Source organism: Ochotona curzoniae, unplaced genomic scaffold, assembly GCF_017591425.1.
Source record: "Ochotona curzoniae isolate NIBS_2020 unplaced genomic scaffold, NIBS_Ocur_1.0 contig_3176, whole genome shotgun sequence".
In the NCBI taxonomy this organism is placed as follows: Eukaryota; Metazoa; Chordata; class Mammalia; order Lagomorpha; family Ochotonidae; genus Ochotona; species Ochotona curzoniae.
In genome coordinates, this window is record NW_024465746.1 from 1 (window position 1) to 138019 (window position 138019).

The window sequence follows — 138019 nt, forward strand, 5'->3', positions numbered from 1 at the left end:
GGTCCTGTGCCAGGCCTGGGAGAAACTTGCCTGCACGCCACCTGCCAGAGGCAACCCGAGGGATCCCCTCACCCACCAACCCACCCACCCACCCGGCCGGCAACCCTCCGTGGGCACCCTCCCCCGGCCCCCGAAGACACACCCCCACCGCAGACACACGCAGCAGTCCCGCCCTGGGTGTAGGGGATGCCCAGGCACCCCACTGTGGCGTGGGCAAACCTGCCCTGTGGACCGAAATCCCTCTTGTGCCTCGAAGCCTGTGGGTGGTGTAGGACTGAGTGCGTGCCTGCTGCCTGCGTGCTGGCCTGTGCGTGCGTGTGTGCATCAGTCGGTGGGTGAGGGTGACCCCGTGCGCTGGAGTGTGCCGAGCGGCGCGGCCCGGCCACCCCGGCTCCCTCGCGACCCCTCGGCTCCCGGTGCCCGGTCCCAGGTCCCGACCTGTGGTGGTGCCCAGCGTGGCTGATTGCTTGCTGCCTGGCTTGCTTGCTCGGCGGGAGTGAGGGTGGCTGTGGGGGAAGGGGTGGTGGTGGGAGAGGTGGTGGGATGGGGAGCTGGGAGCGTCCCCGGGGCCCAGGTCTCCACGGGGCCCGCCCACCCGCCCTCCGGCCGGGGCTGGGTATCTGTTACCGCCGTGGGTGCGTGCGTGCGTGCGTGTGTGCCAGCTGCCGGGGCTCCCAGCGTCGTGCCCAGCCGTAGGAGGGCAGGGCACAGCAGTGTGAGGCGCCCCCTCAAAGCCCGGCCACGAAGGCCATCCCTCCAGCCCTCTCTCACAGAGGAGGCGAGGTCCCAGCGTCGTGCCCAGCCGTTAGGAGGGCAGGGCGCAGCAGTGTGAGGCGCCCCTGAAGCCCGGCGCGAAGGCCACCCCTCCAGCCCTCTCGGCGGCGGTGCCTCCTCCAGCTGCGGGAGGCGGGAGGGACGAGGAGAATGCGGGGTGCGGGGGGTGCGCGGTGAGGCGCCTGGCTGCGGGCAGGGGGAGGCGGCCTGGGAAGAGAGCTGGAGTGTCCTGGGGGCGCTGAAGCAGGAGGTGGGCCGGTGTTGGCCTGGCGCTCGGGCAGGGGCGGCAGCAGGTGCAGCAGCAGCAGCGCAGCAGCAGCGGGGGTGGAGGGGGGGCTGGGGCGGGCGGTGGGGCAGGGCAGGGCAGGGCAGGGCAGGGCAGGGCAGCGCGGAGGGGGGCAGGGGCGGCAGCAGGCTGAAGAGCGGCTGTGATGCGGCGTGTGTCGTCTACGCCATCCACCTGAAACGCGCCCGATCTCGTCTGATCTCGGAAGCTAAGCAGGGTCGGGCCTGGTTAGTACTTGGATGGGAGACCGCCTGGGAATACCGGTGCTGTAGGCTTTGCCCCCAGCCCATGCCCGCTCCCTCCTTTTCCTGCCTGCCTGCCGCCCGCCCCGCTCGCCCACCCAGCCCCAGCCCACACCCCCGACCAGCTCGGAACCCCGCACACCACCAGCGCCCGGCCTGCTTGCCCTGCCACCTGCTACCCGCCTGCCTACCTGCTCTGGCCTGCCCAGCTTCCCTCCCTTCCCCTGCCTGCTGCTGCTGCTCTCCCAGCGCTCCGCCACCGCTCCCACGCCCATGCAACCCAGGGGCCCGCCGCCACCGCCGCCTGCAACGGTGTCCACCCCGAGGCCCCACACACACTAGCCAGCGCCCCAGCCCGCCCTACCCTGCACAGCCACCTGCCCACACACACACACACAGCCGCCCAGCCAACCTCTTCTGCCAAGCACGCACACACTCACGCCACGCCACGCCACCATCTGCCCTCGGCCGCAGCCTCCCTGGCCACCTGCCCACACCACCTGCCCACACCCACACCCACACCCACACCCGGAATCGGGCCCCTCCAGGCACACAGCGCCCGCAGCCAGCCCCCAACAGCACCAACAGCCAGCACCACCTCGCCAGCCCAGGCTCGCCACTGCGCAGGGCCCGCCTGCACGCACACTCAGTGGTCCTGTGCCAGGCCTGGGGAGAACCTTGCCTGCACGCCACCTGCCAGAGCCCACCCGAGGGACCCCCTCCCCCACCCACCCGCCGGCCGGCAACCCTCCCCCCGCCCCCGCCAGACACACCCCCACCGCAGACACCCGCCGCAGCAGTCCCGCCCGTGGGTGTAGGGGATGCCCAGGCGCCCCACTGTGGCGTGGGCAAACCTGCCCTGTGGACCGAAATCCCTCCTGTGCCTCGAAGCCTGTGGGTGGTGTAGGACTGAGTGCGTGCCTGCTGCCTGCGTGCGGCCAGCGTGGGGTCCTGCGTGCGGCCTGTGCGTGCGTGTGTGCATCAGTCGGTGGGTGAGGGTGACCCGTGCGCTGCGTGTGATGGGCCGTGCGGCGCGGCGCGGCGACCCCGGTGCCCGGTCCCGTCACCGTGGTGGTGCCCAGCGTGGCTGATTGCTTGCTTGCTGCTTGCTTGCTTGCTTGCTTGCCTCTGGTGGGAGTGAGGGTGGCTGTGGGGGAAGGGGTGGGGGTGGGAGAGGGGTGGGATGGGGAGCGGGGAGCGTCCCCGGGGCCCCAGGTCTCCACGGGCGGGGCCGCCGGGGCTGGGTGTCTGGGACCCCGTGGGTGCGGCGGGCGGGCGGGCGGGCATGCGGGCGTGTGCCAGCTGCCGGGGCTCCCAGCGTCGTGCCCAGCCGTAGGAGGGCAGGCAGCAGCAGTGTGAGGCGCCCCCTGGAAGCCCGGCCGCGAAGGCCACCCCTCCAGCCCTCTCCGGCGGCGGGTGCCTCCTCCCCAGCTGCGGGAGGCGGGAGGACGAGGAGAATGCCGGGGTGCGGGGGGTGCGCGGTGAGGCGCCCTGGCTGCGGGCAGGGGGAGGCGGCCTGGGAAGAGAGCTGGAGTGTCCTGGGGGCCGCTGAAGCAGGAGGTGGGCCGGTGTTGGCCTGCGCTGCGGGCAGGGGCGGCAGCAGGTCAGCGCAGCAGCAGCAGCAGCAGCAGGGGTGGAGGGCGGCTTGGGCGGGCGGTGGGGCAGGGCAGGGCAGGCAGGGCGGCGGGCAGCGCGGAGGCGGGCAGGGCGGCAGCAGGCTGAAGAGCGGCTGTGAGCGGCGTGTGTCGTCTACGGCATACCACCTGAACGCGCCGATCTCGTCTGATTCGGAAGCTAAGCAGGGTCGGGCCTGGTTAGTACTTGGATGGGAGACCGCCTGGGAATACCGGGTGCTGTAGGCTTTTGCCCCAGCCCATGCCCGCTCCCTCCTTTTCCTGCCAGCCTGCCTGCCCGCCCCGCTCGCCCACCCAGCCCCAGCCCACACCCCCGACCAGCTCGGAACCCCGGCACACCACCAGCGCCCGGCCTGCTTGCCCTGCCACCTGCTACCCTGCCTGCCTACCTGCTCTGGCCTGCCCAGCTTCCTTCCCTTCCCCTGCCTGCTGCTGCTGCTCTCCCAGCGCTCCGCCACACGCCTCCCACGCCCCATGCAACCCAGGGGCCCGCCGCCACCGCCGCCTGCAACGTGTCCACCCCGAGGCCCCACACACACTAGCCAGCGCCCCAGCCCGCCCTACCCTGCACAGCCACCTGCCACACACACACACACACCGCCGAGCCAACCTCTTCTGCCAAGCACGCACACACTCACGCACGCCACGCCACCATCTGCCCTCGGCCCGCAGCCTCCCTGGCCACCTGCCCACACCCACACCCACACCCACACCCACACCCACACCCGGAATCGGGCCCCTCCAGGGCACACAGCGCCCGCAGCCAGCCTCCAACAGCACCAACAGCAGCACCACCTCGCCAGCCCAGGCTCGCCACTGCGCAGGGCCCGCCTGCACGCACACTCAGTGGTCCTGTGCCAGGCCTGGGGAGAACCTTGCCTGCACGCCACCTGCCAGAGCCCACCCGAGGGACCCCCTCCCCCCCCCCCCCCGGCCGGCCGGCAACCCCCCCCCGCCCCCGCAGACACACCCCCACCGCAGACACCCCCCGCCGCAGTCCCGCCCGGGGGTGTAGGGGGTGCCCAGGCGCCCCACTGTGGCGTGGCAAACCTGCCCTGTGGACCGAAATCCCTCCTGTGCCTCGAAGCCTGTGGGTGGTGTAGGACTGAGTGCGTGCCTGCCTGCTGCTGGCCAGCGATGGTCCCTGCGTCTGCCTGTGCGTGCGTGTGCATCAGTCGGTGGGTGAGGGTGACCCCGTGCGCTGGAGTGGCCGTGCGGCGCGGCGCGGCGACCCCCGGTGCCCGGTCCCGACCCGTGGTGGTGCCCAGCGTGGCTGATTGCTGCTTGCTTGCTTGCTTGCTTGCTTGCTTGCTTGCTTGGTGGGAGTGAGGGTGGCTGTGGGGGAAGGGGTGGGGGTGGGAGAGGGGTGGGATGGGAGCGGGAGCGTCCCCGGGCCCCCAGGTCTCCACGGGCGGGGCCCGCCGGGGCTGGGTGTCTGGGACCCCGTGGGTGCGGGCGGGCGGGCGGCGCATGCGGGCGTGTGCCAGCTGCCGGGGCTCCCAGCGTCGTGCCCAGCCGTAGGAGGGCAGGGCGCAGCAGTGTGAGGCGCCCCCTGGAAGCCCGGCCGCGAAGGCCACCCCTCCAGCCCTCTCCGGCGGCGGTGCCTCCTCCCCAGCTGCGGAGGCGGGAGGGACGAGGAGAATGCCGGGGTGCGGGGGTGCGCGGTGAGGCGCCCTGGCTGCGGGCAGGGGGAGGCGGCCTGGGAAGAGAGCTGGAGTGTCCTGGGGGCCGCTGAAGCAGGAGGTGGGCCGGTGTTGGCCTGGCGCTGCGGGCAGGGCGGCAGCAGTGTGCAGCAGCAGCAGCAGCAGCACACACAGGGTGGGCGGGCTTGGCGGCGGGGGCAGGCAGGCAGGCAGCAGGCAGCGCGGGGGCGGCAGGGCGGCAGCTGAAGACGCTGTGAGGCGGCGTGTCGTCTACGCCATCACCCTGAACGCGCCCGATCTCGTCTGATCTCGGAAGCTAAGCAGGGTCGGGCCTGGTTAGTACTTGGATGGGAGACCGCCTGGGAATACCGGGTGCTGTAGGCTTTTGCCCCCAGCCCATGCCGCTCCCTCCTTTTCCTGCCAGCCTGCCTGCCCGCCCCGCTCGCCCACCCAGCCCCAGCCCACACCCCCGACCAGCTCGAACCCCGGCACACCACCAGCGCCCGGCCTGCTTGCCCTGCCACCTGCTACCCTGCTGCCTACCTGCTCTGGCCTGCCCAGCTTCCCTTCCCTTCCCAGCTGCTGCTGCTCTCCCAGCGCTCCCCACACGCCTCCCACGCCCCATGCAACCCAGGGGCCCGCCGCCACCGCCGCCTGCAACGGTGTCCACCCCGAGGCCCCACACACACTAGCCAGCGCCCCAGCCCGCCCTACCCTGCACAGCCACCTGCCACACACACACACACAGCACCGCCCAGCCAACCTCTTCTGCCAAGCACGCACACACTCACCCACGCACGCCACGCCACCATCTGCCCTCGGCCCGCAGCCTCCCTGGCCACCTGCCCACACCCACCTGCCCACACCCACACCACACCCACACCCGGAATCGGGCCCCTCCAGGGCACACAGCGCCCGCAGCCAGCCCCCAACAGCACCAACAGCAGCACCACCTCGCCAGCCCAGGCTCGCCACTGCGCAGGGCCCGCCTGCACGCACACTCAGTGGTCCTGTGCCAGGCCTGGGGAGAACCTTGCCTGCACGCCACCTGCCAGAGCCCACCCGAGGGACCCCCTCCCCCACCCACCCGGCCGGCCGGCAACCCCCCCCCCGCCCCCGCAGACACACCCCCCCCCCAGACACCCGCCGCAGCAGTCCCGCCCGTGGGGGTAGGGGATGCCCAGGCGCCCCACTGTGGCGTGGGCAAACCTGCCCTGTGGACCGAAATCCCTCCTGTGCCTCGAAGCCTGTGGGTGGTGTAGGACTGAGTGCGTGCCTGCTGCCTGCGTGCTGGCCAGCGAGTGGGGTCCCTGCGTGCTGGCCTGTGCGTGCGTGTGTGCATCAGTCGGTGGGTGAGGGTGACCCCGTGCGCTGGAGTGGGCCGTGCGGCGCGGCGCGGCGACCCCGGTGCCCGGTCCCGACCCGTGGTGGTGCCCAGCGTGGCTGATTGCTTGCTTGCTTGCTTGCTTGCTCTTGCTTGCTTGCTTGGTGGGAGTGAGGGTGGCTGTGGGGGAAGGGGTGGGGGTGGGAGAGGGGTGGGATGGGGAGCGGGGAGCGTCCCCGGCGGCCCCAGGTCTCCACGGGCGGGCCCGCCGGGGCTGGGTGTCTGGGACCCCGTGGGTGCGCGGGCGGCGGCGGGCATGCGGGCGTGTGCCAGCTGCCGGGGCTCCCAGCGTCGTGCCCAGCCGTAGGAGGGCAGGGCGCAGCAGTGTGAGGCGCCCCCTGGAAGCCCGGCCGCGAAGGCCACCCCTCCAGCCCTCTCCGGCGGCGGTGCCTCCTCCCCAGCTGCGGGAGGCGGGAGGACGAGGAGAATGCCGGGGTGCGGGGGGTGCGCGGTGAGGCGCCCTGGCTGCGGGCAGGGGGAGGCGGCCTGGGAAGAGAGCTGGAGTGTCCTGGGGGCCGCTGAAGCAGAGGTGGGCCGGTGTTGGCCTGGCGCTGCGGGCAGGGGCGGCAGCAGGTGGTGCAGCAGCAGCAGCAGCAGCAGCAGCAGCAGGGGTGGAGGGCGGGCTTGGGCGGGCGGTGGGCGCAGGCAGGGCAGGGCAGGGCAGGGCAGCGCGGGGGGCGGGCAGGGGCGGCAGCAGGCTGAAGAGCGGCTGTGAGGCGGCGTGTGTCGTCTACGGCCATACCACCCTGAACGCGCCCGATCTCGTCTGATCTCGGAAGCTAAGCAGGGTCGGGCCTGGTTAGTACTTGGATGGGAGACCGCCTGGGAATACCGGGTGCTGTAGGCTTTTGCCCCCAGCCCATGCCCGCTCCCTCCTTTTCCTGCCAGCCTGCCTGCCCGCCCCGCTCGCCCACCCAGCCCCAGCCCACACACCCCGACCACCTCGGAACCCCGGCACACCACCAGCGCCCGGCCTGCTTGCCCTGCCACCTGCTACCCTGCCTGCCTACCTGCTCTGGCCTGCCCAGCTTCCCTTCCCTTCCCCTGCCTGCTGCTCTGCTCCCCAGCGCTCCGCCACACGCCTCCCACGCCCCATGCAACCCCAGGGGCCCGCCGCCACCGCCGCCTGCAACGGTGTCCACCCCGAGGCCCCACACACACTAGCCAGCGCCCCAGCCCGCCCTACCCTGCACAGCCACCTGCCACACACACACACACACAGCCCGCCCAGCCAACCTCTTCTGCCAAGCACGCACACACTCACGCCACGCCACGCCACGCCACATCTGCCCTCGGCCCGCAGCCTCCCTGGCCACCTGCCCACACCCACCTGCCCACACCCACACCCACACCCACACCCCGAATCGGGCCCCTCCAGGGCACACAGCGCCCGCAGCCAGCCCCCAACAGCACCAACAGCAGCACCACCTCGCCAGCCCAGGCTCGCCACTGCGCAGGGCCCGCCTGCACGCCACACTCAGTGGTCCTGTGCCAGGCCTGGGGAGAACCTTGCCTGCACGCCACCTGCCAGAGCCCACCCGAGGGACCCCTCCCCCACCCACCCGGCCGCCGGCAACCCTCCCCCGGCCCCCGCAGACACACCCCCACCGCAGACACCCGCCGCAGCAGTCCCGCCCGTGGGTGTAGGGATGCCCAGGCGCCCCACTGTGCGCGTGGGCCAAACCTGCCCTGTGGACCGAAATCCCTCCTGTGCCTCGAAGCCTGTGGGTGGTGTAGGACTGAGTGCGTGCCTGCTGCCTGCGTGCTGGCCAGCGAGTGGGTCCCTGCGTGCTGGCCTGTGCGTGCGTGTGTGCATCAGTCGGTGGGTGAGGGTGACCCCGTGCGCTGGAGTGGGCCCGTGCGGCGCGGCGCGGCGACCCCGGTGCCCGTCCGACCCGTGGTGGTGCCCAGCGTGGCTGATGCTTGCTTGCTTGCTTGCCTTGCTTGCTTGCTTGCTTGCTGGTGGGAGTGAGGGTGCTGTGGGGGAAGGGGTGGGGGTGGGAGAGGGTGGGATGGGAGCGGGGAGCGTCCCCGGGGCCCCCAGGTCTCCACGGGCGGGCCCGCCGGGCTGGGTGTCTGGGACCCCGTGGGTGCGGGCGGGCGGGCGGCGGGCATGCGGGCGTGTGCCAGCTGCCGGGGCTCCCAGCGTCGTGCCCAGCCGTAGAGGGCAGGGCGCAGCAGTGTGAGGCCCCCCTGAGCCCGGCCCGAAGGCCACCCCTCCAGCCCTCTCCGGCGGCGGTGCCTCCTCCCCACTGCGGGAGCGGGAGGGACGAGGAGAATGCCGGGTGCGGGGTTGTGCGCGGTGAGGCGCCTGGCTGCGGCAGGGGGAGGCGGCCTGGAAGAGAGCTGGAGTGTCCTGGGGCCGCTGAACAGGAGGTGGGCCGGTGTTGGCCTGGCGCTGCGGGCAGGGGCGCAGCAGGTGGTCAGCAGCACAGCAGCAGCAGCAGCAGCGCAGGGGTGGAGGCGGGCTTGGGCGGGCGGTGGGGCAGGGCAAGGGCAGGGCCAGCGGCAGGGCAGCGCGTGAGGGCGGCAGGGGCGGCAAGCAGGCTGAAGAGCGGCTGTGAGGCGCGTGTGTCGTCTACGCCATACCACCCTGAACGCCCGATCTCTGATCTCGGAAGCTAAGCAGGTCGGCCTGTTAGTACTTGATGGAGACCGCCTGGAATACCGGTGCTGTAGGCTTTTGCCCCCAGCCCATGCCCGCTCCCTCCTTTTCCTGCCAGCCTGCCTGCCCGCCCCGCTCGCCCACCCAGCCCCCGCCCACACCCCCGACCAGCTCGGAAACCCCGCACACCACCAGCGCCCCGCCTGCTTGCCCTGCCACTGCTACCCTGCCTGCCTACCTGCTCTGGCCTGCCCAGCTTCCCTTCCCTTCCCCTGCCTGCTGCTTGCTGCTCTCCCAGCGCTCCGCCACACGCCTCCCACGCCCCATGCAACCCAGGGGCCGCCGCCACCGCCGCCTGCAACGGTGTCCACCCGAGGCCCCACACACACTAGCCAGCGCCCCAGCCCGCCCTACCCTGCACAGCCACCTGCCACACACACACACACAGCCGCCCAGCCAACCTCTTCTGCCAAGCACGCACACACTCACACTCACACCACGCCACGCCACGCCACCATCTGCCCTCGGCCCGCAGCCTCCCTGGCCACCTGCCCCACCCACCTGCCCACACCCACACCCCCACCCACACCCCGGAATCGGGCCCCTCCAGGGCACACAGCGCCCGCAGCCAGCCCCCAACAGCACCAACAGCAGCACCACCTCGCCAGCCCAGGCTCGCCACTGCGCAGGGCCCGCCTGCACGCACACTCAGTGGTCCTGTGCCAGGCCTGGGAGAACCTTGCCTGCACCCACCTGCCAGAGCCCACCCGAGGGACCCCTCACCCACACCCACCCGGCCGGCCGGCAACCCCTCCCCTCGGCCCCCGCAGGACACACCCCTCACCGCAGACACCCCGCAGCAGTCCCGCCCGTGGGTGTAGGGGATGCCCAGGCGCCCCACTGTGGCGTGGGCAAACATGCCCTGTGGACGAAATCCCCGTGTCGAAGCCTGTGGGTGGTGTAGGACTGAGTGCGTGCTGCTGCCTGCGTGCTGGCCAGCCGAGTGGGGGTCCCTGCGTGCTGGCCTGTGCGTTGCGTGTGTGCATCAGTCGGTGGGTTGAGGGTGACCCCGTGCGCTGGAGTGGAGCCGTGCGCGCGCGGCGCGGCGGACCCCGGTGCCCTCGGTCCCGGACCCGTGGTGGTTGCCCAGCGTGGCTGATTGCTGCTGCTTGCTTGCCTTGCCTTGCTTGCTTGCTTGCTTGGTGGGAGGGCAGGGGTGGCTGTGGGGGGAAGGGGTGGGGGTGGGAGGAGCGGTGGGATGGGGAGCGGGGAGCGTCCCCGGGGCCCCAGGTCTCCAGCGGCGGGGCCCGCCGGGGCTGGGTGTTGGGACCGTGGGTGCGGGGGGCGGGCGGGGGGCATGCGGTCGTGTGCCAGCTGCCGGGGCTCCAGCGATCGTGCCCAGCGTAGGAGGGCAGGGCGCAGCAGTGTGAGGGCCCCTGGAAGCAGGCGCGAAGGCCACCCCTCCAGCCATCTCCGGCGGGGTGCCTCCTCCCAGCTCGGGAGGCGGGAGGGACGAGGAGAATGCGGGGTGCCGGGGGGATGGCGCGGTGAGGCGCCCTGGCTGCGGGCAGGGGGAGGCGGCCTGGGAAGAGAGCTGGAGTGTCCTGGGGCCACGCTGAAAAGCTGGAGGTGGGCCGGTGTTGGCCTGGCGCTGCGGGCAGGGGCTGGCAGACAGGTGCAGCAGCAGCTGCAGCAGCAGCAGCAGGGGTTGGAGGGCGGGCTTGGGCCGGGCGGTGGGGCGGCAGGGCAGGGGCAGGGCCGGGCAGGGCAGAGGCAGCGCGGAGGGCGGGCAGGCAGGGGCGGCATGCAGGCTGAAGAGCGGCTGTGAGGCGGCGTGTGTCGTTCTACGCCCATTCCACCCTGAAACGCGCCCGATCTCGTCTGATCTCGGAAAGCTAAGCAGGGTCGGGCCTGGTTTGTACTTGGATGGGAGACCGCCTGGGATACCGGGTGCTGTTAGGCTTTTTGCCCCCAGCCATGCCGCATGCCCGCTCTCTTTTCCCTGCCAGCCTGCCTGCCCGCCCCGCGCGCCCACCCCAGGCCCCAAGCCCACACCCCCGACCCAGCTCGGAACCCCGGCACTCCACCAGCGCCCGGGCCTGCTTGCCCTGCACCTGCTTACCCTGCCTGCCTACCTGCTCTGGCCTGTCCCCAGCTTCCCTTCCCTTCCCCTGCCTGCTTGCCTGCTGCTTCTCCAGCGCTCCGCCTCACGCCTTCCCACGCCCATGCAACCCCAGGGAGCCCGCCGCCACAGCCGCCGCCTTGCCAAACGGTGGTCCACCCCGAGGCCCCCACACACACTAGCCAGCGCCCCAGCCCGCCCTACCTGCACAGCCACCTGCCACACACACACACACAGCCGCCCAGCAACCTCTTCTGCAAGCACGCACACACTCACGCCACGCCACGCCACATCTGCCCTCGGCCCGCAGCCTCCTGGCCACTGCCCACACCACCTCCCACCACACCCACACCCACACCCAACCGGAATCGGGCCCTCCAGGGCACACAGGCCCGCAGCAGCCCCAACAGCACCAACAGCAGCACCACCTCGCCAGCCCAGGCTCGCCATGCGCAGGGCCGCCTGCACGCACACTCAGTGGTCCTGTGCAGGCCTGGGGAGAACCTTGCCTGCCCGCCACCTGCCAGGAGCCCACCCGAGGGACCCATCCCCACCCACCGGCCGGACCGGCACCTCCCCGGCCCCGCAGACACACCCCCACGCAGACACCCGCGCAGCAGTCCGCCCGTGGGGTGTAGGGGATGCCCAGGCGCCCCACTGTGGCGTGGGCAAACCTGCCTGTGGACCGAAATCCCTCTGTGCTCGAAGCTGTTGGGTGGTGTTAGGACTGAGTGCTGCCGCTGCCTGCGTGTGGCCAGCGAGTGGGTCCTGCTGCTGGCGTGCGTGGTGTGTGCATCAGTCGGTGGGTGAGGGTGAACCCCGTGCGCTGGAGTTGGGCCGTGCGCGCGGCGCGGCGACCCCCGGTGCCGGTCCCGACCGTGTCGTGGTGCCCAGGTGGCTGTTGCTTGCTTGCTTGCTTGTTGCTTGCTTGCTGTTGCTTGGTGGGAGTGAGGGTGGCTGTGGGAGGGAGGGGTGTGGGGTGGGGAGAGGGGTGGGATGGGGGAGCGGGGAGCGTCCCGGGGCCCCCAGGTCTCCACGCGGCGGGGCCCGCCGGGGCTGGGTGTGTGGGACCCCGTGGGTGCGGGCGGGCGGGCGGGCGGGCATTGCGGCGTGTGCCAGCTGCGGGGCTCCAGCGTCGTGCCCAGCCGTAGGAGGGAGGGACGCAGCAGTGTGAGGCGCCCCCGGAAGCGGCCGCGAAGGCACCCCTCCAGCCCTCTCGTCGGCGGTGCCTCCTCCCCAGCTGCGGGGGCGGGGGACGAGGAGAATGCCGGAGGTGCGGGGGGTGCGCGGTGAGGCGCCCTGGCTGGCGGGCAGGGGGAGGCGGCCTGGGAAGAGAGCTGGGAGTGTCCTGGGGGCCGTGAAGCAGGAGGTGGGCCGGTGTTGGCCTGGCGCCCTGCGGGCAGGGGCGGCCAGCAGGTGGTTGCAGCAGCAGCAGCAGCAGCAGCCAGCAGAGCCCAGGGGTGGAGGGTCGGGCCTTGGGCGGGCGTGGTGGGGCAGGGCGGGCGGGGGCAGGGCAGGGCAGGGCATGCGCGTGAGGGGCGGGCGGGGCGGCGAGCAGGCTGTGAAGCGCGGCTAGTGAGGGCGGCGTGTGTGCCGTCTACGCGGCATTACCACCCTGAACGCGCCGATCTCTGATCTCGGAAGCCTAAGCAGGGTCGGGCCTGGTTAGTACTTGGATGGGAGACCGCCTGGGAATACCGGGTGCTGTAGGCTTTTGCCCCCAGCCCATGCCCGCTCCCTCCTTTTCTCCTGCCTGCCTGCCCGCCCCGCTCGCTCCACCCCCAGCCCCAGCCCACACCCCGACCAGCTCGGAACCCCGGCACACCACCAGCGCCCCGGCCTGCTTGCCCTGCCACCTGCTACCCTGCTGCCTACCTGCTCTGGCCTGCCCAGCTTCCCTTCCCTTCCCTGCCTGCTGCCTGCTGCTCTCCAGCGCTCCGCCACACGCCTCCCACGCCCCATGCAACCCAGGGGCCCGCCCGCCACCGCCGCGTGCACGGTGCTCCACCCCGAGGGCCCCACACACACTAGCCAGCGCCCCAGCCCGCCCCTACCCTGCACAGCCACCTGCCACACACACACACACAGCCGCCCAGCCAACCTCTTCTGCCAAGCACGCACACACACTCACGCCACGCCACGCGCCACCATCTGCCCTCGGCCCGCAGCCTCCCTGGCCACCTGCCCACACCCACCTGCCCACACCCACACCCACACCCACACCCCGGAATCGGGCCCCTCCAGGGCACACAGCGCCCGCAGCCAGCCCCCAACAGCACCAACAGCAGCACCACCTCGCCAGCCCAGGCTCGCCACTGCGCAGGCGCCCGCCTGCACGCACACTCAGTGGTCCTGTGCCAGGCCTGGGGAGAAACTTGCCTGCACGCCACCTGCCAGAGCCCACCCGAGGGACCCCCCTTCCCCCACCCACCACCCGAGCCGGCCGGCAACCCTCCCCGGCCCCCGCAGGACAACACCCCCACCGCAGACACCCGCAGCAGCAGTCCCGCCCGTGGGTGTAGGGGATGCCCAGGCGCCCCCACTGTGGCGTGGGCAAACCTGCCCTGTGGACCGAAATCCCTCCTGTGCCTCGAAGCCTGTGGGTGGTGTAGGACTGAGTGCGTGCCTGCTGCCTGCGTGCTGGCAGCGAGTGGGGCTCCTGCGTGCTGGCCTGTGCAGTGCGTGCGTCGTGTGCATCAGTCGGTGGGTGAGGGTGACCCCGTGCGCTGGAGTGGGCCGTGCGGCGTGGCCGCGCGACCCCGGTGCCCGGTCCCGACCCGTCGTGCGTGCCCAGCGTGGCTGATTGCTTGCTTGCTTGCTTGCTTGCTTGTCCTTGCCTTGCTGTCGGTGGGAGTGAGGGTGGCTGTGGGGGAAGGGGTGGGGGTGGGAGAGGGGTGGGATGGGGAGCGGGGGAGCGTCCCCGGGCGCCCCCAGGTCTCCACGGGCGGGGCCGCTCGGCGGGCTGGGTGTCTGGGCCACGGTGCCGGTGCGGTGCGGGCGGGCGGGCGGCATGCGGGCGTGTGCCAGCTGCCGGGGCTCCCAGCGTCGTGCCCAGCCGTAGGAGGGCAGGGCGCAGCAGTGTGAGGCGCCCCCTGGAAGCCCGGCCGCGAAGGCCACCCCTCCAGCCCTCTCCGGCAGGCGGTGCTCCTCCCCAGCTGCGGGAGGCGGGAGGGACGAGGAGAATGCGGGGTGCGGGGGGTGCGCGGTGAGGCGCCCTGGCTGCGGGCAGGGGGAGGCGGCCTGGGAAGAGAGAGCTGGAGTGTCCTGGGGGCCGCTGAAGCAGGAGGTGGGCCGGTGTTGGCCTGGCGGCTGCGGGCAGGGGCGGCAGCGGGCAGCGGTGCAGCAGCAGCAGCTAGCAGCAGCAGCAGCAGGGGTGGATGGGCGGGCTTGGGCGGAGCGTGTGGGGCACGGGCAGGCAGGCAGGGCAGGGCAGGGCAGCGCGGAGGGCGGGCAGGGCGGCAGCAGCTGAAGAGCGGCTGTGAGGCGCGTGTGTCGTCTACGGCCATACCACCCTGAACGCGCCCGATCTCGTCTGATCTCGGAAGCTAAGCAGGGTCGGGCCTGGTTAGTACTTGGATGGAGAGACCGCCTGGGAATACCGGGTGCTGTAGGCTTTTGCCCCCAGCCCGTGCCCGCTCCCTCCTTTTTCCTGCCAGCCTGCCTGCCCGCCCCGCTCGCCCACCCAGCCCCAGCCCACACCCCCGACCAGCTCGGAACCCCGGCACACCACCAGCGCCGGCCTGCTTGCCCTGCCACCTGCTACCCTGCCTGCCTACCTGCTCTGGCCTGCCCAGCTTCCCTTCCCTTCCCCTGCCTGCTGCTACTGCTCTCCCAGCGCTCCGCCACACGCCTCCCACGCCCCATGCAACCCAGGGCCGCCGCCACCGCCGCCTGCAACGGTGTCCACCCCGAGGCCCCCACACACACTAGCCAGCGCCCCAGCCCGCCCTACCCTGCACAGCCACCTGCCACACACACACACACAGCCGCCCAGCCAACCTCTTCTGCCAAGCACGCCACACACTCACGCCACGCCACGCAGCCACCATCTGCCCTCGGCCCGCAGCCTCCCTGGCCACCTGCCCACACCACCTGCCCACACCCACACCCACCCACACCCCGGAATCGGGCCCCTCCAGGCACACAGCGCCCGCAGCCAGCCCCCAACAGCACCAACAGCAGCACCACCTCGCCCAGCCAGGCTCGCCACTGCGCAGGGCCCGCCTGCACGCACACTCAGTGGTCCTGTGCCAGGCCTGGGGAGAAACCTTGCCTGCACGCCACCTGCCAGAGCCCACCCGAGGGACCCCCTCCCCACCCACCCACCCGGCCGGCCGGCAACCCTCCCCCGGCCCCCGCAGACACACCCCCACCGCAGACACCCGCCGCAGCAGTCCCGCCCGTGGGTTGTAGGGGATGCCCAGGCGCCCCACTGTGGCGTGGGCAAACCTGCCCTGTGGACCGAAATCCCTCCTGTGCCTCGAAGCCTGTGGGTGGTGTAGGACTGAGTGCGCTGCCTGCTGCCTGCGTGCTGGCCAGCGAGTGGGGTCCTGCGTGCTGGCCTGTGCGTGCGTGTGTGCATCAGTCGGTGGGTGAGGGTGACCCCGTGGGCGCTGGAGTGGGCCGTGCGGCGCGCGCGCGCGCCTGCTACCCCGGTGCCCGGTCCCGACCCGTGGTGGTGCCCAGCGTGGCTGATTGCTTGCTTGCTGCTTGCTTGCTTGCTGCTTGCTTGCTTGGTGGGAGTGAGGGTGCGTGTGGGGGAAGGGGTGGGGGTGGGAGAGGGGGGGGGATGGGGAGCGGGGAGCGTCCCCGGGGCCCCCAGGTCTCCACGGGCGGGGCCCCGCCGGGGACTGGGTGTCTGGGACCCCGTGGGTGCGGGCGGGCGGGCGGGCGGGCATGCGGGCGTGTGCCAGCTGCCGGGGCTCCCAGCGTCGTGCCCAGCCGTAGGAGGGCAGGGCGCAGCAGTGTGAGGCCGCCCCCTGGAAGCCGGCCGCGAAGGCCACCCCTCCAGCCCTCTCTCTGGCGGCGGTGCCTCCTCCCCAGCTGCGGGAAGGCGGGAGGGACGAGGAGAATGCCGGGGTGCGGGGGCCGTGCGCGGTGAGGCGCCCTGGCTGCGGGCAGGGGGAGGCGGCCTGGGAAGAGAGCTGGAGTGTCCTGGGGGCCGCTGAAGCAGGAGGTGGGCCGGTGTTGGCCTGGCGCTGCGGCAGGGGCGGCAGCAGTGGTGCAGCAGCAGCAGCAGCAGCAGCAGCAGCAGGGGTGGAAGGGCGGGCTTGGGCGGGCGGTGGGGCAGGGCACGGGCAGGGCAGGGCAGGGCAGCGCGGTAGGGCGGGCAGGGGCGGCAGCAGGCTGAAGAGCGGCTGTGAGGCGGCGTGTGTCGTCTACGGCCATACCACCCTGAAACGCGCCCGATCTCGTCTGATCTCGGAAGCTAAGCAGGGTCGGGCCTGGTTAGTACTTGGATGGGAGACCGCCTGGGAATACCGGGTGCTGTAGGCTTTTGCCCCCAGCCCATGCCCGCTCCCTCCTTTTCCTGCCAGCCTGCCTGCCCGCCCCGCTCGCCCACCCAGCCCCAGCCCACACCCCCGACCAGCTCGGAACCCCGGCACACCACCAGCGCCCGGCCTGCTTGCCCTGCCACCTGCTACCCTGCCTGCCTACCTGCTCTGGCCTGCCCAGCTTCCCTTCCCTTCCCCTGCCTGCTGCTGCTGCTCTCCCAGCGCTCCGCCACACGCCTCCCACGCCCCATGCAACCCAGGGGCCCGCCGCCACCGCCGCCTGCAACGGTGTCCACCCCGAGGCCCCACACACACTAGCCAGCGCCCCCAGCCCGCCCTACCCTGCACAGCCACCTGCCACACACACACACACAGCCGCCCAGCCAACCTCTTCTGCCAAGCACGCACACACTCACGCCACGCCACGCCACCATCTGCCCTCGGCCCGCAGCCTCCCTGGCCACCTGCCCACACCCACCTGCCCCCACCCACACCCACACCCACACCCGGAATCGGGCCCCTCCAGGGCACACAGCGCCCGCAGCCAGCCCCCAACAGCACCAACAGCAGCACCACCTCGCCAGCCCAGGCTCGCCACTGCGCAGGGCCCGCCTGCACGCACACTCAGTGGTCCCTGTGCCAGGCCTGGGGAGAACCTTGCCTGCACGCCACCTGCCAGAGCCCACCCGAGGGACCCCCTCCCCCCCCCACCCGGCCGGCCGGCAACCCTCCCCCGGCCCCCGCAGACACACCCCCACCGCAGACACCGCCGCAGCCGTCCCGCCCGTGGGTGTAGGGGATGCCCAGGCGCCCCCACTGTGGCCGTGGCAAACCTGCCCTGTGACCCGAAATCCCTCCTGTGCCTCGAAGCCTGTGGGTGGTGTTAGGACTGAGTGCGTGCCTGCGCTGCGTGCTGGCCAGCGAGTGGGGTCCCTGCGTGCTGGCCTGTGCGTGCGTGTGTGCAGTCAGTCGGTGGGTGAGGGTGACCCCAGTGCGCTGGAGTGGGCCGTGCGGCGCGGCGCGGCGAACCCCGGTGCCGGTCCCGACCCGTGGTGTGTGCCCAGCGTGGCTGATTGCTTGCTTGCTTGCTTGCTTGCTTGCTTGCTTGCTTGCTTGGTGGGAGTGAGGGTGGCTGTGGGGGAAGGGGTGGGGGTGGGAGAGGGGTGGGATGGTGGGAGCGGGGAGCGTTCCCCGGGGCCCCCAGTGTCTCCACGGGCGGGGCCCGCCGGGGCTGGGTGTCTGGGAGACCCCGTGGGTGCGGGCGGGCGGGCGGGCGGGCATGCGGGCGTGTGCCCAGCTGCCGGGGCTCCCAGCGTCGTGCCCAGCCGTAGGAGGGCAGGGCGCAGCAGTGTGAGGCGCCCCCTGGGAAGCCCGGCCGCGAAGGCCACCCCTCCAGCCACTCTCCCGGCGGCGGTGCCTCCTCCCCACAGCTGCGGGAGGCGGGGAGGGACGAGGAGAATGCCGGGGTTGCGGGTGGGTGCGCGGTGAGGCGCCCTGGCTGCGGGCAGGGGGAGGCGGCCTGGGGAAGAGAGCTGGAGTGTCCTGGGGGGCCGCTGAAGCAGGAGGTGGGCCGGTGTTGGCCTGGCGTGCGGGCAGGGGCGGCAGCAGGTGCAGCAGCAGCAGCAGCAGGCGCAGCAGCAGGGGTGGAGGGCGGGCTTGGAGGGCGCGGTGGGGCTAGGGCGAGGCAGGGCAGGGCAGGGCAGGGCAGCGCGGAGGTGCGGCAGGGGCGGCAGCAGGCTGAAGAGCGGCTGTGAGGCGGCGTGTGTCGTCTACGGCCATACCACCCTGAACGCGCCCCGATCTCGTCTGATCTCGGAAGCTAAGCAGGGTCGGGCCTGGTTAGTACTTGGATGGGAGACCGCCTGGGAATACCGGGTGCTGTAGGCTTTTGCCCCCAGCCCATGCCCGCTCCCTCCTTTTTCCTGCCAGCCTGCCTGCCCGCCCCCGCTCGCCCACCCAGCCCCAGCCCACACCCCCGACCAGCTCGGAACCCCGGCACACCACCAGCGCCCGGCCTGCTTGCCCTGCCACCTGCTACCCTGCCTGCCTACCTGCTCTGGCCTGCCCAGCTTCCCTCCCTTCCCTGCTGCTGCTGCTGCTCCCAGCGCTCCGCCACACGCCTCCCACGCCCATGCAACCCAGGGGCCCGCCGCCACCGCCGCCTGCAACGGTGTCCACCCCGAGGCCCCACACACACTAGCCAGCGCCCCAGCCCGCCCTACCCTGCACAGCCACCTGCCACACACACACACACAGCCGCCCAGCCAACCTCTTCTGCCAAGCACGCACACACTCACGCCACGCCACGCCACCATCTGCCCTCGGCCCGCAGCCTCCCTGGCCACCTGCCCACACCACCTGCCCACACCCACACCCACACCCCACACCCGGAATCGGGCCCCTCCAGGGCACACAGCGCCCGCAGCCAGCCCCCAACAGCACCAACAGCAGCACCACCTCGCCAGCCCAGGCTCGCCACTGCGCAGGGCCCGCCTGCACGCACACTCAGTGGTCCTGTGCCAGGCCTGGGGAGAAACTTGCCTGCACGCCACCTGCCAGAGCCCACCCGAGGGACCCCCTCCCCCACCCAACCCCGGCCGGCCCTGGCAACCCTCCCCGGCCCCCGCAGACACACCCCCACCGCAGACACCCGCCGCAGCTCCCGCCCGTGGGTGTAGGGGATGCCCAGGCGCCCCCACTGTGGCCTGGGCAAACCTGCCCTGTGGACCGAAATCCCTCCTGTGCCTCGAAGCCTGTGGTGGTGTAGGACTGAGTGCGTGCCTGCTGCCTGCGTCGGCCAGCAGTGGGGCCTGCGTGCTGGCCTGTGCGTGCGTGTGTGCATCAGTCGGTGGGTGAGGGTGACCCCGTGCGCTGGAGTTGGCCGTGCGGCGCGCCGGCGCCGGCGACGCCCGGTGCCCGGTCCCGGACCCGTGGTGGTGCCCAGCGTGGCTGATTGCTTGCTTGCTGCTGCCTTGCTTGCTTGCTTCTTGGTGGGAGTGAGGGTGGCTGTGGGGGAAGGGGTGGGGGTGGGAGAGGGGTGGGATGGGAGCGGGGAGCGTCCCGGGGCCCCCAGGTCTCCACGGGCGGGGCCCGCCGGGGCTGCGGTGTCTGGGACCCCGTGGGTGCGGCGGGCGGCGGCGTGCATGCGGGCGTGTGCCAGCTGCCGGGGCTCCCAGCGTCGTGCCCAGCCGTAGGAGGGCAGGGCGCAGCAGTGTGAGGCGCCCCCTGGAAGCCCGGCCGCGAAGGCCACCCCTCCAGCCCTCTCCGGGCGGCTGGAGTGCCTCTCCTCCCCAGCTGCGGGAGGCGGGAGGGACGAGGAAGGAATGCCGGGGTGCGGGGGTTGCGCGGTGAGGCGCCCTGGCTGCGGGCAGGGGGAGGCGGCCTGGGAGAGAGCTGGAGTGTCCTGGGGGCGCGCTGAAGCAGGAGGTGGGCCGGTGTTGGCCTGGCGCTGCGGGCAGGGGCGGCAGCAGGTGGCAGCAGCAGCAGGGCGTGCGGGTGGAGGGCGGGCTTGGGGGGCCGGGCGGTGGAGGGCAGGGCAGTGGCAGGGCAGGGCAGGGCAGGGCAGCGCGGGGGCGGGCAGGGGCGGCAGCAGGCTGAAGAGCGGCTGTGAGGCGGCGTGTGTCGTCTACGGCATACCACCCTGAACGCGGCCCGATCTCGTCTGATCTCGGAAGCTAAGCAGGGTCGGGCCTGGTTAGTACTTGGATGGGAGACCGCCTGGGAATACCGGGTGCTGTAGGCTTTTGCCCCAGCCCATGCCCGCTCCCTCCTTTTCCTGCCAGCCTGCCTGCCCGCCCGCTCGCCCACCCAGCCCCAGCCCACACCCCCGCCAGCTCGGAACCCGGCACACCACCAGCGCCCGGCCTGCTTGCCCTGCCACTGCTACCCTGCCTGCCTACCTGCTCTTGGCCTGCCCAGCTTCCCTTCCCATTCCCCTGCCTGCTGCTGCTGCTTCCCAGCGCTCGCCACACGCCTCCCACGCCCATGCAACCAGGGGCCGCCGCCACCGCCGCCTGCACGGTGTCCACCCGAGGCCCCACACACACTAGCCAGCGCCCCAGCCCGCCCTACCCTGCACAGCCACCTGCCACACACACACACACAGCCGCCCAGCCAACCTCTTCTGCCAAGCACGCACACACTCACGCCACGCCACGCCACCATCTGCCCTCGGCCCGCAGCTCCCTGGCACCTGCCACACCACCTGCCCACACCCACACCCACACCCACACCCGGAATCGGGCCCCTCCAGGGCACACAGCGCCCGCAGCCAGCCCCCAACAGCACCAACAGCAGCACCACCTCGCCAGCCCAGGCTCGCCACTGCGCAGGGCCCGCCTGCACGCACACTCAGTGGTCCTGTGCCAGGCCTGGGGAGAACCTTGCCTGCACGCCACCTGCCAGAGCCCACCCGAGGGACCCCCCCCCCCCCCCCCCCCGGCCGGCCGGCAACCCCCGTCACCCTCCCGGCCCCGCAGACACACCCCCACCGCAGACACCGCCGCAGCAGTCCCGCCCGTGGGTGTAGGGGATGCCCAGGCGCCCCACTGTGGCGTGGGCAAACCTGCCCTGTGGACCGAAATCCCTCCTGTGCCTCGAAGCCTGTGGGTGGTGTAGGACTGAGTGCGTGCCTGCTGCCTGCGTGCTGGCCAGCGAGTGGGGTCCCTGCGTGCTGGCCTGTGCTGCGTGTGTGCATCAGTCGGTGGGTGAGGGTGACCCCGTGCGCTGGAGTGGGCCGTGCGGCGCGGCGCGGCGACCCCGGTGCCCGGTCCCGACCCGTGGTGGTGCCCAGCGTGGCTGATTGCTTGCTTGCTTGCTTGCTTGCTTGCTTGCTTGCTTGGTGGGAGTGAGGGTGGCTGTGGGGGAAGGGGTGGGGGTGGGAGAGGGGTGGGATGGGGAGCGGGGGAGCGTCCCGGGGCCCCCAGGTCTCCACGGGCGGGGCCCGCCGGGGCTGGGTGTCTGGGACCCCGTGGGTGCGGGCGGGCGGGCGGGCGGGCATGCGGGCGTGTGCCAGCTGCCGGGGCTCCCAGCGTCGTGCCCAGCCGTAGGAGGGCAGGGCGCAGCAGTGTGAGGCGCCCCCTGGAAGCCCGGCCGCGAAGGCCACCCCTCCAGCCCTCTCCGGCGGCGGTGCCTCCTCCCCAGCTGCGGGAGGCGGGAGGGACGAGGAGAATGCCGGGGTGCGGGGGGTGCGCGGTGAGGCGCCCTGGCTGCGGGCAGGGGGAGGCGGCCTGGGAAGAGAGCTGGAGTGTCCTGGGGGCCGCTGAAGCAGGAGGTGGGCCGGTGTTGGCCTGGCGCTGCGGGCAGGGGCGGCAGCAGGTGCAGCAGCAGCAGCAGCAGCAGCAGCAGGGTGGAGGGCGGGCTTGGGCGGGCGGTGGGGCAGGGCAGGGCAGGGCAGGGCAGGGCAGGGCAGCGCGGAGGGCGGGCAGGGCGGCAGCAGCTGAAGAGCGGCTGTGAGGCGGCGTGTGTCGTCTACGGCCATACCACCCTGAACGCGCCCGATCTCGTCTGATCTCGGAAGCTAAGCAGGGTCGGGCCTGGTTAGTACTTGGATGGGAGACCGCCTGGGAATACCGGGTGCTGTAGGCTTTTGCCCCAGCCCTGCCCGCTCCCTCCTTTTCCTGGCTGCCTGCCCGCCCCGCTCGCCCACCAGCCCCAGCCCACACCCCCGACCAGCTCGGAACCCCGGCACACCACCAGCGCCCGCCTGCTTGCCCTGCACCTGCTACCCTGCCTGCCTACCTGCTCTGGCCTGCCCAGCTTCCCTCCCCCGCCTGCTGCGCTCTCCACCTCCGCACACGCCTCCACGCCCCATGCAACCCAGGGCCCGCCGCCACCGCGCCTGCAACGGTGTCCACCCCGAGGCCCCACACACACTAGCCAGCGCCCCAGCCCGCCCTACCCTGCACAGCCACCTGCCACACACACACACACAGCCGCCCAGCCAACCTCTTCTGCCAAGCACGCACACACTCACGCCACGCCACGCCACCATCTGCCCTCGGCCCGCAGCCTCCCTGGCCACCTGCCACACCCACCCCACACCACACCACCCACACCCGGAATCGGGCCCCTCCAGGGCACACAGCGCCCGCAGCCAGCCCCAACAGCACCAACAGCAGCACCACCTCGCCAGCCCAGGCTCGCCACTGCGCAGGGCCCGCCTGCACGCACACTCAGTGGTCCTGTGCCAGGCCTGGGGAGAACCTTGCCTGCACGCCACCTGCCAGAGCCCACCCGAGGGACCCCCTCCCCCACCCACCCGGCCGGCCGGCAACCCTCCCCCGGCCCCCGCAGACACACCCCCACCGCAGACAACCCGCCGCAGCAGTCCCGCCCGTGGGTGTAGGGGATGCCCAGGCGCCCCACTGTGGCGTGGGCAAACCTGCCCTGTGGACCGAAATCCCTCTGTGCCTCGAAGCCTGTGGGTGGTGTAGGACTGAGTGCGTGCCTGCTGCCTGCGTGCTGGCCAGCAGTGGGTCCTGCGTGCTGGCCTGTGCGTGCGTGTTGCATCAGTCGGTGGGTGAGGGTGACCCCGTGCGCTGGAGTGGGCCGTGCGGCGCGGCGCGGCGACCCCGGTGCCCGGTCCCGACCGTGGTGGTGCCCAGCGTGGCTGATTGCTGCTTGCTTGCTTGCTTGCTTGCTTGCTTGCTTGCTTGGTGGGAGTGAGGGTGGCTGTGGGGGGAGGGGTGGGGGGGGGGAGAGGGGCTGGGATGGGGAGCGGGGAGCGTCCCCGGGGCCCCAGGTCTCCACGGGCGGGCCCGCCGGGGCTGGGTGTCTGGGACCCCGTGGTGTGCGGGCGGGCGGGCGGAGCGGGCTGCTGGGGCGTGTGCCAGCTGCCGGGGCTCCCAGCGTCGTGCCCAGCCGTAGGAGGGCAGGGCGCAGCAGTGTGAGGCGCCCCCTGGAAGCCCGGCCGCGAAGGCCACCCCTCCAGCCCTCTCCGGCGGCGGTGCCTCCTCCCCAGCTGCGGGAGGCGGGAGGGACGAGGAGAATGCCGGGGTGCGGGGGGTGCGCGGTGAGGCGCCCTGGCTGCGGGCAGGGGGAGGCGGCCTGGGAAGAGAGCTGGAGTGTCCTGGGGGCCGCTGAAGCAGGAGGTGGGCCGGTGTTGGCCTGGCGCTGCGGGCAGGGCGCAGCAGGTGGTGCAGCAGCAGCAGCAGCAGCGCAGCAGCAGGGGTGGAGGGCGGGCTTGGGCGGGCGGTGGGGCAGGGCAGGGCAGGGCAGGGCAGGGCAGCGCGGAGGGCGGGCAGGGGCGGCAGCAGGCTGAAGAGCGGCTGTGAGGCGGCGTGTGTCGTCTACGGCCATACCACCCTGAACGCGCCCGATCTCGTCTGATCTCGGAAGCTAAGCAGGGTCGGGCCTGGTTAGTACTTGGATGGGAGACCGCCTGGGAATACCGGGTGCTGTAGGCTTTTGCCCCCAGCCCATGCCCGCTCCCTCCTTTTCCTGCCAGCCTGCCTGCCCGCCCCGCTCGCCCACCCAGCCCCAGCCCACACCCCCGACCAGCTCGGAACCCCGGCACACCACCAGCGCCCGGCCTGCTTGCCCTGCCACTGCTACCCTGCCTGCCTACCTGCTCTGGCCTGCCCAGCTTCCCTTCCCTTCCCTGCCTGCTGCTGCTGCTCTCCCAGCGCTCCGCCACACGCCTCCCACGCCCCATGCAACCCAGGGGCCCGCCGCCACCGCCGCCTGCAACGGTGTCCACCCCGAGGCCCCACACACACTAGCCAGCGCCCCAGCCCGCCCTACCCTGCACAGCCACCTGCCACACACACACACACAGCCGCCCAGCCAACCTCTTCTGCCAAGCACGCACACACTCACGCCACGCCACGCCACCATCTGCCCTCGGCCCGCAGCCTCCCTGGCCACCTGCCCACACCCACACCCACACCCACACCCACACCCGGAATCGGGCCCCTCCAGGGCACACAGCGCCCGCAGCCAGCCCCCAACAGCACCAACAGCAGCACCACCTCGCCAGCCCAGGCTCGCCACTGCGCAGGGCCCGCCTGCACGCACACTCAGTGGTCCTGTGCCAGGCCTGGGGAGAACCTTGCCTGCACGCCACCTGCCAGAGCCCACCCGAGGGACCCCCTCCCCCACCCACCCGGCCGGCCGGCAACCCTCCCCCGGCCCCCGCAGACACACCCCCACCGCAGACACCCGCCGCAGCAGTCCCGCCCGTGGGTGTAGGGGATGCCCAGGCGCCCCACTGTGGCGTGGGCAAACCTGCCCTGTGGACCGAAATCCCTCCTGTGCCTCGAAGCCTGTGGGTGGTGTAGGACTGAGTGCGTGCCTGCTGCCTGCGTGCTGGCCAGCGAGTGGGGTCCCTGCGTGCTGGCCTGTGCGTGCGTGTGTGCATCAGTCGGTGGGTGAGGGTGACCCCGTGCGCTGGAGTGGGCCGTGCGGCGCGGCGCGGCGACCCCGGTGCCCGGTCCCCGACCCGTGGTGGTGCCCGGCGTGGCTGATTGCTTGCTTGCTTGCTTGCTGCTTGCTTGCTTGCTTGCTTGCTTGGTGGGAGTGAGGGTGGCTGTGGGGGAAGGGGTGGGGGTGGGAGAGGGGTGGGATGGGGAGCGGGGAGCGTCCCCGGGGCCCCCAGGTCTCCACGGGCGGGGCCCGCCGGGGCTGGGTGTCTGGGACCCCGTGGGTGCGGGCGGGCGGGCGGGCGGGCATGCGGGCGTGTGCCAGCTGCCGGGGCTCCCAGCGTCGTGCCCAGCCGTAGGAGGGCAGGGCGCAGCAGTGTGAGGCGCCCCTGGAAGCCCGGCGCGAAGGCCACCCCTCCAGCCCTCTCCGGCGGCGGTGGCCTCCTCCCCAGCTGCGGGAGGCGGGAGGGACGAGGAGAATGCCGGGGTGCGGGGGTGTGCGCGGTGAGGCGCCCTGGCTGCGGGCAGGGGGAGGCGGCCTGGGAAGAGAGCTGGAGTGTCCTGGGGGCCGCTGAAGCAGGAGGTGGGCCGGTGTTGGCCTGGCGCTGCGGGCAGGGGCGGCAGCAGGTGGTGCAGCAGCAGCAGCTGAGCAGCAGCAGCAGGGGTGGAGGGCGGGCTTGGGCGGGCGGTGGGGCAGGGCAGGGCAGGGCAGGGCAGGGCAGCGCGGAGGGCGGGCAGGGGCGGCAGCAGGCTGAAGAGCGGCTGTGAGGCGGCGTGTGTCGTCTACGGCCATACCACCCTGAACGCGCCCGATCTCGTCTGATCTCGGAAGCTAAGCAGGGTCGGGCCTGGTTAGTACTTGGATGGGAGACCGCCTGGGAATACCGGGTGCTGTAGGCTTTTGCCCCCAGCCCATGCCGCTCCCTCCTTTTCCTGCAGCCTGCCTGCCCGCCCCGCTCGCCCACCCAGCCCCAGCCCACACCCCCGACCAGCTCGGAACCCCGGCACACCACCAGCGCCCGGCCTGCTTGCCCTGCCACCTGCTACCCTGCCTGCCTACCTGCTCTGGCCTGCCCAGCTTCCCTTCCTTCCCCTGCCTGCTGCTGCTGCTCTCCCAGCGCTCCGCCACACGCCTCCCACGCCCCATGCAACCCAGGGGCCCGCCGCCACCGCCGCCTGCAACGGTGTCCACCCCGAGGCCCCACACACACTAGCCAGCGCCCCAGCCCGCCCTACCCTGCACAGCCACCTGCCACACACACACACACAGCCGCCCAGCCAACCTCTTCTGCCAAGCACGCACACACTCACGCCACGCCACGCCACGCCACCATCTGCCCTCGGCCCGCAGCCTCCCTGGCCACCTGCCCACACCCACCTGCCCACACCCACACCCACACCCACACCCGGAATCGGGCCCCTCCAGGGCACACAGCGCCCGCAGCCAGCCCCCAACAGCACCAACAGCAGCACCACCTCGCCAGCCCAGGCTCGCCACTGCGCAGGGCCCGCCTGCACGCACACTCAGTGGTCCTGTGCCAGGCCCTGGGGAGAAACCTTGCCTGCACGCCACCTGCCAGAGCCCACCCGAGGGACCCCCTCCCCCACCCACCCGGCCGGCCGGCAACCCTCCCCCGGCCCCCGCAGACACACCCCCACCGCAGACACCCGCCGCAGCAGTCCCGCCCGTGGGTGTAGGGGATGCCCAGGCGCCCCACTGTGGCGTGGGCAAACCTGCCCTGTGGACCGAAATCCCTCCTGTGCCTCGAAGCCTGTGGGTGGTGTAGGACTGAGTGCGTGCCTGCTGCCTGCGGCTGGCAGCGAGTGGGGTCCCTGCGTGCTGGCCTGTGCGTGCGTGTGTGCATCAGTCGGTGGGTGAGGGTGACCCCGTGCGCTGGAGTGGGCCGTGCGGCGCGGCGCGGCGACCCCGGTGCCCGGTCCCGACCCGTGGTGGTGCCCAGCGTGGCTGATTGCTGCTTGCTTGCTTGCTTGCTTGCTTGTGCTTGCTTGGTGGGAGTGAGGGTGGCTGTGGGGGAAGGGGTGGGGGTGGGAGAGGGGTGGGATGGGGAGCGGGGAGCGTCCCCGGGGCCCCCAGGTCTCCACGGGCGGGGCCCGCCGGGGCTGGGTGTCTGGGACCCCGTGGGTGCGGGCGGGCGGGCGGGCGGGCATGCGGGCGTGTGCCAGCTGCCGGGGCTCCCAGCGTCGTGCCCAGCCGTAGGAGGGCAGGGCGCAGCAGTGTGAGGCGCCCCTGGAAGCCCGGCCGCGAAGGCCACCCCTCCAGCCCTCTCCGGCGGCGGTGGCCTCCTCCCCAGCTGCGGGAGGCGGGAGGGACGAGGAGAATGCCGGGGTGCGGGGGTGTGCGCGGTGAGGCGCCCTGGCTGCGGGCAGGGGGAGGCGGCCTGGGAAGAGAGCTGGAGTGTCCTGGGGGCCGCTGAAGCAGGAGGTGGGCCGGTGTTGGCCTGGCGCTGCGGGCAGGGGCGGGCAGCAGGTGCAGCAGCTGCAGCAGCAGCAGCAGCAGGGGTGGAGGGCGGGCTTGGGCGGGCGGTGGGCAGGGCAGCGGCAGGGCAGGGCAGGGCAGGGCAGCGCGGAGGGCGGGCAGGGGCGGCAGCAGGCTGAAGAGCGGCTGTGAGGCGGCGTGTGTCGTCTACGGCCATACCACCCTGAACGCGCCCGATCTCGTCTGATCTCGGAAGCTAAGCAGGGTCGGGCCTGGTTAGTACTTGGATGGGAGACCGCCTGGGAATACCGGGTGCTGTAGGCTTTTGCCCCCAGCCCATGCCCGCTCCCTCCTTTTCCTGCCAGCCTGCCTGCCCGCCCGCTCGCCCACCCAGCCCCAGCCCACACCCCCGACCAGCTCGGAACACCCGGCACACCACCAGCGCCCGGCCTGCTTGCCCTGCCACCTGCTACCCTGCCTGCCTACCTGCTCTGGCCTGCCCAGCTTCCCTTCCCTTCCCCTGCCTGCTGCTGCTGCTCTCCCAGCGCTCCGCCACACGCCTCCCACGCCCCATGCAACCCAGGGGCCCGCCGCCACCGCCGCCTGCAACGGTGTCCACCCCGAGGCCCCACACACACTAGCCAGCGCCCCAGCCCGCCCTACCCTGCACAGCCACCTGCCACACACACACACACAGCCGCCCAGCCAACCTCTTCTGCCAAGCACGCACACACTCACGCCACGCCACGCCACGCCACCATCTGCCCTCGGCCCGCAGCCTCCCTGGCCACCTGCCCACACCCACCTGCCCACACCCACACCCACACCCACACCCCGGAATCGGGCCCCTCCAGGGCACACAGCGCCCGCAGCCAGCCCCCAACAGCACCAACAGCAGCACCACCTCGCCAGCCCAGGCTCGCCACTGCGCAGGGCCCGCCTGCACGCACACTCAGTGGTCCTGTGCCAGGCCTGGGGAAGAACCTTGCCTGCACGCCACCTGCCAGAGCCCACCCGAGGGACCCCCTCCCCCACCCACCCGGCCGGCCGGCAACCCTCCCCCGGCCCCCGCAGACACACCCCCACCGCAGACACCCGCCGCAGCAGTCCCGCCCGTGGGTGTAGGGGATGCCCAGGCGCCCCACTGTGGCGTGGGCAAACCTGCCCTGTGGACCGAAATCCCTCCTGTGCCTCGAAGCCTGTGGGTGGTGTAGGACTGAGTGCGTGCCTGCTGCCTGCGTGCTGGCCAGCGAGTGGGGTCCCTGCGTGCTGGCCTGTGCGTGCGTGTGTGCATCAGTCGGTGGGTGAGGGTGACCCCCGTGCGCTGGAGTGGGCCGTGCGGCGCGGCGCGGCGACCCCGGTGCCCGGTCCCGACCCGTGGTGGTGCCCAGCGTGGCTGATTGCTTGCTTGCTTGCTTGCTTGCTTGCTTGCTTGCTTGGTGGGAGTGAGGGTGGCTGTGGGGGAAGGGGTGGGGGTGGGAGAGGGGTGGGATGGGGAGCGGGGAGCGTCCCCGGGGCCCCCAGGTCTCCACGGGCGGGGCCCGCCGGGGCTGGGTGTCTGGGACCCCGTGGGTGCGGGCGGGCGGGCGGGCGGGCATGCGGGCGTGTGCCAGCTGCCGGGGCTCCCAGCGTCGTGCCCAGCCGTAGGAGGGCAGGGCGCAGCAGTGTGAGGCGCCCCCTGGAAGCCCGGCCGCGAAGGCCACCCCTCCAGCCCTCTCCGGCGGCGGTGCCTCCTCCCCAGCTGCGGGAGGCGGGAGGGACGAGGAGAATGCCGGGGTGCGGGGGGTGCGCGGTGAGGCGCCCTGGCTGCGGGCAGGGGGAGGCGGCCTGGGAAGAGAGCTGGAGTGTCCTGGGGGCCGCTGAAGCAGGAGGTGGGCCGGTGTTGGCCTGGCGCTGCGGGCAGGGGCGGCAGCAGGTGGTGCAGCAGCAGCAGCAGCAGCAGCAGCAGCAGGGGTGGAGGGCGGGCTTGGGCGGGCGGTGGGCAGGGCAGGGCAGGGCAGGGCAGGGCAGGGCAGGGCAGCGCGGAGGGCGGGCAGGGGCGGCAGCAGGCTGAAGAGCGGCTGTGAGGCGGCGTGTGTCGTCTACGGCCATACCACCCTGAACGCGCCCGATCTCGTCTGATCTCGGAAGCTAAGCAGGGTCGGGCCTGGTTAGTACTTGGATGGGAGACCGCCTGGGAATACCGGGTGCTGTAGGCTTTTGCCCCCAGCCATGCCCGCTCCCTCCTTTTCCTGCCAGCCTGCCTGCCCGCCCCGCTCGCCCACCCAGCCCCAGCCCACACCCCCGACCAGCTCGGAACCCCGGCACACCACCAGCGCCCGGCCTGCTTGCCCTGCCACCTGCTACCCTGCCTGCCTACCTGCTCTGGCCTGCCCAGCTTCCCTTCCCTTCCCCTGCCTGCTGCTGCTGCTCTCCCAGCGCTCCGCCACACGCCTCCCACGCCCCATGCAACCCAGGGGCCCGCCGCCACCGCCGCCTGCAACGGTGTCCACCCCGAGGCCCCACACACACTAGCCAGCGCCCCAGCCCGCCCTACCCTGCACAGCCACCTGCCACACACACACACACAGCCGCCCAGCCAACCTCTTCTGCCAAGCACGCACACACTCACGCCACGCCACGCCACCATCTGCCCTCGGCCCGCAGCCTCCCTGGCCACCTGCCCACACCCACCTGCCCACACCCACACCCACACCCACACCCCGGAATCGGGCCCCTCCAGGGCACACAGCGCCCGCAGCCAGCCCCCAACAGCACCAACAGCAGCACCACCTCGCCAGCCCAGGCTCGCCACTGCGCAGGGCCCGCCTGCACGCACACTCAGTGGTCCTGTGCCAGGCCTGGGGAGAACCTTGCCTGCACGCCACCTGCCAGAGCCCACCCGAGGGACCCCCTCCCCCACCCACCCGGCCGGCCGGCAACCCTCCCCCGGCCCCCGCAGACACACCCCACCGCAGACACCCGCCGCAGCAGTCCCGCCCGTGGGTGTAGGGATGCCCAGGCGCCCCACTGTGGCGTGGGCAAACCTGCCCTGTGGACCGAAATCCCTCCTGTGCCTCGAAGCCTGTGGGTGGTGTAGGACTGAGTGCGTGCCTGCTGCCTGCGTGCTGGCCAGCGAGTGGGGTCCCTGCGTGCTGGCCTGTGCGTGCGTGTGTGCATCAGTCGGTGGGTGAGGGTGACCCCGTGCGCTGGAGTGGGCCGTGCGGCGCGGCGCGGCGACCCCGGTGCCCGGTCCCGACCCGTGGTGGTGCCCAGCGTGGCTGATTGCTTGCTTGCTTGCTTGCTTGCTTGCTTGCTTGCTTGGTGGGAGTGAGGGTGGCTGTGGGGGAAGGGGTGGGGGTGGGAGAGGGGTGGGATGGGGAGCGGGGAGCGTCCCCGGGGCCCCCAGGTCTCCACGGGCGGGGCCCGCCGGGGCTGGGTGTCTGGGACCCCGTGGGTGCGGGCGGGCGGGCGGGCGGGCATGCGGGCGTGTGCCAGCTGCCGGGGCTCCCAGCGTCGTGCCCAGCCGTAGGAGGGCAGGGCGCAGCAGTGTGAGGCGCCCCCTGGAAGCCCGGCCGCGAAGGCCACCCCTCCAGCCCTCTCCGGCGGCGGTGCCTCCTCCCCAGCTGCGGGAGGCGGGAGGGACGAGGAGAATGCCGGGGTGCGGGGGGTGCGCGGTGAGGCGCCCTGGCTGCGGGCAGGGGGAGGCGGCCTGGGAAGAGAGCTGGAGTGTCCTGGGGGCCGCTGAAGCAGGAGGTGGGCCGGTGTTGGCCTGGCGCTGCGGGCAGGGGCGGCAGCAGGTGCAGCAGCAGCAGCAGCAGCAGCAGCAGGGGTGGAGGGCGGGCTTGGGCGGGCGGTGGGGCAGGGCAGGGCAGGGCAGGGCAGGGCAGGGCAGCGCGGAGGGCGGGCAGGGGCGGCAGCAGGCTGAAGAGTGGCTGTGAGGCGGCGTGTGTCGTCTACCGGCCATACCACCCTGAACGCGCCCGATCTCGTCTGATCTCGGAAGCTAAGCAGGGTCGGGCCTGGTTAGTACTTGGATGGGAGACCGCCTGGGAATACCGGGTGCTGTAGGCTTTTGCCCCCAGCCCATGCCCGCTCCCTCCTTTTCCTGCCAGCCTGCCTGCCCGCCCCGCTCGCCCACCCAGCCCCAGCCCACACCCCCGACCAGCTCGGAACCCCGGCACACCACCAGCGCCCGGCCTGCTTGCCCTGCCACCTGCTACCCTGCCTGCCTACCTGCTCTGGCCTGCCCAGCTTCCCTTCCCTTCCCCTGCCTGCTGCTGCTGCTCTCCCAGCGCTCCGCCACACGCCTCCCACGCCCCATGCAACCCAGGGGCCCGCCGCCACCGCCGCCTGCAACGGTGTCCACCCCGAGGCCCCACACACACTAGCCAGCGCCCCAGCCCGCCCTACCCTGCACAGCCACCTGCCACACACACACACACAGCCGCCCAGCCAACCTCTTCTGCCAAGCACGCACACACTCACGCCACGCCACGCCACCATCTGCCCTCGGCCCGCAGCCTCCCTGGCCACCTGCCCACACCCACCTGCCCACACCCACACCCACACCCACACCCCGGAATCGGGCCCCTCCAGGGCACACAGCGCCCGCAGCCAGCCCCCAACAGCACCAACAGCAGCACCACCTCGCCAGCCCAGGCTCGCCACTGCGCAGGGCCCGCCTGCACGCACACTCAGTGGTCCTGTGCCAGGCCTGGGGAGAACCTTGCCTGCACGCCACCTGCCAGAGCCCACCCGAGGGACCCCCTCCCCCACCCACCCGGCCGGCCGGCAACCCTCCCCCGGCCCCCGCAGACACACCCCCACCGCAGACACCCGCCGCAGCAGTCCCGCCCGTGGGTGTAGGGGATGCCCAGGCGCCCCACTGTGGCGTGGGCAAACCTGCCCTGTGGACCGAAATCCCTCCTGTGCCTCGAAGCCTGTGGGTGGTGTAGGACTGAGTGCGTGCCTGCTGCCTGCGTGCTGGCCAGCGAGTGGGGTCCCTGCGTGCTGGCCTGTGCGTGCGTGTGTGCATCAGTCGGTGGGTGAGGGTGACCCCGTGCGCTGGAGTGGGCCGTGCGGCGCGGCGCGGCGACCCCGGTGCCCGGTCCCGACCCGTGGTGGTGCCCAGCGTGGCTGATTGCTTGCTTGCTTGCTTGCTTGCTTGCTTGCTTGCTTGGTGGGAGTGAGGGTGGCTGTGGGGGAAGGGGTGGGGGTGGGAGAGGGGTGGGATGGGGAGCGGGGAGCGTCCCCGGGGCCCCCAGGTCTCCACGGGCGGGGCCCGCCGGGGCTGGGTGTCTGGGACCCCGTGGGTGCGGGCGGGCGGGCGGGCGGGCATGCGGGCGTGTGCCAGCTGCCGGGGCTCCAGCGTCGTGCCCAGCCGTAGGAGGGCAGGGCGCAGCAGTGTGAGGCGCCCCCTGGAAGCCCGGCCGCGAAGGCCACCCCTCCAGCCCTCTCCGGCGGCGGTGCCTCCTCCCCAGCTGCGGGAGGCGGGAGGGACGAGGAGAATGCCGGGGTGCGGGGGGTGCGCGGTGAGGCGCCCTGGCTGCGGGCAGGGGGAGGCGGCCTGGGAAGAGAGCTGGAGTGTCCTGGGGGCCGCTGAAGCAGGAGGTGGGCCGGTGTTGGCCTGGCGCTGCGGGCAGGGGCGGCAGCAGGTGGTGCAGCAGCAGCAGCAGCAGCAGCAGCAGCAGGGTGGAGGGCGGGCTTGGGCGGGCGGTGGGGCAGGGCAGGGCAGGGCAGGGCAGGGCAGCGCGGAGGGCGGGCAGGGGCGGCAGCAGGCTGAAGAGCGGCTGTGAGGCGGCGTGTGTCGTCTACGGCCATACCACCCTGAACGCGCCTGATCTCGTCTGATCTCGGAAGCTAAGCAGGGTCGGGCCTGGTTAGTACTTGGATGGGAGACCGCCTGGGAATACCGGGTGCTGTAGGCTTTTGCCCCCAGCCCATGCCCGCTCCCTCCTTTTCCTGCCAGCCTGCCTGCCCGCCCCGCTCGCCCACCCAGCCCCAGCCCACACCCCCGACCAGCTCGGAACCCGGCACACCACCAGCGCCCGGCCTGCTTGCCCTGCCACCCGCTACCCTGCCTGCCTACCTGCTCTGGCCTGCCCAGCTTCCCTTCCCTTCCCTGCCTGCTGCTGCTGCTCTCCCAGCGCTCCGCCACACGCCTCCCACGCCCCATGCAACCCAGGGGCCCGCCGCCACCGCCGCCTGCAACGGTGTCCACCCCGAGGCCCCACACACACTAGCCAGCGCCCCAGCCCGCCCTACCCTGCACAGCCACCTGCCACACACACACACACAGCCGCCCAGCCAACCTCTTCTGCCAAGCACGCACACACTCACGCCACGCCACGCCACCATCTGCCCTCGGCCCGCAGCCTCCTGGCCACCTGCCCACACCCACCTGCCCACACCCACACCACACCCACACCCCGGAATCGGGCCCCTCCAGGGCACACAGCGCCCGCAGCCAGCCCCCAACAGCACCAACAGCAGCACCACCTCGCCAGCCCAGGCTCGCCACTGCGCAGGGCCCGCCTGCACGCACACTCAGTGGTCCTGTGCCAGGCCTGGGGAGAACCTTGCCTGCACGCCACCTGCCAGAGCCCACCCGAGGGACCCCCTCCCCCACCCACCCCGCCGGCCGGCAACCCTCCCCGGCCCCCGCAGACACACCCCCACCGCAGACACCCGCCGCAGCAGTCCCGCCCGTGGGTGTAGGGGATGCCCAGGCGCCCCACTGTGGCGTGGGCAAACCTGCCCTGTGGACCGAAATCCCTCCTGTGCCTCGAAGCCTGTGGGTGGTGTAGGACTGAGTGCGTGCCTGCTGCCTGCGTGCTGGCCTGTGCGTGCGTGTGTGCATCAGTCGGTGGGTGAGGGTGACCCCGTGCGCTGGAGTGGGCCGTGCGGCGCGGCGCGGCGACCCCGGTGCCCGGTCCCGACCCGTGGTGGTGCCCAGCGTGGCTGATTGCTTGCTTGCTTGCTTGCTTGCTTGCTTGCTTGCTTGGTGGGAGTGAGGGTGGCTGTGGGGGAAGGGGTGGGGGTGGGAGAGGGGTGGGATGGGGAGCGGGGAGCGTCCCCGGGGCCCCCAGGTCTCCACGGGCGGGGCCCGCCGGGGCTGGGTGTCTGGGACCCCGTGGGTGCGTGCGGGCGGGCGGGCGGGCATGCGGGCGTGTGCCAGCTGCCGGGGCTCCCAGCGTCGTGCCCAGCCGTAGGAGGGCAGGGCGCAGCAGTGTGAGGCGCCCCCTGGAAGCCCGGCCGCGAAGGCCACCCCTCCAGCCCTCTCCGGCGGCGGTGCCTCCTCCCCAGCTGCGGGAGGCGGGAGGGACGAGGAGAATGCCGGGGTGCGGGGGGTGCGCGGTGAGGCGCCCTGGCTGCGGGCAGGGGGAGGCGGCCTGGGAAGAGAGCTGGAGTGTCCTGGGGGCCGCTGAAGCAGGAGGTGGGCCGGTGTTGGCCTGGCGCTGCGGCAGGGGCGGCAGCAGGTGGTGCAGCAGCAGCAGCAGCAGCAGCAGCAGCAGGGGTGGAGGGCGGGCTTGGGCGGGCGGTGGGGCAGGGCAGGGCAGGGCAGGGCAGGGCAGGGCAGCGCGGAGGGCGGGCAGGGCGGCAGCAGGCTGAAGAGCGGCTGTGAGGCGGCGTGTGTCGTCTACGGCCATACCACCCTGAACGCGCCCGATCTCGTCTGATCTCGGAAGCTAAGCAGGGTCGGGCCTGGTTAGTACTTGGATGGGAGACCGCCTGGGAATACCGGGTGCTGTAGGCTTTTGCCCCCAGCCCATGCCCGCTCCCTCCTTTTCCTGCCAGCCTGCCTGCCCGCCCCGCTCGCCCACCCAGCCCCAGCCCACACCCCCGACCAGCTCGGAACCCCGGCACACCACCAGCGCCCGGCCTGCTTGCCCTGCCACCTGCTACCCTGCCTGCCTACCTGCTCTGGCCTGCCCAGCTTCCCTTCCCTTCCCCTGCCTGCTGCTGCTGCTCTCCCAGCGCTCCGCCACACGCCTCCCACGCCCCATGCAACCCAGGGGCCCGCCGCCACCGCCGCCTGCAACGGTGTCCACCCCGAGGCCCCACACACACTAGCCAGCGCCCCAGCCCGCCCTACCCTGCACAGCCACCTGCCACACACACACACACAGCCGCCCAGCCAACCTCTTCTGCCAAGCACGCACACACTCACGCCACGCCACGCCACCATCTGCCCTCGGCCCGCAGCCTCCCTGGCCACCTGCCCACACCCACCTGCCCACACCCACACCCACACCCACACCCCGGAATCGGGCCCCTCCAGGGCACACAGCGCCCGCAGCCAGCCCCCAACAGCACCAACAGCAGCACCACCTCGCCAGCCCAGGCTCGCCACTGCGCAGGGCCCGCCTGCACGCACACTCAGTGGTCCTGTGCCAGGCCTGGGGAGAACCTTGCCTGCACGCCACCTGCCAGAGCCCACCCGAGGGACCCCCTCCCCCACCCACCCGGCCGGCCGGCAACCCTCCCCCGGCCCCCGCAGACACACCCCCACCGCAGACACCCGCCGCAGCAGTCCCGCCCGTGGGTGTAGGGGATGCCCAGGCGCCCCACTGTGGCGTGGGCAAACCTGCCCTGTGGACCGAAATCCCTCCTGTGCCTCGAAGCCTGTGGGTGGTGTAGGACTGAGTGCGTGCCTGCTGCCTGCGTGCTGGCCAGCGAGTGGGGTCCCTGCGTGCTGGCCTGTGCGTGCGTGTGTGCATCAGTCGGTGGGTGAGGGTGACCCCGTGCGCTGGAGTGGGCCGTGCGGCGCGGCGCGGCGACCCCGGTGCCCGGTCCCGACCCGTGGTGGTGCCCAGCGTGGCTGATTGCTTGCTTGCTTGCTTGCTTGCTTGCTTGCTTGCTTGGTGGGAGTGAGGGTGGCTGTGGGGGAAGGGGTGGGGGTGGGAGAGGGGTGGGATGGGGAGCGGGGAGCGTCCCCGGGCCCCAGGTCTCCACGGGCGGGGCCCGCCGGGGCTGGGTGTCTGGGACCCCGTGGGTGCGGGCGGGCGGGCGGGCGGGCATGCGGGCGTGTGCCAGCTGCCGGGGCTCCCAGCGTCGTGCCCAGCCGTAGGAGGGCAGGGCGCAGCAGTGTGAGGCGCCCCCTGGAAGCCCGGCCGCGAAGGCCACCCCTCCAGCCCTCTCCGGCGGCGGTGCCTCCTCCCCAGCTGCGGGAGGCGGGAGGGACGAGGAGAATGCCGGGGTGCGGGGGGTGCGCGGTGAGGCGCCCTGGCTGCGGGCAGGGGGAGGCGGCCTGGGAAGAGAGCTGGAGTGTCCTGGGGGCCGCTGAAGCAGGAGGTGGGCCGGTGTTGGCCTGGCGCTGCGGGCAGGGGCGGCAGCAGGTGCAGCAGCAGCAGCAGCAGCAGCAGCAGCAGCAGGGGTGGAGGGCGGGCTTGGGCGGGCGGTGGGGCAGGGCAGGGCAGGGCAGGGCAGGGCAGGGCAGCGCGGAGGGCGGGCAGGGGCGGCAGCAGGCTGAAGAGCGGCTGTGAGGCGGCGTGTGTCGTCTACCGGCCATACCACCCTGAACGCGCCCGATCTCGTCTGATCTCGGAAGCTAAGCAGGGTCGGGCCTGGTTAGTACTTGGATGGGAGACGCCGGGTGCTGTAGGCTTTTGCCCCCAGCCCATGCCCGCTCCCTCCTTTTCCTGCCAGCCTGCTGCCCGCCCCGCTCGCCCACCCAGCCCCAGCCCACACCCCCGACCAGCTCGGAACCCCGGCACACCACCAGCGCCCGGCCTGCTTGCCCTGCCACCTGCTACCCTGCCTGCCTACCTGCTCTGGCCTGCCCAGCTTCCCTTCCCTTCCCCTGCCTGCTGCTGCTGCTCTCCCAGCGCTCCGCCACACGCCTCCCACGCCCCATGCAACCCAGGGGCCCGCCGCCACCGCCGCCTGCAACGGTGTCCACCCCGAGGCCCCACACACACTAGCCAGCGCCCCAGCCCGCCCTACCCTGCACAGCCACCTGCCACACACACACACACAGCCGCCCAGCCAACCTCTTCTGCCAAGCACGCACACACTCACGCCACGCCACGCCACCATCTGCCCTCGGCCCGCAGCCTCCCTGGCCACCTGCCCACACCCACCTGCCCACACCCACACCCACACCCACACCCCGGAATCGGGCCCCTCCAGGGCACACAGCGCCCGCAGCCAGCCCCCAACAGCACCAACAGCAGCACCACCTCGCCAGCCCAGGCTCGCCACTGCGCAGGGCCCGCCTGCACGCACACTCAGTGGTCCTGTGCCAGGCCTGGGGAGAACCTTGCCTGCACGCCACCTGCCAGAGCCCACCCGAGGGACCCCCTCCCCCACCCACCCGGCCGGCCGGCAACCCTCCCCCGGCCCCCGCAGACACACCCCCACCGCAGACACCCGCCGCAGCAGTCCCGCCCGTGGGTGTAGGGGATGCCCAGGCGCCCCACTGTGGCGTGGGCAAACCTGCCCTGTGGACCGAAATCCCTCCTGTGCCTCGAAGCCTGTGGGTGGTGTAGGACTGAGTGCGTGCCTGCTGCCTGCGTGCTGGCCAGCGAGTGGGGTCCCTGCGTGCTGGCCTGTGCGTGCGTGTGTGCATCAGTCGGTGGGTGAGGGTGACCCCGTGCGCTGGAGTGGGCCGTGCGGCGCGGCGCGGCGACCCCGGTGCCCGGTCCCGACCCGTGGTGGTGCCCAGCGTGGCTGATTGCTTGCTTGCTTGCTTGCTTGCTTGCTTGCTTGCTTGTTGGGTGGGGGTGAGGGTGGCTGTGGGGGAAGGGGTGGGGGTGGGAGAGGGGTGGGATGGGGAGCGGGGAGCGTCCCCGGGGCCCCCAGGTCTCCACGGGCGGGGCCCGCCGGGGCTGGGTGTCTGGGACCCCGTGGGTGCGGGCGGGCGGGCGGGCGGGCATGCGGGCGTGTGCCAGCTGCCGGGGCTCCCAGCGTCGTGCCCAGCCGTAGGAGGGCAGGGCGCAGCAGTGTGAGGCGCCCCTGGAAGCCCGGCCGCGAAGGCCACCCCTCCAGCCCTCTCCGGCGGCGGTGCCTCCTCCCCAGCTGCGGGAGGCGGGAGGGACGAGGAGAATGCCGGGGTGCGGGGGGTGCGCGGTGAGGCGCCCTGGCTGCGGGCAGGGGGAGGCGGCCTGGGAAGAGAGCTGGAGTGTCCTGGGGGCCGCTGAAGCAGGAGGTGGGCCGGTGTTGGCCTGGCGCTGCGGGCAGGGGCGGCAGCAGGTGCAGCAGCAGCAGCAGCAGCAGCAGCAGGGGTGGAGGGCGGGCTTGGGCGGGCGGTGGGGCAGGGCAGGGCAGGGCAGGGCAGGGCAGGGCAGCGCGGAGGGCGGGCAGGGGCGGCAGCAGGCTGAAGAGTGGCTGTGAGGCGGCGTGTGTCGTCTACCGGCCATACCACCCTGAACGCGCCCGATCTCGTCTGATCTCGGAAGCTAAGCAGGGTCGGGCCTGGTTAGTACTTGGATGGGATTCCGCCTGGGAATACCGGGTGCTGTAGGCTTTTGCCCCCAGCCCATGCCCGCTCCCTCCTTTTCCTGCCAGCCTGCCTGCCCGCCCCGCTCGCCCACCCAGCCCCAGCCCACACCCCCGACCAGCTCGGAACCCCGGCACACCACCAGCGCCCGGCCTGCTTGCCCTGCCACCTGCTACCCTGCCTGCCTACCTGCTCTGGCCTGCCCAGCTTCCCTTCCCTTCCCCTGCCTGCTGCTGCTGCTCTCCCAGCGCTCCGCCACACGCCTCCCACGCCCCATGCAACCCAGGGGCCCGCCGCCACCGCCGCCTGCAACGGTGTCCACCCCGAGGCCCCACACACACTAGCCAGCGCCCCAGCCCGCCCTACCCTGCACAGCCACCTGCCACACACACACACACAGCCGCCCAGCCAACCTCTTCTGCCAAGCACGCACACACTCACGCCACGCCACGCCACCATCTGCCCTCGGCCCGCAGCCTCCCTGGCCACCTGCCCACACCCACCTGCCCACACCCACACCCACACCCACACCCCGGAATCGGGCCCCTCCAGGGCACACAGCGCCCGCAGCCAGCCCCCAACAGCACCAACAGCAGCACCACCTCGCCAGCCCAGGCTCGCCACTGCGCAGGGCCCGCCTGCACGCACACTCAGTGGTCCTGTGCCAGGCCTGGGGAGAACCTTGCCTGCACGCCACCTGCCAGAGCCCACCCGAGGGACCCCTCCCCCACCCACCCGGCCGGCCGGCAACCCTCCCCCGGCCCCCGCAGACACACCCCCACCGCAGACACCCGCCGCAGCAGTCCCGCCCGTGGGTGTAGGGGATGCCCAGGCGCCCCACTGTGGCGTGGGCAAACCTGCCCTGTGGACCGAAATCCCTCCTGTGCCTCGAAGCCTGTGGGTGGTGTAGGACTGAGTGCGTGCCTGCTGCCTGCGTGCTGGCCAGCGAGTGGGGTCCCTGCGTGCTGGCCTGTGCGTGCGTGTGTGCATCAGTCGGTGGGTGAGGGTGACCCCGTGCGCTGGAGTGGGCCGTGCGGCGCGGCGCGGCGACCCCGGTGCCCGGTCCCGACCCGTGGTGGTGCCCAGCGTGGCTGATTGCTTGCTTGCTTGCTTGCTTGCTTGCTTGCTTGCTTGGTGGGAGTGAGGGTGGCTGTGGGGGAAGGGGTGGGGGTGGGAGAGGGGTGGGATGGGGAGCGGGGAGCGTCCCCGGGGCCCCCAGGTCTCCACGGGCGGGGCCCGCCGGGGCTGGGTGTCTGGGACCCCGTGGGTGCGGGCGGGCGGGCGGGCGGGCATGCGGGCGTGTGCCAGCTGCCGGGGCTCCCAGCGTCGTGCCCAGCCGTAGGAGGGCAGGGCGCAGCAGTGTGAGGCGCCCCCTGGAAGCCCGGCCGCGAAGGCCACCCCTCCAGCCCTCTCCGGCGGCGGTGCCTCCTCCCCAGCTGCGGGAGGCGGGAGGGACGAGGAGAATGCCGGGGTGCGGGGGGTGCGCGGTGAGGCGCCCTGGCTGCGGGCAGGGGGAGGCGGCCTGGGAAGAGAGCTGGAGTGTCCTGGGGGCCGCTGAAGCAGGAGGTGGGCCGGTGTTGGCCTGGCGCTGCGGGCAGGGGCGGCAGCAGGTGTGCAGCAGCAGCAAGCAGCAGCAGCAGCAGCAGGGGTGGAGGGCGGGCTTGGGCGGGCGGTGGGGCAGGCAGGGCAGGGCAGGGCAGGGCAGGGCAGCGCGGAGGGCGGGCAGGGGCGGCAGCAGGCTGAAGAGCGGCTGTGAGGCGGCGTGTGTCGTCTACGGCCATACCACCCTGAACGCGCCTGATCTCGTCTGATCTCGGAAGCTAAGCAGGGTCGGGCCTGGTTAGTACTTGGATGGGAGACCGCCTGGGAATACCGGGTGCTGTAGGCTTTTGCCCCCAGCCCATGCCCGCTCCCTCCTTTTCCTGCCAGCCTGCCTGCCCGCCCCGCTCGCCCACCCAGCCCCAGCCCACACCCCCGACCAGCTCGGAACCCCGGCACACCACCAGCGCCCGGCCTGCTTGCCCTGCCACCTGCTACCCTGCCTGCCTACCTGCTCTGGCCTGCCCAGCTTCCCTTCCCTTCCCCTGCCTGCTGCTGCTGCTCTCCCAGCGCTCCGCCACACGCCTCCCACGCCCCATGCAACCCAGGGGCCCGCCGCCACCGCCGCCTGCAACGGTGTCCACCCCGAGGCCCCACACACACTAGCCAGCGCCCCAGCCCGCCCTACCCTGCACAGCCACCTGCCACACACACACACACAGCCGCCCAGCCAACCTCTTCTGCCAAGCACGCACACACTCACGCCACGCCACGCCACCATCTGCCCTCGGCCCGCAGCCTCCCTGGCCACCTGCCCACACCCACCTGCCCACACCCACACCCACACCCACACCCCGGAATCGGGCCCCTCCAGGGCACACAGCGCCCGCAGCCAGCCCCCAACAGCACCAACAGCAGCACCACCTCGCCAGCCCAGGCTCGCCACTGCGCAGGGCCCGCCTGCACGCACACTCAGTGGTCCTGTGCCAGGCCTGGGGAGAACCTTGCCTGCACGCCACCTGCCAGAGCCCACCCGAGGGACCCCCTCCCCCACCCACCCGGCCGGCCGGCAACCCTCCCCGGCCCCCGCAGACACACCCCCACCGCAGACACCCGCCGCAGCAGTCCCGCCCGTGGGTGTAGGGGATGCCCAGGCGCCCCACTGTGGCGTGGGCAAACCTGCCCTGTGGACCGAAATCCCTCCTGTGCCTCGAAGCCTGTGGGTGGTGTAGGACTGAGTGCGTGCCTGCTGCCTGCGTGCTGGCCAGCGAGTGGGGTCCCTGCGTGCTGGCCTGTGCGTGCGTGTGTGCATCAGTCGGTGGGTGAGGGTGACCCCGTGCGCTGGAGTGGGCCGTGCGGCGCGGCGCGGCGACCCCGGTGCCCGGTCCCGACCCGTGGTGGTGCCCAGCGTGGCTGATTGCTTGCTTGCTTGCTTGCTTGCTTGCTTGCTTGCTTGGTGGGAGTGAGGGTGGCTGTGGGGGAAGGGGTGGGGGTGGGAGAGGGGTGGGATGGGGAGCGGGGAGCGTCCCCGGGGCCCCCAGGTCTCCACGGGCGGGGCCCGCCGGGGCTGGGTGTCTGGGACCCCGTGGGTGCGGGCGGGCGGGCGGGCGGGCATGCGGGCGTGTGCCAGCTGCCGGGGCTCCCAGCGTCGTGCCCAGCCGTAGGAGGGCAGGGCGCAGCAGTGTGAGGCGCCCCCTGGAAGCCCGGCCGCGAAGGCCACCCCTCCAGCCCTCTCCGGCGGCGGTGCCTCCTCCCCAGCTGCGGGAGGCGGGAGGGACGAGGAGAATGCCGGGGTGCGGGGGGTGCGCGGTGAGGCGCCCTGGCTGCGGGCAGGGGGAGGCGGCCTGGGAAGAGAGCTGGAGTGTCCTGGGGGCCGCTGAAGCAGGAGGTGGGCCGGTGTTGGCCTGGCGCTGCGGGCAGGGGCGGCAGCAGGTGCAGCAGCAGCAGCAGCAGCAGCAGCAGCAGCAGGGGTGGAGGGCGGGCTTGGGCGGGCGGTGGGGCAGGGCAGGGCAGGGCAGGGCAGGGCAGGGCAGCGCGGAGGGCGGGCAGGGGCGGCAGCAGGCTGAAGAGCGGCTGTGAGGCGGCGTGTGTCGTCTACCGGCCATACCACCCTGAACGCGCCCGATCTCGTCTGATCTCGGAAGCTAAGCAGGGTCGGGCCTGGTTAGTACTTGGATGGGAGACCGGGTGCTGTAGGCTTTTGCCCCCAGCCCATGCCCGCTCCCTCCTTTTCCTGCCAGCCTGCCTGCCCGCCCCGCTCGCCCACCCAGCCCCAGCCCACACCCCCGACCAGCTCGGAACCCCGGCACACCACCAGCGCCCGGCCTGCTTGCCCTGCCACCTGCTACCCTGCCTGCCTACCTGCTCTGGCCTGCCCAGCTTCCCTTCCCTTCCCCTGCCTGCTGCTGCTGCTCTCCCAGCGCTCCGCCACACGCCTCCCACGCCCCATGCAACCCAGGGGCCCGCCGCCACCGCCGCCTGCAACGGTGTCCACCCCGAGGCCCCACACACACTAGCCAGCGCCCCAGCCCGCCCTACCCTGCACAGCCACCTGCCACACACACACACACAGCCGCCCAGCCAACCTCTTCTGCCAAGCACGCACACACTCACGCCACGCCACGCCACCATCTGCCCTCGGCCCGCAGCCTCCCTGGCCACCTGCCCACACCCACCTGCCCACACCCACACCCACACCCACACCCCGGAATCGGGCCCCTCCAGGGCACACAGCGCCCGCAGCCAGCCCCCAACAGCACCAACAGCAGCACCACCTCGCCAGCCCAGGCTCGCCACTGCGCAGGGCCCGCCTGCACGCACACTCAGTGGTCCTGTGCCAGGCCTGGGGAGAACCTTGCCTGCACGCCACCTGCCAGAGCCCACCCGAGGGACCCCCTCCCCCACCCACCCGGCCGGCCGGCAACCCTCCCCCGGCCCCCGCAGACACACCCCCACCGCAGACACCCGCCGCAGCAGTCCCGCCCGTGGGTGTAGGGGATGCCCAGGCGCCCCACTGTGGCGTGGGCAAACCTGCCCTGTGGACCGAAATCCCTCCTGTGCCTCGAAGCCTGTGGGTGGTGTAGGACTGAGTGCGTGCCTGCTGCCTGCGTGCTGGCCAGCGAGTGGGGTCCCTGCGTGCTGGCCTGTGCGTGCGTGTGTGCATCAGTCGGTGGGTGAGGGTGACCCCGTGCGCTGGAGTGGGCCGTGCGGCGCGGCGCGGCGACCCCGGTGCCCGGTCCCGACCCGTGGTGGTGCCCAGCGTGGCTGATTGCTTGCTTGCTTGCTTGCTTGCTTGCTTGCTTGCTTGGTGGGAGTGAGGGTGGCTGTGGGGGAAGGGGTGGGGGTGGGAGAGGGGTGGGATGGGGAGCGGGGAGCGTCCCCGGGGCCCCCAGGTCTCCACGGGCGGGGCCCGCCGGGGCTGGGTGTCTGGGACCCCGTGGGTGCGGGCGGGCGGGCGGGCGGGCATGCGGGCGTGTGCCAGCTGCCGGGGCTCCCAGCGTCGTGCCCAGCCGTAGGAGGGCAGGGCGCAGCAGTGTGAGGCGCCCCCTGGAAGCCCGGCCGCGAAGGCCACCCCTCCAGCCCTCTCCGGCGGCGGTGCCTCCTCCCCAGCTGCGGGAGGCGGGAGGGACGAGGAGAATGCCGGGGTGCGGGGGGTGCGCGGTGAGGCGCCCTGGCTGCGGGCAGGGGGAGGCGGCCTGGGAAGAGAGCTGGAGTGTCCTGGGGGCCGCTGAAGCAGGAGGTGGGCCGGTGTTGGCCTGGCGCTGCGGGCAGGGGCGGCAGCAGGGTGCAGCAGCAGCAGCAGCAGCAGCAGCAGGGGTGGAGGGCGGGCTTGGGCGGGCGGTGGGGCAGGGCAGGGCAGGGCAGGGCAGGGCAGGGCAGCGCGGAGGGCGGGCAGGGGCGGCAGCAGGCTGAAGAGTGGCTGTGAGGCGGCGTGTGTCGTCTACCGGCCATACCACCCTGAACGCGCCCGATCTCGTCTGATCTCGGAAGCTAAGCAGGGTCGGGCCTGGTTAGTACTTGGATGGGATTCCGCCTGGGAATACCGGGTGCTGTAGGCTTTTGCCCCCAGCCCATGCCCGCTCCCTCCTTTTCCTGCCAGCCTGCCTGCCCGCCCCGCTCGCCCACCCAGCCCCAGCCCACACCCCCGACCAGCTCGGAACCCCGGCACACCACCAGCGCCCGGCCTGCTTGCCCTGCCACCTGCTACCCTGCCTGCCTACCTGCTCTGGCCTGCCCAGCTTCCCTTCCCTTCCCCTGCCTGCTGCTGCTGCTCTCCCAGCGCTCCGCCACACGCCTCCCACGCCCCATGCAACCCAGGGGCCCGCCGCCACCGCCGCCTGCAACGGTGTCCACCCCGAGGCCCCACACACACTAGCCAGCGCCCCAGCCCGCCCTACCCTGCACAGCCACCTGCCACACACACACACACAGCCGCCCAGCCAACCTCTTCTGCCAAGCACGCACACACTCACGCCACGCCACGCCACCATCTGCCCTCGGCCCGCAGCCTCCCTGGCCACCTGCCCACACCCACCTGCCCACACCCACACCCACACCCACACCCCGGAATCGGGCCCCTCCAGGGCACACAGCGCCCGCAGCCAGCCCCCAACAGCACCAACAGCAGCACCACCTCGCCAGCCCAGGCTCGCCACTGCGCAGGGCCCGCCTGCACGCACACTCAGTGGTCCTGTGCCAGGCCTGGGGAGAACCTTGCCTGCACGCCACCTGCCAGAGCCCACCCGAGGGACCCCCTCCCCCACCCACCCGGCCGGCCGGCAACCCTCCCCCGGCCCCCGCAGACACACCCCCACCGCAGACACCCGCCGCAGCAGTCCCGCCCGTGGGTGTAGGGGATGCCCAGGCGCCCCACTGTGGCGTGGGCAAACCTGCCCTGTGGACCGAAATCCCTCCTGTGCCTCGAAGCCTGTGGGTGGTGTAGGACTGAGTGCGTGCCTGCTGCCTGCGTGCTGGCCAGCGAGTGGGGTCCCTGCGTGCTGGCCTGTGCGTGCGTGTGTGCATCAGTCGGTGGGTGAGGGTGACCCCGTGCGCTGGAGTGGGCCGTGCGGCGCGGCGCGGCGACCCCGGTGCCCGGTCCCGACCCGTGGTGGTGCCCAGCGTGGCTGATTGCTTGCTTGCTTGCTTGCTTGCTTGCTTGCTTGCTTGGTGGGAGTGAGGGTGGCTGTGGGGGAAGGGGTGGGGGTGGGAGAGGGGTGGGATGGGGAGCGGGGAGCGTCCCCGGGGCCCCCAGGTCTCCACGGGCGGGGCCCGCCGGGGCTGGGTGTCTGGGACCCCGTGGGTGCGGGCGGGCGGGCGGGCGGGCATGCGGGCGTGTGCCAGCTGCCGGGGCTCCCAGCGTCGTGCCCAGCCGTAGGAGGGCAGGGCGCAGCAGTGTGAGGCGCCCCCTGGAAGCCCGGCCGCGAAGGCCACCCCTCCAGCCCTCTCCGGCGGCGGTGCCTCCTCCCCAGCTGCGGGAGGCGGGAGGGACGAGGAGAATGCCGGGGTGCGGGGGGTGCGCGGTGAGGCGCCCTGGCTGCGGGCAGGGGGAGGCGGCCTGGGAAGAGAGCTGGAGTGTCCTGGGGGCCGCTGAAGCAGGAGGTGGGCCGGTGTTGGCCTGGCGCTGCGGGCAGGGGCGGCAGCAGGTGGTGGCAGCAGCAGCAGCAGCAGCAGCAGCAGCAGGGGTGGAGGGCGGGCTTGGGCGGGCGGTGGGGCAGGGCAGGGCAGGGCAGGGCAGGGCAGCGCGGAGGGCGGGCAGGGGCGGCAGCAGGCTGAAGAGCGGCTGTGAGGCGGCGTGTGTCGTCTACGGCCATACCACCCTGAACGCGCCCGATCTCGTCTGATCTCGGAAGCTAAGCAGGGTCGGGCCTGGTTAGTACTTGGATGGGAGACCGCCTGGGAATACCGGGTGCTGTAGGCTTTTGCCCCCAGCCCATGCCCGCTCCCTCCTTTTCCTGCCAGCCTGCCTGCCCGCCCCGCTCGCCCACCCAGCCCCAGCCCACACCCCCGACCAGCTCGGAACCCCGGCACACCACCAGCGCCCGGCCTGCTTGCCCTGCCACCTGCTACCCTGCCTGCCTACCTGCTCTGGCCTGCCCAGCTTCCCTTCCCTTCCCCTGCCTGCTGCTGCTGCTCTCCCAGCGCTCCGCCACACGCCTCCCACGCCCCATGCAACCCAGGGGCCCGCCGCCACCGCCGCCTGCAACGGTGTCCACCCCGAGGCCCCACACACACTAGCCAGCGCCCCAGCCCGCCCTACCCTGCACAGCCACCTGCCACACACACACACACAGCCGCCCAGCCAACCTCTTCTGCCAAGCACGCACACACTCACGCCACGCCACGCCACCATCTGCCCTCGGCCCGCAGCCTCCCTGGCCACCTGCCCACACCCACCTGCCCACACCCACACCCACACCCACACCCCGGAATCGGGCCCCTCCAGGGCACACAGCGCCCGCAGCCAGCCCCCAACAGCACCAACAGCAGCACCACCTCGCCAGCCCAGGCTCGCCACTGCGCAGGGCCCGCCTGCACGCACACTCAGTGGTCCTGTGCCAGGCCTGGGGAGAACCTTGCCTGCACGCCACCTGCCAGAGCCCACCCGAGGGACCCCCTCCCCCACCCACCCGGCCGGCCGGCAACCCTCCCCCGGCCCCCGCAGACACACCCCCACCGCAGACACCCGCCGCAGCAGTCCCGCCCGTGGGTGTAGGGGATGCCCAGGCGCCCCACTGTGGCGTGGGCAAACCTGCCCTGTGGACCGAAATCCCTCCTGTGCCTCGAAGCCTGTGGGTGGTGTAGGACTGAGTGCGTGCTGCTGCTGCGTGCTGCCAGCGAGTGGGGTCCTGCGTGCTGGCCTGTGCGTGCGTGTGTGCATCAGTCGGTGGGTGAGGGTGACCCCGTGCGCTGGAGTGGGCCGTGCGGCGCGGCGCGGCGACCCCGGTGCCCGGTCCCGACCCGTGGTGGTGCCCAGCGTGGCTGATTGCTTGCTTGCTTGCTTGCTTGCTTGCTTGCTTGCTTGGTGGGAGTGAGGGTGGCTGTGGGGGAAGGGGTGGGGGTGGGAGAGGGGTGGGATGGGGAGCGGGGAGCGTCCCCGGGGCCCCCAGGTCTCCACGGGCGGGGCCCGCCGGGGCTGGGTGTCTGGGACCCCGTGGGTGCGGGCGGGCGGGCGGGCGGGCATGCGGGCGTGTGCCAGCTGCCGGGGCTCCCAGCGTCGTGCCCAGCCGTAGGAGGGCAGGGCGCAGCAGTGTGAGGCGCCCCCTGGAAGCCCGGCCGCGAAGGCCACCCCTCCAGCCCTCTCCGGCGGCGGTGCCTCCTCCCCAGCTGCGGGAGGCGGGAGGGACGAGGAGAATGCCGGGGTGCGGGGGGTGCGCGGTGAGGCGCCCTGGCTGCGGGCAGGGGGAGGCGGCCTGGGAAGAGAGCTGGAGTGTCCTGGGGGCCGCTGAAGCAGGAGGTGGGCCGGTGTTGGCCTGGCGCTGCGGGCAGGGGCGGCAGCAGGTGGTGCAGCAGCAGCAGCAGCAGCAGCAGCAGCAGGGGTGGAGGGCGGGCTTGGGCGGGCGGTGGGGCAGGGCAGGGCAGGGCAGGGCAGGGCAGGGCAGCGCGGAGGGCGGGCAGGGGCGGCAGCAGGCTGAAGAGCGGCTGTGAGGCGGCGTGTGTCGTCTACGGCCATACCACCCTGAACGCGCCCGATCTCGTCTGATCTCGGAAGCTAAGCAGGGTCGGGCCTGGTTAGTACTTGGATGGGAGACCGCCTGGGAATACCGGGTGCTGTAGGCTTTTGCCCCCAGCCCATGCCCGCTCCCTCCTTTTCCTGCCAGCCTGCCTGCCCGCCCCGCTCGCCCACCCAGCCCCAGCCCACACCCCCGACCAGCTCGGAACCCCGGCACACCACCAGCGCCCGGCCTGCTTGCCCTGCCACCTGCTACCCTGCCTGCCTACCTGCTCTGGCCTGCCCAGCTTCCCTTCCCTTCCCCTGCCTGCTGCTGCTGCTCTCCCAGCGCTCCGCCACACGCCTCCCACGCCCCATGCAACCCAGGGGCCCGCCGCCACCGCCGCCTGCAACGGTGTCCACCCCGAGGCCCCACACACACTAGCCAGCGCCCCAGCCCGCCCTACCCTGCACAGCCACCTGCCACACACACACACACAGCCGCCCAGCCAACCTCTTCTGCCAAGCACGCACACACTCACGCCACGCCACGCCACCATCTGCCCTCGGCCCGCAGCCTCCCTGGCCACCTGCCCACACCCACCTGCCCACACCCACACCCACACCCACACCCCGGAATCGGGCCCCTCCAGGGCACACAGCGCCCGCAGCCAGCCCCCAACAGCACCAACAGCAGCACCACCTCGCCAGCCCAGGCTCGCCACTGCGCAGGGCCCGCCTGCACGCACACTCAGTGGTCCTGTGCCAGGCCTGGGGAGAACCTTGCCTGCACGCCACCTGCCAGAGCCCACCCGAGGGACCCCCTCCCCCACCCACCCGGCCGGCCGGCAACCCTCCCCCGGCCCCCGCAGACACACCCCCACCGCAGACACCCGCCGCAGCAGTCCCGCCCGTGGGTGTAGGGGATGCCCAGGCGCCCCACTGTGGCGTGGGCAAACCTGCCCTGTGGACCGAAATCCCTCCTGTGCCTCGAAGCCTGTGGGTGGTGTAGGACTGAGTGCGTGCCTGCTGCCTGCGTGCTGGCCAGCGAGTGGGGTCCCTGCGTGCTGGCCTGTGCGTGCGTGTGTGCATCAGTCGGTGGGTGAGGGTGACCCCGTGCGCTGGAGTGGGCCGTGCGGCGCGGCGCGGCGACCCCGGTGCCCGGTCCCGACCCGTGGTGGTGCCCAGCGTGGCTGATTGCTTGCTTGCTTGCTTGCTTGCTTGCTTGCTTGCTTGGTGGGAGTGAGGGTGGCTGTGGGGGAAGGGGTGGGGGTGGGAGAGGGGTGGGATGGGGAGCGGGGAGCGTCCCCGGGGCCCCCAGGTCTCCACGGGCGGGGCCCGCCGGGGCTGGGTGTCTGGGACCCCGTGGGTGCGGGCGGGCGGGCGGGCGGGCATGCGGGCGTGTGCCAGCTGCCGGGGCTCCCAGCGTCGTGCCCAGCCGTAGGAGGGCAGGGCGCAGCAGTGTGAGGCGCCCCCTGGAAGCCCGGCCGCGAAGGCCACCCCTCCAGCCCTCTCCGGCGGCGGTGCCTCCTCCCCAGCTGCGGGAGGCGGGAGGGACGAGGAGAATGCCGGGGTGCGGGGGGTGCGCGGTGAGGCGCCCTGGCTGCGGGCAGGGGGAGGCGGCCTGGGAAGAGAGCTGGAGTGTCCTGGGGGCCGCTGAAGCAGGAGGTGGGCCGGTGTTGGCCTGGCGCTGCGGGCAGGGGCGGCAGCAGGTGGTGCAGCAGCAGCAGCAGCAGCAGCAGCAGCAGCAGGGGTGGAGGGCGGGCTTGGGCGGGCGGTGGGGCAGGGCAGGGCAGGGCAGGGCAGGGCAGGGCAGCGCGGAGGGCGGGCAGGGGCGGCAGCAGGCTGAAGAGCGGCTGTGAGGCGGCGTGTGTCGTCTACGGCCATACCACCCTGAACGCGCCCGATCTTGTCTGATCTCGGAAGCTAAGCAGGGTCGGGCCTGGTTAGTACTTGGATGGGAGACCGCCTGGAATACCGGGTGCTGTAGGCTTTTGCCCCCAGCCCATGCCCGCTCCCTCCTTTTCCTGCCAGCCTGCCTGCCCGCCCCGCTCGCCCACCCAGCCCCAGCCCACACCCCCGACCAGCTCGGAACCCCGGCACACCACCAGCGCCCGGCCTGCTTGCCCTGCCACCTGCTACCCTGCCTGCCTACCTGCTCTGGCCTGCCCAGCTTCCCTTCCCTTCCCCTGCCTGCTGCTGCTGCTCTCCCAGCGCTCCGCCACACGCCTCCCACGCCCCATGCAACCCAGGGGCCCGCCGCCACCGCCGCCTGCAACGGTGTCCACCCCGAGGCCCCACACACACTAGCCAGCGCCCCAGCCCGCCCTACCCTGCACAGCCACCTGCCACACACACACACACAGCCGCCCAGCCAACCTCTTCTGCCAAGCACGCACACACTCACGCCACGCCACGCCACCATCTGCCCTCGGCCCGCAGCCTCCCTGGCCACCTGCCCACACCCACCTGCCCACACCCACACCCACACCCACACCCCGGAATCGGGCCCCTCCAGGGCACACAGCGCCCGCAGCCAGCCCCCAACAGCACCAACAGCAGCACCACCTCGCCAGCCCAGGCTCGCCACTGCGCAGGGCCCGCCTGCACGCACACTCAGTGGTCCTGTGCCAGGCCTGGGGAGAACCTTGCCTGCACGCCACCTGCCAGAGCCCACCCGAGGGACCCCCTCCCCCACCCACCCGGCCGGCCGGCAACCCTCCCCCGGCCCCCGCAGACACACCCCCACCGCAGACACCCGCCGCAGCAGTCCCGCCCGTGGGTGTAGGGGATGCCCAGGCGCCCCACTGTGGCGTGGGCAAACCTGCCCTGTGGACCGAAATCCCTCCTGTGCCTCGAAGCCTGTGGGTGGTGTAGGACTGAGTGCGTGCCTGCTGCCTGCGTGCTGGCCAGCGAGTGGGGTCCCTGCGTGCTGGCCTGTGCGTGCGTGTGTGCATCAGTCGGTGGGTGAGGGTGACCCCGTGCGCTGGAGTGGGCCGTGCGGCGCGGCGCGGCGACCCCGGTGCCCGGTCCCGACCCGTGGTGGTGCCCAGCGTGGCTGATTGCTTGCTTGCTTGCTTGCTTGCTTGCTTGCTTGCTTGCTTGGTGGGAGTGAGGGTGGCTGTGGGGGAAGGGGTGGGGGTGGGAGAGGGGTGGGATGGGGAGCGGGGAGCGTCCCCGGGGCCCCCAGGTCTCCACGGGCGGGGCCCGCCGGGGCTGGGTGTCTGGGACCCCGTGGGTGCGGGCGGGCGGGCGGGCGGGCATGCGGGCGTGTGCCAGCTGCCGGGGCTCCCAGCGTCGTGCCCAGCCGTAGGAGGGCAGGGCGCAGCAGTGTGAGGCGCCCCCTGGAAGCCCGGCCGCGAAGGCCACCCCTCCAGCCCTCTCCGGCGGCGGTGCCTCCTCCCCAGCTGCGGGAGGCGGGAGGGACGAGGAGAATGCCGGGGTGCGGGGGGTGCGCGGTGAGGCGCCCTGGCTGCGGGCAGGGGGAGGCGGCCTGGGAAGAGAGCTGGAGTGTCCTGGGGGCCGCTGAAGCAGGAGGTGGGCCGGTGTTGGCCTGGCGCTGCGGGCAGGGGCGGCAGCAGGTGGTGCAGCAGCAGCAGCAGCAGCAGCAGCAGCAGGGGTGGAGGGCGGGCTTGGGCGGGCGGTGGGGCAGGGCAGGGCAGGGCAGGGCAGGGCAGCGCGGAGGGCGGGCAGGGGCGGCAGCAGGCTGAAGAGCGGCTGTGAGGCGGCGTGTGTCGTCTACGGCCATACCACCCTGAACGCGCCCGATCTCGTCTGATCTCGGAAGCTAAGCAGGGTCGGGCCTGGTTAGTACTTGGATGGGAGACCGCCTGGGAATACCGGGTGCTGTAGGCTTTTGCCCCCAGCCCATGCCCGCTCCCTCCTTTTCCTGCCAGCCTGCCTGCCCGCCCCGCTCGCCCACCCAGCCCCAGCCCACACCCCCGACCAGCTCGGAACCCCGGCACACCACCAGCGCCCGGCCTGCTTGCCCTGCCACCTGCTACCCTGCCTGCCTACCTGCTCTGGCCTGCCCAGCTTCCCTTCCCTTCCCCTGCCTGCTGCTGCTGCTCTCCCAGCGCTCCGCCACACGCCTCCCACGCCCCATGCAACCCAGGGGCCCGCCGCCACCGCCGCCTGCAACGGTGTCCACCCCGAGGCCCCACACACACTAGCCAGCGCCCCAGCCCGCCCTACCCTGCACAGCCACCTGCCACACACACACACACAGCCGCCCAGCCAACCTCTTCTGCCAAGCACGCACACACTCACGCCACGCCACGCCACCATCTGCCCTCGGCCCGCAGCCTCCCTGGCCACCTGCCCACACCCACCTGCCCACACCCACACCCACACCCACCCCCACACCCCGGAATCGGGCCCCTCCAGGGCACACAGCGCCCGCAGCCAGCCCCCAACAGCACCAACAGCAGCACCACCTCGCCAGCCCAGGCTCGCCACTGCGCAGGGCCCGCCTGCACGCACACTCAGTGGTCCTGTGCCAGGCCTGGGGAGAACCTTGCCTGCACGCCACCTGCCAGAGCCCACCCGAGGGACCCCCTCCCCCACCCACCCGGCCGGCCGGCAACCCTCCCCCGGCCCCCGCAGACACACCCCCACCGCAGACACCCGCCGCAGCAGTCCCGCCCGTGGGTGTAGGGGATGCCCAGGCGCCCCACTGTGGCGTGGGCAAACCTGCCCTGTGGACCGAAATCCCTCCTGTGCCTCGAAGCCTGTGGGTGGTGTAGGACTGAGTGCGTGCCTGCTGCCTGCGTGCTGGCCAGCGAGTGGGGTCCCTGCGTGCTGGCCTGTGCGTGCGTGTGTGCATCAGTCGGTGGGTGAGGGTGACCCCGTGCGCTGGAGTGGGCCGTGCGGCGCGGCGCGGCGACCCCGGTGCCCGGTCCCGACCCGTGGTGGTGCCCAGCGTGGCTGATTGCTTGCTTGCTTGCTTGCTTGCTTGCTTGCTTGCTTGGTGGGAGTGAGGGTGGCTGTGGGGGAAGGGGTGGGGGTGGGAGAGGGGTGGGATGGGGAGCGGGGAGCGTCCCCGGGGCCCCCAGGTCTCCACGGGCGGGGCCCGCCGGGGCTGGGTGTCTGGGACCCCGTGGGTGCGGGCGGGCGGGCGGGCGGGCATGCGGGCGTGTGCCAGCTGCCGGGGCTCCCAGCGTCGTGCCCAGCCGTAGGAGGGCAGGGCGCAGCAGTGTGAGGCGCCCCCTGGAAGCCCGGCCGCGAAGGCCACCCCTCCAGCCCTCTCCGGCGGCGGTGCCTCCTCCCCAGCTGCGGGAGGCGGGAGGGACGAGGAGAATGCCGGGGTGCGGGGGGTGCGCGGTGAGGCGCCCTGGCTGCGGGCAGGGGGAGGCGGCCTGGGAAGAGAGCTGGAGTGTCCTGGGGGCCGCTGAAGCAGGAGGTGGGCCGGTGTTGGCCTGGCGCTGCGGGCAGGGGCGGCAGCAGGTGTGCAGCAGCAGCAGCAGCAGCAGCAGCAGCAGGGGTGGAGGGCGGGCTTGGGCGGGCGGTGGGGCAGGGCAGGGCAGGGCAGGGCAGGGCAGGGCAGCGCGGAGGGCGGGCAGGGGCGGCAGCAGGCTGAAGAGCGGCTGTGAGGCGGCGTGTGTCGTCTACGGCCATACCACCCTGAACGCGCCCGATCTCGTCTGATCTCGGAAGCTAAGCAGGGTCGGGCCTGGTTAGTACTTGGATGGGAGACCGCCTGGGAATACCGGGTGCTGTAGGCTTTTGCCCCCAGCCCATGCCCGCTCCCTCCTTTTCCTGCCAGCCTGCCTGCCCGCCCCGCTCGCCCACCCAGCCCCAGCCCACACCCCCGACCAGCTCGGAACCCCGGCACACCACCAGCGCCCGGCCTGCTTGCCCTGCCACCTGCTACCCTGCCTGCCTACCTGCTCTGGCCTGCCCAGCTTCCCTTCCCTTCCCCTGCCTGCTGCTGCTGCTCTCCCAGCGCTCCGCCACACGCCTCCCACGCCCCATGCAACCCAGGGGCCCGCCGCCACCGCCGCCTGCAACGGTGTCCACCCCGAGGCCCCACACACACTAGCCAGCGCCCCAGCCCGCCCTACCCTGCACAGCCACCTGCCACACACACACACACAACCGCCCAGCCAACCTCTTCTGCCAAGCACGCACACACTCACGCCACGCCACGCCACCATCTGCCCTCGGCCCGCAGCCTCCCTGGCCACCTGCCCACACCCACCTGCCCACACCCACACCCACACCCACACCCCGGAATCGGGCCCCTCCAGGGCACACAGCGCCCGCAGCCAGCCCCCAACAGCACCAACAGCAGCACCACCTCGCCAGCCCAGGCTCGCCACTGCGCAGGGCCCGCCTGCACGCACACTCAGTGGTCCTGTGCCAGGCCTGGGGAGAACCTTGCCTGCACGCCACCTGCCAGAGCCCACCCGAGGGACCCCCTCCCCCACCAAGGCATGCTCCCACATGCTACCTTGGGTTCACGTTTAATCGTTTTTTGGTTTTACTTTTCCATCTGCGTTCCTTTTTTTTTTTTTTTTTTTTTACTTGGTTTGTCTTGTCTTATGTGGATTGTTTCACTTAGCTCTTTTCACTTGTGTGTTTTCCAAAAGATGGTTTTTGTCGTTTGTCACTGTATATTAGCCTACAGGTCATCAATCGGGACACAGTTTCTCTTTAAGCAATGCCACCTGCTTCCTGACCCTTTTGTAGTTCATTCTTGAATTGTCGACAGAAGCCCATTATGTTGCTTGTGGTTCCCCTCCGTAGAGTTCTCTGCTGTGCAGCCTACTGAATATATTCGTGTGTGCATGATCTGGGTTTTTAATGGCAAGACTCAGAGTCTGATTTCTTTATTCTGAAATTGCACTTTCTGTTCCTGTTCATGAGCCATCTGAATCTTGGGTTTTATTCTCTCTTCAAGGAGAGTTCCTTCCTGGACCCTGTCTTCATGTCCTCACCTTTCTAGCAAATCATACTGCCCGTAACTGGTCAGTTGCTCAGCTACTGTATCAAACAGTCGTGGAATTCTGCACCTTTCTGCTGCTGCACAGGGCCTATCATACCTCTGGTTTTCAAATGCCTTCATGCAGCCCCTACGTCCACTTGACCCTCCTCTGAAGCCCTGAGCATGCTTAGGAGTGCTCCTAGCACCACAGCCTGAGTGCACTTGTTCTGCTGCTGTCAGACCAGGGCTTTGGTGTTCAATGGATGCAGCATTCTGCCCAGCCCCTAGTCTGCACATTCCCACATCGGTGTAGTAGCATGTGATGCTGGCGGTTTACTAAGAACTGTGTAGACCCTGGGTTGCCTGCTGCCAGACTAGTGCATGGGTGTACTGCTGCTGCAGGCTGCCTGGGACTGCAGCGCCGTGCCTTTGGTCTGCCTGCTCCCACATGCTGTGGGGCACTACCGGACTACACTTATGGATCCTGGGCTGCAAGCTCTGAGTTCCATGTGTCTGAAGCCACAGGACACGAGATCACCCACTTCTTACCAACACCAAAGACCATCAAGGAGATTAACGACCATGTTGAGAAAGGCAGTGGTTCCTGGCGAGCTTCCTCCAGGACCCGTCGAGGGCACAGGTAGAAACACCCTAGCTCTCAGCCCCAGACTTGGCTCACAGCTGGGATAGGGCAGTGCGCCCTGTGTGGGGCAGTGCACATGGGTTGCCCAGGGCAATCCCAGATCGCAGTCCATGCTCTGGCCTCCCCTTTAGCTGGCCCGGGATGTGTGCAGCTCACAATGTCCCTCCCAACCAGAAAGGGCGTCCCAGAGCCACCCCACTCCCCTGCTTTTCCCTTAGTCTGATCCAGGCATTGGGGCGACTTGCTCCCACTGCTAGCTTGGGTGGACAAAAGATAATGAAATGAAGGCAGGAAAGAAAGCTATACTCGTGTTTCTATGCAAGAGATTTTTACACTAGCAAAAATAAATTAACCCTGTGTTTTAGATGCATGGCATATTTAGGTTCTATTTAGATTTCTTTTCATTCAAAATGTACAATGTTGGGCCCGGCTGTGTGGCTAGCAGCTAAAGTCCTCACCTTGAATGTGCTAGGATCTCTTATTGGTGCCGGTTCTAATCCCATCAGCTCCACTTCCAGCCAGCTCCCTGCTTGTGTGGGCGACTTGGAGGAAGTTCCTGGCTCCTGGTCTGGATCGGAACAGTACCATCCGTTGTGCTCACTAGGGCAGTGAATCATCGGACAGAAGATCTGTCTCAGCATGTGCAAGAGAAAAACTTTTTTTTAAAGATTTATTTATTTATTTTCATTACAAAGTCAGATATACAGAGAAGAGGAGAGACAGAGAGGAAGTCCTCAAGTGACCACAGTGCCAGAAGCCTGGGACCTCCTCCGGGTCTCCCACATGGGTGCAGGGTCCCAAAGCTTTGTGCCGTCCTGGACTGCTTTCCCAGGCCAAAAGCAGGGATCTGGTTGGGAATTGGAGCTGCTGGTATTAGAACCGGTGCCCTTATGTGATCCCGGCGAGTTCAAGGCGAGGACTTTAGCCTCTAGGCACTGGACAAAAAGTTTACCTGCTAGGCCACCATGCCAGGTCCTCATTGTATCTTTTAAGAACAACAAATTAAAAAGAAAGAAAGAAAGAAAGAAAGAAAGAAAGAAAGAAAGAAAGAAAGAAAGAAAGAAAGAAAGAAAAACTATGAAAAACAAACAAAAGAACAATGAAAGAAAGCTGGAAATCAACAATATAAGAAAGTAGAAAATATCCAAATAAGGCTCTGGCACAATAGCTCAACTGGCTATTTCTCCCCGTGTAACTGCTGTTTTTACTTCCCACCCAGCTCCCTGCTTGTGGCCTAGGAAAGCAGCAGAGGACGGCTCAGTGTCTTGAGACTCTGCACCTACCTGGGAGACACGGAAGAAGCTCCTGGCTCCCGGCTTCAGATGGCTCATCTCAAGTCACTGCAGCCACTTGGAGAGTGATACAGCGCATAGATCTCTCTATCTTTCCTCGTCTCTGTAAATCTGCCTTTCCAATAAAGATAGATTAATTAAAAAAAAAAATCATGTGGAGATCTGCATCTTCACCACTGCCCCACGCACCTGTGTGCTCTCTGCCTTGTGGCTGCCGTGGCCCAGGCTCCCGTGGCAACTCCTGCCTTCCTCACCCTACTTCAGGCTGCCTCTGGCCACACATTTTGTTCTTCTCTCAATTTTACCTTGACCCTGCGGTCAGTACCCTGAGGTACTGCTGGCATTTTGGGATCGACGCCAAGCCTCAAAAGGAGAGCAGGCTTACAGTGTTCCAGATTGCTCTACATTCAGCATGTACAGGTACAGAACCCCAAGAACTCTAAGAACAATTTTTGGTATAAAACAGTAATTAAAAACTGTCACCTAAACTGAATTTTATATCACATAGAAGGTGATAGAGGAATACAAATGTGTCATATCTTTCTTCATTTCAAGGAACCTAATCTTATGTCAAATATCAACTTTATTATTGCAGAAACTTCCTAAATTCAAGAATAAGATCTGAAACTCAAGTTTTTCCTTAAAGATTATGAAAAGCTAAGTATTACTATTTCTCAATGCGGAAGTGTAAAGCAAAAAAAAAAAAATCACCTTTCTTTTTAAAAAGATTTATTATTTGAAAGCTACAGTGACACAGAGAAGAGATCTTCCGTTTCCTGGCTCACTCTCACGATGGGTGGGCTGAGCCAGGTCACAGGCAGGAACCTGGGAATCTGCTCAGGTCTCCTCAGAGGATGGCAGGGGCCCAAGGACTGGAACCATCTTCCACTGTGAGGGGCCGGTACAGTGGCATGACAACAAAGCCTCAGCCTGTGATGCCAGCATCCCATGTGGCCATTGGTTCTAGTCCCAGCTGTTCCACTTCCTGTCCAGCTCCCTGCCTGTGGTCTGGGAAAACACAGGAGGATGGCCCAAAGCTTCAGGACCCTGCACCCACCTAGGAGACTCGGGAGAAGCTCCTGGCTCAGACCAGCTCAGTCCCTGCCATTTCAGCAATTTGAGGAGTGAAGGAGTGAATGAGTGGATGGGAGATTTATTTATTTTGATTGTAAGGGCAAATCAGATTCACAGAAAGATCTTTCATCTGCTGGTTCACTCCCTAAGTGGCCACTATGGCTGGAGCTGAGCTGATCAGAAGCCAGAAGCTATGAGCCAGGAGCCAGGAACCTGGTTCTCCCATGCTGGTGCAGGGTCCCCAGGCTTTAGGCTATCCTCTACTGCTTTCCCAGGTCCTTTTTTTTTTAAAGATTTATTTTTATTATTTTTTCATTGGAAAGGCGGATATACAGAGAGGAGGATCTTCCGTCCGATGATTCACTCCCCAAGTGAGCGCAACGGGCCGATACTATGCCGATCCGAAGCCAGGAGCCTCTTCTGGGTCTCCCACGCGGGTGCAGGTTCCCAAAGCTTTGGGCTGTCCTCGACTGCTTTCCCAGGCCACAGGCAGGGAGCTGGAAGGGAAGTGGGGCTGCCGGGATTAGAACCGGCGCCCATATGGGATCCCGGGCGTGCAAGGGGAGGACCTTTAACCACTTGCACCACCGCGCCGGGCCCTGCTTTCCCAGGTCCTTACAAGCAGGAAGTGGAGCAGCCAGGACATGAACCAGTACCCACATGGGATGCCAGCATTTGCAGGTGGAAGATTAGCCAGCTGAGCCACTGTGCTGGCTCCAGGGATGATCATTTGGAAAGGTAATCATACCGTTTTCACACAGGTGAAATGGTAATTTGCTCTAATATTTAATAATCTTTCTCCAATTACAATACCACCCTCTTTGTAAAACTTGTAGAGTGTCACTGGGGCCAGCAGAGCCAGTGGCTCAGCAGGGTAATTCCTCTGCTTGCAGTGCTCATCCACTTCCAATCCAGTCCCTCCTTAGAACCCAGGAGCCCAGCTCCAGCCGCCATGGCTATCTTGAGAGTGAAGCAGCAAACAAAAGACCTCTCTTCATCTCTCCTTCTCTCTCGGGGGTCCTTCAACACAGGCTAACCTTTCTCTGCTTGTTATTTCATTCAGCCTCCTCACAGGCGTCTGACACGGTAATGCGACATCAGTCGTCTGTGACTTTAGACCCTTCTATGATGTATGTTAAACTTGGTCTGAATGAGACCAGTGTTATGGCGCAGTGGGTAAAGCTGCTTGTGGCACTAGTTCTAGTTTCAGCTGCTCCACTTGATGTTCAGCTCCTGCTAAAGCAGCAAAAGAAAACCCGTATACTTGGACCCCTGCACCGATGTGGGAAACCTGGATGGAGATTCAGGCTCCTGGCTTCAGATTGCCCAGCACCAGCTGTTGTAGCCATTGGGGAATAAATCAGTAGTTGCAAGACCCCTCTCTCTGTAATTCTTCCTTCTAAAAATATGGGCCTGGTGGCGTGGCCTCGCCTTGAACGTGCCAGCATCCCATATGGGGCTGGTTCTAATCCCAGCAGCTCCATTTCCCATCCAGCTCCCTGCCTGTGGCCTGGGAAAGCAGTCAAGGATGGCCCAAAGCCTTGGGACCCTGCACCTGCGTGGGAGATCCGGAGGAGGCTCCTGGCTTCGGATCGGCATAGCGCTCACTTGGGGAGTGAATCATCGGACGGAAGATCTTCCTCTCTGTCTCTCCTCTCTGTATATCCTCCTTTCCAATAAAAAAATAATAAAAATAAAGCTTTAAAAAAAAACAATTGCCTACTTTGCCTTTCAAATAAATACATGTTACAAAGAAAAAATGGCCAATATCATGGAGAAAGTGAATTTTCTTTTTCATTTGAGAAGAAATTCAGATAGCTGTATGTTAGTATGAACAATGGTGGACAGCACAGAGACACACCCACCTTTTCCTGTGTCCCTCAGCCAGTGTCCGCGCTGTGGCCCTTCACGGCAGCTCTCATCTGAGCACTTACTATCTCACTTCCGACTCATTTTCCTCAGTCTATTTTCCTTTCTGATGACTTCCTTTTTAGTCACTGACAAAAAAAATGATCACACCAAAGTTTCTTTAAGTCTTGAAAAAAAAAAGATATAACAGTTATATCACTAGTGATGGAACAAAATAATTAGTGTTGCTTTCATTCTTCATTTCAAAAGTAGTTTTCCTTTATAAGATTTATTTATTTTTATTGCAAAGTCAGATATACAGAGAGGAGGAGAGACAGGAAGATCTCCCGTCCGATGATTCACTCCCCAAGTGACCGCAATGGCTGTTGCTGTGCTGATCCAAAGCCAGGAACCAGGAACCTCTTCCGGGTCTCCCACACGGGTGCAGGTTCCCAAAGCTTTGGGCTGTCCTCCACTGCTTTCCCCAGCCACAAGCAGGGAGCTGGATGGGAAATGGAGCTGCCGGGATTAGAACTGGCATCCATATGGGATGCTGGCACATTTAAGGCGAGGACTTTCGCCGCTAGGGCATACCTCCAGGCCCCAAAAATAGTTTTCATCTGTCAAAACACATCTGGTGGTTTTGACACTGCACAAGAGGAAAGAAGACAAGATGAATTCCTTGCCAACAGTCCTACACTGAGGGGAGCCAAGGGAGGGGAGGAACGCACGCACTCAGCCAACAAGCATTGACCTTGTGCTGCAAGCGAGCAGTACTATCGATGGACAGGGCTTGAAGTAACTCTGTTTTCCCCAACCCCTAAACTAATTTGGAAATAAAAGGATATTTTACTCAAGAGTCTTGAATGCCAGAGAAGTTTTTCATGAAACTGAAACTTTGCTCTAAGATCGATTTTCTGATTAATGAGGCCTGGGGCCAGCAGTGTTGCGTAGCAGTGAAGGGCCCACGTGTGACACCAGCACTGCTTGGGGTACAGGCTGCTCCACGTGCAATCCAGCTTTCTGCTAATGGCCTGGGAAAAACGGCAAAAGACGGTCCAAGCATTTGGACCCCTGCCTCTCACACAGGTTACAGAGAATAATCTCCTGGCTTCAGCCTGGCCCGGCACCAGCCGCTGTGGCTATACAGGGAGTGAGCCCGCAGATGGAGATCTCCGTCTTTCCCTCTGTAACTCTTTCAAAACAATTAAACAAATCTTTAAAATAATAATTATTATGAACCCTGAGCGTCTAACTACCACTTCTATCATATTGGTAGGGCAAATTTTCTGCGTGAATTCTTTGAAGTCTAATAAGAGCTGAACTTACACGGAAAGGCCTCCCGCCCTTGGCACACGCATGGTTTCTCGCCTGTGTGCACTCCCGGATGCTCAGTGGGACCTGTGCGTCCACCGAAGTCCCTTCCACAATCTCCACATTGATAGGGCTTTCCTCCGCTGTGTACCCCATGACGTCCGATGAGATGAGCGCTGAAGCAAGGCTCGTCCACACTGCACGCACAGCGTTTCTCCCCAGTGTGAGTTCTCTTTCGCTTGCTAAGGTCTGAGCTAAAACTGAATCTTTTCTCACATTCTTCACACTTACATCATCTTCTTTTCCTCCGTTGCCATTCTAAACCGGCTTCGCTTCTCATAGCATCTTTGCATCCACAATGCTGGGGAGCATCTTTGTTAAGTTTGTTATTTATCTTGCCAAAGAGATCTATGTCTTCAGGCACATCTCCCATCTGGACTGACTCTTCCCCTGTAGTCCCGGTTTGATTACCTGTAAAAACAAACTACAAAATAATAATAATAGTAGTCGTAAAAGCAAACAGTACACAGATAAGTCCTTTTCTAGTTCTAGAAGCAAGCAGTCTATGGAGGAAAGAACACAGAAATGTTGTAAAATGTTATACACAACACATGTGATATTTGGCACCATCTCAATTTTTAATTTTTAGTAGTTCACTTGGCATTTTTTAAGAGATTTATTTATTTTTATTGCAAAGTCAGATATACAGAGAAGAGCAGAGACAGAGAGCAAGATCCTCCGTCCGATGATTCACTCCCCAGGTGACTGCAACGGCTGGAGCTCAGCTGATCTTAAGCCAGGAACCAGAAGCCTCTTCCAGGTCTCCCACGCAGGTACAGAGACCCAAGGCTTTGGGCCATCCTTGACTGCTTTCCCAGGCCATAAGTAAGATGCTGGATGGGAAATGGAGCTGCCGGGATAGAACCGGAGCCCATATGGGATCCCAGCATGTGCAAGGCAACTTCAGCTGCTAGGCTACCAAGCTGGGCCCCACTTAGCATTACTAAACATTATCAGGTTGTTTCAATGCTTGGGCCAAATATGGAAAGCACTGATTCTAGCCTGAGTATCACAACTCTAGTTTTCATTGTCAGCCACATTCTCCCTTCCTACTGAGTCTTCCTCAGATCTCACCTCTTTCCCTATAATCATTTTGAGTGGACTTTCCACATTTTGTTTATGTGTTCTAAAATAACACACAACACATTGGCATCTAAATCCACATTGTCTTTGGCTAGAAACTGCAAAGACTGGGGCTGACATGATGGCTCAACTGGCTAATCCTCCACCTACAAGCACTAGCATTCTATATGGGTATGAGTTAGAGTCCCAGCTGATCCACTTCCCATCCAGTTCTCGGTATGTGGCCTGGGAAAGCAGTAGAGGATGATAACCCAAAGCCTTGGGACCCTGCACCCGCGTTGAAGACCAAGAAGAACCACTGGGGCCACTTGCAGGTAGGAGATCTTTCTCTCTGCTCTCTTCTCTGTAAAATCTGCCTTTCCAATAAAAATAAACAAATACTTTTTTTTTTAAGATTTATTATTTTTATTGGAAAGTCAGATATACAGAGAGGAGGAGAGACAGAGAAGATCTGTCTGATGATTCACTCCCCAGGCGGCCACAACGACCACAGCCAAGCCAAGCCGAGCCGATCTGAAATCAGGAGCCAAGAGCCAGGAGCCAGAAGCTTCCTCCATGTCTCCCATGCAAGTGCAGGGTCCCAAGGCTTTGGGCCGTCCTTGACTGCTTTCCCAGGCCACAAGCATGGATGGGAAGTGGGGGTGCTGGGGTTAGAACCAGCACCCATATGGGATCCTGGCACGTGGATTTCAGCCATTAGGCTACAGCACCAGGTCCCTTGTCTTCTTTTTTAAAATTTTCCTTACCTGTGGCTCAGATCATCAGAGGCAGGATGTATAATAAAGTATGTGGGGGCTAGCACTGCGGTGTAGTGGGTAAAGCTGCTGCCTGCAATACCAGCATGCCATATGGGTGCTGGTTGAGTCAGCTCCACTTGCAACCCGGCTCCTTGATAATGTACCAGAAAGAGTAGTGAAAGATGGCCCGCACTTGGGCCTCTGTATCCACGTGGGAGACCTGGAAACCTGGCTTCAGGCCAACCCAGTTCAGGCCACCGCAGCCATTTAGGGAGTAAATCAGGAGATGGAGACCTCTCTGTCTGTCTCTCTCTCTGTCTCTCTCTCAGGCTGTAACTTTGCCTTTCAGGTAAACAAAGATTTTTTTTTTAAGATTTATTTATTTTGATTGGAAAGTCAGACATACAGAGAGGAGGAGAGACAGAAAGGAAGATATTCCGACCATTGATTCACGTCCAAAACGGCCGCAATGGCCAGAGCTGTGCTGATGCAAAGCCAAGGAGACCCGGAAGAGGCTTCTGGTTCCTGGCTTCCGATGGGCTCAGCCTTAGCCATTGCGGCCATTTGGAGAGTGAACCAGTGGGTGGAAGATCTGTCTCTCCACTCTGTTAGTCTGCCTTTCCAATATAAAATGCATCTTCTGAAAACTAAAACAACAACAACAAAAAGCCTCTTGCATTCCAGTACCCCAGGATCCATGGTTGCAAGGTACGTGCGCCAGTCCAGGCTGGGAGGCCTCAACCGCACCCGGTGTCCCCTCTCCACCCAGCCCTCTCTCGCCAGCCCAGGGAGGTCACCTTGCTCTGCCCCCGCGGGAGCTGCGAGGTACTCACACGGCGTGGCCAAGCACACGCGCGACTGGCGAACCAGGGACCAAGCTTCTGTCAATCACCCCCGGGGCGCCCGCCACCGCCGAGCATCCCACCACGCCCCCCTGCCGGCCACTCTAGCAAGCTCCGACTCGGTGACATCCACAATGGGCACTTCCGGCCGCTCTAGGAAGCCCCGCCTCGGTGTCAGCTGGCGCTTTCTTCCGCCCCCACCCGGAGGAACCCGGTTGCCCGGATGTACTCGTGCATCACGTCTCTCAGCTTTTGTCCCGCCTACCGGAGATTTATTTTGTCAGTTCCCTGGGTAAGTAACGTGAACAAATTCATTCACCCAAATTTATTAAACCCTCAGCATCTAATTCTAGTATTACTAGAACTAGTATTACTCCAGACATGTATGCAAGCATCTTTCCATTTGCATCGCCCTCTATTGTTCCTGCCACACAATTGTAGCATTTTCACACTTCGCTTTTCTGCCTGCCAGTTGACCCTAGAGAATGGACCAATAACCTCGAGTTTGCTTCTTAAAATACAACTGCGTGGTATCCAATTGGGAATAACGGGTCCTGACTCCCTGAAAAAATTTGCCAATTTCTTTGCAGATGCACCGCAGCGATAAAGCACAGTGTTATGAAAGATAATTTTAGATGTATTTATTCATTTTATTTGAGAGCGAAGCTCGCCTCCACCTGCTCACATGTCTGCAGCAGCCCAGGCCAGGCCAATGAAACAAGGAGCGACCCAAATGGTGAGGATCTTTCTGCCCCAAAGACGGCGGGGATCCACACACTTAGGCACCTGCTGCGGTCCAGGGACGGGAAACTAACCAGCCCGCCTGTGGGATGCAGCAAGTCTAGCCCCATAATTCCTTTGTCATCACTGTGGGTGAGAAATTGTGAGTTTTGGGTGAGAATGACAACATGTCATTTTAAAAGAGTGGACACAGAGGACCTTAAGTAGGGCATGGCTGTTTGAGCCAAGATGGGGCAGCCTGAGGGAGTGGGCCATCAGGGTAGTGCTTCAGGGAGAGGAACGGGACTGTCTTCTGGAAAGACAACTGAGGGAGCTTAAGGGTGTGGCCAAGGGCTTTTGTTGTTACTCCAAGAAATGTCACTCTGAACCTGTTGCTCAGAATAAAAATATAAAAGAAAAGTCCAGAAGAGAGTGCAAGAACAAAGCCAAGGTTATTTGTACTAAGTGGTTGAATCTCCCTTGTGCAAGGGAGGGCCCCAGAGCTGACCTCAGAGGGGGATCCCTTCCATGGTACTATCCTGCCTCCTGCCTTACGTGTGACATGCTGACCTCACCCGGAAAGCGCACAGTAGGGGTCATATTTGGACTGGCTAACCTCCCTCTTTCATGAACACAGACGGGGTTGGTAATTGGATCCTTGTCTCTGTTCACAGGTAGAGTGGACCCAGCAGCGGGATGAGAAATTGGCAGTGGTCCAGCGTGTTTGGGCCCCTAGAGACCAAAATGAGGGTCTTGCTGCTAGTTTTACTTTGACTCAGTCCTAGCTATTGTGGCCAAGCGGGGAGTGAAAACATATGTAGAGGATCTGTGTGTTTGAATGTGTGTGTGAGTGCTTGAGCATGTATATTTGAGTGAGTGTGTGTGAGCATGTATATTCAAGTGTGTGTGTCTCTGTGTGTATGTGTGTGTGTGTGTGAGCATGTGCATTTGAGTGTGTGTGTATGTGTTTGTGCGCGTTTTGACTGTGTGGGCGGTGGGTGTGAGTATGTGGCAATGTATGAGGGTATGTATCTCCCTCTTTGTGAAACTGCTTTTCTTGGCCCGGTGCGATAGCGTAGTGGTTAAAATCCTTGCCTTGAATGCACTCAGATCCCAAATGGGCACCGGTTCTAATACAGCCCTACTTCCCATCCAGCTCCCTGCCTGTGTCCTGGGAAAGCAGTCGAGGACAGCCCAGGGCTTTGGGACCCTGCACCCACATAGCAGATGGGGAGGAAGCTCGTGGCTCCTGGCTTTGGATTAGCTCAACTCCAGCTGTTGCAGCAGCTTTTGGAGTGAAACATCGGATGAAAGATCTTAGAGAGATCTATCTTAGAGAGCAAAAAGGCCTTTTAAATACCTATGATAACGTTGAAACTATACGCTGAAAAACCACAAAGGAAAAGGCAAAATGGCAGGGCCCAGTAGGATGGCCTACCAGCTAAAGTCCTTGCCTTGCACATGCCAGAATCTCATAGGGACACTGGTTCTAATCCTGCAAGCTCTACTTTCTATCCAGCTCCCTGCTTGTGGCCTGGGAAAGCAGGAGAGGACAGCTCAAAACCTTGGGACCCTGCACCAATGTGGGAGACCTGGAGGATCCTGGCTCCTGGCTTCAGAACGGCACAGCTCCAGCTGTTGCAGTCACTTGGGAGAGTGAATCATCAGACAGGAGATCTTCCTCTGTCACTCCTGCTGTCTGCATATTTGACTTTCATTAAAATAAATAAATTAACAAAAGGAAGTAGTCTTGCAAACATTGTAAATTTTGAATGAAAAGAAATCTAAATAGAACTTAAATATGCCATGCATCTAAAAACCAGGGTTGATTTATTTTTGCTAGTGTAAAAATCTGTCACACGGAAATACAAGTGTATGTTTATTTCCTGCCTTCATTTCATTATCTTTTGTCCACCCAAGCTAGCAAGTCGCCCCAATGCCTGGATAAGTCTAAGGGAAAAGCAAGGGAATGGGATTGCCCTGGGCCACCCATGTGCACTGCCCCACACAGGGCGCACTGCCCTATCCCAGCTGTGAGCCAAGTCTGGGGCTGAGAGGTAGGGTGTTTCTACCTGTGCCCTCGACGGGTCCTGGAGGAAGCTCGCCAGGAACCACTGCCTTTCTCAACATGGTCGTTAATCTCCTTGATGGTCTTTGGTGTTGGTAAGAAGTGGGTGATCTCGTGTCCTGTGGCTTCAGACACATGGGACTCAGAGCTTGCAGCCCAGGATCCATAAGTGTAGTCCGGTAGTGCCCCACAGCATGTGGGAGCAGGCAGACCAAAGGCACGGCGCTGCAGTCCCAGGCAGCCTGCAGCAGCAGTACACCCATGCACTAGTCTGGCAGCAGGCAACCCAGGGTCTACACAGTTCTTAGTAAACCGCCAGCATCACATGCTACTACACCGATGTGGGAATGTGCAGACTAGGGGCTGGGCAGAATGCTGCATCCATTGAACACCAAAGCCCTGGTCTGACAGCAGCAGAACAAGTGCACTCAGGCTGTGGTGCTAGGAGCACTCCTAAGCATGCTCAGGGCTTCAGAGGAGGGTCAAGTGGACGTAGGGGCTGCATGAAGGCATTTGAAAACCAGAGGTATGATAGGCCCTGTGCAGCAGCAGAAAGGTGCAGAATTCCACGACTGTTTGATACAGTAGCTGAGCAACTGACCAGTTACGGGCAGTATGATTTGCTAGAAAGGTGAGAACATGAAGACAGGGTCCAGGAAGGAACTTTCCTTGAAGGACACTGAGAATAAAACCCAAGATTCAGATGGCTCATGAACAGGAACAGAAAGTGCAATTTCAGAATAAAGAAATCAGACTCTGAGTCTTGCCATTAAAAACCCAGATCATGCACACATGAATATATTCAGTAGACTGCACAGGAGAGAACTCTACGGAGGGGAACCACAAGCAACATGATGTGCTTCTGTCGACAATTCAAGAATGAACTACAAAAGGGTCAGGAAGCAGGTGGCATTGATAAAAAAACTGTGTCCCGATTACCTGTAGGCTAATGTGTGTCTGCGGGGGCCGGGGGAGGGTGCCAACCGGAGGGTTGCCGGCCGGCCGGGTGGGTGGGGGAGGGGGTCCCTCGGATGGGCTCTGGCAGGTGGCGTGCAGGCAAGGTTCTCCCCAGGCCTGGCACAGGACCACTGAGTGTGCGTGCAGGCGGGCCCTGCGCAGTGGCGAGCCTGGGCTGGCGAGGTGGTGCTGCTGTTGGTGCTGTTGGGGGCTGGCTGCGGGCGCTGTGTGCCCTGGAGGGGCCCGATTCCGGGGTGTGGGTGTGGGTGTGGGTGTGGGTGTGGGCAGGTGGGTGTGGGCAGGTGGCCAGGGAGGCTGCGGGCCGAGGGCAGATGGTGGCGTGGCGTGGCGTGAGTGTGTGCGTGCTTGGCAGAAGAGGTTGGCTGGGCGGCTGTGTGTGTGTGTGGCAGGTGGCTGTGCAGGGTAGGGCGGGCTGGGGCGCTGGCTAGTGTGTGTGGGGCCTCGGGGTGGACACCGTTGCAGGCGGCGGCGGTGGCGGCGGGCCCCTGGGTTGCATGGGGCGTGGGAGGCGTGTGGCGGAGCGCTGGGAGAGCAGCAGCAGCAGGCAGGGGAAGGGAAGGGAAGCTGGGCAGGCCAGAGCAGGTAGGCAGGCAGGGTAGCAGGTGGCAGGGCAAGCAGGCCGGGCGCTGGTGGTGTGCCGGGGTTCCGAGGCCCGACCCTGCTTAGCTTCCGAGATCAGACGAGATCGGGCGCGTTCAGGGTGGTATGGCCGTAGACGACACACGCCGCCTCACAGCCGCTCTTCAGCCTGCTGCCGCCCCTGCCCGCCCTCCGCGCTGCCCTGCCCTGCCCTGCCCTGCCCCACCGCCCGCCCTCCACCCCTGCTGCTGCTGCTGCTGCTGCTGCTGCTGCTGCTGCTGCTGCTGCTGCTGCTGCACCTGCTGCCGCCCCTGCCCGCAGCGCCAGGCCAACACCGGCCCACCTCCTGCTTCAGCGGCCCCCAGGACACTCCAGCTCTCTTCCCAGGCCGCCTCCCCCTGCCCGCAGCCAGGGCGCCTCACCGCGCACCCCCCGCACCCCGGCATTCTCCTCGTCCCTCCCGCCTCCCGCAGCTGGGGAGGAGGCACCGCCGCCGGAGAGGGCTGGAGGGGTGGCCTTCGCGGCCGGGCTTCCAGGGGGCGCCTCACACTGCTGCGCCCTGCCCTCCTACGGCTGGGCACGACGCTGGGAGCCCCGGCAGCTGGCACACGCCCGCATGCCCGCCCGCCCGCCCGCCCGCACCCACGGGGTCCCAGACACCCAGCCCCGGCGGGCCCCGCCCGTGGAGACCTGGGGGCCCCGGGGACGCTCCCCGCTCCCCATCCCACCCCTCTCCCACCCCCACCCCTTCCCCCACAGCCACCCTCACTCCCACCAAGCAAGCAAGCAAGCAAGCAATCAGCCACGCTGGGCACCACCACGGGTCGGGACCGGGCACCGGGGTCGCCGCGCCGCGCCGCACGGCCCACTCCAGCGCACGGGGTCACCCTCACCCACCGACTGATGCACACACGCACGCACAGGCCAGCACGCAGGGACCCCACTCGCTGGCCAGCACGCAGGCAGCAGGCACGCACTCAGTCCTACACCACCCACAGGCTTCGAGGCACAGGAGGGATTTCGGTCCACAGGGCAGGTTTGCCCACGCCACAGTGGGGCGCCTGGGCATCCCCTACACCCACGGGCGGGACTGCTGCGGCGGGTGTCTGCGGTGGGGGTGTGTCTGCGGGGGCCGGGGGAGGGTGCCAATGGGTAGGCGAGTATGGTTGTGGGCCTCTGGGCAGCCGGCCAAGCCTTGGGTTTCTTCTGCCTGAGTCAGGGATGGGGGTCTTTGCTGTCAGGGTGCAGTGTGTGTGTGTGTGTGTGTGTGTGTGTGTGTGTGTGTGTGTGTGCGAGCGCGCGTGTTTGTGTTTGTGCGTTTGAGGGAGAGCGAGGCCAAGAGGGAGATGGGATACCCAGCCAGAGAGAGGAGAGAGAGAGAAACAGTCAGAGCTGTCCGATTAGAAATCACGAGTTCACAGCTGCTTTTTGGTCTCCCATGCAGGTGCAGCGTCACAAGCCTTTGGGCTGTGCTTGACTGCTTTTCCAGGCCACAAGCAGGGAGCTGGAGGGGAAGTTGGGTTACCAGAAGAACGGGCCCCAAAGTATGATCCTGGCATGTTCAAGGAGAGAGCTTTAGGTGCTCTGAAGATTTGATTTTCCAATTTTGAGGTTTGGTAGGCTTTTCAATACCCTCATCCCTCACCGTTGCCTGAGTGTGAATGCTCTAGCTCTGCTTCCTGCTAACGTACTCCATGAATGCTTAATTGATTGTGAAGCCACCCATAAAGCAAACAGAAATTACGTTCCAGACTCAGGATTTCAGCTTAGTCCAGCTCTGATTGTTGATATCATTTGGGAAATGACGTCTCAGATGGTGGATGTTCGTCAAAGAAGTACTTGAAGAAATTGAATTCAAATTGATCAGTTTTGAGAAATACTGACCTAGTCCATGACACTGGGGTCCATGAACAACTTACCTGCAGAGTGAGTTGCATATCGTTTAGAGTCCTGCTCTGTCCCCAGCTATGTCCCTTTGCCGTTCTGGTTAGGAGGTGGGCTGTTTCCGGTCGCCCTAGGCTCCCAGTGTGGGCAGGTGTTAAAAAGGCTTATCTGAGCGCTCTAGGCTGGTGATGGCATCTTGCTGGGAAGGTGCGTGTGTGCTGATGTCTGCCTCTCTTCTCCTGAGGTCAGCAGTAGCCACCACAGCAGCCCATCCCGCCCACTTCCTCCTAATCACCTGGCAGAAGCCCTGCTTCCAAACCCCGGCTGAGTCAATGTCCTCCCTCAACAGATGACCACGGTGACTGAACTCCAGTGAGAGTTTTGAAGGAGAAACCACCTTTAAGCCAGGCAGGAGGCAAGAGCTGTGGATTACAAACAAGCTTTGAAACAGCCCAGCAGTACTGTCACTCCCTGGTGTTCTCATGGACTCGTCTGCTGCGATAATTAAATGGCAAGGACAAACAAAAACCTACTAAAATTGGGTCCTGGTGTGTGGATGAAAGCTTAGAGGCTAGGAATGGGAGTGGATGGGAGTGGTGGCGGTGGCTGACAGCAGGTGCCTGTAGAAACCGCTAGGCAAACATCAGAGCGATCCCCAAGGAATGAAAACATGAGTGCCAATCAGCCAAAACCAGTCACTCTACATCCTTCACTCCTTTGAAAAGTTTAAAGCGTCCATGCACCTGGTAGATAAGGAATAAATACAGGTTTGTTTTCTGAATTTTGTGGTATCAAAAGTAGGGTTCGCTCTTGAAGCTTCCACCATGGATTTGGTACCTAGGTATGTATTTAAGGATTTGGTATTTAAATCACTTTTTTTTTTGGGAAAGAGATTGCTGTTCCTTAACATAGGGATGATATCCAATTACATTTATTTTGAAACTCTTAATAGTACTGATGTACTTTATGCCATAGTAGCAGGATTTCCTCCACAAACTGGTGGCACACGTGGGAACCAGAGCTGAAGGGAGCACGGCAGCGCCGAGCGCGCAGTCCACGTCCTGAGTGTCCACACACCCAGGCGATGCCCAGGTCGCCGCGTTCCAGGCCTCGGTTCACCGTGGACGTGGACGAGCGGAGCGCCCACACAGCGGCCACGGAGGGGGACACGCCCAGGAGCCGCGCCTGCGCAGGAGGAGCCGGGGACGCGCCCACCATAGAGCAGCCAGGCCTCCCGCCTTCCTAGAGAGCTTCCCGGAAGTGCTTTTGGGGCAAGATGCGCGCTGCCGGGTGCTGTGTCTCGGCGGCCTTAGGACTTGGCGGCTGCGGGGCCCTTGTCGGGTGCCGCGGTCCTCCAGTGCTCCCCCGAGCGCGGCCTCGTCCCAGGCCGGCCTCCGTCCCTCGTCCCAGGCCGCTCTGGGACCGGCGGTGAGTACGGGCGGGCTCCGGGCCGGCGGAGGGTGCGGGGGCCGGAGCGCCGGGGGCGGGACTCGGCCGCCAGGCCGCCCTGAGCGGCGCAGGCCAAACTCCCTTCATAGCTGTCCGTTTTATTAATTCATTAATTGATTTTTTTTCAGTCCGTCTTGTTTGTGTTAAACACAGGAAAAAGCGGCCATGTTAGTAACGGGGAGAGGTTGTCACCCCACCCCACCCCGCCTTTAAAGATATACTTTGTTTTTGGAAGCCTCAGTTGTCCCTGGAAACTTTTCGTTTTTGCTGTTAGGCTATTGTATGTTCAGCAAATGATGTTTTGACTTACAACAGATTCATCATTGCCATTTTAGAAGTTGTGTAGAATTCAGCGTTTTTCCGGAATGTTTATTGGCAAGGGCGTGCCTGGGAACACTCCTCTTGAGGGTCCATCTCCAAAACCGAGCGCACGCAGGTGTGAGCGTGTCAGGCTACTTTTCCTAAGATTTATTTTATTTATTGGAAAGGCAGAATTAGAGGGGGAGAGAAAGGAGCTCTTTCACCTGGCTCTCTGCCGGGATGGCCTCAGTGCTCCTGGGCCAAGAGGAGTCCAGGGAGCAGGAGCTCCTAGGCTCTTAGGTGTGAGCAGAGACCCCGGCAGCCCGGGCGCGTTGGCTGAACCCCAGGTGGGGTGCACGGGTCACAGGCAGCATCTTCAGCTCTTGCCAGGCACCAGCGGGGTCCTTGGGAGTGAACCTAGGGAAGCCGCTGGAGGTGGCCTGGTGCTCGGGGTCCCTGCCCCCCTCTGGGAGACGTGGAAGGAGCCAGGCGCCTGGATCCGTTTGGGCAGTCAACCAGTAGGTGGAAGATCTCACTTGCTCTGCCTCTTTCTCCCTGTGACTGCCTTTCAAGTAAATAAAAAACTATTTAAACAAACAACTGCAGATTCCATCAGCAATCCTAAAGGCATATTTCTGTTTGATTAGTTTAGTTGGGTAAGCAGCAGTCACTTCCGCAGGTGAATGTGGAGTTTGGATTTTCTGTGGTTAAATGGAAAATACAAGTGTGACAACATTCAGCCAACACAATTTGAGATGATGATAAACACAGAGCCCGAACCACCTTATCTGGAGCTTTTAATCTGAAACTTTCTTGTTTTCAGCTCCTAAACATTGTTTCAGACTTAGTTGTGAGGAAGACTACTACTGCTAGTACCTTCAGCACCTCGCATGTGACAGGGCCTGAGATCCAGGACAGGCTTCAACAGTGTCGATTGTAAACTTAACTAGATGTGATTTGAAGAAGATGTGAAAGAGTCAGTTTTCAGCTTAATACTGATGTGTATGCACACATCTAAGAGAAAGGTATGTGGTGCTGTAATTTTGTACTCATTTATTCATAGGTTGTAATTCTTTCAGATTGACTGAAAGACTGGCTAATTGGAGAAGGATGAGACTTAAATGGAAAGTTAGCCAGAAAAGGATCTCAAAACTCAATTTAAAAAGAAATTAAGAAATAGGTCAAAGTGTGAACAGATATTCCCCCGAAGAAGATATGTAGGTAGAAGCTAGGTACGCACAGACATGCTGAACATAGAGATGCAGATTCAAACCACAGGGTGTTACAGTACACCTATTAAAATGTGTAAAGTCAAACAAAGCATTCAGTGGTTGGCATTGTGGTGTATCAGGTGAACTCAAGCTTGCAACGCTGGCATCCCATATTGGAACATGGGTTTGAGTTCCTGCTATTCCACTTCCAGTTTATAACACATCTATGGGAGGGCTTCCGACCCCTGACACTCAAGTGGGAGATCTGGATGGAATTACAGGCTAGTGGCTTTGGCCTGGCCCAGCCCCGACCTTTTTGGCTAGCTGGGGAATGAACCAGTGGGTGGATGATCTCTCTGTCTTTTCTTATCACTTTGCCTGTTAAATGAATGTATGAATCTTAAAGGAAACACAAAATTGAGTGCTGGTCAGGGTGAGGAGCAGGTAAAGGTTTTAGTATTGCCAGCGGACTTCAGCATGCTAAAGCCACTTAGGAAAACATTTTGACACTTTTAAATGAAGTTATATTTCATGACTCAATAATTTTGTCTCGATATTTATCTAAGTGAAATAAGACTGTTCATACAGTAACTCATCCTGATGTTCAGTCATGTTATTCAAATCATCAAAATGACACAGTCTCTAAAAATTCTGGCAAAGGAGTAAACATTTCATCAGCATAAAGAATAAAGTGCTGGTCCATGCAAGAATAGTTAATATCAAATGAATTTTACAGGTGGAACATACCATACTGCAAAGGCTATGCACTCGATGAGATTACCCATGTAGCATTCTGGAAGGTCTTCAGGGTCATGGGGTCCTTGAAGATGGACAGTTTTCAGCTGAAGATAAAAGTCCCTTGAGCTAGAAGATGAGCTAGGCAGCATAGACAAGATGATAGAATGGAAGCTGGAAGAAGAGGGATGGGTTGGAGAGTTTAACTCTCCCTTGAGCTCTGTTATATGGAAATTGGTCTGGTGAGAATAAAGGCAGGGCGGAGAACACAAGTGTGCAGAAACAGATCAGTGCAGAGGACACATTCTGAAAGGGATGAAATGAGCAGCACCGCGGGGTCACTGGGGCATAACACAGGCTTAAGCAGACCCAGTTGAAGTCCTTTACTTAGGTTCCACATTCCTACCGGAGAAAGCAGAAGCAGAAAGTTGTATCTTGGATGGGTTGGCATGCCTTGGGGATGGGAGATGGAGCTGAAAGGTAAAGAAGCCAAGAGTCCTTTTTGGAGCAGTGAGGAGCATCATTTAAATGAGGGAGCCGGGAAACCCATGTTTTGGTAGGAGGCTTGTTAAAATATCTTAGTAAATTATTAGGACTTTTGACTTGTCTTAACGCTATGGGGTTGTTTTGTTTTCCCAAAGAAATATCCTTGGGCCCTGTCAAGGGTCTTCTGTTAAGATAAAGAAGGTAGTGGAAAGCAACCTCCCTGAGCCATTCTGGCCCTAAATGGCTGCGGACTCCGGAAGACCTGCAGCCCCATCTCCGCCAGAGCAGACCCCTGAAGAGGACCTCGTGATTGTCAAGGTAGAGGAGGAGGATCAGAGTTGGAACCCAGAATCTACTCCGCATGAAAATAACCCTCCTGGCCAAGAGCTCTTCCGCCTGCGCTTCAGACAGCTGTGCTACCAGGAGACACTGGGACCCCGGGAAGCTCTGATCCAGCTCCGGGCGCTTTGCCATCAGTGGCTGAGGCCGGATCTGAACACCAAGGAGCAGATCTTGGAGCTGCTGGTGTTGGAGCAGTTCCTGACTATCCTGCCTGGGGAGCTGCAGACTCTGGTTAAGGAGCACCAAATAGAGAATGGAGAGGAGGTGGTGACCCTGCTGGAGGACTTGGAGAGGCAGGTTGGCATCCTAGGAAGGCCAGTAAGTAGTTGTGTACTGTGACTGTGGGAGTTGTGGAAGCTGGGTGGGGGCACTCTGCCCTGATGGGGAGAGAGTAAAGGCTGAGTGAGGGAGGGCAACGCAGAGTGTACGGTGTCTTATACGTATGAATTTCTTTCTGTTTTTTATAATGGGTATAATCCATTTTTTGAAAAAATTTTTGTAACCGCCTTTTATCTATATTGCCAGATGGAAACTGATGCATAGGAGACTTAAATTAGTTTTTCACATTTGCTCAATTAATGAAAGGTAGACCCGAGGCCAAACTCTGGCTCCCTGTGTCCTCACCTTAAGGCTTTTTCTGTGGTGTCACGTAGCTGTAAGTGGGTCGTTCTCCTTCTCCAGCCCCTCGGCTAGTGGGTACAAAGCACTAGTACACCACGTAGCAGGGAAGGCACCAACAGAATGCTGGCTACCTGTGTGTTCCTCACTGCCCCAGCCTGGAGCCCTGTGATGTGCTCTTCATCCTCCTGTTTCTCAAAGGCAGTCCTGGTAACCCTGCTCTCCCGATGTTGCCAGGTGCCGGCTCGTCTGCACGGACGCAGGGTCCTCTGGGAGGAGGTGATGAGTTCGGAATCTGCACCAGAGCCTCCGAGTACTCCACTCCGGGCTGCGCCAATCCAGGGTAAGTCTCCAGTGTGCCAAGGCTTGCAGCAGAGAGGTGAGGAGCTGGCTTGTCAACCCAAGCTGAGGGAACATGGAGGAATAGAAAGAAAGAAAAGACAGCCGTGCATTGGGGGCCTGTTGGTTCCCGGAGGCGTGGAGGTAGAATCGGTGTTCACAGACTGTTCCTGTAAGTGCTTACCTAGCTCCGGAAGCGCACTTAGCCAGGGGGGAATTCATGAGCAAGGTAAAGAGTTGGAGTATCTGTGTGTACTCATACATTCTGTTATCACAGTGTGTTCCAGTATATGTGTTTGAGATTTTGCTGGTCAGACATTTTATTTGTAAGTAGTTCAGGCTGTATTTCCTCAAACAAGGACATTTCTGAAACTCCAGTAAAACTCTTCACAAGAGGGAAATGTTCTCTTTGGTATGATACGTATCTCATCCAGAGTTGATGTTCAGTTTGCCCGTTGTCCCACAGCGCAGCCCAGCGTGGCACTTTTGCGATCGTCATGTTTGATTCTTTCCTTTTTGTTTTTAAAATTAAAAACAAAGATATATTATTTGTTTGAAAGGCATAATTAGAAAGATAGGTAGACAGAGAGATCGTCATCTTTCTGCTTCCTTCCCCAAATGCCTACAGTGGCTGGAGCTGGGCCGGCCAAAAGCCAGGAGCCAGGAGCTTCTTCTGGGTTTCCCACATGGGATGGGGGCCTGAAGACTGCTGCTGCTTTCCTGGATACATTAGCAGGGAGCTGGATTGAACTGGAATAATAGGGACTCAAACCTGTACCTTTATGGGCTGCCCATGCTGCCGCGCTGCCCTGCCCCATTATATTGTTGAAAAGATTTATTTATTTATTGATGTATTTTTTATTTACCTTTTTTGGATTTTAAAAAAAATTTATTTTTTTAATGATTACGTGGTTGATCAGGGTGGGAAGGATCGAGGTCTAGGGAAAATTGGGTGAACTAAATGCTTCCAAATTTCTATTTCTTGTTGTTGTTGTTGGGGAAGATTTATTTATTTGAAATAATTGGAAAGATATGAGTATTTTCCATCCACTGATTCATTCCCCAGGTGGCTTCTGGGGCTGAACCAGACTGCAGCCAGGGGCTGGGAGCTGCATCTAGGTTTTTATTGGCAAGGCAGATGTACAAAGAGGAGAGACAGAGAGGAGGATCTTTCTCCGCTAATTCACCCCCCCAAGTGGCTGCAATGGTTTGTGCTGAGCCGATCTGAAGCCAGGAGCCTCTTCCAGGTCTCCCACAGGGGGAGGGGGGGAGGCGGCGCGGGTTGCAGTGCAGGGTCCCAAGGCTTTGGGCTGTCCTTGACTGCTTTCCCAGGCCACAAGCAGGGAGCTGGATGAGAGTGGAGCAGCCACTTTTTTTTTTTTTTTTTTTGTAAAGAATTATTTTATATAAAGTGCAGAGTAACAGGGACAGACAGGGATCTTCCATTCACTAGCTGAAAATGGTTGTTAAGCTGAAGCTGGGGGCCTGATGATAGGGGTACAGGTATTGCTAGTGACTTGACCAGCTGGGCCATAATGCTGCCCCAGTGTCTGTTTTTGATGCTTGAATTGTCTTAGATTTGACCAGATGAGACCCCTTCAACTTAATTCCTGCGTCTGTTTGACATTTCCCACCATTTCTTTTTTTTGAGAATTTTCTTGCTTGCTTATAAGATATTCTAGACTCATCTTTCTCATTTATATAAGCATAGAAACATATTGAATTTATACTATAAGTCTTGCCTAAGGTCCTAATGCTTGTTGATTTTGATAATAACCTGTCGGCTCTCTATAACAAATACTGACACCATTCTGGATGTTGCAATGAGGTAACAAGTAGAGACAGACAGATTCTTTTTTTCTTTTCCCCTTGAGACACTTTTATTTATTTATTTTATTTATTTATTTTATTTTTGATGTTGTTTACATAGTTGAGAAGGATGTATGCTCATGTGGACCACTGATTAGGGTGGGGAGTGTTGAAGTATGGGAGAAGTGGATGAGACAATTGCTCCCCACAGTCTAGCCCCATTAGTAGCCGGGAACGGGTGATGGCCACTAGATACGATCCTAGGGCTCCCAGTGTGGAGCATGTCGCAAAGATACTGCTTCAGTGGTCTCAGTAGTTCTGAGATGCTGTTGGTTCAGTTGCTCTATGGTTGAGGAAATCTTCCCAAGGTCCATTGGCTGACATAGTCCACCTTAGAGTCTCTACTCACTCACATGCAAACTCTGCTGTCAAAACTTGGTCAGGAGACTTGCCTTTTTTGTTCTGCCCTCCATCCTCTGACATGGTACTAGGTGTCCTCTGCAGGCCTCAATGAGCTGTTTGTCATGTCTCCTATGTGCATCTGGGCGTGCAGTTCATTGTACAGACATCAGTAACTGAGGAGGCCCAGTTGCAATGCAATACATGCATTCCATGGTCAGACCACAGATCCTGTGATGTTTCCTGCAGTTGGGGTTTTGAGTCCAGTGGTCCAGTTGGAGGGCTGTTCTCAAAGAACCCTTGCCTGAGGCGACCCCAGACCTGACTCCTGTGTGTGCCAGCCAGTGCAGGTTCTGGTTCAGCCTGTCAGCCACGCCAGCCTACACATACACACTGGTGATTGCAGTTGCCGGATCACTTCTGTGTCCAGCCCCATCTCATATGCAAACGAGTAGATGCTGCGGCTCAGCCTAGTGCTGCCCACCACACCGTCAGCCCTCACGCACATCAATGGGAATGACAGCCTGGTTGCAGGGATACCCAGTAATCCCCACCAGGTCTGCCACCAGCCCTGGTTCCTGTGCATGACGGTATGTGCAGCAGACTCGTCGCTCCATCCCACATCCCATAAGGCTGTCATACACACTGTGGCCTAGCTCAGCTCGACCAACCACACTGTATTCAGGCCACATTTATGCCAGTGGTGGTTGTTACATTGTCCAGCCCGGCCAGCCCCCAGCCCTGGTTCTCATGCTCACTGATGGGAATTGTAACCCATCAGAGGGGTGCCCACAGTTTCCCTACAAGACCCACTCCCACTCCTGGATTGTGCAACTTCCGGGTGGTACTGTGGTCTAGTGTGATGCAACTTGCCCCCAGTCCTGGCATTAGGCAGGCACCTTTTGTGTGGCAAAGCCCGACCAGGCTGCACTTACTGTGGCTCATGCATGCGCCAGTGAATGCAGTGGCCAGGCTCAGTCTGGCTCTTCCCCCAGACCCAGTTTACATGGAGGCCATTGGGTGTTTTTTTTTTTATATATATATATATTTTTTAAAAGATTTATTTTTATTATTTTTTCATTGGAAAGGCGGATATACAGAGAGGAGAGACAGAGAGGAAGATCTTCCGGCCGATGATTCACTCCCCAAGTGAGCGCAACGGGCCAATACTATGCCGATCCGAAGCCAGGAGCCTCTTCTGGGTCTCCCACGCGGGTGCAGGTTCCCAAAGCTTTGGGCTGTCCTCGACTGCTTTCCCAGGCCACAGGCAGGGAGCTGGAAGGGAAGCGGGGCTGCCGGGATTAGAACCGGTGCCCATATGGGATCCCGGGCGTGCAAGGTGAGGACCTTTAACCACTTGCGCCACCGCTCCGGGCCCGGCCATTGGGTGTTATAGCCCTGCCTAGCCTGATCCACCCCAAGCCCCAGCTATTCTCACTAGTGGGAGCAGTGGCCCAGCTGGGGAACACTAGCAGGCCCCCTGTGTGGCTCTGCCTCCTTCCCTCCCATCTGGGGTATTGCATGTGCTGGTGGAAGCTGTGACACAATCTGGCATGGCCCACCTCCTTTGGCAATCACTGGTGGGTGCTACAGTCTGGCTCTGCCCAGCCTTACGCCAGTCCCAGCTTGTGCTGGTGGGTGCTGCAGGGTAGCCCAGCCCAACCAGTCCCCAGTCCTTGCCCTAATGTGTACTGGCTGATGTTATGGCCCTGTTCTGGCTGTCACACTTGCCAGTGGCTGCTGTGGCCTGTCCCAGCCTGGCCTGCTGCCAGACCTGACCCACATGTATGCTGGTAGATATTGTAACTTAGCCTGGTCTCAGCTATTCTCAGCTTTTGCTCTCATGCTCACCAGTGGGAACTGTGCCCTGGTAGAGGAGTTCCCTAACCACTTCTGACAGGTCACCTCCCAGTGGCAGATCTTATAATGCACTAGTGGACGCTTGGCCAGCCTGACTCTGCCCACCTCCTGTCCTGGTATTCCCTGGTGGGTATGGCATCCTTGCCCAACTAGCCTGTACCTATTATGGCTCTTACCAGAGAGTGCTACAGCCCAGCCCCACCCGGCCCACCTCAGGTGGTTCAGTGAGTGTTGTGACCTAGCCCAGTCTGCCATATACCCACTCTGACTCTGATGAGCACCAGTGGGTGCTGAAACCAGACCTAATGTGACATAGAACCAGCCTACACCCATGCTGAGGGATACTGCAGCCACATTCAGCCCAATCCACTACCCCCATTCTTGCTCTTGCATTTACCAGTGGGAACTTTTGCCTGGCAAGGGAGTCCCCTTAGCTTCCCAGCCAGGCCTGCTCCCCGCCATAGATGGTGCATGTGTCGCTGGTAGCTTCAACCCAGCCTGGCATAGCCCATCCCCTGTCTTGGCCCTTGCCATTGGATGCTGCAGCCTCGCTTGGCCTAGCCTGACCTTCCCCTGCTCCCTTCTTGTGCTGGTGGGTGCTACAACCTAGCCTTGCCCAGCTTGCCCCCATCCTCAGCTCTCATGCAAACAGTTGTTTACAGAATTCTAGCCTGCCATGGCCTGCACTCTGTCTTGGCTCCCACACACACCAGGGTGTACTACGACTTGGCCTGGCCTTGTCTGCTCCACCTTCTGAGCTATTCCTTGCACCTGCTGACAGGTGGAGCAGCCTTGCCTGGTCTGGCCCACACCCAGCCCCCAACTCTTGTGCTCACCAGTGGGAGCTCCAGCCTAGTAGGGGAGTTTCCCAAGTTCTTCCTCCCACTCCCACATCCAGATGTGTATCTCATGTATATCAGCAGGTGCCCTGCCCAGCATAGTCCACCCCACAGTTTTGGCCTTTGTGATTGTTGGTGGATGCTATGTCCTGGCCCACCCCCACATCCAGTTCTTGGGTGAGCCTGTAGATACTGGAGCTTGAGTCAGCTCGGCCTACTCAGAACCCCAGTTCCCAGGAGCGTTGGTGAGTTCCATGGTCATGCCTAGCTCAGGCTGTCACTACCCCCAGCTCCCACAGGGATGAACCCACAAATTCCCCTCAGATTCTTGCTCCAGACTTGGTTCTCTCACGTGCTCAGTCATGGCCTGACACTCATGGACAGGTTCTGTGGCCTAGTCCTGCTAGGCAGGCCTCCCAGCCCTAGCTTTTGTGTGTGCCATTGTGCAGGTGTCCTGGTCTGACCCAGACAGGTCCTCTGGCTTCCCCATCTTCAAGCTACTTGGTCTCAGCCCCCTGGTTTACCTGTAAATGCTGTGACCTGGTCTGTGGAAGTTCCCCAGAAGTCATTCTTCACCCGTAATTCGCTCCCTCAATGGTTTCCATTCCTACACATTCAGGGCGGGTCACAGTCACCACTTCATGGCTGAGTTGGCATGGCCCTGGGTCTGGGCTTCTGGCTGTGTGGCATCAAGATGGGTGGATTCAAGTGTTCAGTTGGACAGATCACAGTCTGAGGAAAGAAAATTACATGAGACACAGACAAGTGATTTTGGCATTGAAAATGCTGGCAATTTGAGTATAACTTTAAGGCTGAGTGTGGAAACATCAAATTGCAGATGTTTTGTAGTCGGCCTTAGTTGTCCAAGGTGTCAGCATTTCATTTGCAAAATCATGGTATTCGTCTTCTGCTGAAATGCAAATAAACTGAAATGGAAGAGTGCAGGTTCTCAAAAGCGCAAGACGGGACTGATTTTATTGATAGTTCCTTTCTCTTCCCTCAGCCTTGTGTATTTCTCAGAGTCCTGCCCCTTCTCAGAAAGGAAATTCTGGAGACCAGGAAATGACAGCCACACTGCTTTCAGCGGGCTTCCAGGTGAGTCGGGTTCCTCCTCTCCTGGCCTTCGTTCTGGGTCTGAGCTGTCTGTAGTGGCACCTGCAAACGACTTGCTCCAAATTCTTTGTATGGATGGACTGATTCTTCAGAGTACTCACAGTAGATAAAACACATCTTCCTATTCCCAGTTAGTCAGATCTTTTTTTTTTTTTTTTTTTTTTTTTAAGATTTATTTATTTTTAATGCAAAGTCAGATATAGAGAGAAGAGGAGAGACAGAGAGGAAGATCTTCTGGCCATTGATTCACTCTCCAAGTGACTGCAACAACTAGAGCTGTGCCGATCTGAAACCAGGAACCAAAAGCCTCTCCCAGGTCTCCCACGCAGGTGCAGGGTCCTAAGGCTTTGGGCCTTCCTCGACTGCTTCCCTGGGCCACAAGCAGGGAGTTGGATGGGAAGCGGGGCTGCTGGGATTAGAACCGGTGCCCATGTGAGATCATGGTGGGTTGAAGGTGAGAACTTGAGTCACTAGGCCACCGACCTGGGTCCCAGTCAGATCCTTTTACAAAGTGTGTTCTCTTCCCCCTAGTCCTCTCTGATTGTTAGTGGATTTCTTTGGTGTAGGTTTGAGTTATGAACGGTTCCAGTCCTTCCTCACATGATCTTACTTTGTTTCAGACGTTGGAGAAGATTGAAGACATGGCTGTGTCCCTTATTCGAAAGGAGTGGCTTCTTAATCCATCGCAGAAGGATCTGAGTAGAGATAGTAGACCAGAGGATTGTAGAAACACGTTCTCCCTGGGTAAGGAGAACTGTGGTTATAGCTAATGTTTTTTTTTTTTTTTTTTCTCATTTTTCATATGCCTGGTAGCTGTGAGCTCTCTAGAAGACATAGTTGAATTTAAATTCAGGGTGCAATAGAAGGATTCAGTTTGGAGACTTCTTGAGGTCTAAGGTGAAGCTTCTGTTTTCCATCCAGTGCTTCCCTGTAGTTTGCACCTGTTTACCAGTTAGACATTGGCATCTCTCTGCGGCCTGTGATTTAGTACAGTTCCTCCTTAAATCCCACAGGATTCTTACATAGATTTTCTTTTTTCAGATAAGCCTGTACCTGTACCATTTGAGGCATTTCTCCATTTCTCTCTCTTTTTTTTAAACGTTTATTATTTTTTATTGGAAAGGCAGATTTACAGAGAGAAGGAGAGACATCTGCTGGTTCACTCCCCAAATGGCTGCACTGGCTTGAGCTGAGCCAATCTGAAGTTGGGAGTTGGGAGCTTCTTCCGTATTTCCCATGTGGGTGCAGGGTGCCAAGGCTTTGGGCTGTATTCCACTGCTTTCCCGGCTACAAGCAGGGAGCTGGATGGGAAGTGGAGCAATTGGGGTATGAACTGGTGCCCATATGGGGTGCTAGTGCTTGTAGTCAGAGAATTAGCCAGTTGAGCCACTGTACCAGTCTCAGTTCTCCATTTTTGTCCCATTGTATCTTTGAGTAGTTCTGGTTGGTTCATAATGTGTAACTTCTACTTCTCAGTAGATTCTTTCCTGACTTCAGTTCCCCCTTTAGTTACCGTTATTTATTTTTTTTTAAAGATTTTTTTTGTTTTAATTTATTAATAAGGAGAACAGATTTTCTGCATTTCATAGGTACATTTACAAAAAAAGCAGGAGACAGATCTCACATCTCTTATTCACTCCCCAAATGACTGTAATGGCTGAGGCTAGGCCAGGCAGAAACCAGGAGCCTGATATGCCATCCAGGTATTCCACGTGAGTGACAGGGGTCCAGGTTTCTGGACAGTTGTCTGCTGCTTTCCCTGGTGCGTAGGCTGGCATCTGGATTAGAAGCAAAGGAGCTGAGACTCAAACTAGGGTTCAGATGGGATCCTGGCAGTGCAGATAGTGGCTTAATGTGCTGTACCACACTGCTGGTCCCTCAGTAATGCTCTTTTGTCCTAATACTGCTTCCCTGGTTGGCCTGTGAGATCTTGTCCTATCCTTTATGTATCTTCTGTAGTGGAAAGCTGATTGGGAGGCAGATAGAAGCTCTTTGTTTAGTGTAGCTGTTCTACGTGTATGTTCTCTTTTTCCCTAGCTTCAATTTCTTGTAGCCTAAAGAATAGAAAGTGACACAGCTTGATGTTTATTTATTACATTTTCATTTCAGGTGGTGAGACCAGGAATGAGAACAGGGAATTAGCTTCAAAACAGGTAATACCTACTGGAGTCCAACCACGTGGAGAGACAGCTGCCAAGTGCAACGGGGATGTTTTCAGGGCTCTTGAACGTGGAGAAGCCCAAGGTCCTCTGGGCAGATTAGAGAGGCAGCGGGGAAATCCTACACAAGAGAGACGACATAAATGTGATGAATGTGGGAAAAGTTTTGCTCAGAGCTCAGGCCTTGTTCGCCACTGGAGAATTCATACTGGGGAGAAGCCCTATCAGTGTAACGTATGTGGTAAAGCCTTCAGTTACAGGTCAGCCCTTCTTTCCCATCAGGATATCCACAACAAAGTGAAACGCTACCACTGTAAGGAGTGTGGTAAAGCCTTCAGTCAGAACACAGGCCTCATTCTGCACCAGAGAATCCACACCGGGGAGAAGCCGTATCAGTGTAATCAGTGTGGGAAAGCTTTCAGTCAGAGTGCGGGCCTCATTCTGCACCAGAGAATCCACAGTGGGGAGAGACCCTATGAATGTAATGAGTGTGGGAAAGCTTTTAGTCATAGCTCACACCTCATTGGACACCAGAGAATTCACACTGGGGAGAAGCCCTACGAGTGTGACGAGTGTGGGAAAACCTTCAGGCGGAGCTCACATCTAATTGGCCATCAGAGAAGCCACACCGGGGAGAAGCCCTACAAATGTAATGAATGTGGGAGGGCCTTTAGTCAGAAGTCAGGTCTTATTGAACATCAGAGAATCCACACTGGAGAAAGACCTTATAAATGTAAAGAATGTGGGAAAGCTTTCAATGGGAACACTGGCCTCATTCAGCACCTGCGAATCCACACAGGGGAGAAACCCTATCAGTGTAATGAGTGTGGGAAAGCCTTTATTCAGAGGTCGAGTCTAATTCGACATCAGAGAATCCACAGTGGAGAGAAGACTGAATCCGTGGTCGTTTAGGAAAAGCTTGTCATAGTTTGAGCAGTGTTCAGCATTAGGGAAAGCACGCACTGAAGATCTTCAGTGTAGAAAGGCACAGTCTGATTATTGCAACCTTATCCAGTGTCAGTGGTGGCCAAGTTAGGATGGCTCCTCCTCCTCGGTAGTTTGGGCCAGTGCCTTGGTGCAGGTTGGTTAGTTTGACTGTCATTGGAGGTATGTGAAGAATCGGTGCTTCTAATGGCCTGATATAACCTAGCCTTTAGAACGTAGCGTCAGAGCAAGTTGCTTGTCACAGCTTGAGACAAGTTTGTCTTTCAGTGATTAGCTGCAAGTTTGAGAGAAGCTACTACTCTGGTTCCTCTGTTTCTCCCCATCTGTGAGACTTTTCTTCCCTTCATTGCCTGAAGCTTCCTTTGGACTTCTGACCTGAGAAGGTCCTCAGAGTCCAAGGCAGCTGCTCTGTGAGACTTATATTTGTATGTAGCTTTCTAAGATCCTACTTCTAGGGAAATTTTTTACGGTTGCTTAATGTGTTTATGCTTAAGTGTGCACTTTTTAATTCTGATGTTCCTTGTGGTGATCCGTGTTCTCACACAAACTCAGAATGCAATATTTTTAATAACACTGCAGCATTTTTCTTCACATTATCACCTTCACTGACTCCACTGAGTTGAACAGCAAGTGTATGTATCCTTCAGCACCCCCACCCAGTCCCTGTCAGGAAAGGAAGTGGAGGCGTTAGTGGCTGTGGCAGAGATACAGAAAATGAGGTGAGTGGAGATAGTGCAGCTATTTTTTGAGCTTGGGTATTCATACTTTTTAGTGACTTCTGACTCCCCTTCCACCTCCTTTTCTGTGGAACAAATAGGAATTTTGCACTATCCTAGTATTGGCATCACGTAGAAATAGGAGACGGAACTGCTTGAAAAAGGTGCAGAAACCGTTACACAGAATGTACCATTCCTTGGTCCATTGAGTGCTGTTCCAGGTTCTATAAGCTTGTGCAAACTCCTGGACTAGGTTTGTCACTATTCGTTACCCTGGAGCCACCTCCTTAGGTAGTGACCTGCCATCATTTTCTGTATTTCTTGCACATTAATTTATGTAATATCCACAATGGTAATCTGTCAGATACCTCCCAGTTCATCTTTTGTCTGAGTTTTGATGCATACCACATATATTCCATATCTGTACTTTTCCTGCAAGATACACACGCTTAAGCTCAGCACATCATGCACTGTATGCCATCTTTGAGGCTTTCCATTTACTAAGGGATGCTGTGTAAAGTAAGCAACTAGTTTAAAGTAATGTGCTAAAACCTGCTGCAGAAGGGATTATCCTTCAAGTTCTGTGGTACCAGTTATTCCAAATCACCGTTGTTCCCATTACGCTTAGAAGTCTTGCTAATAGATCAGAATAGAAAGTATTTTTTATGGTCATTTTTCATTTTTTGCTGCTTGATTAACCCTTGAATCATCAGAGTTAGAACTGGATAGCTTTTGGTTTTCCAGAGTAACTGTCAAACTTGAAATGGATTCTATAAGCGAGTTCATAATAAAATTACACATGTCCTTGTGAGCACTTCAAAGAAAGTAATACAGTTTTACACTGTGGCTAACACTTAATTGATATGACAAAATCACATGTAGGTTTTCTATATCTATTTCATTGAGCCGTAGGTATCTATCCATTACATATTATTGTGATTTCCTTGGTCAGTTTTTTTTTTTTCAAAACATTTCATTATCCATTATACATTACTAACATTTTTTCCCCCAAGAAATTAGAAGCAAGTAAATACGGTTGTATGTAGATCCTTGCTTTGTGCTTCGTTGTGCCTTACTCTTGGTAGTACTGGCGAGCTAAGTTGAGCGAACGGTAGAGTGATGGGTAGAATCAAGCAGTGTATGACTTCCAGATTCAAATACATTTCTCTCTAAACTGGCTATGGCAATGATGGGGAATCTTTCTGTCTGCTAAGGGCCATTTGGATATTTGTAACATCATTCTTGGCCATACAAAATTATCAATGTAAAAATTAGCCTCAAATTTGAATCCTGCCTGTAATGGTCTTATTAGGTTCAGGTGAAATGATTTTGTGAATATTATATAACCTATGTTTCCTACCCCTGGCCTAAGGGAACGTAGAAGTATGGAAGGAATTGAAATATCCATATGCCAGGCCAGGCAGATGGACAGTAAGCTTACCTATAGCATAAAATGAGAAAAGCCTTCCAGCTCATTGCCGGTTTCCAGTCACTGTCCTGTGTTTCCTGTGACAGTTCTGGTTTTTCAACCCCCATGTCCTCATTCATTCTTAAACCAGTAGATAATGTTAAGGCTGCTCTTTAGTTGGTGATCTGGATTTACTGATACTGCATATTGTTGAATTTTGTCTGTCTCTACTTTGGTTAATGGAAACCGCCCCCCCCCCCCCAGCCATCCCTGTCCGCTTCTGACTTTTCTTTACTGATCTCTGTTTCCTTCCTCTCTTCACTGAGAATAATCCTCATGTCTTATTTTTATTCAGTCCTTTTAAAAAATTTACTCATGTTTATCCATTTGAATGACTTCCTATTTTGCACTTTGTTGAGTTTTCCACAGGTGTCTGCACAACTTAGTATTTGAAAACAACTCAACATTCAGCTGTCTCGTTGCTAATTTTTTTTAAAAATAGGTATCATTGCTTAATTGCTTTACCTTGAACACAACACAATACTCCTATGTATCATTTCCTAGCTGTGGAGTAATCATTTCATCTTTCTCTGTTCTTCATGTTTCATGCTCCCACATCTAGCTGTTGGTCCAGTTGCTGGTCTTCTCCTTGGTGCTTGGTCTTTTACATTTCTGCCATTCCCTGATAGCCCTCTGTGCAGATAAGGTCCAGGTTACGGGAATTCTTGTTTTTAATTTCCTTTGTATCATGATCACCATCTTGTAGGATGCTCCTAGAATGATTCACCTTAAACTCTGTTTCTAGATGTTTCATTTTAACTCAGTAGTGCCCAACAGGTAATTCCTGTCAGAGCAGTGGTGTTCTAGGTTCTTCATGACCTTACCTCAACCTTTATTACTCTTCGGCAGATTCCACCCGATTCATGACATTCAGACCTGCTGTAGCTTGCTGCTGCCTGACAAGCTCTCGCCTCTGTGCCTTTCTCCTGGTCAACTCTCCCCTCAAAGTCCAGCTTCTTTTAATTTCTTCTGAATAAGGTCTCCCTAATTGACTTATTATATTGAACCCTTCCTAACGGTGTTGTTTAAGCACTTTTGAGTTTGTACAATGGCCCATGCACTGGCTAGTATTGTTTTTATAATTATTTTCTAGCATTAATATTGTAGTTTCACATTTTATTTATTTCCAAAATTAAATTGTAAGCTCCTTGAGAGCAGGAATAATAATTTACATTTGTAGCTTTGTACTCCTTCGTGCCTAGTACAGTGCCTAGCACATAGTAGGCATTTAATAATAAATGTTGAATTGTTGTGTTTTTTTAATGGTGTGACTTATAGAAATTTTATGCTGTTTTCAAAGATGTCTTTTACCACTCTGTGCATTCCATAGTAGTATGTCAGAATCTGCCTAAACCTAAGAATAAACACACACAAAAAAATGCACTTAGAGAGGTATGTGTGGAAATGTGAAAGCTGTCTATTTGCTTAGCCATATTTGTTTATAGGTTAAGAAAGATAGGAAATGGGAAAACAGACTATAGTATGATGTTAGAATTGTGAACATGCTGGAGACCAGGTTTGTGAGTGTGGAGACATGTTTGATGGCCAGCTGAGGTGATCCTGGAGGTTAAGAATGCTACTGAACCTGTGCGAGCACAGGACAACCACCACAGCAATGCTATGGTGAGGTTGAGAGACTGGTTTACATATAGTGAAATAGGGGGTAGGAAATTAAACTTATATTTTAAAAATAATGCAATGCTTTAAGATGTCATAATTGATCAAACAGACAATGAGAAATGCTTAACAGAGAAATGATTATATTTATCTACGTTGTGGCCATCATCCACACTTTCAGAGGACATGCTTTGTTTAAGAACATACAGGCTTTTATACTCTGAGAGAATCCAGTATCATGCAAAGCTTTCATTAATCCTTATCTTATGTGAAGCTAGCAGTTCTTAGAATAATTTCTCTTATGTTAGCAGAACTTAAAAAAAGTAAGGTAGAAGACATTGACAGAGTTTTGGTGTGCTTTGGTCCATTATTTATAAACCAAGGAAAACAGTAAGAAAAGATAATGTGGAGGGCAGGGACATTCTTTTCTGTGATTTTTAACTAGAGGGAGGCACAAATGAGAACAGTGGGGCGTTCAATCTGTTGCTTGTCGTTCCAAGGTTTGTCACAAACCCAGGTGTTCCTGGCTTGTGGATAGCTCCCTTGTCTATCGATTCATTCCGCTCCTTCAAAGAGAATCTTAAGTGTTGATATATTCTATGGTTCATTAAGATTATTAAAAAGCCTAAATGTTTATAATTCTCAACAATCTCATGTATCAGGGTATTGATACTCAATAAAATGGTGGATAATGTTTTGGGGGGCTTTATTTTAATTTTTAATTTTATGATACAGTTCCCTTAGTTCCCTTTAATTTTATGATACAGTAGGGCCTTAGATTTCCCCACAATTTCCCACCTCCTGACTGATTTTCCCCATATTATTACAACAGAATAATCCTTCATCAGCAATCATAAGTTCGTCAATCTGTTATTGTATTTAACAGACAATGTCGGACAGTTCAGCATCCCATTGTCTAGATATATCCAGCAGTTTCATTGGGAGTCCATCTTTGATTTGGAAGCAGGGATGCATACTGCATTGTATCTTCACATCTGAATATGGTAGTCTCTATTATGCTGCAACTATACTTTCCCTAAAATGAGAAGCCACAAAACAAAGTCAACAGCAGTAGTTAAACTAAAAATGTACAGCACCATGGAGTGGAAAAATGTGCCACTGAATAGCCAATGCATGGATGAAAAAGGGAAAGCACAAAACCGTCTTAGATAAAATGATGCCACTGTGCAGTCTATGAGCCAGCAATAAGTTCGACAAGAGAAAAGAAACTATTTGGAAAAAATGAAAATGAAGGGCCTGATACCGTGGCCTAGTGGCTAAAGTCCTCACCTTGAACGCTCCGGGATCCCGTATGGGCGCCAGTTCTAATCCTGGCAGCTCCACTTCCCATCCAGCTCCCTGCTTGTGGCCTGGGAAAGCAGTTGAGGATGGCCCAAAGCTTTGGGACCCTGCACCCGTGTGGGAGACTTGGAAGAAGTTCCTGGATCCTGGCTTCGGATCGGCCATTGTGCTCACTTGGGGAGTGAATCATCGGACGGAAGATCTTCCTCTCTGTCTCTCCCCCTCTCTGTATAACTGACTTTCTAATAAATGAATAAATCTTTTAAAAAAAATGAAAACAACAACATCAAAACACATGGGATGCAGCAGAAACAATATTGAGAGGGTTATTGATCTTACAGTTTGCATGAAGGCTGTCTTGTATCAGAGAGAATGTGTGTTGTTTGTCCTTTTAGGATTGACTAATTTTGCTGAGCATAATGGTCTGTAGTTAGGGCCATCTAGTTGAAAATGGTATAATTTCATTCTTTTTAATGGCTGAATAATATTCCATGGAGTAGATGTACCACAGTTTCTTTTACCACACTTCTTTGGAAGGGCATATGGGTTGTTTCCATATCTTTGCTATTGTAGATTGTGTTGCTGCAAATATAGAATTACAGATCCCGTTCTCATATGCAGATTTCACTTCTTTTGGATATATTTCCAGGAGTGGGATAGATGGGTCATGTGGCAGATTTATTTGCAATTTTCTAAGCACTCTCCATACTGATTTCCACAATGGTTGTACTAGGCTACACTCCCACCGATGAAAGATGGTGCCTTTCTCCCCACATCCACCCAGCATGATGTGGCCGTAGAGTTTTGAAATTTAGGCGAACCTCATTGGAGTTAGGTGGTACCTCAATGTGGTTTTCATTTGTATCTCCCTGATGGCCAGGGAGCCTGAGATCTTTTCATATATCTGTTAGCCATTTGAATCTGATCCTTTGAAAAATGTTCAATTATTCATTTCCTTTGCCCAATTTTTCAGAGTTTGTTACTGTCCCTGTGTTTCTGAAGCTTTTTTAAAATCCTGGATATTAGTCCCCTATCACTTGTGTGGAATGCAAAATTGTCTCCCATTCTGTTGGTTGCTTCTTTACTTTGTCAACTGTTTCCTTTGCTGTACAGAAGCTTTTTAGTTTGATGTAGTCCCATTTGTTCATTTTGGCTTTGATTGCCTTTGCTTTGGGCGTCTTTCCTAAGAAGTCTTTCCCTGTTCCTATAACTTGGGGAGTGCTTCCTATGTTTTCCTTTAATAGTTTGATGGTTTCTGGGAGTAGATTTAGGTCCTTGATCCATTAGAGCTGATTTTTGTATAATGTGACAAGTGTGGGTCGTAATTCTTTTTTTTTTTTTTAAAGATTTATTTTTATTATTTTTTTTATTGGAAAGACGGATATACAGAGAGGAGAGACAGAGAGGAAGATCTTCTGTCCGATGATTCACTCCCCAAGTGAGCACAACAGCCGATGCTATGCCGGTCTGAAGCGAAGAGCCTCTACTGGGTCTCCCACGCGGGTGCAGGGTCCCAAGGCTTTGGGCCGTCCTCGACTGCTTTCCCAGGCCACAGGGAGCTGGAAGGGAAGCGGGGCTGCCGGGATAGAACCAGCGCCCATTTGGGATCCCGGGCATGCAAGGCGAGGACCTTAACCACTGTGCCACCGCTCCGGGCCCGGGTCGTAATTCTTAATTCTGCATGCTGATATCCAATTGTTCCAACAGCAGTTGTGGAAGAGACAAGGCTTTTCCCTTGGATTATTTTCAGTTTTCTTGTCAAAGATTAGTTAGCTGTACATGTGTAGGCTCCCTTCTGGTGTTTCTATTCTGTTCCATTGATCATCTCTGTTTCTGTACCAGTACCAGACTGTTTTGATGACCACTGCTCTTAGTATGTCTTGAGGTCTGGAATTGTGATTCCTCTAGCTTGATTTTTATTCTTCAGGATAGCTTTGGCTATTCATGGTCTCTTATGTTTCCAGATAAACTTTTGTATCTTCTGTTTCTAAGAAGAATATTGTTGGTATTTTGATTTGGATTGTGTTAAATCTACAGATTACTTTTGGTATGGACATTTTGATGATGTTGATCCTGCCAGTACAGGAACATGGTAATTTTTTCTATTTTTAAAGGTCATCTTCTATTTTTTTTTTGATGTTTTATAATTTTCATCATCGAGGTCTTCCACATATTTAGTTATATTAATTCCTAGGTAATTAAGATTCCTTTCCACTATTTTAAAGGGGACTGTACTTACAATTTCTTTCTCAGCCATGGAATTATTTATGTACACTAGTGCCAGTGATTAATGTACATTAATTTTTAAAGCTGCTACCCTACCAGATTTTCTTATGAGTTCCAATAGTCTCTTGACTGAGTCTTTTTATTTTTTAAAAGATTTATTTTTGTCGGAAAGGTGGATATACAGAGAGAGGAGAGACAGAGAGGAAGATCTTCCATCCGATGATTTACGCCCCAAGTGAGCACAACGGCCGATGCTATGCCGATCCAAAGCCAGAGGACCTTAACCACTGCGCCACTGTGCCGGGCCGTTGACTGAGTCTTTTGATTCTCCTAAGTAGAGAATTGTGTCATTGGCAAGTAAGGATAATTTCAATTCCTAAGGTAGTGGTGAGAGTGGACATCCTGTCTAGTTTCAGATTTTAGTGGAAAAGCTTCCAATCTTTGCCCACTAATATGATGCTGGCATTTTTTTTTTTTTAATATTGCTGTGATTGTATAATAGAATGTTCCTTATCTTGCTTAAGACTTTCAGGATGAAGTAGTATTTTATCAAATGCCTTTTCTGCATCTACTGAGATAATCATATGGTTTTATTCAATTTGTTGATGTGATGTATCACATTGATTTGCAAATTTTGAACTGTCCCTGCATGCCTGGGATGAATCCCACTTGGTCTGTGTGAATGTACCATTGGATCCTGTTGGCTGGTATTTTGTTGAGAATCTTTACATTATATTTATGAAAGATATAGGTCTGTAGTTCTCTTTTTGAGTTGTGTCTCTATCTGGCTTTGATATTAATGTGATATTGGCTTCATTGAATTTGGAAGGATTGCCTCCCTCTCTGTTGTTTGGAAAAGCTTGTGGAGGATTGGGGTAAGTTCCTCTTGAACCATGTGGAAGAATTCAGCAGTGAAGCCATCTGATCCAGGACTTTTCTTGGTTGGAAGGGCTTTAATTGCTGATTCAATCTCAGTGCATGTTATTGGTCTATTTAGATTATTAATTGCTTCTTGATTCAATTTTGTGTCCAAAAATCCATCCATCTCCTCTAGGTTTTCTGATTTGTTTGCATATAGTTGCTTGTAATAGTTCCTGATCATTCTTTGTATTTCTGAGGTATCTGTTGTTATATCTCCTTTCTCATCTCTGATGTTATTGATGTGTATTTTCTCCCTCCTTTTTTTGATTAGTTGGGCTAGTGGGGAATCTATTTTGTTGATTTCTCAAAGGACCAGCTTTTTGATATATTGATCTTATGTATTGTTCTCTTGGTCTCAATTTGGTTTATTTCCTCCCTTATTTTTTGATGTTTTTTTTTCCTACTAATCTTGGGATTGCTTTGCTGTTGTTTTTCTAGTTTCTTCAACTGTAAAGTTAGTTCATTTACTTGGTGCTTTTCTAGTTTCTTAACGTAAGCTCAGTTGTGATGAACTTTCCTTTTAACACTGCCTTAATTGTGTCCCATAAGTTTTGATATGTTGTGTTGATGCCTTCATTTGTTTCTAGCAATTTATTTCCCTACTCAAGTAATTTTTAAATTTTCCCTTTGATTTCCTCTTTAAACCATTTCTCATTTAGTAGCATATTATTCAGTCTCCATGTATTTTCATGGCTTCCTGGATGTCTCTAATTTCACTACATGATGGTCTAAGGAGATGCATGGTATAATTTCGATATTTTAAATTTTCTGTGGCCTATGACATGGTCAATTCTGGAGAAGGTTCCATGTACTGATGAAAAAAAAAAAAGTGTGTTTGTAGGATGAAAGGTTCAGTAGATATCAACTAAGTGCATTTGCTCTAGTGTCTGGGTGAGTTCTGTTTCTTCTTTGCTGAGTTTCAGTCTTGTCAATCTGTCCATTGATGTTAATGGGGTGTTAAAGTCCCTCACTGTTATTGCACTGGAGTCTATTTCTCCCTTTAAGTCCATTAGTATCTGTTTCACGTAGCTAGATTCTTTGGAATTTGGCACATAAACATGTATTATATTATCATGATCTCTTTTTTTTTTTTTAACATTTATTTGTTTTTATTGGAAAGGCAGATATACAGAGAAGAAGAGAGACAGAGAGGAAGGTCTTCCATCCAATGGTTCACTCTCCAAGTGGCCGGTGCTGAGCCAGTCTGAAGCCAAAAGCCAAGAATCCCCTTCTGGGCCTCCCACGCAGGCGCAAGGTCCCAAGGCCTTGGGCCGTCCTCAACTGCTGTCCCATGCCACAAGCTGGGAGCTGGATGGGAAGTGGAGCTGCTGGGATTAGAACCGGCGCCCATATGGGATCCCTGGGATCCCTGCACATTCCAGGCAAGGACCTTAACCATTTCGCTCTTGTGCCGGACCCATCTTCCAGCTTTTGTGATGACAACAACTCTAAGTGATGGGAATTGATATGTTGGTTCTGTCCCTTTGTTCTCCCTCAAGGAAGGAGGCCAATGTGCTCCTGGGAGGGTAAGAAATGGGGAGAAGCAGGATTTTATATTTTAAAGGGTAACTTGACCAGGGACCCTAACTGCCTACTCTCCCATCTGACTCACCCTGTGTGCAGAGTGGTTACGCAGCAGTGCAATACTGTCCCCTCTCAAGTTCCAGGTGGTGATAGGTTAGTATTATAGTTGGGCAGAAAGCACCACAGAGGTGGGGAAGGTGTGGCTTCTACTTCCAAGATCATGACTCTGAACTATCAGCCTAAGACCACAGCTCTCCCTGGTGGAGGATGGCCTAGGACCACTTCCACCCTGCAGAGTGACCATGTGAGACAAATGGCCTTCCAAGGTATATTGCACTGGGCCTTTATGCCTTTTAGGTATGGGAGATGGGAGAAGGTATCAGGTCCTGAGTTTGTGCACGGCAGTGACCTGTAGCGCAGGGCACCCATCTTGGTGGGGTGAGGCAAGTCTGAGTGGTTCCTGTGGGGCATTCCACACATTCCTGAGGAGATGAGATCGGGCTGATCCCTTGTGGACTCACTGTCACTGCTTCAGGCCAGCATCCTGCTCTGCCCAAGCGAATATTCTGGATATTAATCCTCTGTCAGTTGCATAATTTGCAAATATTTCCTCCCATTCTGACAGTGGTCTCTTTGTTGAGTGTTTTGTTTGCTGTGCAGTAGCTTCCCAGCAGGTTGTAAGCTCATTTGTCTGTTTCTGCTTTTTAAAAATTTATTTGTTTAAGATTCAGAGTTACAAAGCTAGGGAAATCTTCCGTGTATAGACTACAGTGCAGTGGTCATCAAAACATTCTGGTACTGGTACAGAAACAAGGGAAATCAGTGAGACAGAATAGAAACCCCAGAAGGGAGCCCACACATGTACAGCCAACTAATCTTTGACAAGAAAACTGAAAATAATCCAGGGAAATAGTCTGTTCTCTTCAACAGATGGTGTTGGGACAATGGGATAACAGCCTGTGGAAGAAAGAAGCAAGACCCTCATCTTTCACTTTATACAAAAATGAGCTGTAAATGGATCAAGGGCCTAAATCTGCTCTCAGAAACCATCCTTCTATTACAGGAAAACATAGGAAGCACTCCCCAAGATACAGGCATTGGTAAAGACTTCTTAGAAAAGCCACCGAAAGCATAGGTAGTCGAAGTCAGAAGGAACGAATGAGATTGCATCAAGGCAAGAAGCTTCTGTACAAGAAAGGAAATGATAAATAAACAACCAATTAGATGGGAGAAAGTTTTTGCATAGTACACAACTGATAGGGAACTAACATCCAGGATTTACAGAAATCTACAGAAACTCAACGACAGCATAACAAACAACCTTGTGAAGAACTGGGTAAAGGAAATGAACATCTTTTCAAAACAACACATTCAAATGGCTAATATGCGTGAAGAAATGCTCAGGCTCTCTAGCTATCAGGGAGATACAAATGAAAACCACATTGAAGTCCCACCTAACTCCAGTGAGTTTGGCCTACGTTCAGAACTCTACTAACAACTCATACGTTCACATGTGTGTGGGGAAAAAATGTACCCTCCTTCACTGTTGGTAGGAGTGTATGCTAATGCAACCACTATGAAGTTAGAATGGAGAGTGCTAAGAAAACTGAAAATTGATCCACTGTATGACTCAGCTATCTAACTTCTGGGAATATCTAAAGGAAATGAAATCTACGTTTGATAAAGTAACCTGTAGTGCTATATTTACAGCAGCACAATCTACCATAGTGAAGGCATGAAAACTACCCTAATGACCATCAAAAGAGGAATGGGTAAAGAAGATATGGTACATCTACTATATGGAATACAACTTGGCCATTAAGAATGAAGTTTACTATTTGCAATAAAATGATTTCAACCAAGGCCTGTTACATTCAGTGAAATAAGCCTATGTTAAAAGGACAAATACCATATGTTCTCTCTGCTGTAAGGCAACCTTTATGCAAAATACAAGATGAATAGATAGGTAAGTGTGTGTGTGTGTGTGTGTGTGTGTACGCACCATTGTCTATACCTACAATGTCAGGATACACTTACAGAGAATGGTAGACTTGTGACTGTTGTTGAAGGAATAAACTGTTGTTACAATATAGGAGAAAACTGGAAGAGGGTGGGAAAGATGGAAAGGAAATCCCTGAGTCTAAGAAACTTTATCATGAAAAATAATTTATTAAAAAAATTATGCCAAAGCTATTAAAAACATCTCGTGACTTAAACAAAGCAGAACAGCAACATGATTGAAAGTGAATATTGTGTAACATTTGTAGTAGTTAGGGACTGGCCTGTGGTATTAGAACTCAGTTCTTTCTCCGAAGTTCCAGTCCACGACTCGGGCTATTTTATGTTTTTTGAAATGGCTTTAGCAGTAGTTCATTTTCTAACTGAAGAATCCTTTATCCAAAAAAAAGAATACTTTTTCTTCTGATACATTTCTTCTTCTGTAGAGTTTACCTCACAGATCAAAACAAAATATGCCCCTGACTTCTTCCTCCTGCTAGTTTGTTGTTTTGGCACCAGGGCAATGAGCTTGTGTGAGAAAACCTTGTTTCAGGTTTGTGATCTTGAGACCTCACCTAGCTCCACAAGTACTATTAACATTTCATTGCAGTGACAGAACATACTATATAGCAATAATGACAACATTCCCAGAGGGATTAAGGGCATTTTGAAAAATTACCAATTACCAAATGAAATTACAAGTTTCTAGTGAACATCTCCAGAGAGGAAGACAGTGTTTTTGTGGAACTACTTTTCTATAGTTCATGTAAGCACACAGAGGCTCAGGTGGATGGAGCGGAAATTGCGGTGGTGTGAGATGTGAGGTACTGACAGCAAAACTTTATCTTACTGGATTCTCTGCTTCCCTGAGGTGTTCCAAATCTAGTCTTTTTGGTCAAATACCCTGTGTCAGTAGTGTATCGTCAAATAAAATTTTAAAAAATTTATCACCCCATCCCCAACATTCCTACTGTAGGGCCTTCATTTAGAAGCAAAAACACATGATCTAACCCCAGCTGTAGACAACTGCCTAGGCTGCCTCGTATCCATGCATGTGTTAAACTCTTGGGAGAAAAACAGCCAATAGCTAGTGGGCATTTTGGGCTTGGTTAATGCCAAATCTGTGTTAACTATAGCATGAGTCAGCATAATTGCCTATTCTGTTTTTTTTAAAGATATTCAGGGAACTCTGGTGGTGGGTGGGGGAACCCTAGACCGAGAGATGCTGCCCTGGCCCCTAGACACACCATGTGCCATGTGTAGTGGTGATGGTGGGGAGACAGTAGATTACCCATGGAAAGGGGATTTGGGGATATGTTGGAGTAGCAGCCATTGAGGGAATGTTTGACAGGTAGGCGATGCCTTCTGGGGGCTTCCATGGAATGGGCCATTGCACTCACAGGTAGGCCATGGAACTGAGATAGAATGGTTTAAGGGGTAGAAACTAGAGTGCATATCTGGGTCAGGCCAAGATACCCACCGACATGGGAGACCTGGGCTGGGTAAAGTAGCATCACCTACCACTTACCAGCACACATAAAAGCTGGGGGCCCTGTCTGGCTGGACTAGGCCTCAGTATTCAACAGTGAGTGTTGGGGCAAGGGATGGGCCACATCAGACTAGGCCACAGCACCTATCATAATGCAAGAGAACTGAATCTAGGGGCAGGTTCTGTAGGGGATTTGTGAGCTTACTGTTTGCGGGGTTGTGGAATTCACTGGTTTGTGTGAGGGCTATGGGAGGTGACAGGCTGAGCTAGGCTGGACCATGGAACTCACTGACATTTGCCAGATTGGGTTGGATCAAGCTACAGCATCCACCAATGCCTGCAAAAACTGCCAAGCAGGGCCAAGGCACCCACCAGCACATGTGATAGCTAGTGTTAGGAGTAGGCCTGGTAGTGGAACTTGGAAATTTGCTTGGTAAGCAATAGTTCCTGTTGGGGAGTAGAGTAAGGGCTGGGGATAAGCCAGGCCACACTGATTATCATGTGTGTGATCTGGATCTGGAGGCAGGCCAGGCTGGGCCAGTCCATAGCACATGATGGCATGTGAGCCAGGATGAAGTGAGTTTCAGGGTGGGTTGAGCAGCAACACCTTTCAGATCACATGAGGGCTTGGACTGGGGGTGGACTAGTCTGGGCTAGGCTGCTGCACCTATGAGTGAGAGCTTGTATTGGTGACAGGCTGGGCTAATGAAGGCTACAGCACCTGCCAGCAAATGCTGACACTAGTTGTGGGTTGTGCCAGACTGGGATGCAGCACCCATCAGCATGTGCAAGACCTGGAGCTGGGAGTGGGCCTGGTAGGGAAACTTTAGGGACTCCCCTGATAGGTTGCTGCTTTCACTGGTGCACATGAGAGCTTGGACCAGTCTTGGCAGAGCTGTAACACCCACTGGTGCATTTGAGAGCCAAAATGGATGTGGGCCTGCAGGATTGGGCCACAGCTGAGAAGTGCTGGAACTGGATTCAAGTCATGTCACCCACAATACTCCCTGGAAAGCACAAGATCCGGGGCTGTGGTGGGCCTGGTAGCAGTACTGTGGGCACTCCTTTGTTAGGCTGCAGTTCCTGTTAGTGATCCTAAGAGCCAGGGATAGGGGTGAGCCAGGCTGGACAAGGTAGCAGCACCCGTTGGCTTATGTGTGGGCCATGTCTGGGGATAGGTGAGACTGAGCTAAGCTTCAGTGCCCAGGTGTGTGCATGAGAGGTGGATTGGATGAGAATGGTGTGGACTAGGTTGCAGCACATGTTGACACTTGCAAAAATGGGCTGACTTTAAGCCTGGTGGGGGTTAGCAGGGGTCACTCTGACTAGGCCATAGAACCCATAGGTTCATGTGAGAAATGGAGTTGGGGGAGGAACTGACTAGGCAACTACATCCACTGGTATGTGTGTTGGCTAGTGCAGGTGATGGACCAAGCTTGACCCTTCACTGACTGGGGCACACAAGAATGAAGTCTGGGATCACCACAGATTAGGTTCTTTGGGGACCTCCTAACTAGGTTACTGGACTCAAACCCTGGCCACAGGAAAAAAATCACGACTGTGGTCTTACCTTTGAGTGTATGCATCAGGACTGGACCTCATTTGTTGATGCTCATACAGTGGAGCGCATACACATATACACATAAAAGACAAGACAGCCAGCTCATGTAGGTCAGCAGAGGACACCGAGTGCCATGTCGGAGAATGGAAAGCAGAACAGATCTGACCACTCTCCTGGCCAAGCGTTGCAGCAAGTGTCTGTGGACTTGGTCAGCCAATAGACCCTGGAAATATTTTTTTCAATACTGTGCAATTACCTGACAATGTGTCAGAACTATTAAAATGACACAAGTAACACCCTCTTCCTCAAATCCAGGCTCCTAAGGAATCATCAAAGGACCATTCCAAATTCCTGGGTGCTGATACAGCAAGGAGTGGCCATGACTGCTTCTCCTTCACTAGACATGGGAGGGAAAAAAGAAAAGAATTGAAATATTTGTCCCACCCACTTTCCTTAATACTTCTATCTTTCCCATCTTAATCATAGGTCCACTGCCTCCCTCTCAATAAAATGAAATAAAAGCAAAAAACACACAAACAAAAAACACATGGTTTAAGAATGCACATCTCTACAAATAACAACACAATGTTCCTATTCTTTAAGCAGCCCAATGTCCAAAAAGAAAATGGAAAATTATTTTGTAATAATACAAATAAGATAAAATTATTCTGTCATAACATAGGGAAATTACTTGCTTTATTCACATGAATATAAATTGGATCTCAAAAAATTGTTTCAAGATAAAAAAGTGGAAATAAACCAGGGCACTTTGTGATTTGTTTAGTTTTTATGAAGTTCAAGAGCCAGTAGATCTGACACATACTAACAAGTGAAAATAGACTTGATGGGAATGTCAGTTGGCTTATATTTTCTGAAAAGTTACAAACTGGTGATTTTTAGTGTTAAAGAATGTGTCGGTGGGTCTCAGGACGGGGCGTCTCATGCCTGGATCCCGGACAGCCGCCATGTGCACGTGGTGAGCTGCTCCCCGGGCCTGCTGGGTTCCAGGGCCGCTTCCTTCGGGGTGAGTAGACCGAGGGGGGAGGTCTCCGGGACTGGGCAGGTCCAGGACCCACCCGGCGCCTTCATTGGGCGGTGAATGGGATTTGGGAGGGGCACGACCTTGGGCCTGGGAATTTAAACCTCCAGCAGCCTCCCGGCAGCTGGTGGGTCTCAGGACGGGGTGTCTCATGCCTGGATCCCGGACAGCTGCCATGTGCACATGGTGAGCTGTTCCCTGGTGGCCAGTGCGCCCTTTGATGCCAGGCTCTGCCTGCTGGCTGCCCGGCCCAGGAGCTCTGGGGATTTGGTTCTTTGAGTTGCTGCTTAATTAGTTCCTGGTTGAACCCATTGTGCTTCTTGGACCTGAAACAGGCAGTAACTCTTCCTTTGTAAAACTTGTAATCACCAATAATGCTGAGCACCAAATACCAGTCCATGTAGAAGCTATGGCTTGGGGCTTGTCCTGCAAAAGTAGCTCCAACAGCTGGCCAATGCGTCAACTGGTAATGGAACAGAGTAGATCAGGCACGACTGAGCAAACCTTAGCCCACAAGTAAAACTAGAAACCAGGAGGGAGCAGAGATCATGCCGAGCTAGGCTCTTGTACCTGCTGGTCTGTGGGAGCCAGGGACGCTAAGCCACAGTGTCTAAGGCCGAGTTCGGGACAGGGGAGAGGCTGTACCAAGCTGAGTCAGAGCATCCATTGGCAGGCAAGTGATCTATGGCTGGGAACAGACCCGGTTGGGGAGCAAAGGGGACAACCCTAGCTGGGCTTAGGTTCCCACCAAGAGGCGCGTGGCCTGGAAGGGGAGCTGCGTTCTGATCTGGAAACAGTTGTAGTCTCCCTTGGCACAAGTGTGGACTGGGATTGAATGCACCGAACCGGGCCGGACCCCAACACCCCCTGGTGTCCTGGAGGACCAGGGCAGATGTGGGATGGACTAGGCAAGGTCTCAAACCCCTGCTGAGCCATGTGTGAGTCATACGTGGGTATGGACAAACCATGGCTGGGCTGGAACATCCAACAGCAAGAACCAGATTGGGTGGAAGGCCAGTCAGGAAAAGCCACAGTTCCTGCTATGACAGGAGGTGAACTGAGTAGGATTGGTGCATGGACCCACTGGTAAGCGTGAAACCTGGCATTGGGAGAGGTTCTGATGGAGGAGCCTGGGCAATTCCTCTGGCAGGACACACCCCGGCAGGTAAGCGCAAGAAACATGATAGGAAACAGCCCAGAAAAGGCCATGGAAAGCTACCCACTGGCATACAATTGGCAGACGTTGGGGCAAGACCAGGCTGAATCTGTCCACATCATCCACTGGCAAATCCAGGCACCAGTGTGGGTCGACCCAGGTTTGGTCGCAACAAAGACTAGTGCACAATATGGAAAGCCGAGGTGAGGTTGCCTGTACCGGAGGGGACTGCAGCGCCCAACCAGCCTGAGACAAGAAAGGAAGTGGGCAGAGCCGGCAGAGGAATAAGGGAGGGTTCCTTTGCAGGACAGCTACTTCCGTAGGAGAGCTTAGGCTGGGATGGGGGCAGACCAGACTAAGCAGAGCTACCACACCTGTGCACCTCATGTGGACTAGATCAGGGAAAAGCCAGGCTGGGCAGATTATACCTACTGGTGCAAACAAAATTAAAGTGGGCGAGGGTTGTTTGGGTTTAGACACAGCAGCAGCTGGAATCTGGGAGTGGGAGAGGCCTGGGAGGGAAATAGTGGGCTCATCCCTCTTGGGTTACCACTTCCACAGGAGAACATAAAACTAAGATAGCGGCTGGGGTGGAATGGGGGTGTGGGACAGACTGGATTACTGCTACACTTACTGGCAAACCAGGGTAGGAGGTGGGCCTGGTGGGGGTTATTGTGGGTCGCTCCAACTAGGCTGCAGCTCCCACTGGTTTATGTGAGGGCCAAGTATGTGCTGGGCAGAACCAGGCTGGACTGCAACACCCATTGGTTCCAGTGGAAGTCGGGAGTGAAAACAGAACCAACCCAGCAATTGCAACCACCAGCTGATTGGAGCGATGGACGGTGCCAGGCCCTGTAGTTGTTAGCACATACAAGAAGTTTCTTTGGAGGTCTTCCTAATCTAAATGCTGGACTCAGAACCCTAATGAAGAAAAGAGAGAAGACAGAACAGGTCAACCAACCATCTCAGCTATGATGGACTATGTCAATCAGTGGATTTTTCAAAGACCTCATAGTGCTTGGAGTGGCAAGATTGACAGCAGTTCATAACTGTTGAAATATCAAAACCACTTGAGCAAGAACCTCAGAGCATGCCCTACATCCGGGACCTGGAGAGGGTGGGAAATTGGGTGGGCCTTCTCCCTTAAAACCCCCCTTTAAACATAAAGGTATGGAATACTAGTATGGGAAACATACTAGTATTATCCACTTTCCTGTAGCCCTTGAACCTTCTTACCCTAATTAACTATGTAAAGAATGTAAAAAAAACATAACATCATAAAAATTAAAAAAAAAACCTTATAAATAAATAAAAAGGAAAAAAAAGAATGTGTCAATTGGTACACGTTTTGGACACATTAGCATAGTTTCAGGTTTTAAAATTTCTCAAATTGTATGCTTAATATTGTTAAATAGCTTTGGTTTCTATATTGAATATATAAGCTATAAAAGAAGGAAAATTGCCTAATAATGGAGACAAGCATATTTTATTTACAAAAATCCTTTCATGTGATCAATTCAGGTTGCTCTTGTAGGACAAAAAGAGAGCTGGAGGAGTCACAGTTCCAGACGCCAAGACATACTACAGGGCTGTGGCCATCAAAATGGTTTGGCATTGGTACAGAAAAGAAGTTAGTGGAACAAAATAGAAACTACGGAAGGGAACGCACACACATATATCTTCAACAAGAGAACTGAAAATAATCCCGGGAAGATTGGTCTCTTGGTCCCAGCGCGATGGCATTGCGGTTAAAGTCCTTGCCTTGAATGCACTGGGATACTATATGGTCACTGGTTCTAATCCCACGGCCCTGCTTCTCCTCCAGCTCCCTGCTTGTGGCCTGGGAAGGCAGTCAAGGATTGCCCAAAGCCTTGGGTTCCTGCGCCTGTGTGGGAGACCCAGAAGTTCCTGGCTCCTGGCTTTGGATCGGCTCAGCTCCAGCCGATACTCGGACTGAAGATCCTCCTGTCTCTCCTCCTCTCTGTATATCTGCCTTTCCAATAAAAATACATCTTAAAAAAAAAAAAAAGAAGAAGATTGGTTTCTTCAACAAATGCTGTTGGACAGCAGCCTGCGGAAGTAAGAAGCAAGACCCCATGCCTTTCACTTTGTACAAAATTCAGCTGTAAATGGATTAAGGGCCTAATAAATGTGCACCCAGAAACCATCAACCTGTTAGAGGAAAACATAGGAAAACACTCTCCAAGATACAGGCCATGTTATGTTCTGGACATAAACACACACACACGCACGCAAGAAGATGCCTTTCTTTAGCTGCCATTTTTATAATATCCCCCCCCCTTTTTTTTTAAGATTTACTTATTTTTATTGGAAACTCAGATTTGCAGAGAGGAGGAGAGACAGAGAGGAAGATCTTCTGTTCATTAGTTCACTCCCCAAGTGACCACAATGGCCAGAACTGAGTCCTCAACTGCTTTCCCATGCCATAAGCAGGGAGCTGGACACGAACCAGTGCCCATATGGGATCCCAGCACGTGCAAGGCAAGGACTTTAGCCACTAGGCTACTGAACCAGGGCTTCTTCCCACTTTTTATTTTCCTAATGTGCTTTGCCTCCCTTTCCAACCTTGTTCACGCTGTGTGGGCTACAACCCGGAGGACATAATTTTCAGTGAAATAAGTCAGGAAGAGATATACAAATATGACATGTTCTCCCTTGTATTTTAAAAAAGAAGCCTCAAGCCTGGTGCGGTGGCCTAGTGGCTAAAGTCCTCGCCTTGAACATGCCAGGATCCCATATAGGTGCTGGTCCTAATCCTGGCAGCCCTGCTTCCCATCCAGCTCCCTGCCTGTGGCCTGGGAAAGCAGTGGAGGACTGGCTTTTGTGGTCATTTGGAGAGTGAAACATCGGCTGGAAGATCTTCCTCTCCACTCCTACTCCTCTCTATATATCTAACTTTGCAATAGAAATAAATCTTGAAAAAAACTACGTAGTTGAAATAGCATATATTTTTATTGGATTATAGTTTATAGCCCTTATCTATTTCCCCCCTGGATTATGATCTTTTGGTTGGTTGAATTCTTTATTTAGTATTATTAACTTTGACAATAATGTAGATGAAAAATATTTTATATAAAAAGCAAGGAATTAAGTTTAAAAAATTAAATAAAAAAGCAACCTAGGGACACACACATACACAAATAATTTTAAAAATTTACCTTTTGTCCAACTAGAGATTCTGAAATTTCTGCTGCAAAAATACCTACTATGTTTTAGAATTAGCATTTTTATTTCTCATTTAAGTTTATATTTGGTTTTACTTTTTCCATTAAGTTATGAGTAGAATAAATATATTTTAAAAATAGAATATTTGCCTTACAGACTCTTCTAGGAAATTTTCTGCTTTAAAAAATTATACACATATGCACATATATATGGTAAACAAATTTCATGTATATCACAGTACAGAATTAGGAGTGATGCATCTCTTCCTGCCCTTCCTCCCATGTTCCCACTCTCCTTCCTGTTTTCTTTTTTTTTTTCCCTGTTTTTATTTTAACAATTTTCTTATTCTTCAAAGGCAGAATTACAGAGAGAAAGGGGAAGAAGAGACCTTCCATCCAGTGATTCATTCCAAGTGGCTGCAATAGCCAGAGTTGAGCCAATTAAATGCTTGGAGCCTGGAGCCTGGAGCTTCTTTCAGACCTTCCACATGGTGGCAGAGAACAAAGCACCCAAGCCATCCTCTGTGGGTTTCCCAGGCCATAGCAGGGAGCTGGATCAGAAGTGGAACAGCTAGGACATGAGCCAGTGCCCATATGGCATGCCAGCACTGCATGCAGAGGTTTAGCTTGAGATACTGCCGTCCCACATCTCTGCATTTTTCCTTTGTGTGTTTGTTTACAATTTTTAAAAAAGATTTATTTTATTTTATTTTTATTGGAAAGGCGAATATACAAAGAGGAGAGACAGAGAGGAAGATCTTCCGTCCGATGATTCACTCCCCAGGTGAGTGCAACGGCTGATGCTATGCCGATCCGAAGCCAGGAACCAGGAACCTCTTCCGGGTCTCCCACACAGGTGCAGGGTCCCAAGACTTTGGGCCGTCCTCGACTGCTTTCCCAGGCCACAAACAGGGAGCTGGTTGGGAAGTGGAGCTGCCGGGATTAGAACTGGTGCCCATATGGGATCCAGGCATGTTCAAGGCGAGGACTTTAGCTGCTAAGCCACACTGCTGTGCCCCTTCAGAGATGATTTTGGCTCATTCGTCAACAATTATTGTATTTTACATATATGGATTGAGTTTTGGGGCTTCTAGAATGTTCCACTGGTCTACATGTCCATTTTATGCAAGACTGTTTTGATTATTGCTTTGTAATATGTCCTGAAATCTGCTTTTGTGATGCCTCCAGCTTTCACAAAAATTTTTAATTAAAATATTTATTAATTAATTATTTTTAATTTTTGCATAGTTAATTAGGGTGATAAGGGCCAAGGGCCACAGGAAGGTGAGCGAGACCATCATTTCCATATTATCTTTTTTTCCTTTCTATATCTGGGGGAAGAGGGAGAAAAGGGGAAGAGCCACACTCAACCTCCTAAATGCCTCTGCACCCTGGGATGGTGGACAGTCACCCGATATCACCCCAAGGTCCCTGATGTGGGGCATGCTCTGAGTGTCCTGCTCATGAGGTTTTGATATCTCAACAGTTATGAATAACTACTGATATCGCTACTCCAAGCACGATAAAATCTATCCAGAATTCACTGGTTGATATAGTCCACCTTAGAGTCTCTGTTTGCCCAGATTTTCACTGCCAACACATGCCTGCAGCAGTGGATCAATTTGTTCTGTCATCTGTCGTGGTACCAGTTGTCCTCTGCAGGTGCCAATGTACTGCCATATCCTCTGTGTGCACCTGGATGTGCTGTCCACTGCTCTGTCCGAGCCACTGAGGAGGCTCAGCTCTGACACATGCACTCGGTGGTCAGATCACGGAACCTGCAATTCTCTTCATGATTGGAGTTCTGAGATCAGCAGTTCAGTTGGAGGGATCCCAAAAGAAGCTTCGTCTGAGGTGATCCCAGACCTGATTCTTGTGTGTTCCTGCTGTTGCAGATGCTTGGGGAGTGAATCAGTGGATGGAAGATTTTCCTCTCTGTCTCTCCACCTCTCTGTATATCTGACTTCCCCCTCAAAATAAAGAAATCTTTAAGATTCTAAAAATTGATGTGTAATGCTTAATATTTTTATTATTTTTAGCTAATAATTTTATTTTAATTGGAAGTCAGAGAGACAGATCTTTAAAAAATATTTATTTATGTTTCATTAGAAAGGCAGATTTATAGAGAGAAGTAGAAAGATCTTCCATTTGCTTATTCACTCCTCAAATGTCCTCAAGGAGGGGAGCTGAGCTGATCTCAAGTCAGGTGGCGGGAGCGGCTTCCGGATTTCACGCATGCGCAGGGTCCCAAGGCTTTGGGCTGCCTTCCTCTGCTTTTCCCAGGGAACAGCAGGACGCTAACACACATTATTTTCAAAAGCCGGACAAGGGTAGTTAAAGTGATCTGATAATAACATTGTGCTCATGGTAGCAGAAGTCCAGCAACACGGGTGTTATGAAATAATAACAGGAACTATCACAGTGTGATGGAGTTCAGAATAGCATCAATGTGCTAAACAGCTGTTGCAACTAATGGTTTGAGTTCAGTTACATAATACATACAAAAATCGGTTCCATACATTAACAATGTCAGAAAAAAGTCAGAAAAATAATTATATTTACCATATCATCAAAAGAATGGAGTACTTGGCAATATTTAACATAGGGATTAAAAAAAAAATCTATACACTGAGTAACATTGAGAGAAAAAGTTCCCATATTACACAGCATAGTGGTGTCTACAGTTCACAATGGCTTGGGATACGTTGGGTGAGCAAAAAAGTTGCAGGCCTAAAACTATAAGGAAATTTATGGATGTTACCTATAAATTGTGTATGTTTTACATTATATAAAAAATTTAAACTAGCAAGTACTTGAGGCTGAGAATGACAGGAGGGGGATGCTGGGTAAATGATGGTAAAACACACTAGGGTGAAAGCAACAGATTTTGATGTTTTCCATATGGGAAATGTTCTGCTCAGGTGGTTTGGATCACTAGGCATCATATGCATGAATCAGGATATACTGTAGCTCATTAGTGTGTGTGACTATTACTAATATTTTTTAAAAATTGGCAAAATAAATTGAAAAAGTCATAAGTAAATGTCATTGTGTCCCATGCTTGTGAGTTCAATGAGTTGTTTTTGAACATCCATCTTGTGATTTAATTTAAAGATCTAATGCAGTCTTAAAAGATCAAATGGAGGTTTTGATAAAAATAAAAAGCCAAGGGTCTGGTGCAGTAGCCTAGTGGCTAAAGTCCTCACCTTGCATGCACTGGGATCTCATATGGGCGCTGGTTCTAATCCTGGCAGTCCCACTTCCCATCCAGCTCCCTGCTTGTGGCCTGGGAGAGCAGTTGAGGACGGCCCAAAGCTTTGGGACTCTGCGTCCGTGGGGGAAACCTGGAAGAAACTCCTGGTTCCTGGTTGGGGAATGAATCAGCAGACGAAAGATCTTCCTCTCTGTATCTTCGCTTTGTATATCTGACTTTCCAATAAAAATAAATAAATCTTTTAAAAAAAGGACACCATAACTAAACCTTGTATAAACCAGTAGATTAATTTTAATGGAGGCACAAGAATATATAATGGAGAAAGAATAGACTTATCAGGAAAGGTAATGGAAAAACCAAAAACACATATTCAAAACTTGTGAAAACCTACATTAAAAATGTAAATTTAGAATGAGTTAAAGTCTAAACCAAAAGACATGAAACCATACATGCTTTCTTTTTTTTCCCCAGCTGCCATAGAGGGGGCACTAAACTTAAATTTCATTTTGTAGAACAGAGATATAATATGCAATTGTTTTTAGCTAGCGAAAAGGAGATGAAAATTCTTAGGTTTCTAAATGCTGCTTGCTAAAGAATTCAATATGATCCTGGCAAGGCCCAAGATGGGGACGTGTAACTTACCAGAGACAGAAATGTCCATTAGGCTTTGTGGCTGGGCATGCTTATCTGTGCCGGGTATGATTGTTGCCTGCTGAACCCCAGAGTCTGAAGCCTGGCACAGAAGCCTGCGCCAGGGCTATGTCCTGCAGGGTGGAGCTTCCCAGGGGAAAACCCTAAGGGACCGAGGCTCCATTGTCTCCTGCCTTCCCCACCTGGACTTCCTTCCATGAGCTACATCTACATGTATTCATTTTTTAATGACTACAATGAAACGTCTAGGAAACCTTACTCGCAGAGGAAGCAGGCTTGGTTTGGTTGTGGTTCTGAGGGTGCGCAGTCCCTGCTGGCTCCACGGGTTGGGCATTGCTGCTGATGGTTTAGGAGGCAGAGCCTGAACATGCACGTTTTCTTAAAACAACCAAAGGCGGTCCTGGCGCGATAGTGTAATGGTTAAGGTCCTTGCCCTGAATGCACCGGGGATCCCCTATGGGCGCTGGTTATAATCCCGGCAGCCCCGCTTCCCATCCAGCTCCCATCCAGCTCCCATCCAGCTCCCATCCAGCTCCCATCCAGCTCCCATCCAGCTCCCTGCTTGTGGCCTGGGAAAGCACTCAAGGATGGCCCGAAGCCTTGGTGCAGGAAGAGGCTCCTGGCTTCGGATCTGCGCAGCTCCAGCAATTGCAGCCACTTGGGGAGTGAATCAATGGATGGAAGATCCTCTCCTCTCTGTAAATATGACTTTCCAATAAAAATAAAATAAATCTTAAAAAAAAAAAAAGAAAGGAAGGAGTCAGATCTGAGGGAGAAGCGAGTGAAGGGAAAGTCTATTTTCTTAGACTATTAAATCCATGAAATAGATTCCCTTTCTATTAATAAAGTTATTTTCAAAAAGAACTACATTGCATAGCCTTTGGTACCATCAAATTAAAAATTATTTATACATACTAAAAATATAAAGCAATACTTTTAATCAGATAGCCAATTCTACATTTCTTGAATTATTTAACTGATGACATGAACTTGTTAAAAATTGGCGGCACTTCCATTTTATGTTTCGTAGAATATTTATCATTCTTTTATCAGAATTTATTAGTACCAAAGGGCTGAGTATGGCATAGACATTAACCACGAGTCTGTTGAAACTCAGAACGACCGGGTCACTTACCCACAACATGGTTAAGAAAGATGACATGAGAAGGTCCACCCAGTACATGCCTACGAAGAAACTCAGCAGCAGCAGGATGTTGTGTGTGACCCTTTTCACTGGGGAAATTCTTGGGGTGACACTGGTTCTGCGCAGGTTCTGAGAAGTCCTCTGGTGCCTGCACAGTAGACTAACCATGTATGCACTGAAGATCAGCATGAGGCCTACGAAAACGACATCTCTGGAAAACGTCAGAGTGAGAAGCAGCGCCCTGACGGTGGCGCTCATGCGCAAAAGTGAGCAGTGTTTACTCAACTTCAGTATATTTGTCTGGGTCACGTTGGTATAAGTCACAGCATAGATGATCATTTTACTACTGAAAGTCAGGTTAAGGGACCAGAAGAAGAAGAGGGCACGAACGGTGTGACTCGTGAACTTTTGCTTGCCCTTGGCCAAGCAGGAGCTGCTGGGGCTGATGGTGACGGCCTGGAGGACGCTCAGGAGACAGGTGGTACAGATGGAGAGACCCCTCATGACCCTGTGTGTGTAAAACAAAGCCTTGCATTTGAAGTCGTTCTCAACACTCCGTGATTCAAACATATCTGGGGAAAAAAAGTCCACGGAGATGAGCAGCATCATTATGTGCACAAACGCCAAGTGACAGGTGGCCAGGTCAGTGGCCTTGCGCCTTTGGTCTTGCAAAAATGTGCAAATGTAGAAGAAAAGCAGACAGCTATTGCCTGAGATGCCAATGCCCGCTTGGAAATAAAGGCATTTCTTGATGACAACAAACGTGGAAGGTGTGCTCATCTTAATGTCATATGAGGAGTATATTTTATCTGAAAAAAGAACCAAGAGACCACAAAACATCAATGTTTGTTCTTTAGTGATCAAAGTCATTACCATTAGCATCATTTGCTTTTATAACTTGTTCTTGATTAGTTATGAGCAATTGTATTTAAATTATTGACAATATAATCCCTGTGTTTACTACTGTTTGCTACTTAAAATGATTTATTTGGATGAAAAAAATCAATGGCTTTCTGATGACGCATGTGTAGGATACACACTGTGGACCCTTTTGTGGCACCACGGGCCCCTATTTAGAAATAGCTGATCATTATGGAGTGTTTCTGTTTATATTTACCACTAAGAGTGATCATTAAATAAAATTAATAGTTTCTTACAGTTGAACTGAATAGATGTGATAATCTGTAAAGAATAAAACACAAAGCATCAAGAATATCCCGTATTTCTTGCAGCCCACCACTCTGATGCATTGTAGTCCTCAATGATCTAGGGTTCTGGACCTTTAGGATAATTTACAGGAACCTCCCTGTTTGTAATAAGCAGAGCAGCGACCTCAACCCCATCTGTAACTTTATGGTTCCTTTTCCATGAAATCCAATGTATTGGGGAATCAGAGTAGACATATTTGAAAGGGCAGCATGGTCTAAAAATGCTATGGTCTTGGGCCCAGCGGAGTAGTCTAGCAGCTAATGTCCTTGCCTTGCACGCACTGGAATCCCATATGGGTGCCGGTTTGTGTCCTTGCTGCCCTACTTCCCATCCAGCTCCCTGCTTGTGGCCTGGGAAAGCAGATGAGGATGGCCCAAAGCCTTGGCACCCTGCACCTGTTGGGAGAGGCTCCTGGTTTAGGATTAGCTCAGCTCCGGTCATTGTGGCCACTTGGGGAAGATCTTCCTCTCTGTCTCTCCTCCTCTGTATATCTGACTTTGCAGTAAAAATAAATTACTATTTATTTTATAATAATAGTTTAAAATTATTATTTATTTTTATTGGAAAGTCAGATATACAGAGAAGAGGAGAGACAGAGAGGAAGATCTTCCGTCCGATGATTCACTTCCCAGGTTAGGGCAACGACCGATGCTGTGCTGATCCAAAGCCAGGAACCAGGAACCTCTTCCGGGTCTCCCACACGGGTGCAGGGTCCCAAGGCTTTGGGCCATCCTCATCTGCTTTCCCAGGCCACAAGCAGGGAGCTGGATGGGAAAGCAGGGCCACCGGGATTAGAACCGGCGCCCATATGGGATCCCGGGCATGCAAGGCGAGGACCTTAACCACTGCGCCACTGCGCCACCGCGCCAGGCCCTTTTTTTAAATTTGAAAGGCGATATACAGAGGAGAGACAGAGAGGAAGATCTTCCATCCGATGATTCACTCCCCAGGAGTCCTCGACTGCTTTCCCAGGCCACAGGCAGGGAGCTGCATGGGAAGCAGCGCTGCCGGGATTAGAGCCGGCGCCCATATGGGATCCCGGGCATGCAAGGTGAGGACTTTAACCATTGCACCACTGTGCCAGGCCCAAGAATTATTTTTTTCTATTCACATTTGCAACCATAAGGTTAAGTCGGTACAATGCCATGTTAAATATCTCACACTCCAATAATAAAGTTAATTTCTTTAATATTTTCTCACTATATATCTAATACCATTATCTCTTATAAAAATTCATAGAATAATCTTGCAATTATTGTTTCACATTACTTAATTGGATCCAGGTGCGGTTAGTTTTCAAAACCTAATTTACTCCAGGCCCTGGACTACTTCATCATCATCATCATCACACACACACACCATGAGCCATACTCATTCATAGTACTACCGATTATACATTAAAGATGATGTACTGCCGTTCTCACATCTCGCTAGCGCAATGTGGAAATGTCGAGGATGAGTATTCCTGACTCACAGAAATTGATGTTTAAGGGAGAAACGTGCCAGTAAGTCATGCTATGTGATTTTATAAAGTACACATTCATGTGGTGGACGTATAGGTTGCTATGCCTATTTCCAAAACATAATATGGTAAATAAAGATTGCATAGATCTTAGTGTCTAGAACCAAGTGACAGAGAGCTCCTCCCACGTGCATGCGTGTCTCCAGAGCAGCGGTTATTGCTGCCACCAGGAACAGTACAATAACATCGAACTAAAGACTAAACATATTGAGACCACATGCCAAGACTAGGAAATGGGTATTTTTGTGCGAATTAACGATAGAAGCCTATACAAAGCCATTTACTTGTTATATATCTATATGACTTTGTTAGTATACTCCATATGTCAAAAATACACTGTAAGCAGCAAAAGTGTGGGAGAACTGGAAAGGCCTGGCCACAAATGCCGTGCTCTGAATTTAAGAGGACCCTAAAAATGCCACTGTGTGATTTCTGCCTTTTTATTTGTTTTCCAGTCATCCGAACCAAGAAGACATCACTTCAGCATAGCCCTGTTTAATTTTCTCAAAGTTTCAAGGTCTTAGCCCATCCCTGTGAAGCATGTTAAACGACTGATGAAAACCTGACCCAGTGTGTTCAATATTGAGCCTTGAGCTACTGTACACGAACACCGAACTGTGACAGTGGAAGTCCTTCCTCCCCGGCATTACCCTTGCACTTTGTGATTTAGTAACATTGGAAAAGGCTGTAATTCCTTTCTCGGAGTTTCAGAGACGGTGTCTGTTGTTAAATTCCTTGAGGTGTGATGCTGCGAGACTCGTGGAGCACTTTGAGGCTCATCTGTTTTCTTTTACAAATTTCTTCTAGTTTCAGCTAGATGTCTTTGCACATTCCCCCTCATCGATTTGAAGACATGGACACTAGGAAAGCCTGTCTCTCCTGAATTCAGACAACATTGACATATATCTAACAAATTGTTCTCTACTTATTACATATTAGACCTGTTATTTTATTCTTTTCTTTGAACAGTAGATTTTATAAATTTTAAGCAAACTACCAATATGAAACTTTTAGTGGAAATTCTGTTTATAAAATTTAGGAGATTTTTTTTTAATAATAAGGGAATGCTATGTTCTTTATATTTTGTTCTTTATATTTCTTTATATTTTGGAAAATATTAGTCTCTTGTTATGAAAAATGTTACTCTATTGAATGCATGAGAAGTTAATACAATTTCAGTTTGCTTATAAAGTATGAAATACTGGAATGGAATTTATAGTAAATATTTTAAATCATGATTAATATCATAAGTTCCATTTCTGTAACATAGTAACTAATTATCCAAAAATTAAATATATGATCAAAGGAATTGTATAAAAATCATAAAAAAATATATGCTATTTTACTATAACAAAATAAAACAAATTATCTTTACGAACACATACTAAAAGCTAATTAAGGTGTCACAAAGAAATCTCATGACCTCATTAGTTGTAACATAAAAAGATATTAAAGGTTAAATTTCCAAAACATTTAAAATTTTGTAGCTATTTCCTTGTTGATTTTTTTCAGCAGGACTGTTATTAATATATTAAATGCTACTGATCATTGTTGTTGATTTTGTATCTTGGTAAATTAAAAACGTCTGACTAAATACTTCTGAATTACATCAGATTTCTTGGTTATATCACATTTTATCATAGTAAGCTAAACTGAGAAAAATAGTAAGAAATAGTGACATGCGGTTACTGCGAAATTACAAAGCCCATTAAAAACCTATGTCCTCACACAATCCACATTTTTTCCTCTGCTTGAAAACATCTCCTGTATTCAGTTACTACTCATGAAAATAAAAGATTGAAATGAGAAGCTTAACATTTCCTTGAGATGACCTTGCTTTATGCACCACCCACCTGACACTGGAGCGTTGTTACTGAAATTGAGACAGACCCTCGTCCACCTGGGCTCAGACGTTAGTTCAAGGTGATGTGAGACCCCCAAGATGCTTTATAAGAAAGCAATGATTTCAGCCTAGCTCCCTCCAGACCCATAATTTTCATGTCACCTGTAGCAGCGGGACAGCTTTGGCTTGGAGACTGTTAGGAAATAAGCCACTGCGGGAAAATTAAAGCTATTTAACTTCCAGAAAACAAAACAGAAACAGCTGGGTTCCAAACTTTTCCATGTGTCAGCTCACTTTCCTAGAGTTGTACTCACATGGTTGCAGCCCTTTCCCATTTTATCACTGAAGGTTCAAGGATCCATGCCTTCTGATGTGTTGCCCAGTGATGTCTAATTTTCAGTACCGTAATTAGACCATCAGCAGCCTACAGTGGTGTCCCTGAAGTTTCCCTACCAGGCCCATTCCTAGCCTTAGGTCTTATGCATGCTGACAGGTTCTGTGGCCCAGTCTGGCATACCCACTCCCAGTACCAGGACTTGCCAACAGATGCTACAGCCTTGCCCAGCCTGGCCTTCTTCCAGAACTGGCCAAACCTGTGAACTGCTGAGTGTTGTAACCTAACACAGCCTGGCTTTCACCCTGTCCTGACTCTTACACGTGCCAGTGGGTGTTGTGGACTGGCCTAGCCTGGCCTGCCACCAGACCCAACCCACACACATGCTGATGGGTGTTGCAGCCCAGTTTGGCCTGGCCCACTCCAAGTCTCAGTTCTTGTACTCACTAGCAAGGGTTATGACCTAGCAGGAAAGTTTCCCTGCTACGTTACTCCAACCTTCTTGTGTGTTAGCAGGTGTTGTGGCCCAGTCTGACATGGCCTGCCCCCAGCCCTGACACTCATTGGTGAATACTGAAGGCTAGCCTTACCAACCTGCACCCATTCCAACTCTGACTGGTTGGTGCTGCAGCCTAACCAGACTGACCCACCCCTATACCTGGCTCTCTTATGAAGTGGCAGGTATTAGAGCCTAGCCCAACCCATTTTTTTTTTGAATTTTGAAATTATTTTATTTTGACAATCTTTACATAGTTGAATAGGGCACAAATGGAGAAGCTCCACCCAGTCTCCCACCCATGCCAGGACCCCCAATGTGGGACATGCTCTGAGGGTCCTGCTCAAGTGGTTTTGATAGTTCAACAGTTCTGAATTACTGCTAATCTTGCCATTCCAAGCACGATAAAATCTCTCCAGAATCTGCTGGCTGACATAGTTTACCCTAGAGTCTCCATTTGCCCAGATTTTCACTGCTAACACATGGCTGAGGTTGGTTGATTTGTTCTGTTCTCCATCTTCTGTTGTAGTACTCTGTGTGTGCTTGCCAGTACAGGGTTTGGCATGGTCCATAGCTCCAATCAGATTATGCATATGCTGGTGTTTGCAATTGCTGGGTCAGCTCTGTTTCCAGTCCTGTCTTCCACGCGAACCAATGGGGTTGTAGTAGCCTAATTCTTCCGCCCAGCACACACTTTAGCCAACCCATTTGAACCCATTCTGGCACTCATGAATGCCAGTGGGTGCTGGGGCCTAGCTCAGTCTGACCTAGCCCTAGACCTGGTGCATATGGTGAGTGCTGCAACCTAGCCAAGCTTGGTCCACCCTTGGCTCTAGCTTGTGCACTCATTAGTTGGAGCTGTGTCCTAGCAGGGGAGTTCCCCAAAGCTTTCGCTACCAAGCCTGTTCACATCCCCGATGCCACATGTGCCATTTGGTGCCATGGGCCTGCTTGGCATGGCTTATTATCATTCCTGTCCTTTCCGCCTCCATCTCTTACACAAACAAGTGGTCCTGCAATCCCACAGAGGCCAGCCCACAAATCCACTACAGAGTCTGCCCTCACAGAACTGACCCAGCAATTGCAACCACCAAAGTGTGCTTAGTAGTTGGGTCACAGACTATGCTGGATCTTGTATTGACAAGCACACACAAGAATCAGGTCTGGGATCACCTCAGACGAAGCTTTTTTGGGGATCCCCTCAATTGAACAGCTGGGCTCAGAACTCCAATCATGGAGAGAATTGCAGCTTCCATGGTCTGAATGTGGAGTGCATGTGTCAGAGTTGGGCCTTCTCAGTGGCTTAGATGGAGCAGTGGACAGCACATCCAGGTGCACATGGAGGATAGGGCAGCACATTGGAATCTGCAGAGGACACCTGGTACCAAAACAGAGGATGGAGGACAGAACAGACAGAACAAATCAATCAACTACCCCAGCCATGTGTTGGCAGTGAAAATCTGGGCAAACAGAGACTCTAGGGTAAACTATGTCAGCCAGTGGATTTTGAAGAGATCTCATTTTGCTTGGAGCGGTGGAATTGACAGCAATTCAGAACTGTTGAACTATCCAATCACTTGAGCAGGACCCTTGGAGCATGCCCCACATTGGGGACCCTGGGATGGTTGAGAGGCTGAGTGTGGCTTCTCCCTTTATCTCCCCACTTCTCCCAGATATAGGAAGGAAAAAAGAGAATGTGAAAATAATGGTCTCACCCACTTCTCTGTAGCCCTTGCCCCTTTGAACCCTAATAAACTATGTTAAAATTATCAAAAATACAATTTTAAAAAAGAATCCGTCCTCAGATACAGTTCTCTCGCATTCTGGTGGGTGCTGTAACCCATCCTGACATGCTCCCCCAAAGCTCGTAGGTAGATCCTGCAGCTTAACCAGTCAGGCATCTTCCTGAACCCCAGCTTTTATGTGTGGCAGCAGGTGACACGCAATGCTACTCAGCCCAGCCCAGGTCTGCCATAAAGGCAGGTGCCCTGACATGACTCAGACATGCCGTCTGGTTTCACTCCTCTAAACCACCCCACCTGAGCTACCTGTGACTGCAGTAGCCTGATCCGTGGAAGCTCCCAGAATCCACTCCTCACCTGTCAAACATGCCCTTGGCAGCCCCACTCCAGCATGGTCCCAGACCCCTAACCCTAGGGCCACCCGCAGCCCCTCTGCTGGATAGCCCATGTGATGTGCAGGAGGCCAGGGATGCATGTCCCTGGCAACCCTGCCTTTCACCATGCTTAAAAAAAATAGAATAGACAACTATGCTGGCACACTGGCATAGTTAACACAGAGTTGGCACTATCCAGGCTCAGAATGGTCACCAGCTACTGGCTGCTTTTCTTCCAACAAGGCAACACATGCCTAGGTACAAGGCAATCCAGGCAGGTTCCTACAGCTGGAGAACATGCAAGCACTTCTTTGCTAAATCTGTCAGAACTTCAAAGAACATGGAATGCCATCTTCAAGGGATTCTGTTTGCTTCATTTCATGCAACCTTACTCCAGCAAACACAGGGTTTTTACAGAACAGATCATGATGCCTTGGAATTAGATGACCTGAATGCATCATAACAAGGGAAAGCAGATCGATATCAGAATCTTCAGGAAGCATGGATCCCCTTCTGAGCTTTCCAGGTACCAGAAAACCAATGGGCCACACACCCACTCCTCCACCATCCTTGCCAACACCAACCAGTAAATTCCAGTGCCATGTATCATCAGGCTGCTATGCCATCATGTCAGCCTGCCAGGGAGTGGCCAGTGGCTGTGCAAGTCCAAATCACAAAATTGGACAATGCCAGACTGAGAGACCAAGCCATTCTCTGGCTTTATAACTCTGTGTGATATTGTGATTAGAACAACATTGAATTCCACCAATAACCTGAAATAGATATTTTGAAGTAGTTGGCCATCTAGTGCTTTTGAAAAGCCAAGATTCATGTGGTCAATAAATTAAAAGATTAAGTACCCTAACTTTTCTTCTTACACACTGCCTACAGATTCACCAAATTTTCATGTTTCAGTTACTTTAGTACCTTGACTTCTTACACATTCACGTAAAAATAATTTTGTTGGGGGTCAGAATGATAGCTCAACTCGTTAGTCCTCCACTCCAAGTTCCAACATCCTATATGGGCATTGATTTGTGTTCTGGCTGATTTACTTCCCATCCAGCTCCCTGCTTGTGGGAAAGCAGGAGAGGACGGCCCAAAGCCTTGAGACCCTGCACCCACGTGGGAGACCCAGAAGATGCTCCTGGATTTGGATCAGCTCAGCTTTAGCTGCTGTGGCCATTTGGGGAGTGAACAATTGAATGGGGAAGATCTTTCTTTCAATCTCTTCTTCTCACTATGAACCTGCCTTTCCAAAAATCGTGAAAAAATAATTTTGTTGTCATAATTTTTTAAACACTTCTGATGACCACAATTATTCCATTATCTGAATTTATTTACATTTTATCACCATTCTGAAACTTCCTTTTCCAGCCAATCCTAATATGTTTCATATTTTATATTTTAGTTTCTCCAGTTTTTTTTTCATGTGGAAAGATCCAAAGATTCTCATTTTGGAAAGAAAATTCCTCCCTGCTGTAGGCAGCAGAAGCGGCCAATAGCTTGCAGGCATTCTGGGCTTGGTTAATGCCAAATCATGTTAACTATACCAACATCTCAGCATAGCTGTTTATTCTCTTATTTCCTCCCTCCTTCTTCCTTCTTTTTTCCTTCCTTCCTTCCTCCCTTCCTTCCTTCCTTCCTTCCTTCCTTCCTTCCTTCCTTCCTTCCTTCCTTCTTTGTTCCTTCCTTCTTTCCCTTTTCGCTCCTCTCTCTCAAGACCAGTGGGAAACTCTGGGCCAAGACATGCCACTCCAGCCCTGAGGCTGGCTGCAGATTGCCCAGGGAAGGGAACTGGGGCTATATTGGACTAAGGCATGTTGGACAGGGAAGGAATGACTTCTGGGGATTCTATGGACTGGGCCACTGCACTAACAGGAAGGCAAGAGCTGAGATGGAGTATTTTAGAAGGGGAAACCAGAAGACATGTCTAGGTCCAGCAAAAGTTTCTACCCATGTGGAAGACCTAGGTTCAGCTAAATAGCATCACCTGCCCACCCATTGTGCTTACGGGAAAGTGAGAGAACTGGATCTAGGGGGCAGATTCGGTAGGGGCATTGTGGGCTTGCCTCTGTGGGACTGTCGCACCCTCTGGTTTATGCAGAGAACTGGGGGCAGTAAGGGGCCAGGTCAGGCTGGCCCACAAAACTCACCTGACAGAAACTCACTCAACATTCATGGGGCTGGGACAAGGCCAGGTAGGCCCAAGCTATAGCACTCATAGGTGCTTGTAAAGGACCAAGACTGAGGGGATACCATGGCAAGTAGGGCTGCTGCCCCCACTGGCACATGTGAGATCTTGGACTGGGAGTGGGCCTGATAAAGGAACTTGGGGAACTCTCCTACTAGGCTGTAGCTCTTGTTGGGGAGCACAGGATCTGGGATTGGAGCAAGCCAGGTCAGGCGAGGCTGCAGCACTCAGCATTTTTGTGGGCTGGGTCTGGGGACAGTCTGGGCTAGACCAGGTTTTAGTTCCCACTGGCATGCATGAGAACCAGGACAGGGTATGCGGCACTCCTGGGTTTGCTGGGCTGCAACACCTACCAGTGAGAGCTGATTGTGAATGGTCCATGCCAGGCTGGGTCAAAACACCCTCCTGCATGTGCAAGATGTACAGCTGGGAATGAGTGTGGTAGGGGAACTCTGGGGACTCTCCTGCTGGGTTACAGGTCTCACGGATGAGTGTAAGAGCTGGCACTATGGATATGGATATATATATGGCACTATGGATATATTCCTAGAAGTGCTACTGCTGGATCATATGATTTTCAGTTGTTTGAGTGTTCTCCATACCAATTTCTATAGAGGCTGCACCAACCTGCAGTCCCACCAGCAGAGGAGTAGGGTTCTCTTTCCCCACATCCTCGCCAGCAAGTGTTGTTGGTGGTTTGTCATATGTGAGCCGTTCTCGGTGGTACCTCAGTGATGTCTTAATTTGGATTTCCCTTATTGCCAGGGAACTTGAGCATTTTTTCATATGTTTGTTTGCCATTTTGTTTGTTTTTTTTTTGTGACATGTCTGCCCATTTCCTGTGCCCATTTCTTGAGTGGTTTGTTTTGGTGTTTTGGTTGTTTTGGAGATCTTTGTATATTCTGGAGATTAGCCCTCTATCACCTATGTAGTGTGCAAAGATCTTCTCCTATTCTGTGGGTTGTCTTTTTACTTTATTGATTGTTACCCTTGCTGTACAGAAACTTCTTAGTTTGATGTAGTCCCATTTGTTTATTTTGGCCTTGATTACTATTGCTTTTGGTGATTTTTTCTATAGGAAGTCAGGGCCTACACCTAAATCTTGCAGGGTGTTCTGCATTAGACATCAGCAAAAACTAAAAAGACATACAGTGGGATCCACTAGTGATCCTGACAGCCTCTTAACAGGAGGTCATATGCACAGAGCAGGGCGGGGGGGTCTCAGAGTGGAACAGGAGGACAGGAGGAGGCTTGTATCCTAAACCTGGAGACTCCTGGTACCTCACCAAGGACTATCAGTATGGGCACCAAGGACTACATCCCAACTGCCAAGGAGATCACAGGGAATTGGGGTACCCTCGTAGGCCAAGAACTCTGAGGTCAACCATTCCCTATCGGATCTCCCACATGCGATGGAAGAAGCCCAGATCCTTCCCCACAGGATCTGATGTCGTCGGAACAACAGCCAGGAGTCCTGAGTGGTCCTCAGAAACAGAACAGTAAACTTCCTTCAGGATTCAAGAGAGGAGCTTTCTCTGGTCCTTACTTAATTCCAACTTTGGCTCCCCATCCTCTCTTGCAATGACCATCAGGGTCGCTCTGGAGCCCCCAGAATTAGATCAGATAGACAGAGAGCAATAAGGAAAGCTTAGAACGACAGGAAACGGTCAGCTTGGACTCCCGTATACCTTACTAGATAGGACACAAAGATCAGTTACTCCTCACTAGGGTATTGAAGAGTCTCTGGACACCTCTCCTAAAACTGTTCTGCTTTCCAATGGTTAATATATGGCTTGTTAGAGTTATAAGTCCATTTGGACTATCCTAAAATTCGTGAAATTCAGTAAAAATAATGCTTGAATACTATAAGCTGCTAAACATAAAAATGAAAATAGACACGAGACAGTTGAATAGTACCTTATAACCATTTTAAGGTTTATAGCAGCTGGTTTTGTATAAAGTAAAATTGAGATGTCAGTGAAGTAGTCACAGAATGTGGTTGAGAACTTGCATTCTCTAACATATTGGTCACTCAATATCATGTTAATTAACTTCATGATGTTGTTAATTTCCATGTTTCTTCCTGTTGTTGAAGTTGTGTAGTGACATTTCATTGGAGGGGATGATATTCTGCTAGCTCTACTTTCAGACCAAGGATGATCTCCCAATGAAACTGTTGAATTTATCTGGACAACATGCTGAGCTCTCTGTATGGTCCATGCCCGCAATGAAGGAATCATGACTGGTTATGAACTGTACTACTGCAACAATGTGGAGTATTGGAGGAGGGTTTGGGGAAGGGGTAGGGGAATCCCAGAACCTATGAAACTGTGCCATAAAATGAAATAATAATTTTTAAAAGCTATGGGCAAATTGGGTTAGGCAAACCTATACATCCATTGGCATGTATGTGGGCTAGGTCTGGGAATGGGCCAAACTGGGGTGGGCTCCAGGACCTGTTGGTGCTCATGAGAACCAGAACGGGTGTAGGATGAGCTAGGCTAGGCTGTGGCATCTGCTGAGTCACATGACAACTGATTCTGGGAGTGGGTCAGGCTGGGTTAGGCTGTAGCATCCATTGGTGAGAACCGGAATGGATGTGGGCCAGCTGGGCTAAGCTTCAGTACACACAGGTGTGAGCCAGAAGTTGGGGCTGGCCATGTCAGTTTGGGTAGCAGTACCCACCAGCACGCATGGCCTCTGGGAAATTCCCTTACTAGGCAGAACTTTTGCTAGTGAGTGCAAGAGTTGGGGCTGGGAGCAGGCTAGGCCAGGCTGGGCTTCAGCACCCATTGGCACATGTATGAGCTGGATCTGGGGCAGACAAGGCTGGGCTGGACCACCAAAACCTGAAAATTCACATGAGGGCTGGAGGTGGGCCAGCCTGGGCTATGGGTTAGGCTGCTACATTCATTGGCAAGAGCTGGGACTAGGAGCATGCCAGGCTGAGCCAAGCTGTGTTACCTGGAGCAAATGTTGAGACTGGGGGCAGGCCATCTCAGCTGGGCCATAGCAGTTGTTGGCACACACAAGACCCGGGGCTGGGAATAGGCCTGTTAGGGGAACTCTGTGGATTCCTTTGCTGGGCTGCTGGTTCCACTGGTAATTGTAAGCTGGGACGGGTGGTGGGCCAGGTTAGACTAGGCTGCTGCACCTGCTGGCATGCAATGCGAGCTGGAATGGCAGTGGGTCAGCCATGCTAGAGTACAGCACTAGCTGGCAAGTGCCAGGAATGAATGAGTCATTTTTAAGCCTAGAGTGCAATATGTTCTGGCAGACGACTCTCATGTTGTCCAGTCCCTGAGTCCATGCACCAGCACTGCTCCCTCATATTTAAAAGATTTTGTTTGAGGATATACTACTGTGATTATGTATGTGGCAGAGCCGGGATTGCAGCATAGTGGGACAAGCTGCAGCTTGTGCTTCTGGAATTCCATCTGGGACCAGCTCATGTTTTTACTGTTTCTCCTCCGTTCCAACTCCCTGCTAGTGTCCTGGAAAGTAGTGGAAGATTGTTCGAATGCTTGAGTCCCTGCCACCCTCAAGGGAGACCGGGAAGATGCTCCTGGCTGCAGTCTGTTTTTGCTGTTGCCATGCTGACTGCAGATGACTTCTGAGGAGTGAGTGAGCACATTCAATTTCTCTCTCTCTTCCTTTCCATAACTGTGACTTTAAAACAAACAAATAATAAAATTGGATTTATCCCATGCTGGGGAGGCAGAGTGTCCAGTGACAAAAAGTACTGTCAGTCTGCCATGCTTCCTGCATCAGCAATTTCTGCTCAGTCCACATGGAACCTGGTCTGTCTCCATGGGTTTTGGAAAAAAAAAAAAAAAGTCTCTCTCTAACTTTCCTCTCTGGGGATGTTCACTACAAAGTTGTAATTGGCCGTTTGATAATTGGTAAAGAGGACAACGTTTCGCAGAGTGTCATTGCTCCCTGTGTGCGCATTGTCATGATTGCGACATGAATGTGTTATGACATTGTCGTGAAGTGATAAACGCAGTAGTGTGAGGGGGGCAGGTCACAAGACCATGGATTCATTGTCTGAGACCTGGCTGTCTCCCTCCTGCACTCACCGACTGTCCTGAATCCCCCCTTGAGCTCAACCAATAGCTGGCAGCTGACATAAATCAGGTGAGTATTTTACGGTTAGGTGTGGGAGGCAAGCTCCACAAGGAAACGCATCAGGAGATAAAGTGCTCCTCAGCTAGAAAAAGAGCCCAGTGAAAGCCGTTTCAGAGGAGGTAAGTTATGTGCTGATAGGAAACAGACAGTACTTTCTGAAAACTGTGGTCTGGGGTACAATTGTGAGGGGGTGTGTTAAGCCTGTATTTGGGATGCTGCATCGGTGTCAGGATGTTGGGTCTGATTAATTCCCTGCTTATGGATCTTAGCAAGCAGCAAATGATGCTCAATTGTTTGGGTCCCTGCTACCCCTTGTGCAAGTACCAGGTGGAGTTCCTGGTTCCTGGTTCTGATTTGGCTCAGCCCTAACTCTGGAGGGGATATATGTGGAATGAACCAGCCAGTGAAAATTGTCTCTCTCACCCTTACTCTCTTTCTCTCTCTCTTTTTTTCAAATAGGTGAAAACAAATATTTTAAAAAGAAAAATATGTTAAAATATCATTCCTAGGCTAAATGTTTATTTATTTATTCAATGACTAACTTGCCCAATCTTGTTTCTCTTTTTGGATAATGGATTTGTAGTTTGCGGTATCTAAAACTCCTTTCATTGAAATAATTTAATGTGATTTATTTCATGTACAAATAGCTCTTTCTCTAGAATTAATGGCAATTTATTTTTCCTCTGCAAACATTACCCCTTACATTTTATATTCCCTGCTTAATATTTCACAGTGTGTTCCTTGTTGGTTAAGATGGAAAAGACTCTTTTAATACCAGCATGGACTACTGTAAATATTCCATAACCCTCACTTGATGTATCAGTATTTCTGTTAAGATTACATTAAAGGCATTGTATCTACATCGATATTTTGCCTGAATCCCTGAATCATTATACTTCATAGAACTCCTAGATAAAAAATTTCCAGAATCATAATTTGTTTTTTTTAAAAGATTTATTTGTTTATTGGAAAGTCAGATATACATAAAGGGGGAGAGACAGAGAGGGAGATCTTCCGTCTGATGACTCACCACCCAAGTGAGCGCAATGGCCGATGCTATGCCCATCCAAAGCCAGGAGCCAGGAACTTCCTCCAGGCATCCCACACGGGTACAGGGTCCCAAAGTATTGGACCGTCCTCAACTGCTCTCCCAGGCCACAAGCAGGGAGCTGGACGGGAAGTGGAGCTGCTGGGATTAGAACCAGCGCCCAAGTGGAATCCCGGAAGGTTCAAGGTGAGGACGTTAGCCTCTAGGCCATGCCGCCAGGCCCTGCTGTCATGATTTATCATGTGCTAGAATATAAATATTTCCCTCTGTTATTAGATATTGCATGGAGATGTTTAGAGGCTGAGGTTTGTTTTAAAATGAAGCCTTTTGGGGCTCGGCATGGTAGCTAGTGTCTAAAGTACTTGTCTTGAACGCGCTGGGATCCCATATGGGCACCGGTTCGTGGGAGTTCATCTTTGGTCTGGAAGTATCCTCACATCTGGATATGATAGCCTCCATTACACAGTTACTATACATCCCTTTAAATGAAAAGTCACAAAACCAAATCAACAACCTGAAGAAAAAAGAAATGAACATCATCATGGAGTTAAATAACATGGTACTGAATGACTAATGTGTCATTGAAGAAATGAAAAAGAAATTCAAGAACCTTCTTGAACAAAATGATGCTACTGTATGAGCTATGGGTCAGTGAAGAATTTAATGAGAAGAAAGTGTTTTGAAGAGGTGAAACTAACAACAAAATTAAAATCCATGAGATATAGTTTTCTGCTGATCTTTGTTGGTGAAATGTGTCTTCTGTAGGCAACAAATAGATGGGTTTTGTTTTTTGAATCCAGTCTATTAATCTATGACATCTGATTGATGAGTTTAAGCCATTTACATTCAGGGTTAATATGAATGGGTGGTAATTTGGTCCTGTTATTTTAGCGATGGATTGTTCATTGATTTAGTCCTCTGTTGTCTTTTACTGTAATGTTCTTCCATTTGCCTTTGGTTTTGGTGGGTGCTATTCCTCTTCTCTGTCAAGAGAACATCTTGAAGTATCCTTTGTAGGGCAGGTTTGGAAGAGGCAAATTCTTTTAACTTTTCTTTACTGTGGAAGAATTTTATTTCATTTTCAAAGACAGAAGAAAGCTTTGCTGGGCACACTATCCTGGGCCGACACGTTTCTGCTTTTAGCATCTGGAATATGTTGCTCCATTCTCTTCTGGCCTGTGGAGCGTCCTGTGAGTTAGTAGCTTACTGGCTGTGCTACATTGTCAGTCCTGTTCCCTTTTATCTTGATCCATACGGTCAGGAGTTCACAAAATTTACAACTTTTTACAAGGGACAAGGTTTATGGCATTGTCAGTTTTCTGTATTTTTGTCCTAATGTCTGTTTTTGTCTTTGGTAGTTCCTAATTTCACACATATGTTTGTTTTGGATGTATATCGATAGAATTTGGTTTATTGCTTCTGCGGGTCAAAGCATTTACACTCTCACCAGGGGAAACAAACAAAAAGCTGGAAGCAGAGCTGGCTCAGGCCAGAAAAAGTATTCCAGAATTGAAAGACACCATTTAAAGGCCAAATATAAGAGTAATGGGAGTCCCAGAGGCGCAGAAAGAGAAACTGGGATTAAAGGTGTATTCAATGAAATATTAAAGGAAAATTTCCTTAATCTAGAGAAAAAATCGGGAAGCTACGTCCAGGAAGGACACAGAATTCCCAACAGGGTTGATCAAAAGCGATCTTCACCACAACACATGATCATCAGGCTCTCTTCAATCGAACATAAGGAGAAAATCTTTAAATGTGCACGTGAAAAAAATCAGCTGACATATTGTCAATTATGTCAATTAACCTCTCACTTTTAAGATCCCTGGCATGCTTAAACTCCTGTGCAGTTACCAGGGTACCAGTTTCTGTTGACCCATTTTGGCAGTGAATGCTATCAATTAAAAATGTTTTCTAAAATGATAGTGTATTTTTATATTATGTTTTCATTCATATTTCTGGTTATATTTCATAGATAATATTTTAATGTAAACTTTCTGACATATATTGATATTTCATGACATATATTGATATTTCCATTGAGTCATTTGTCTCTTTCTATTTAACTTTTAGAAACTCTATATATTGGGTCTTAATTTATTATATATGTTTACATAAACTTTCGACCTGTGACATGTTTTTTAAGTTCGTAATGGACTTTCTCTACACAAAACTAAAAAAAAAGTATAATGTTAAGAATCTTAATTTAAAAATAGATTCTTACATTTTTAAAAAGATTTATTTATTTTTATTGGAAAGGCATACAAACAGAGAGAAGGTGAGACAGAGAGGAAGATCTTTCATCCACTAGTTTGCTCCCCAAGTGGCTGCAACAGCTGGAGCTGAGCTGATCCCAAGCCAGGAGCCAGGAGCTTCTTCTGGGTCTCCCATGTGAGTGCAGGCGCTCAAGGCTTTGGACCGTCCTTGGCTGCTTTCCCAGGAAAGTGGGGCTGTCAGGACATGAACCACCACCCTCATGGGATCCTCGCACATGCAAGGTGAAGACTTCAGGCACAGGGCTACCGCACCAGGCCCTCATGGGATCCTCACGCATGTAAGGTGAAGGCTTCAGGCGCAGGGCTACCGCGCCAGGCCCTTGCATTCACTTCTGAGATTGTTTACAGGAGGGAATTTGGCTTTGTGCTTTCTGTGAGAGACACTTAATTGAACTTTCCTACTCTGGAATATTAATCTGACCATTCTAAATTCATACATGTTGACACACCTTTCCTGGAATTATTTTATTCCACGGTTCTTATTATCTTTTACAATTTTTATTGTTACTATCATTTTTCATTATGTAGTTTCGGTCCACGGTCTCCCTCCCCATTTTCTCCTCCCACCCTTTCTCCCTGTGCTATCATGGTAGTATGGTCCTCAGTAGCAGGCACAGGTTCAACATTCTGCCATTGAAGAGTATGACAGCATTGTAGGTACAAAAGCAGACTATCTAGAATCATACGGTCATCGATTATTGAACCGATTCATCGAGTCTTCCTTGTATTGGGGAGTAGGGATGCATGCTGCAACGTATCTATACTGCCTGGCACGCTAATCTCCATCATATCCCATACATCCATGGGGATGTATGCATACACCTGTTTACCTAGATAGCTATGTATTTCATACTTTGCGTGACGCTTATCCTATATCAAACCATACATTTGATTATTAAGACTACAAGAAATGTTTGAGTTCTAGTAGGTATCCTTATTGATTTTTATTATTTTTTGTTTGCATACGTTTTTCCTTTCCAATTGATTTTTAAAACAGTTTATCAAGTTTTGTAAAAATAAATTGCTTCAAGAATTCCATTAGAACTAATATGTATTGCTACATTATTTTCATGGGAAGGACACTCTTTTTTTTACAGCACTGGATCTTTCTTCTTTTTTTTTATTTTTATTATTTTTTATTGGAAAGGCAGATATACAGAGAGGAGAGACAGAGAGGAAGATCTTCTGGCCGATGATTCACTCCCCAAGTGACCAAGTGACCGCAATGGCCGATGCTATGCCGATCTGAAGCCAGGAGACTCTTCTGGGTCTCCCACACGGGTGCAGAGTCCCAAAGCTTTCCCGGGCCACAGGCAGGGAGCTGGAAGGGAAGCGGGGCTGCCGGGATAGAACCGGCGCCCTTATGGGATCCCGGGCGTGCAAGGCGAGGACCTTAACCACTTGTGCCACCGCACCGGGCCCTGGATCTTTCTTCTTAACAACATAATTTTTTAAGAGAAGTCTGTAGTTTTCTTTATCAGTTTTTCTTATGTATTCTTTGATATTTTAAATTTATGATGCACTTAAAATGGCTTTTTTAAAATCCATCTTAGTTTATTCTTGGTTCTTGGAGGTGAAAGTTTAAGCATCTTGTGTGTAGTCATGGCTTTAACTAGTTATGGGTTTTTTCAGTTGATTGTCTTGGTTTTTCTATGTGGACAAACATAGGCATGTTTAACTTTCTAATACTAATACTTATTTTCCTTTGTTTTAATTCATTGGCCAGGGACACTGGTAATGGTGGGTTTGGAATTTATCCTCAGCTGTGAACAGACGCCTCCAGACGTAACAAAGCAAAGGCAAAGAGACTTTATTGCCAGTTTGAGCTAGGGTTCGAGTCTCATCCAGTGCAGTGGAGTCTTGACAAGGACCCTGCCCACATCTCTTACACATTTTATATAGGGCTTTGGTTATACTTAATTCCAAGAATAGGTAGGATTTATGATTGGTCGATCTTTGTCGCCCATGACCACCTGTTAACCAGGGACCTTCCGGGTCACTTCTGATTGGTCGACTCTGCCTAGGGTGGGTAACAACCCACTGTGGGGAAGTGGTCCCGTCAGTTCTAGGAAACCGAAGTTTGGGCTTAGGCTGTCCCACAACTTGTCGCGGCTTTACCTTAGTTCTCTACACAGCAAGCTGAGCACTTATTACAGAAGCCAAAATCAGCGGTTAGATGAATAAACTATTTAAAATGGGTGCACAATGTTCTAGCCCCACAGTAACATATGGAAGAGTAGCACAGAAAGCACTTGTCTTTTTCCAGGTTTCAGAGCAAACTTTTCTGTGCTTCAAAACTGAAGACATGATACATTTAAAAAAATTTTTTTTTTGTCAGAATGGTAAGGCTTCCCTAGACTTTCAGTTTTCAAAACATTTATCTTAAAATCATGAATATTTTTGAACTTTCCTTAGTGGCTTGCTCAGATTTACTGGGACAACTGATGGTTTCCTGCTTTACTAAATCGTCTGTTCAGTCACTCGAGCAGGTGCTGTAATCAGCTTGCTCTTCACGCGCTCTCTCTTTAATTAAGTGGCGAATCTATTTTGCTAATATTTTATATTACGAAAAACAAATGTGTGAATTTCAAAAACTTCTGGCAACAAGAGTGTACAAAAATAAGCTATTTTAAAATCTTACTTTTTTCCATAATTTTTTTTTTGGTACTCTTGTCTGGCGAACAATACAGCAGCGAATTCCATGTTGAAAATGTAAGCTCCATGGAGATGGTATAAAGATGCATTTTGCTAAATGAATCTCACTGGAAGCCGTTATGCTGAATGGAATAAAGCAGTCCCAACAAGACAAACATCACGTATTCCCTGGTCTGTGGTAACTTGCCCACAAGGCACAGGGAGACGTCATCTGCGTAAATGAAATGAACATCCTGCATTTGGTTACTGTTTACAGTCGTTTCTCGGACTCCTGAGGAATAGCATTTATTTTTTTTTCTATTTGCTAGTGTTGAGTGTTAAGCTTGCCATTGTAAAAAGATTTGAAAATATGCCACTGTAAAATTTAGGACAAATAAATAAGGAAGGAGGAAGGTGGGTGGGTGTCAGGCAGGTGTGAAATATCGCTGTGTTCTTAAATCTGTTTCATGAAATACACAAGATGGGGTCACTTTAAGTAAAAATAGGAAAAAATAGAAAAGGAGCTGCACCTTGTATCTGCCTCTCTTTTTTGTTCTGCCACTCAAAAAAAAAAGTTCACAAGAAATGCGAATCATTGACAGAAGCAATGCCTGGATTTCATGGCATTTTCTTTCTTTTTTTTTTTTTTTTACATCAAAATAGATATTTTAGTTTCCCCACAAACTTTTTTTTTTTTAAAGATTTATTTTTATTACAAAGTCAGATATACAGAGAGGAGGGGAGACAGAAAGGAAGCTCTTCCGTCTGAAGATTCACTCCCCAGGTGAGCGCAACGGCCAGTACTGCGCTGGTCCGAAGCCGGGATCCAGGAGCCTCTTCCGGGTCTCCCACGCGGGTGCAGGGTCCCAAAGCTTTGGGCCGTCCTGGACTGCTTTCCCAGGCCACAGGCAGGGAGCTGGAAGGGAAATGGGGCTGCCGGGATTAGAACCGGCGCCGATATGGGATCCTGGCGCGCCCAAGGCGAGGACTTTAGCTGCTAGGCCACGCTGCCGGCCCCCCACAAACTTTTGAAGTACCTTTGTATGTTCAGAAGCGTGGAACAGTTTTTGGATGATTTGGCCTAAAGCCAAACCATTAACTCCCTTGTCTTTCCTCCCCTCCTCTTTCTGGTCCTGGTAATTAAGTTTATGATATCACAGGATGTTTTTCTTATCATCTAGAAAAATGAAAGCAAAGCAAAAGTGTGTATTGGGAAGTCCTGAATCCAAACCCAAATGCTAGCAACAAAAGTGTTGTGTCTCTTTTGTAACACATGAGGGTGCTGTTGGCTAACAAAAGGCTGTTTCCATTTAATGGCCGCTTTTCCACAGGCTTCTGGACTTCTCTAATTGCAGGACAGGGTTTGCTTTCCCGGGAGTTTTTGATGCTCTTTTCACCCATCACCTTAAAACACGGAAGGAAAGAAACACAACAGAGACGGTTGCTCAAGTTATTTTGTTGAACAGCAAAGACCCGTGTAGGTATTTTAGGGCTGTATGTATGTATGTAAGGATATTTTTATTCATTATTTGAGTTGTCTATTTAGAAACTTGTTTAAGTGAAAATCTTGGTTTTTTTTTTTTCCCACTTGGGATTTTATAGGCTTATTAAAGTCAGGGCAATGATGGGAAAACTGATTTACATAACGTGGACCTGCAGGATCTATTTCTATGGGGTTGGGGTCTCAGTCTTGAGTCTTCCGAAGGACAAGAAACAATGAAGATTTCTCCCTGGGGGCCTGGGTGGTGGGGCATTTTAGTCGGAGGGGGCATCCGAGCAAACGGGCAGAAGTAGATACAGAGTAGATAGAAGTTTAACTAGGGAACAAAGCAGGGGCCACATGCCCAGCAGCCCTGACCCGCTGATCGGTCTGCAGCGGTTGGCAGCGGTTGGCTGCTCGCATCCCCTCCGGGAAGGGGGCGGTGGGAAGCAGCTGTGAGAATCCTGCTTCGCTGCTGCAGCCACGCGCCCCTTGCCCACCGCTGCTTGCTCTTCCTCGTCGTTGACCCTTCCCTGCTCCGTGTCTGTGGTGTCCCACCCGCCCAGTCTGTATTCAAACCTGAGCTCGGTCTCTCACCTACCACAGGACCCCATTGCAGTGGTCCCTGTACCTGCTGGGACAGCCCTGAGCAAAGTCTCACTGTGCTTGTACCCGTGTGTCTTCCTTTAGCACTGTGCGCGGTGTGTAGGGCGTGGACGGCCTGGGAGGGGCGTCAGGGGCTCACAGCCCCTCTCCACTGCTCTGTGTTGGGTTCAAACAAGAGGCTCTGGAACGTCTCTGCCCTCCGTTGAGTTCTAACAAGAGACCCTGAAACATCACTTTTCTCTCTTTGTATTTATTTTATACATTCCAGATTACTGTTATGCATCTTTGCAGTCACTATTTTTTTTTTTTTAAAGGCAGATATACAGAGAGGAGGAGGGAGAGAGAGGAAGATCTTCCAACCACTGGTTTGCTCCCCAAGTGGCTGCAACAGCTGGGGCTGAGCTGATCCCAAGCCAGGAGCTTCTTCTGGGTCTCCCATGTGAGTGCAGGGTCCCAAGACTTTGGACCGTCCTTGACTGCTTTCCCAGGCCACAGGCAGGGAGCTAGATGGGAAGGGGGGCTGCTGGGATTAGAACCAGTGTCCATATGGGATCCCGGCGCGTCCAAGGCAAGGACTTTAGCCACTAGGCCACTGTGCTGGGCCCTGAAGCCAATATTTAAAAGTAAACAAAATAAAAGAGAAACAGTCTGTTTATAATTAGTGCTTAAGTTTTCACAGGAAGCATCCTACTTTTCTTTTCTTTTTTAGAATCCTAGTTTTTCAGTCCTAAAACATTTGGTCCCAAAATATATAAATTCCTTTGCTGTGCTTTCCTTGTGTTTCCTCTTTAATTTCTAACTTTTTAACATTCCAGTTTATTTCTGCTTTCTTAGGTACTTGGTACTTTCTGAGTGATGGCTCCAGCTGGCAGGTGGCTGGAAGCAGTGCTGCTTTTAATTATCAGTGTTTTCTAAACATTGTGTAGTTTGGTTTTCGTGGCTTCTTGGATCCAGAAGTTATCTGGGTAATTTATGAATTTTCTAAGCCAAGGTTAGATGCCATTTTGAATCTATTTTTTTAAAACGTATTTCTCATCTTTAGTATTTTTAAAAAAATATTTATTTTATTTTCATTACAAAGTCAGATATACAGAGAGGAGGAGAGACAGAGAGGAAGATCTTCCATCTGATGATTCACTCCCCAAGTGAGCACAATGGCCGATGCTATGCTGATCCGAAGCCGGTATCCAGGAACCTCTTCCGGGTCTCCCACACGGGTGCAGGGTCCCAAGGCTTTGGACAGTCTTCGACTGCTTCCCCTGGCCACAAGCAGGGAGCTGGATGGGAAGTGGAGCTGCCGGGATTAGAACTGGCGCCCATATGGGATCCCGGCGTGTTCAGGGCGAGGACTTTAGCCGCTAGGCCACAGCGCCGGGCCCTTTAGTATTTGTTTATTTATTTATTTATTTTAAGTGGTTCTTCTATTGAGGTCCAAGATGAAGAATTTTTAGGATGTCGTGCATTCACTGACTGTTAAATACTGGTAAGGCTTTCAAATCACATGGCTCCGAATTCTGTATCTGCAGTAGTTTGGAGCTGGCCCCGTGAAGGCAGGCACCGAGCTGGAGAGCGCCATGCGTGTGTCTACAGGGAGAGCAGGAGACACCGCAGACTCTTCCTCCGGTCCAGAAGCTGTTCTCTCGTATCCCGCACAGCCGCGCATGGAGCTGGGAGTCCTGGTCAGGCCCTGCCGTGGGTGCTGGAGACCCTGCGACACAGGGCAGGCAGCGCCCGTCTGCACAGTGGGAAGAAGGGTTTCTGGCCAGAAGAAAGAGTATCCAGCACACGGGGTGGATCGGCCATCCGGGCCGAAGAGGAATTTCCGAGGGGAGTAGAGGATCTCAAAGCAGCGCCTGGTTTGTGAGTTTGTTGTAGTCTCGCACTTGTGTATCCGACCTCCCTGGGCACGCGGTCCTGGGCTGCCTAGCACAGGTTTGGTCCTGGATGGAATCCGGGTGTCAGGGCGCCTGTGGTGTGGTGGGATGGCCGTGGTGTTTGCTGGGGTCTCTGTGTGGAGTGGGGCACTCTGGAGGAACTCTGTCACCCTTCCAGGTTCCAGCCCTTAGTGGCTGGAGGTGGCAGGAGCTCCTGACTCCGTGGTGCCAGGTGCTGCTGTCCTTAGGGGTCGGCGGAGAGTGCAGCAAGCTTTTGGAAAGTTTGTTTTTAGGAAAAAGTTCTCAGGCAGTAAAGATGAGCTAATTCTGCAAGGAGACAAGGGACAGCTCAGTGTTTGCTCAGCACGGTTCTGCTGTGATGACAGACGATGAAACCCTAGATATGCCCAGCTTTGAGATTCCGAACTGCGGGAAGCTGTGCGGGAAGCCGTGCAGCTGGGGCAAACGGCGGGTGAGGAGGTTGGCTCCCCTGCTGGCAAGGCTGCGAGGAGTTTCTGGCTGTGTGGCAAGGCCCAGCAGAATGTCTCTCTAATCACCGCATTGCTGCGGACACTTGATCACCTCTGATATTTCCTGGAGTTCTCCCGAGGATGTTGCTGTTTTCCTGCCAATGTGAGATGATTTCTGTAAGTGGTGTAATACCTGAACCTGATTCTATCAATTGCATTATGGCAAAAGTATCTAGCAACATAAGACAATGAGACACAGCTAAAAGCATACAGTAGTACAACTAAGCCAAATGTCTTATGTGTACACCTTTGTCCTGGATGTGTACGCCTTAAGATGTGTAATGCTCTCCTTAAGAAATGGCTTGGTAATATCTTAGAAACAGATGGCTGTCATGGAGGTACCAAGAGCTTGTTTACCTTGCAGCCTCAAAATGCTGCATTACACCGAATGACGCAGTCATCCTGGCTTCCCACCACACAAAGCCAAAAGTATAAAGGTACCTTCTAGTTTTTTTTTTCCTTAAAGATTTATTTATTTATTTTTTTATTGGAAAGGCAGATATAGAGAGAGGAGAGACAGAGAGGAAGATCTTCCGTCCGATGATTCACTCCCCAAGTGAGCGCAACGGTCGATGCTATGCAGGTCCAAAGCCAGGAGCCTCTTCCGGGTCTCCCACGGGGGTGCAGGGTCCCAAAGCCCTGGGCCATCCTCGACTGCTTTTCCAGGCCACAGGCAGGGAGCTGGAAGGGAAGCGGGGCTGCCGGGACTAGAACTGGTGTGCCCAAATAGGATCCTGGGCGTGCAAGGCGAGGACCTTAACCACTGCGTCATCATGCTGGATAAAGGCACCTTCTAAAAGGGAGGGAATGTGGTAAGCCTCGGGAGGAAAATGGTTTGAAACTTCTACCTTATATTGGCACTTATGTTTAGGAAAAGAAAATAGTCTGAAAAGATAAAAAACGTTTCTTGTGAAGGCCCTCCATTCATAGGAGGGCTGAGCCACTCTGCTCCTTTGCACTGTCCTTTAAGAACAGAACAGAAAGCAACTGAGTCAGCACTAGGGGAAGGTGATGGGAATCGGTGTGATTGATTATAAGATTCAGTAAGAATCTATGATAATATGCCATTATAAGCTTTCTTTTAAATTTTGAGTGTTTGATTTTTAAAGGAGTATTAGTTTAAGTTTCGTGGAAACTGACTTTGGATATGAGTAAGCCACCTGTCACTATGTAAGCGCATGTGCTGCCAGCTATGGAGTTCCAGGCTTCAGCCGGGTCACTGCTGGTTTGAGCGAGCAATAGCTTGCTGGGAATGTTTGCTTTGAAGTAAAATAATTGCAGTGTTTTTTTAGAATTATTTTTGTAATTATTCTTTTAACCATGAAGTAAAAATGAAACAACTGGATGTTTGTGCAAGAGCTGTGGTTTCTGTATAAATAAAGAAGGCAACTTTTCTGAGTTGTCCATTATGAGCGTCATGCTGTAGTGGTCCACGTCTCTTCTTGTCTTACTCCTCACTGATTCACGCACCCTTCCTGAGCTCCGAACTCGCCTGGAGCTGGACTCCAACAAGAACGCCATCCTCAAGGGAAACCAATGGTTTCTGATGTCCAAAGCAGCAAGAAACACTCCAAGTCTGGAAGGTCAAACTAAGGCCATCACTGTACAAGAGGAAGCTGCGACGGTCTGCTCACAACTCTGAACAGCTGGAATAAACACAGAGTATCTGTAGAGATCTCTGGGACCTGTATGGAATCCAAGGAGAAATGGCAAGGGGAGAATACATGGGCTCAAAATGGGAGACAGGTTATGGCCGAGCAAACAGATGCTGCAGAATCCAGCAAGATAAGGAGAGAGGCAGGTGTTTATCTCAGCGGATGCCTATATCTGGTACAGGAGTGCTGGCTTCATGTGCTGGTCCTACACCGGATACCAGGCTCTTGTTTCTGTGTGTCCCAGGAGATACGAGGTGGATGGCACAAGGAATTAAGTCCCTACCACTCAAGCCCAGCCATTGTAGGAATTTGCAGAGTAAAAGTGAGTGGAAGGGGCCCAGTAGAGTAGCCTGGTGACTAAAGTCCTTGCCTTGCATCTGCCAGGATCTCATATGGGCACTGGGTCTAATCCCAGCTGCCCCACTTACCCAGATCCTTGCCTGTGGCGTGGGAGAGCAGTCAAAGATGGTCCAAAGCTTTGGAACCCTGCACCCACACGAGAGACCCAGAAGAAGTTCCAAGCTCCTGGCTTTGGAATCGGCTCAACTGGCACTTGCTGGGGAGTGAAACAGCAGATGGAAGATCTTTCTTTCTGTCTCTCCTTCTCTCTGTACATCTGCCTGTCTAATAAAAATAAATAAATCTTCTAAAAAATGTATGGAATGGAAGATCCACTTGTGCTCGACTTCAAAGAAAATGAAGTGCAGACACCATCATCAGGATGGGAATTTGGGGAGGGAGGCACATCTGGAATCAGGTAAAGAAGCATTCCTTGTCCATGTGGCCCTACTCCCCCAAACTGCCAAAGCAGGATCCTGCCAATGACCTCATTCTCAAGGTCAGTGGTTACCACGCACACACCCCCCAGAAAGCGAGTAGACTTGTTTCTATTGCATGTGTTATTGGAAGGTCGCTTTGGAGCCTGCTGATCCCAACCACTCTGAACAGAGCCAGTTCTGCCCAGATGCTGCTTGCAAGCTGGATGCCGTGGTCTCATCAGCTCCCTGTCTGAGTGCAAGAGGAGCATCTACTGGGGCATCCTCCACCTGCCAGCGGTCCATGCCGTGGACGGTGTGGCTGTGAGACTGGGATGCCGATACACGGCACCTTAGGCTGGGTAGGGTCAAGGCTGTGTGGCTGTGAGGTCAGAGGGAAGGAGATGGGCTCCCAGGCTATAAAATGAGATTGTTTTGGTCACCAGACACATCACACAGCGACCTCAATTCAGCACAGTCATAATTGTTATGATCTTGCAGACAAATGTGTGAGTCGCACAATATGTCAAAGGCTTATTATGTTCAAAATAGTCACAGACAAATAATAATTCTAAGAAGTTGTTTTGTTTTCACTAAATCCTCTGAATCCAATCACATTCTAGTTATGTGTTTATCCTAAAACTCCCTGCTATTACCTGTAACTGGAGATAGGTTTGAACTGACCATTAACGAATGTTATAATTAGAACTGTAGAGTACGCTGGAAAGAGCTTCATTTCTTCATTTGTTTTGGGTAGCTACTGTGGTGACACTAACATGCATCCCAAGAAACTCTAACTGATGAGGACTAAAGCGAAATTACATTTTTCTGAATGTAGAAGTTTTAGTTACTTCCTAACATCAACAAAAATGGAAGTCTCTTGTGAAAAAGCTTGAGAGCAATTCTTGCCACAAGCATGGTGAGCTACGCATCTCTTAGGAGTGTTTGACACCAAAGTCACAGTCATGGCCTAGCCCTCCTACAGGGCAGGCTTAATACTGTAGGATGGCTTCCTTCTGAAGTCACCACAATCAGTGTAAAACACGGACACCCCAGTTCAGAACTGTGCAAGCGTCTCATGGCTGCCTTAAGTAACAACGTGGGGCAGCCATTGGGTGTGGCAGCCAAGACGTTGCTGGGGACACCATGTCCCCTGTCAGAGTGCCAGGACCGAGTCCCTGCACTGCTCCTGATTCCGGCTTCCAGCTAATGCGCACTCTGGGATCCGTGCCACTCACATGGGAGCCTGGAGAGAGTTTCAGCTTCTGGCTTTGGCCTCGCTTACGCTGGAAATGGTAGACATTTGGGAAGAGAAACAGTGGGTATGAGAATTCTCTCTGCCTCTGCCTTTCTAAAATATTTTTTAAAAAATTATTTTATTTTATTATTTTATGACACAGTTCCATAGGTTGTGGGATTTTCTTTTCTACCTCCCCAAGTCCCTTCCCCTCTGATTTCATATATATATAATAATTTATATATAATTATATATATAATATAATTATAATTATATATAATATTTATTTATTTATTTATTTATTTATTACATGGTTGATCAGGATGGGAAGGATCAAGGTTTAGGGAAAATTTGGGTGAATCTGTTACTTCCAAATTTTCCCTTTCTTGTTGTTCCTGGGGGAAGTGGAGAGACAAAGGGGGAAGCCACTCACAACTTTCCACACCTCCCAGTACCCAGGGATGAGAAACCGCCATCTCAATTAACCCAGAGTCTCACTGTGTACATATTCCGAGGGTTCTGTCCAAGTGGTTTGGATAATTCTGAAATGCTGCAGATTTCACTGAGCCGAGGATGACGTCATCCTCCCAATGTCCATTGGCTCCATTCACCAAGTTTATTTGCTGTCT

General features: G+C 56.4%; 2 protein-coding genes, 21 non-coding genes and 6 pseudogenes across 25 annotated transcripts; 28 read left to right on the forward strand and 1 right to left on the reverse strand.

Moving 5' to 3' along the window:
* Positions 1–1219: 1219 nt before the first annotated feature.
* LOC121155833 lies at positions 1220–1335 on the forward strand (annotated as a pseudogene).
* Positions 1336–3049: 1714 nt separating this feature from the next.
* LOC121155834 lies at positions 3050–3164 on the forward strand (annotated as a pseudogene).
* Positions 3165–4847: 1683 nt separating this feature from the next.
* LOC121155831 lies at positions 4848–4963 on the forward strand (annotated as a pseudogene).
* A 1728-nt stretch (positions 4964–6691) lies between these two features.
* On the forward strand, positions 6692–6810 carry LOC121155812. Its single transcript, XR_005883722.1, has one exon. It is a non-coding gene; the product is annotated as a 5S ribosomal RNA (ribosomal RNA).
* Positions 6811–10410: 3600 nt separating this feature from the next.
* LOC121155836 lies at positions 10411–10530 on the forward strand (annotated as a pseudogene).
* Positions 10531–14184: 3654 nt separating this feature from the next.
* On the forward strand, positions 14185–14304 carry LOC121155826. The gene has a single exon (XR_005883735.1). It is a non-coding gene; the product is annotated as a 5S ribosomal RNA (ribosomal RNA).
* Positions 14305–16066: 1762 nt separating this feature from the next.
* LOC121155823 lies at positions 16067–16186 on the forward strand. Its single transcript, XR_005883732.1, has one exon. It is a non-coding gene; the product is annotated as a 5S ribosomal RNA (ribosomal RNA).
* A 1766-nt stretch (positions 16187–17952) lies between these two features.
* Positions 17953–18072, forward strand: LOC121155822. The gene has a single exon (XR_005883731.1). It is a non-coding gene; the product is annotated as a 5S ribosomal RNA (ribosomal RNA).
* Positions 18073–19808: 1736 nt separating this feature from the next.
* LOC121155830 lies at positions 19809–19927 on the forward strand. Its single transcript, XR_005883739.1, has one exon. It is a non-coding gene; the product is annotated as a 5S ribosomal RNA (ribosomal RNA).
* A 1725-nt stretch (positions 19928–21652) lies between these two features.
* On the forward strand, positions 21653–21771 carry LOC121155824. Its single transcript, XR_005883733.1, has one exon. It is a non-coding gene; the product is annotated as a 5S ribosomal RNA (ribosomal RNA).
* Positions 21772–23472: 1701 nt separating this feature from the next.
* On the forward strand, positions 23473–23591 carry LOC121155835. Its single transcript, XR_005883740.1, has one exon. It is a non-coding gene; the product is annotated as a 5S ribosomal RNA (ribosomal RNA).
* A 1735-nt stretch (positions 23592–25326) lies between these two features.
* LOC121155840 lies at positions 25327–25445 on the forward strand. Its single transcript, XR_005883743.1, has one exon. It is a non-coding gene; the product is annotated as a 5S ribosomal RNA (ribosomal RNA).
* A 1742-nt stretch (positions 25446–27187) lies between these two features.
* LOC121155843 lies at positions 27188–27306 on the forward strand. Its single transcript, XR_005883746.1, has one exon. It is a non-coding gene; the product is annotated as a 5S ribosomal RNA (ribosomal RNA).
* A 1755-nt stretch (positions 27307–29061) lies between these two features.
* On the forward strand, positions 29062–29180 carry LOC121155813. Its single transcript, XR_005883723.1, has one exon. It is a non-coding gene; the product is annotated as a 5S ribosomal RNA (ribosomal RNA).
* Positions 29181–30915: 1735 nt separating this feature from the next.
* On the forward strand, positions 30916–31035 carry LOC121155825. Its single transcript, XR_005883734.1, has one exon. It is a non-coding gene; the product is annotated as a 5S ribosomal RNA (ribosomal RNA).
* A 1737-nt stretch (positions 31036–32772) lies between these two features.
* On the forward strand, positions 32773–32891 carry LOC121155820. The gene has a single exon (XR_005883729.1). It is a non-coding gene; the product is annotated as a 5S ribosomal RNA (ribosomal RNA).
* A 1710-nt stretch (positions 32892–34601) lies between these two features.
* On the forward strand, positions 34602–34720 carry LOC121155814. Its single transcript, XR_005883724.1, has one exon. It is a non-coding gene; the product is annotated as a 5S ribosomal RNA (ribosomal RNA).
* A 1742-nt stretch (positions 34721–36462) lies between these two features.
* LOC121155837 lies at positions 36463–36571 on the forward strand (annotated as a pseudogene).
* A 1740-nt stretch (positions 36572–38311) lies between these two features.
* Positions 38312–38431, forward strand: LOC121155827. The gene has a single exon (XR_005883736.1). It is a non-coding gene; the product is annotated as a 5S ribosomal RNA (ribosomal RNA).
* Positions 38432–40173: 1742 nt separating this feature from the next.
* Positions 40174–40292, forward strand: LOC121155821. Its single transcript, XR_005883730.1, has one exon. It is a non-coding gene; the product is annotated as a 5S ribosomal RNA (ribosomal RNA).
* A 1743-nt stretch (positions 40293–42035) lies between these two features.
* LOC121155832 lies at positions 42036–42142 on the forward strand (annotated as a pseudogene).
* Positions 42143–43881: 1739 nt separating this feature from the next.
* On the forward strand, positions 43882–44001 carry LOC121155828. Its single transcript, XR_005883737.1, has one exon. It is a non-coding gene; the product is annotated as a 5S ribosomal RNA (ribosomal RNA).
* A 1740-nt stretch (positions 44002–45741) lies between these two features.
* On the forward strand, positions 45742–45860 carry LOC121155815. The gene has a single exon (XR_005883725.1). It is a non-coding gene; the product is annotated as a 5S ribosomal RNA (ribosomal RNA).
* A 1740-nt stretch (positions 45861–47600) lies between these two features.
* On the forward strand, positions 47601–47719 carry LOC121155816. The gene has a single exon (XR_005883726.1). It is a non-coding gene; the product is annotated as a 5S ribosomal RNA (ribosomal RNA).
* Positions 47720–49466: 1747 nt separating this feature from the next.
* LOC121155829 lies at positions 49467–49584 on the forward strand. Its single transcript, XR_005883738.1, has one exon. It is a non-coding gene; the product is annotated as a 5S ribosomal RNA (ribosomal RNA).
* Positions 49585–51327: 1743 nt separating this feature from the next.
* LOC121155817 lies at positions 51328–51446 on the forward strand. The gene has a single exon (XR_005883727.1). It is a non-coding gene; the product is annotated as a 5S ribosomal RNA (ribosomal RNA).
* A 1749-nt stretch (positions 51447–53195) lies between these two features.
* LOC121155819 lies at positions 53196–53314 on the forward strand. The gene has a single exon (XR_005883728.1). It is a non-coding gene; the product is annotated as a 5S ribosomal RNA (ribosomal RNA).
* Positions 53315–72920: 19606 nt separating this feature from the next.
* ZKSCAN8 (zinc finger with KRAB and SCAN domains 8) lies at positions 72921–87680 on the forward strand. Of its 3 annotated transcripts, none has more exons than XM_040979217.1 (5): positions 72921–74479; positions 75017–75158; positions 81029–81120; positions 81759–81882; positions 83248–87680. In XM_040979217.1, exons 1-5 carry the CDS (start codon positions 74060–74062, stop codon positions 84207–84209), a joined length of 1740 nt encoding a protein of 579 aa, XP_040835151.1. In that variant the 5' UTR covers positions 72921–74059; the 3' UTR covers positions 84210–87680. The 3 variants fall into 3 exon arrangements, with proteins under 3 accessions (XP_040835151.1, XP_040835153.1, XP_040835154.1); XM_040979219.1 differs by having other exon boundaries at positions 75017–75122; XM_040979220.1 differs by having other exon boundaries at positions 72921–74458; positions 75017–75122.
* A 21569-nt stretch (positions 87681–109249) lies between these two features.
* On the reverse strand, positions 109250–110233 carry LOC121155805 (putative vomeronasal receptor-like protein 4). Its single transcript, XM_040979239.1, has one exon. The coding sequence runs from the start codon at positions 110231–110233 to the stop codon at positions 109250–109252; it is 984 nt and encodes a 327-aa protein (XP_040835173.1).
* Positions 110234–138019: the final 27786 nt, after the last annotated feature.

Coding starts and splice junctions, on each gene's coding strand:
- ZKSCAN8 (XM_040979217.1), top strand. CDS start 74,060: ATGGCTGCGGACTCCGGAAGACCTGCAGCCCCATCTCCGCCAGAGCAG. Junction 74,480..75,016: donor TTGGCATCCTAGGAAGGCCA/GTAAGTAGTTGT, acceptor CGATGTTGCCAG/GTGCCGGCTCGTCTGCACGG. Junction 81,883..83,247: donor TAGAAACACGTTCTCCCTGG/GTAAGGAGAACT, acceptor TTTTCATTTCAG/GTGGTGAGACCAGGAATGAG.
- LOC121155805 (XM_040979239.1), bottom strand. CDS start 110,233: ATGAGCACACCTTCCACGTTTGTTGTCATCAAGAAATGCCTTTATTTC.